General features: G+C 37.1%; 17 protein-coding genes across 18 annotated transcripts; 4 read left to right on the top strand and 13 right to left on the bottom strand.

Annotated features, from left to right (window-relative positions):
- Positions 1 to 14,452: 14,452 nt before the first annotated feature.
- LOC137707711 (transcription factor GTE4-like) lies at positions 14,453 to 20,330 on the bottom strand. The gene is made up of 5 exons (XM_068446616.1): positions 17,883 to 20,330; positions 17,749 to 17,794; positions 17,541 to 17,654; positions 17,342 to 17,415; positions 14,453 to 14,833 (listed from the first exon to the last, which is right to left on the bottom strand). The coding sequence occupies exons 1-4, from the start codon at positions 19,833 to 19,835 to the stop codon at positions 17,357 to 17,359; spliced, it is 2,172 nt and encodes a 723-aa protein (XP_068302717.1). The 5' UTR covers positions 19,836 to 20,330; the 3' UTR covers positions 14,453 to 14,833; positions 17,342 to 17,356.
- A 3,016-nt stretch (positions 20,331 to 23,346) lies between these two features.
- Positions 23,347 to 24,087, top strand: LOC137709548 (signaling peptide TAXIMIN 1-like). The gene is made up of 2 exons (XM_068448631.1): positions 23,347 to 23,590; positions 23,801 to 24,087. The coding sequence occupies exons 1-2, from the start codon at positions 23,481 to 23,483 to the stop codon at positions 23,922 to 23,924; spliced, it is 234 nt and encodes a 77-aa protein (XP_068304732.1). The 5' UTR covers positions 23,347 to 23,480; the 3' UTR covers positions 23,925 to 24,087.
- A 3,011-nt stretch (positions 24,088 to 27,098) lies between these two features.
- LOC137749188 (seed biotin-containing protein SBP65-like) lies at positions 27,099 to 29,971 on the bottom strand. Its single transcript, XM_068489305.1, has 3 exons — positions 28,043 to 29,971; positions 27,744 to 27,872; positions 27,099 to 27,577 (listed from the first exon to the last, which is right to left on the bottom strand). The coding sequence occupies exons 1-3, from the start codon at positions 29,834 to 29,836 to the stop codon at positions 27,218 to 27,220; spliced, it is 2,283 nt and encodes a 760-aa protein (XP_068345406.1). The 5' UTR covers positions 29,837 to 29,971; the 3' UTR covers positions 27,099 to 27,217.
- Positions 29,972 to 32,669: 2,698 nt separating this feature from the next.
- LOC137708661 (protein trichome birefringence-like 39) lies at positions 32,670 to 35,921 on the bottom strand. The gene is made up of 5 exons (XM_068447783.1): positions 35,546 to 35,921; positions 35,190 to 35,361; positions 33,953 to 34,128; positions 33,706 to 33,864; positions 32,670 to 33,196 (listed from the first exon to the last, which is right to left on the bottom strand). The coding sequence occupies exons 1-5, from the start codon at positions 35,875 to 35,877 to the stop codon at positions 32,905 to 32,907; spliced, it is 1,131 nt and encodes a 376-aa protein (XP_068303884.1). The 5' UTR covers positions 35,878 to 35,921; the 3' UTR covers positions 32,670 to 32,904.
- Positions 35,922 to 40,890: 4,969 nt separating this feature from the next.
- On the top strand, positions 40,891 to 42,462 carry LOC137708912 (protein trichome birefringence-like 33). Its single transcript, XM_068448073.1, has 4 exons — positions 40,891 to 41,288; positions 41,384 to 41,558; positions 41,701 to 41,858; positions 41,964 to 42,462. The coding sequence occupies exons 1-4, from the start codon at positions 40,891 to 40,893 to the stop codon at positions 42,460 to 42,462; spliced, it is 1,230 nt and encodes a 409-aa protein (XP_068304174.1).
- Positions 42,463 to 42,928: 466 nt separating this feature from the next.
- Positions 42,929 to 46,397, bottom strand: LOC137709553 (uncharacterized). Of its 2 annotated transcripts, none has more exons than XM_068448635.1 (5): positions 46,217 to 46,397; positions 45,244 to 45,422; positions 44,185 to 44,926; positions 43,548 to 43,717; positions 42,929 to 43,410 (listed from the first exon to the last, which is right to left on the bottom strand). In XM_068448635.1, exons 2-5 carry the CDS (start codon positions 45,328 to 45,330, stop codon positions 43,225 to 43,227), a joined length of 1,185 nt encoding a protein of 394 aa, XP_068304736.1. In that variant the 5' UTR covers positions 45,331 to 45,422; positions 46,217 to 46,397; the 3' UTR covers positions 42,929 to 43,224. The 2 variants fall into 2 exon arrangements, with proteins under 2 accessions (XP_068304736.1, XP_068304735.1); XM_068448634.1 differs by having other exon boundaries at positions 42,929 to 43,422.
- Positions 46,398 to 52,842: 6,445 nt separating this feature from the next.
- LOC137708436 (uncharacterized protein At1g03900-like) lies at positions 52,843 to 56,249 on the bottom strand. The gene is made up of 8 exons (XM_068447515.1): positions 55,936 to 56,249; positions 55,401 to 55,432; positions 54,871 to 54,971; positions 54,691 to 54,763; positions 54,469 to 54,500; positions 53,727 to 53,817; positions 53,464 to 53,575; positions 52,843 to 53,366 (listed from the first exon to the last, which is right to left on the bottom strand). The coding sequence occupies exons 1-8, from the start codon at positions 56,032 to 56,034 to the stop codon at positions 53,061 to 53,063; spliced, it is 846 nt and encodes a 281-aa protein (XP_068303616.1). The 5' UTR covers positions 56,035 to 56,249; the 3' UTR covers positions 52,843 to 53,060.
- A 2,010-nt stretch (positions 56,250 to 58,259) lies between these two features.
- On the top strand, positions 58,260 to 58,988 carry LOC137708913 (protein trichome birefringence-like 1). Its single transcript, XM_068448074.1, has 2 exons — positions 58,260 to 58,375; positions 58,481 to 58,988. Exons 1-2 carry the CDS (start codon positions 58,260 to 58,262, stop codon positions 58,986 to 58,988), a joined length of 624 nt encoding a protein of 207 aa, XP_068304175.1.
- On the bottom strand, positions 58,974 to 62,829 carry LOC137708064 (uncharacterized). The gene is made up of 6 exons (XM_068447047.1): positions 62,649 to 62,829; positions 61,675 to 61,853; positions 60,645 to 61,365; positions 60,452 to 60,520; positions 59,983 to 60,152; positions 58,974 to 59,858 (listed from the first exon to the last, which is right to left on the bottom strand). The coding sequence occupies exons 2-6, from the start codon at positions 61,768 to 61,770 to the stop codon at positions 59,661 to 59,663; spliced, it is 1,254 nt and encodes a 417-aa protein (XP_068303148.1). The 5' UTR covers positions 61,771 to 61,853; positions 62,649 to 62,829; the 3' UTR covers positions 58,974 to 59,660.
- Positions 62,830 to 66,820: 3,991 nt separating this feature from the next.
- Positions 66,821 to 70,174, bottom strand: LOC137708258 (uncharacterized protein At1g03900-like). Its single transcript, XM_068447298.1, has 8 exons — positions 69,900 to 70,174; positions 69,395 to 69,426; positions 68,863 to 68,963; positions 68,683 to 68,755; positions 68,461 to 68,492; positions 67,721 to 67,811; positions 67,458 to 67,569; positions 66,821 to 67,363 (listed from the first exon to the last, which is right to left on the bottom strand). Exons 1-8 carry the CDS (start codon positions 69,996 to 69,998, stop codon positions 67,058 to 67,060), a joined length of 846 nt encoding a protein of 281 aa, XP_068303399.1. The 5' UTR covers positions 69,999 to 70,174; the 3' UTR covers positions 66,821 to 67,057.
- A 3,455-nt stretch (positions 70,175 to 73,629) lies between these two features.
- Positions 73,630 to 78,202, top strand: LOC137708033 (ketol-acid reductoisomerase, chloroplastic). The gene is made up of 10 exons (XM_068446996.1): positions 73,630 to 73,969; positions 74,348 to 74,440; positions 74,738 to 74,803; positions 74,918 to 75,058; positions 75,698 to 75,925; positions 76,013 to 76,130; positions 76,231 to 76,370; positions 76,490 to 76,657; positions 76,813 to 76,968; positions 77,603 to 78,202. The coding sequence occupies exons 1-10, from the start codon at positions 73,679 to 73,681 to the stop codon at positions 77,966 to 77,968; spliced, it is 1,767 nt and encodes a 588-aa protein (XP_068303097.1). The 5' UTR covers positions 73,630 to 73,678; the 3' UTR covers positions 77,969 to 78,202.
- Positions 78,203 to 78,299: 97 nt separating this feature from the next.
- On the bottom strand, positions 78,300 to 81,060 carry LOC137708034 (senescence-specific cysteine protease SAG39-like). The gene is made up of 2 exons (XM_068446997.1): positions 80,217 to 81,060; positions 78,300 to 80,074 (listed from the first exon to the last, which is right to left on the bottom strand). Exons 1-2 carry the CDS (start codon positions 80,653 to 80,655, stop codon positions 79,482 to 79,484), a joined length of 1,032 nt encoding a protein of 343 aa, XP_068303098.1. The 5' UTR covers positions 80,656 to 81,060; the 3' UTR covers positions 78,300 to 79,481.
- A 1,188-nt stretch (positions 81,061 to 82,248) lies between these two features.
- LOC137749148 (senescence-specific cysteine protease SAG39-like) lies at positions 82,249 to 83,439 on the bottom strand. Its single transcript, XM_068489261.1, has 2 exons — positions 82,998 to 83,439; positions 82,249 to 82,888 (listed from the first exon to the last, which is right to left on the bottom strand). The coding sequence occupies exons 1-2, from the start codon at positions 83,437 to 83,439 to the stop codon at positions 82,296 to 82,298; spliced, it is 1,035 nt and encodes a 344-aa protein (XP_068345362.1). The 3' UTR covers positions 82,249 to 82,295.
- Positions 83,440 to 86,092: 2,653 nt separating this feature from the next.
- LOC137749200 (senescence-specific cysteine protease SAG39-like) lies at positions 86,093 to 87,349 on the bottom strand. Its single transcript, XM_068489313.1, has 2 exons — positions 86,908 to 87,349; positions 86,093 to 86,798 (listed from the first exon to the last, which is right to left on the bottom strand). Exons 1-2 carry the CDS (start codon positions 87,347 to 87,349, stop codon positions 86,206 to 86,208), a joined length of 1,035 nt encoding a protein of 344 aa, XP_068345414.1. The 3' UTR covers positions 86,093 to 86,205.
- Positions 87,350 to 90,372: 3,023 nt separating this feature from the next.
- Positions 90,373 to 91,509, bottom strand: LOC137749328 (senescence-specific cysteine protease SAG39-like). Its single transcript, XM_068489427.1, has 2 exons — positions 91,068 to 91,509; positions 90,373 to 90,959 (listed from the first exon to the last, which is right to left on the bottom strand). The coding sequence occupies exons 1-2, from the start codon at positions 91,507 to 91,509 to the stop codon at positions 90,373 to 90,375; spliced, it is 1,029 nt and encodes a 342-aa protein (XP_068345528.1).
- A 15,936-nt stretch (positions 91,510 to 107,445) lies between these two features.
- On the bottom strand, positions 107,446 to 111,015 carry LOC137707766 (ubiquitin-conjugating enzyme E2 36-like). The gene is made up of 8 exons (XM_068446680.1): positions 110,858 to 111,015; positions 110,677 to 110,704; positions 109,917 to 110,003; positions 109,114 to 109,172; positions 108,358 to 108,399; positions 108,208 to 108,281; positions 107,905 to 108,002; positions 107,446 to 107,704 (listed from the first exon to the last, which is right to left on the bottom strand). Exons 1-8 carry the CDS (start codon positions 110,891 to 110,893, stop codon positions 107,667 to 107,669), a joined length of 462 nt encoding a protein of 153 aa, XP_068302781.1. The 5' UTR covers positions 110,894 to 111,015; the 3' UTR covers positions 107,446 to 107,666.
- Positions 111,016 to 111,704: 689 nt separating this feature from the next.
- LOC137709391 (bifunctional riboflavin kinase/FMN phosphatase-like) lies at positions 111,705 to 115,219 on the bottom strand. Its single transcript, XM_068448483.1, has 10 exons — positions 114,650 to 115,219; positions 114,336 to 114,525; positions 114,122 to 114,252; positions 113,537 to 113,606; positions 113,282 to 113,347; positions 112,970 to 113,124; positions 112,773 to 112,850; positions 112,508 to 112,641; positions 112,240 to 112,332; positions 111,705 to 112,015 (listed from the first exon to the last, which is right to left on the bottom strand). The coding sequence occupies exons 1-10, from the start codon at positions 114,750 to 114,752 to the stop codon at positions 111,854 to 111,856; spliced, it is 1,182 nt and encodes a 393-aa protein (XP_068304584.1). The 5' UTR covers positions 114,753 to 115,219; the 3' UTR covers positions 111,705 to 111,853.
- Positions 115,220 to 116,256: the final 1,037 nt, after the last annotated feature.

The following is a 116,256-nucleotide window of genomic DNA, read 5'->3' on the forward strand; positions in this document are numbered from 1 at the left end:
TTTTTTTATTAACTTAATTAATCTGAACAGTTGGATTACAAAAAAAAATTGAAATCCAATAGTCCAGATTGCGACACGTGGCCCACCATAACATTTCTGTTTGTTTTCTTAGTTTTCTTACCATTTTTTTATTTTTAAAGCAGAAAAACCTGAACCGTTGATCTAGAAATTAAACAATCCAGATTCAATGACTACTGAGTGGGCTACCACGTGGGTCCCACCGCCTAAAATCTTGTTAGTAATGCACCCCCACGCGCGCGTATTATGCACGCGCCTAACGCAAAAAAATTTATAACGTGGCTGAATTCACCCAAGGGCTCACCCTGAGCCCAATTGCCCGAATGGACTGGCGCCACTTTGGCAGGGAATTGGATTGCGAATGGAGCCGGTCCATAGGGCAAAAGAGACGCTGGAAGTGCTCTTAATGTTACATTGAAGAACATGGGATAAAGTTTTTGAAGGTGCCAAAACTAAATAATGTTAAGTTTTGACGCATTGACCCAAAAATGGGGAAAAAAAATTGACATTCATAAGACAAATCACAAATTTAGAAGGGAGAAGATCTTTATGTGACATTAAGTACAAATTTTTTTTAAAATTACATCATAACTTAGATGGAAACAAAATATTTGTATGTACCAACATTTCTTGCCATCCCATGTTGTGTTTGCGATCCTTATATAATGAAGCATATATTGTAAATAGGTAAACATATTGCTCCTACAATGCCTTTGGTTTGACTTTTGAAAATGCAAAACATTTGTACGTCTCAATCGGACTTCGTCATGCCGACCTATATGATTACTTAGACTGCAACAAAGATGCAAAATGTACATAAACTTTGTTAATATATAGTACACTGTATGAACTTAAAACATCAGTACATCAACTAATTGATCAGGAAAACCAAAAGGCGACATAAGAGAAAAGAACAAAAATAAAAAAGAAGAAAAATTTAGCTTACATCCATTATATATAGTTGAACCATAAATTGTCACATCCCAGCCCATCCCGGCCCAGGGCGGACCACTTTCCGGGCCCGCTCCACCACCGTAACACGATATTGTCAGCTTTGGGTTTACCATTCCCTCACGATTTTATTTTTGGGAACTCACGAGCAACTTCCCAGTGGGTCATCCATCATGGGATTGCTCTAGCCCCCTTCTCGCTTAACTTCGGAGTTCCTACGGAACCCGAAGCCAGTGAGCTCCCAAAAGGCCTCGTGCTAGGTAGGGATGAGAATATACATTTAAGGATCACTTCCCTGGGCGATGTGGGATGTCACAATCCACCCCCCTTAGGGGCCCGACGTCCTCGTCGGCACATTTCCGGCCAGGGATTGGCTCTGATACCAATTTGTCACATCCCGGCACAGGGCGGACCACTTCCCGGGCCCGCTCCACCACCGTAGCACGATATTGTCCGCTTTGGGCTTACCATTCCCTCACGGTTTTGTTTTTGGGAACTCACGAGCAACTTCCCAGTGGGTCACCAATCATGGGATTGCTCTAGCCCCCTTCTCGCTTAACTTCAGAGTTCCTACGTAACCCGAAGCCAGTGAGCTCCCAAAAGACCTCGTGCTAGGTAGGGATGGGAATATACATTTAAGGATCACTTCCCTGGGCGATGTGGGATGTCACATAAATCATAAGGCAAAAGGAAAATACCTTTTTTTCTTTGGCTCTCTTCATTTTTAAAAGGCCATCGGCTGCATTGCCTTCCAGAGGGCCTAATGGATGACCACCATTCTTGTCATCCCTTTCTATTTCATCTCTGGCAGGGAAAGTAGCCTTTTCTGTTTTTGACGACGCAGCAGCAGCAGTGCCTCATATCGACTCTCTCCAAAAGCCATTCCATCCGAATTATTTGAAACTCAAAGCTACAAATATTTAGGACAGAATAAATTTAGTTATAAAAAGCATATAAATTCAACAAAAAAAGTGAAATCAAATCAAATGAATGAAGGCATGCATATATGAACTATAATTACAAGCTGTTACAGATTACACACACAAACAAACAAACAAACAAAAAAAAAAAAAACTTCGAAGGAAATCCAAGTTGATAACTGAACAGTTTGGGAAAGAGAGGCTAATATAACATGTATAGAAAAAAGTTCAAATTAAAATTGCCGATATATGGAGAAAACCCTAATATAAAATCAAAGTTTGCAAATTCGTTATCCTACCATGAGAAGATCTATTTAAGCAACTAAGAATAAAAACATAATGAAAAGAAGTGCAATACAGAAAGAAACTATTTTAGTTCTTTGAGGAGGAGACGTAACGAAAGGAACTAAAACTGCAAAAATAAAATAAAAACACGGAAAAATAAGTTGAATACCTGAGATGATCGTGGTTGATGAGAGGCAGCAGCTGCAATTGCCGTGCGAGATGGAGAGATGAGCAGTGAGTGGAGTACGTTGGGTTGTTTCGGCCCTTCTCAAGTCTCAATAGGTTTTTCTCAGATATACCACAAATAAATTAGGGTTGACGAAGTTAAATACTTAAGATTATCGAAGAACCCTATTTTATTTTCCACGGAGAACGTGGTGAAGTTTTGTGGGAGGAACGAAGAACGTGGTTGAAGTTTTGTAGGAGGAACGAAGAGTGTGCCGTCCTGGGAGAAGCGGCCCTTGGTTTTTTCTATTTACTTTTTACTTTTTTTTGTTTAATTTTTAGTGTCAAAAATTGTAAAAGTTTCATATTTGTTTTACAAAATTGCCCCTGCAATATGTTATGTATTATTTTCGGTTAGTTTTAAATTTTGCTTCAGGAACTTTTTAGTCCATCGTTTTTTGGTGTAGCCTTAGATACCAAAGTTGGCTTCTGGTGTTCTATTAGTAGAGATGAGAATAGAAAAGGAACTAGAAGTAATACATTTCATCAATAAGTTAATTCAGTTGCTTTCATAACCAAATATCAAATCAATAAGATCATACGCCTTCCCAAGATCTAGTTTAATAGCCATATAATCATACCTTTCTTTTTTCTTTTTCTTTTTTTAAATTATTAAATACTGAGTAATGCTAAGAAGACCATTTTATATGAACCATCTTCTGGTACCACTTGATGTGGCAAGTAACATGTACATGCTACATCGTTAAATTTAATGAGACAACACTATAATTTATATTTCTATTTTTTTAAGATAATCTATTCTAAAAGTAAATAATTTGAAGAGCCCTTCTTCTACTTCTCATCCCAACCCAGCCGTCAGCCACCCACTCTCATCCTCACCATCGACAACGTCATAGGCGACCACCTTCTTCCCCGTATTTTCCTCTTATCTTTTTGTTGTTCTTCACTTTCATTTGCTATTCTCTCTCATTTGATACTCTCGGGTTTGCAATTTGAATACTAAGGTACCATTAGAAAATAACATGAAATTGTACCAGATCGGCGACTTGTAATGTCTAAAGAGAGTTGTGGGTAAAGGTTGACGCCTATGTCAGTATATACGAAGAATAAGGCTGATGATATACTGAGTGAAAACTTAAAAGATATTGGGTTTAGGTTTTAGCGTCAATACATTATATGAGCTCCTTTTTTAAGGCAATGAATGGCCTGATATTCCGTGGTCTTTTATATAGAAGTACTGTCCTCCAAAAATTAAAATATTTATGCGCTTAATTTTCAAAGATAAGTTTTTAACAAATGAACAAAGAGCGAGAGAAATCTGATTGTGGATTTCTCTTGCTCTTTATGCTCTTGGATTTCTGAGACCATATATTCTTAGAGACTACCCAAGAGCAAGGAGTATTTGGGAATTGATGGGAATGCCTAGATAGGTACAAATGTAACGATCCGTCCCAAAATTTCACAATTTTTATAATTTTGAAAGTGTGAATTTACGAAAATGTCCTTCAAGGAGAAAAGCGTTGACTTTTGTTAACCGTCTTGTCGTGTCGCGTAAGGCTCTTTTCCTAGGCGTATCCTTGTGGTACTCGTCACTATGAACGCGTAGGCGCAAGCGGAATTGAATTTGGAGCTAGAACGTGAATTTTACGAAATCCGATGTTTTAAGGGTATTTTGGTAATTTTGCGTTCGCATGATATTTTTGCGTTTTGTCTTTTCTTCCCTTGTTTGGTGAGCTTGCAGGGGCCCCCCTACTTTTTGGTCCACACGGTTCTTTTCCTCTCTCCTTCTCTCTTTTTCCCTCTCTTTTCTCTCATTTCTCTTCCCAGTGAACTCTCTATCTCTCCTTGTCTCTCTCCTTCGCATCTCTGAACTCTTCTCTCCACTCAAGAACTCTCGCTCTCTCCTTTGCATCTCTGCACCCTTCTTTCCTCTCTGAGGCACGGACGTACACGCACAAAAAACAATGACGAAAAAACCTCCACCACGGCTCACGTCGGCGAACCACCATCACCATCATCTGAATCTCACCATCTCAACCCCTGGCCAAGGTCCTGGAACTCTGGCAGTGGCAGAGATCACTGTTCATCATCTTCCCTGACGAACCACAGCGAGTCCTCGCCATCCCTGACGCAGGTAAGCTCCTAAAATCTTTTAGATCGTGTTTTAGGGTTATATTAGAGTAGTTGGTAAGTGTTAATCGAGTGTTGGATGCAGGAAACACCTCGGGAAGAATTTCCCAAATTTCTGGAATTTGAAACCATGGCCATTGGGTCACTTTCAGACACTTTTTCCAACCAACTCCTGCCATGTCACGGCCTTCAATGAGTATCTATCGATTCCCTACATTCCCAACTTCATTTAAGTTCTTAAATCACTAAAATTGGTTGAGAATCGAGCTCGAAATGAGCTCTGGAAGTTGGCTCTTCCACCTGTAAAATCTGCAAGTTTCGTGGAGAAGGCGAGTACGGCGTACTAGCGAACGCGTGGTGCTGCAATGCTTGGCGCATAGAGCACAAACGCCTTCACCGAAGTTACTGTGGACGGCGGGGCCAGCTACTTTTCCGGCAACTTTCCAGCGACTCAACTCGGTGCATGCGATGGCGCGTGGCCTCCCGGGTTTTTTCCCCATGGCGGCGTTTGAGGGAAACCTAAGGTCCCTCTTTAGGTTTTTCGACATCTCGAATCCGAATTGGATGTTTGTTTTCCCAAATTCAATCATTTTATTAGGGTTTTACTAATTGATCCCTTTATGCGCTTTTGTGCATTCGTTAGTGGCGATCTCGTTCTATCTAGTTCGAACGGCGCCTCGGCAACGGAGTACTTGTGAGTGGGCCCATTCTCAAATTGCATGTTTTTATAAAATTTTAGGCTTGCATGCATTTCATATTTCATGAATTGAGTATGTTTTATATTATGTTTTACGGATTTCTATATTTTATGGTCTATGGAGAATTCATGATTTATTTAAATTGTTTTTACGAAATATTTATGATTTATCTACTTACGGTTATTAAAATGGCATGTTTATAGAAATCACGTTTATGGAATTTCTTATGATCTCGGTTTTGGTATTCTACACTTGGTATGAGATTTTGATTACGTTTTCCGGTGCTTATCTAGTGGGTAATCATACAACACATACACACAACCTGAGTATGTATATGTCTATGGCCATAGGACACAGTTGAGAATATTTATGACATACTCTCAGCTTCACTAGCCACGGCTAGTGTCGGTGTGTTATGTATATGTTTCTTCTTTGGCGTAACTCAGGGTCGTACAGCTTCACCTTCGGGTGATGGGACCTACCATGTTTCTTCACTAAGTAACCTAGTGTCGTCTAGCTTCATCCTCGGGTGATGATTATGCTTTCAGATGACTATGATACCCCTAGTTGAGTACATCATTGATGTGACTTATAGATGTTCTCCGGATTTGCTTCAGGTGACTATATTACCATTACTGAGCATTGATTTTTACGTACATGTTTTATTAACGTTTTCATGGCATGCTAGATTTTTCAAAAAATCTATTATGTAGTACTATATGAGTTTTTAAAACAGGGGGTTAATATATTCAAAAGTTAAAAGGTTTTCTTATTATTAGTATTATTATTATTATAAACTTTGGTCCACTCACACTTTGTTTTGCTTCCCCTTTAGGATTTAGAATCGAGGCGTATGATCCCAGTGTCGAGACACTCTCATAACGGTATCTTCGAGTTCTCTCGGTGCATGACCCACTTTCCTTGTAATCTCATTTATTTCATCATTTTCCTTCCACATCTCAATTAAATGTATGCTCTGAACACGTTCCTGCATTCGCTTATTCCATTATATTTAAATTTACTTATTTTGGTTACATTTGTTCATTTTTCTTTTTTTCTTTTTTTCTTTTTTATATAACTTGCATGCATGTTAAAATGGCTTCGTCACCTTCGATGTCGGTCATCACGTGCCCACCCTTGTGTTTAGGGGATATCAGGGTCTAGGCGTGTCAACATATCTCCTTTAATCTTGATGTTACAACTTGGTTGATGGCTAATTTGAAATTCAAGTCAGTAAGGTATGAGCAAATGGGTGGAGTAGTGCTTTTATTTTACTTGTTGGTATATATGAAAATGGAGGAATGAACAACTCTTTGAAGACAACTTCGCGATGCTGCAATCTCCCAAAACTATTATTTTTATGGCTGCAAATGAATGGTATGATGTCTCTCATTGTGTATGCTCTGATGTTCCTAATATGCAAGTGTCTCTGGCTTGAGATCCACCTACTGTAAGGAAGGTGAAGCTTAACGTGGACGATTCTCAGGTCAATGCTACATTGGTGACTGGCTTGGCAGGTTCTCTGTCAACTTAGGCGAAGGGCAGGTGGTTCATGCTGAAATATGAGAACTATATTTTGGACGTTGACAAGAGTATTTCAATATTATATGTGAAGATGGACTCGGTTCTAGTGGTTAATTTAATTAATACTAGCCTCTCCGCACGCACGAGAGACATTTTTACATCACGGGCGCTACACACCCCTAAATGTGTATTGTGTTACTTTTTTCCATTGTAATTGTCAAGATATAATTTAAATGTATTGTGCAAAGAGGAACTTTTTTTTTATCATGCACGTCTTAAAAAGTTATCATGTTTTTCGTATTTACTTTGTGTAAAGTAATGATTTAAATGTTATTCATGCACTTATCAAACAACATGCGATTTTAGATGCAAGTTCTTACCTAAAGCTCATGAACAATAGTAAGTATATGTATATAAAAAAAATAGTAGATGACAACATTAAGTACTCGTAGCAAAATACAAAACAATTTAAATGTCAAAATATAAATCATACATAACCATATGTACATTATTCACAATACTCATAGAGTCTATATGTCACTGTTTCTTTTGAAAAGAAAGTTTACATATTGACATCAATGCTGCAATTTCCACCCATTTGTTCATGATTGATGCTTCAAATTTTCATTGCCAATCTACAAACAATAGTGAGAAAATTAAAAATCAAATAAAAAGAGTTAATTGATAAGTGAGAAATGCATACTGAAAGGTCATTGTTAATAAAGTAGTTACTTATTAGGAATCACCATAATTAGCTGGAATGAAGCAAAATTTTTTTGTATACTACATTCCGTGTAAATACACCTTGAAGCAAGACTTCTTTGTATACTTCTTTGTATACTACATTCCATATAAATACACCTTGATGGGCCTTTATACACTTGCTGATTGGTGTTAGGCCTTGGATATAATTTAGCTTTAAGGGTTTTTTTTTTCCTAAATATATATATATATATATATATATATATATATTAGCATAGTTTATAGAGTTTTAATTTTTTTGTCAACCGGATGAGTAGAATTTTAAACTTTTTGTAATACCCCTAAACCCAATTATAAATGAATACCCGTAATAAGAGGCTACCACATGACATATATGTAAATAAATAGAAATGTATGAAAATAAATGAAGCTTAATGTGATCAACATTTTAGACGCATGCAAATAGATAGAAATATATGAATCCTTCAACTAATTTTTGTTCTCTTTTTCTACACAGTAATATGCGTCAATTTGGAGTGATTATGGCTACGTGTTCATTAGTTTGCTCTCCATTGTTCAGGGTGAAATATTTTTCTATGAGATGTGTCAAGCAACAGATGGGGAAAAAATCCTCATTGTTTAATGTCAACATTTCCTATTGCACCAATGAGATATGTTTCCTGTCGAGTTAGCTTAATGTGAATGCCTCTAATTTATATATGGACATAATATAATTGTCAAATATTTAAAAGTCAAGCATTTGGTTGGAACATATTTCGTTTAATTTTTTTTTAGGATTATAAGGGAGTGGGAATAGATGAAATATGGGATAGAGTTCAATATTGGGTAGCTTGTTGACCATCGATTTTGGATGCGAATACAAAATGGAAATTTATACTCATTTAGAAACGTAAAGGTGTAAATTGAACAAAATAACAATCAAGTTTATATGCTAACATGATTAGGTACGTTTTGACATCGAATTGAGGCTCAACATTAGAAGTTCTTTTCTCAAGTCTCAACATTCAGCAAAATAAAGAGAACAAAAGGCCAAAAGCAAAAAGCCACATCTTCCACTGTTATCACCCTCCCTTTTCTTCAAAGTCCAGTGCCAACATAAAAGCTATGGCAAGAATACAGTTTCCCCCTTCCTTTATCTTTGTGCCTCGACAAATGGGTATGCAACAAATGAGTGTGTAAAAGCATCAAAAGTTTTGTTGGTAACATGAATTGTATGTGTTTTCAAAAACTCGGATTTACGAAAATTGAAAGAGAACGAAAAGTTAAAACATAAATTAGTAAAAGAAAAACATATATGCAAGAAAACAGGTAATCATGGAGTTGAGGATTCTAAAAATGAAAGATATGAACCTGGAGATGCAGATGAAAACAGGTAATCATTCAGTTCAAACATATTACAATCTTCTTACTTCTACATGAAAACAAAAGAACAGCTATTATATTAGTATGGCCGGGGAACAAATCCAATTGGAAGTTTATACGTGACTATAATTATAAGCAAAGTTTGCAATTCACAAAAATGGGCAAATACTAAGACTGCCATTTCAAAAAGTCAGGACAAATAACTTTGACAAATGAACTACAACTAAATTCAGATGACATTCGACATATGAAGGCATATGAAAAATCAAGAACTCCATCATTTCTTATGTGAGATACCGAAAATTGGAAATAGTATGAGAACCTGCAATTGGTGTAATGAAGAATTCACACACCTTTTGACGAACGGGGGTGGAAGTTTACAACTTCATCTGACTTCATTTCTACTGCAGACTCGGTTAAGCACAAACACAAAAATTCAAAATAAAAATTGATTTGAAAAATAGATAACTTTGTACGGCACAACCCATAAGAAAATAGATATGAATTAAGAAATGGATTTGGAGGCTTTACTCGATGACCTAATTGAGAACTAAAAAGATATTGCAAACTCTTCTTCACGTTGCACGTAGCCTGCTGTGTACGTAGTAGAGCTTTTAGCATGGATGATGTGAACAAAGGAATCATGCGCACTCCAAGTTGATATAAAATTCGCTGAATCTAACTAATGTTGTCAATGTACCATACTAATTAGTAAGTCAATAAACTACCATTCGAGAATAAATGATTCAACTGTTGTCATCCAACATTCTGAAAACCTCTCAATGGAAGATAAATTTTCCAGAGCTTGAAGTGATTTTTCAAAGTCAAATCCTTCGAATCGGCACATTTCTACAAATTAAAGTCGATTGCAAGATTCGTGCAATCAGAAACTGAAATATCCAATAATATAAGAAAATAACAAAAGAGTTGTAACGCAACAATGGAAGTAACTAATATCCAGCCATTCCCAATCAATCAAGAACTAAACTAAACCACCCAAACAATGAAAGAATCAAATTGAAAAATATCTCATACATGAATAGGACGGAAGAGAGGTGTGAGGTTAAGAATCCTCTGAAATTTTGTAGAAGTACCTTTTTAGACTGTCGTTACAACTTCGTCCGCGTCGTGGTCGGGACTCAGCGGCTGCACATCTGTAAAACTGAAATAAAAGAAACTACAATAGATGTCAACGGCCATGCCATGTGCTATTAACATGTTATGCATATGAGAGCTTCACATCAGAATTACCAATGGAACAATTATCAAACGGCTGTGAACAATGAGCCGGTGTAAATACTCCTCTTATATAGGCTAAATGAATAATGACATTGTTGTAAAACCCAAATATAAGGAGTTTATGAAGGGACCAATTGGGACGATTTGGGAGAGAGGACTCGGTTGTTGCCTGTGAATTGATATGATAAAAAAGACAGAGACAATAGAAACGAAAATACCACTCAAACACCCAATGGCATTGGGATCCTTTGTAAATGGGTTGAAAAGCCTCATCACCTCTTTATGCTGCAATTCAAAAAAGCACGATCAGATCTCGGAATTGAGTAGCAATAGAAGAATCTAGGGGACTAAAAAAATTCACAAATAAATTAAAATTGCAAATAATTCATACACAATTGAAAAAGATGTATAAATGGGAAGAGAACGGAAATTGAAAATATGATCAGAAATGAATGATCGATGAGAAACAGTTAATTAATGGCAATGAATTTGATTTGAAAAGAGACTAATAAACATACTGCTAAAGAAGCCACACTTGTCGTTTATGGCAAGTGAAAGGCTGTTTCAAGAGGCTGCAGTTGTTGATCACGGCGAGTAGAGTCAAGTTTGAAAGTTTGAACAAACGCTGGAAGAAATACATAGAAAATTGAGAATCAAGTTTGAAAGTTACCTGCGATAAGAATCAATCGATGTAGAGGAAGAGTCTTTGTCAATCTGTATCTCTATTTCTCCCTCCCCTCGTTCTCTGTAGAGGAAGAGTCTTTGTCAATCTGGTTGGTACGTAGTTTGCAGAACGTGGAGGGTGGTTGAATCCCACGTCACGTTTCTAATTATTCATTCGGCAAAACTCTAAGGTAAAACAGAAACTGGTAATTGGGTAATTTTAGTAACTCTAATAAATTCTGACCAATTGCAGAAGTAATTTTAGAAAAAACAAATTCCCAGCTATAGCCTCAAATGTCTCTCATTGCATGCAGTTGATTACCACTAACTAAAATCACATAAATAAAATAAATGGAATCCAGAAAAACCCATATGGCAAATTGCAAATCGCAGAAATTAATGAAGTAATCAAGAAAAAGAAGATTCATGTGGGTAATATTACTTAATCGAAGGGTAGAAATTATGAAAAAAAAAATCACCTAAATTTGTGTAAATTGAGTGTGGATGCAAAAGAAACTCCGGAAAAACACGCGGATGAGATGTTTATGCAGAAGACGAAAGAGAATTTGTAAGATGATAGTGAGTTCTTCCTCTTTTTTGTGCATTTGGGGTTGGAATGATCGTTGTTCCCTCTAGAGCATGTGGTAGATTGGCAGTTCTATCTCCGATCTTTGCAACTGCTACAACAGGTGTTCTGTTTTGTGCGACAACGTGTTTGACAGTTCTACTCTAATTTGGAGGGAATGTTTGTCAGTTTATATCAATTTACGTGTTATTTTGGTTTTGGTGGAAAGATAGAATGTGATGCAGTATTTGTGGGAGGATTGATCTAAGGGTCACAATGAAATTTTAAATATGTGTATTTTTATCTGGTAGTTGAATTGTCATTGTTCATATGAGTACATATATTATTCGTATAGTACAATTTCGTTGTATTATTTTACAATTTTGACCCTATATTCATTGGACAGTTATCTGTTACTCTTGAGTATAGACTGAGGATATTTTTGCCATTTTGAATGTTTCACCTATTTGGACTACTCACTTTATATATATAGATTATGACTAATACAAGTTTTCATCCTCTTGCAAACATCATTCAGTGTCATGGCATTGCCAATTGGAATTATACAATTGGAAGAAGAATATGGTGGCATGTCTACCAGAAGAAGAATATGGTAACAGATGACATTGCCAATTGGAACTATACAATTGATCTTAAGTGCCATTATTTTGAGAATCCTCTTAATTGAATTGGAACTCAGTCATTTGATGATATGATGGAAGTCCTTAGGACTCAAACTGTATGTAATAACTCTTTGAGTAAGTTTATGGGGGTGACCCGCCCCCTTTTGTTACCTAAAAAAAACTTCAAAGATATGTGTTTTAATATGTGCATGGTTTTAAGTGTTCATGCAACTTTAATATGAAAGTGTTTCTACAACTATTCAATTCTTTGTTAAAGTGTTACTGTAAAGATTTCATAATTAATCATCAAATCGTAGACAAAATTTTCACAGTTAAGTTGAAAAAATAATTTCTCATTGAAGCAAAGCTCGCATTAAAGTATAGAAAAATTGTCATTTATTTTTTGAAATTAAGGCATGAAATTTTTCATTCTAATCTTATCAAAACTCGCATTAAAAGATATTTTAATTTATAATGCTAGTAAAAGTTCTAATCGCTCACGGCTTCGCTAAAGAAAACACAATGATTGCACATCGAGAAAATTGAGTTCAAGGAAACTAATGAAGATGATGACATAGTTTAAATTAGTTAATGAATAGGTTGAAATTAATTAAATTATTTAATGAATTAATATATAAATATAAGACGTCATATTGGGCCTTAAAGTAAGTTTTGGGTTTCTAGGCTTATCGGGCCTAAGCCTATTAGGCTTATAACTCAAGTTATGCAGCCTAACTTAAGGATGGAGCATGTGGACCACACACGTGAGTCCACTATATAAGCTGAGTTAAGTTATAGCTTCATCCTCCTTAAGGTTTTGAGTGTGAAAATGAGAAGGATGGAGAGTGAAAATTCTCCTCCTTTTTCGTCCACAATTGTCGGCCACCATAGGTAGGAGTTGCTAGCATCTCACCTCCCCATGGTCACCTCATCTTCTTTCTTGCTCATCTTTTTGATGTGGATACCTAGTGGCCTCCTTCCTTGGAAGCTTTTGGAGAGTCCTCTTCAAGCAAAGGAAGATTAAATTCATGGAGCTTTGAAGGCCCTTCCTCAAAGGTGTTAACTTTGGTTTTAGGAACCAAATAGTATCTTCAAGGATAATCCTCTCATCTCTCTAACTTTGTTTGTAATAAATGTGTTTCATCCTCCCTTAGGCATTTAAGATTTTGATAGATTTGATTTGAATTCATATAATCTTAGCTTCCGCCTTTAATATAATTTTAATGCATGAGATATTCAAATGATTCTCTAATTTCACATAAGTTTTCCTTCACCATCTATAGTATATTCAAGTTTATGCTATTTCAATCTAGGATGATCCAAGTGATTCAATTCGCCTATAGCAAGAATCGAACCTAATGCCTCTCACTTACAAGTAAACAAATGCACCTTTAACATGAAGTTATGATATATATATATATATATATATATATATATATATTCTTTTGGTACTTGCTAAAAAAATTGTATGATTCAATAGCTTGAAAGTGAGAGCCTTGAATTCCACACAAGAGTAGCCCCTCGTGGACCGCCTAAATCCTACAAATGAATAAAAAGTTAGAGCTACATTGAATCTCACCAGAATAGCCTCATCTATCATGGCTTCTCTACAACCAAGAAACAAAAGACAAGTGAGACGTCACACCGATGTAGTGTGAGCCAAATGTTCTCCGATGCTTAAATTAGATTAATCGTAGGAACAATGAATCTCAAGCTATGAGTTTCTTGGTTAGGCATGATCTTGGAGATAATTCATTACTGTACACGTTGAGCCCCCAAAGTGGTTAATTTGAACTCTAAGTAATCACACCCATGTAGCCAAACCTGGCCATCGCCAACCCCCGTCTATCCCGAAGCTCCTAATTTTGTCGCTCTCTCTCATGAGCGCAATAGCCGAACTTGGAAATCAATTTCCCATTCACATGAAAATGATAGATCTCACAATTTCATGTACAACTCACTAACACGACACAAAAATAATAGATTTTGGATCAAGACATAACATGTTAAAATAACAGATTTGACACAAGCACGACAAATACAACTTAGTTGATTTATTTAATCCGACAGCTAAAGAGAGTTATGTGAAAAAATATAAAAGGTGTGTGAATATCACCCTCATTCTCAAATCCAAATACTTGGACGGTTTCTTCAACCCGATTGTGCAATCACCAACATCGAAACTGGTCCGTAAACCCCACCCCTACCCCTCCCTCTCACCGTAGCCTCCCTGAATAATCCAAGGGGCAAAATTTGGTCGACTACTGAGCTAGCCAGCCTCACAAGAGAACTACCAATTTCCAAATGACAACCAAATCAACCAGAAAATCACACACACAAGTATGAAGCTTGTTTAAGCCCTGTAATATTGCTACACAACCATGAACAATTCAGCCGCGGACGAACCAAGAGAAAAATTAAAAACGACTTCCGGTTCTTTCCAACACTAACAAAGCATTAAAGAAGAGAGAAAGAAAGAGTGTAGCAGTTATTCGGAGTCTACTCCTGATATTGGTGAGATTCTACAACTGCAAAGTGCATACAAATCTACCAAACATAGCAATCTCATGGGAATACAAGAGAATTCATATGAATGAAGTTGGTTTACAGGCTATCTAATTTTGTATCCACCAAAGCATCCTCAATCTGTCAGCACCAAACCAAAAAACAAGTCATCCAAATTTAGACGGGTCGCAGACTCGCAGTACTTAGCAATGTACATGTGCTATGCAAAACAGACCCAACTGTATCTATTTATCACCACATTCTAACAATATTATACAAATTCTAACAAGACCAACGGATGAGAGAGAAGAGAACCCCATTCTATACTTGCACGATGGTTGGAGGCCTCGGAGAAAATTTCCACTATACACCAATCGCAGATTCAATTCGAAAATTTGTCTGAAAAGCTTCCAATCACCATCTACCCTAATTTTCAGAGATCTGCCATTTAAGATAATCGTCATTAGTAATTCAGTTACATAGTTGCTTCCATCAACCATTACAAATAGCAATCATTTGCAATCCAAATTAATAAGATGCCAGATCATATATTAACAAGGTTGCATCTATTCTCTTCACCGCAAAAATTACACTGCATGCCCAACCATCCATCAAAGTCCAAACAAAAAGCAGGAGAGAACTCATTTCAAGTTTCACCTAATATACGACATGAAAAGATTTACTTTTAAGTATGTATGTGCTATAAAACTATAGAGCATATGAAAGCCCAAGGGCACAAATAAGAACAAACAAAACTGATGTAAAAAAGGGCTGAGTAAGGTCACACATGGTCTGTAAAGCAAAAAAAATCTACGAAACATGCACTTATGCAAAGCTTAAATGTGATCAAATTACTCGAACCCTGACTTGCTCACTTAACTGATCTAGTGCTGACACCCTCTCCCAGGAGAAAGGCAGGGTATTCCCTTATAGCTTGCCTTGTAATTGTTGCATAGACTTGCGCTATACAAAAACAGGGAAAGCAGAAATATGCAACAAACAAAAGTCAAGCATGACTTGCTCTGTACTGCAAGCTCATGACCCAATACACAAACAAAAATGATCCATCTTACTAACTTCTTTGAAATAATCCTTCCCTACCAGGAAAACAGTAGATAACCACCATACTATGGTGACTGGAATAGAAACGACAAAAACAACCAAGACATTTCAGACCCATTTCCAGTGGACACATTCTCACTGGTGAGATACACAGCATCTATTAGTTAAAGGGCTAGTTGAGCTCAGTAGAAACTTGTTTGGCAGTCTTGCTGGGATCCCCAGATCAAATAACTGGTTTACAGGACACTCTTAGGGAGTCATGTCTTCTAGGATTCCAGCTTTTTATTTCTTACAAAAATCTTTGACCTTACTCCCTAAACAGAAATGAACGCTGTATACAGGTAGTGGGCTGATGTACACTGAAGGGACTCTGTACGCTGAACCTTTCTTTTTAAATAAAACAGCCTTAGAATGTACTAGAAAATTTGGCGGGAAAAAGGACAAAGGAGCAGAAACACAACCTCCCATTGAGCAACATCAAGATTTTTATTCTGGGGACAAGGACAGTTGGAGTGGTGATACATTCCTTAAAATTTCTAGAGAGGGAGAGTCACTGGGTGAAAATATGAGATGATATTTGATACCAGATTTGATTGTTACAACAAAAAGTAATAGTAAGTGGTAAACTTGAACAGCACTTTCTAACTCAAGAAGATAGAACTACTTTGACACGGCAGGCTTTACAAGCAACACATGTATACAGCTGGTATATACGCAACCCTCAACTTCATGTTTAACAAGAATGCATATGGTAATGCACAGACTATTAAAAGGATTAATCTAAATTGGAATCAACAATTAAATCTGTCATTAAAGTTTTGGTTTCCACTCAGTAAAACCTCAGTCGAAAATTAAAAAGAGAATTTTTAATTTCACTCTCAGTAAAAACTCTGTGATTTCCTGCTCCCACACGCCAACTCCATCTCCTTCTCCTTCTCTCTTCTCACCCCCTTACTCTCTCCAAATTCTGTTCTATGAGCAATTTCCACGCACCATTTTTCTTCTCCTACAGACCCCTGTTTATTTATGGCCTTCCATTGAAGAACCTAAGGAAGAATCAATGAACATAGATAAACAGGTGTGTGCAACCATTTCCCTATTTTTGTTATAAAACTCTCTTCATATTTGAAACAAGCTGGAAAGTGAAAGAAAATTCCGAAAATGTTGACCCTGGCAGTAATTTAAATTGCTACACATCTATATAGCAATTGAAAACAAAGAGTTTGAGTTTTATTTATATAGATGTCATTCAAAAATCTTAAACGTCAACGACTAAAGGTGGGGGTGAACAAGTAAGCAGGCAAGGGGGTAAAACACGTAGGAATATACTTGCTCCTCATCTTCTTCAATGACAAGTGATTGAAGAAGAAACGTTATCTTCAGAAGGAAAAAAATTTGAATTTTGAGAAATGTTTTGGAGAGAAATTTAAAGCACACTGACCGTTTTAAGTACTAATACTTCCAATGTATATAATACTTATTGCAATTACACACACACACATATATATATAACAGCTTCACCCTGTAGCAAGAAAAAGTAAGCAACCCCTCATGAATGACACATTTTGTGCTATCATCTAGAGTTCTTTTACAACATATTCCACCATTCACAGCTCCAAGGTGAATCATGCATCAATACTAATAAATAGTCTGGTCCATACATAACATAAAAACCTACACATCTGCTTCCAAACCAATAAAAATTAAAATAATGGGGCAGCTACTGCAAAATGTTGGTCAAGTTTAATGTCATTGATAATATCACTTCAGTCAAATGATGTAGTTTACAACCCCAACTAAACACTATAAACGCACTTGATTACATAACAAGGAAGAACAAAAACTGCAAAAATGCTTGGAACAAGAATCAAGTTGACAGAATCTTACCTCAAAAGAAAATAGTTAAGTCCTAGGCGAACCTGCATCTGATCCAGATGCTGACGAACTATCACTATCTGAGTCTGCAGCAACACGGCAAGAAAAAGAAACTACTTTACCAAACAAGAACTTGCATAATTGCACACCGTATGATCAGCAATCTGTGAAATAACTTTACATCTATGAGCACAAAAATGTATTACAGTACCACTAGAGGAAGATCCAGAATCACTGCTAGAGCTGCTTGAACTACTCGACCTACTCCTAGTATCACCCTGGTTATCCCCTTGAATGGGTGTTGAAGAGGAAATAATCCTTCCATCTGCTCAAAAAAGGAACGAGTTTCAATTTATCAGTTTCTCCAAGGAAATCACCGATTCCAATGCCATGAAACATCGCATTCTGAAATATTTTACCTGTCTTGGGTTGTTTCAAAACCTCTGCTGCAACTGGGGCCTGGGTCTGTAAAATACAAAGAAAAATTAATCATTTACCAACGGCCGTTACCACAAGAATCAGAGGTTAGAATGTAGCATGAGTCAAGACATACCCGCTGCTGGACATTCTGCTCAGCTTCTGCTCTGGCTTGCATTTCAGCTTTTCGCTTGTGTTTGCTCAAACTCTTCTTGTAATTGGTTACAAACCTGTCCAGCTCCCACAGGGTCTCGGTATCAACGCTATCTATGTCCACTTCAATTTCATCATCATGATGGAATAGTGCCGAATTCCTCCTCTTTATAATCTGTATAATGGCATCCAGCTTCTCTGAAGGTAAACTCTGGAGTTGTGTGCTGAGCTTTTGCTTTTCTTCATAAGTCATATCCCTTTTATGAGGATCTTTAGCTTTAGGCTTCTTAGGAGCGGGGGTCCTAGGAGTAATAGTCATGGATTTAGGCTTCGGATCAGCGTGACGAGAAATGGACTCAGACCTGTCCAAAATCCTTCGCATATCAAGATGAGGTGGTAGCAGTGGAGGTGCCTTTCTTGGTGTAGGTGTTGGAAGATTAACCCCATAATCATATCCAAACCTCAGCTCACGATTGTAATCTGACTCTATGATGGCCCACCTGTCCTCAAATATTCTGGATAACTGCTCTGCCATTACATGAACATCCTGCCCTGGGGGGTTATAGGTCATGGCATTGTGAAATGTAAGTCTCACATCCTCCGCAAATTCTTTCGGAGACTTGTACCAATTCTTGTTCAGCCTCGACTTGATGGTACCCAGGTCCATTGGATGCTTGATAATGATATGATAATCGTGCAAACCAAGCTTGGCAGCATCAACAGGTTCATTAAACACCCAACCATGCTTGTGTTTCATCAATTTCTCAAGCAAAGAACTGCAACTCTTGAAAAACTTGCTTCCCATCCCACCGAACCCTTGCCACAATTCTCCTCCACCATGTCTCTTCCCATTCGATTTCGACTTCTTGTTACTCTCAGCAGGTGGAATCTTATCCTTGGCAAGCAAAAACTCAGAATTACGATAGAACTGGTTCGCCTTGGGGGTTCTCTTCTCTTTCTCCACAATATCACTCATTCCCTGACTATTCTCCAACACGGATATACTCAGCTGATGCAAAGGCCTGGTAGCCTCTCGAGGAACACCTACAGAAGCAACCTCAGAGTGAACCAGCCTCAGCCCTCCACCTGCACTATTCGCCCCATCATTCACTGAAACATGGGAGTGACTAAACCCACCAATCTGCCCCTGTTTAGCCTCAATTCTCTTCACCAAACTCCGCACCAAATCGAGCTCACTCTCAAGCTTCCTTCGAAGCTCCCGCTTCTCCTGCTTCGACCTTGAAGCCAAATTAATCTTAGTTCGGCTATCCAAAGCCGGCTTGACCACCCCATTCTCTTCAGGTGAATTCCGACTTTCCCGCTCAATAGTTGCCTCAACCACTGCCTCTGCTGCTGTCGCCGCAGGTTCTTGCCGGTTCAGGCTCAAGGAGTCATCAGAGGCAGCAGCACCAGACTGTGAAATGAGCGGCTGAGTGGAATTTCCATCCTCAGACAGAATAGTCTGAGCCGGAGGCCGAGTGGAATTCTCATCATTCCCGTTATCCTTGTTCTGACTCTTTCTGTCCTTCTCGTTTTCGTTGTTGCTGTTGTCCTTCTGTTTCTGGTTGTGGTTGCTGTCCTTCTGGTTCTCTTTGATGTTGTTGTCCTTCTCGTTCTCGTTGATGCTGTTGTTCTTCTCACTAATGCTGCTGTCCTTCCCGTTGATACTGTTGTCGATCCCGTTGATGTTGCCGCTGGTGGTGGTTGGGATAGCGGCAGAGGCAGGGGCGGGGGCGGGGGCGGAGGGGGCAGCTAAGGCGGTGGTGGTTGTGGCGGTTGCGTTGGTATTTGTGTTTGCGTCGGTGTTGGCGGTGGTGTTGACGATGTTGTTCTTCTTGAGGCCTTTGAAAGCTTTTCGAGTATAGACCTTGCTCTCCGTGAACCTCTGTTTCTCTCTGGCTCCATCACCTTCTCCTACTGTAGGCCCCGAAGCCATACATGTACCTCCCAAAACCCTAATTCCCGTTTTTCCCTTTCACAAAGATCCAAGATGCTTAGGGTTTTTTACCGCTATCCGCCCAAACAAAAGAAATATTAACAAAACCCTAATTCTCCCCCCAAATCTCACAAACAATTCACAAAATCCTAGGGTTTCTTTCCCCTAATCGCCCAAACAAAACAGAGACCACCAAAACCCAATTTTCCGCCCAAATCTCACACATAAATCAAGAAAATCAAATTAGGGCTTCCTTACAACAAACCAGTGAGAGAGAGTTAGGGCTTACAAGTTACAACATCGACAACCATATGGGTAGAGCTTCGAGCTTCGTTAGCCTTTCTCTCCGATCAGATCTCGCTCCTTCGCTTTCTCTCTCTAAAACGTTTCACAGTCTCACAGTTTCTCTCTCTTCCGTCTCCCACTCTCTCTCTGTATCCTTATCTTACAAGTGTACGGCGAGGGAGGGGTTCGTGAGGGAGCGGTGGAGTGACGAAACGTGTGGGAGCACCAAAAGAGTAGTGACCGGGAAGTATCATAGCACGGGTGGGGGGTTTGACTCACGCGACATACGAGGGAGTGACGTGCAACGGACCAATGGGAGAGCGGGAGAGTAGGGCGTGAGCATCACGTTGAGCTTGAGTTTATTGGGGGATTATGTGGCGGGGGACTTGCTTTGTGGAATATTTGGAAGTGATTCCCCACGCGACAAGAAGGCGCGTGTAGTTCAGTTTCGGCAATTGTAAAATGTGATTTGGTGATGATGAAAGTCTCCGGCCGGGTTTATTATATGCCCCGATGTTGCGCTCATTGCTGCCGTTTGCCTGGTGGTGGTTGTGGTTGAGGAGAGTTTCAACTCCCAAGTTCTTTGTTTGAAGCCAGATTTGAGCCCAAATACAATGCTCTTCCAAAAGGCTTTATTATTTGGTAAATTTTGTTTATACTAAGGGATGGCTTCGATTTTATTCAGTTCGGTTTTTTTAAAAATTAAAAATCAAATTGAAATTACTATTTGATTTCGCTTTTCTTCGGGTTTTATTGTTTGGTTTAGTTCAATTCGTTTTTTTTATTTTTTAATAAATTTGTAAATTAGTTTTGAAAAAAAATAAATAAATAAGTATTCATTTATGTATTATTTGGTTTCGGGTCCTCTGAAATCAAAATCGAACCTCGGTTTAATTGGGTTCTTTTCGGTCTCTGGGCCATAATCAACCAGCAAATCTCATGGTAATAGTTTTAAGTCATGACATTAAATTTTTGTCTGTTTCTATATGTTTTAATTTATTTATTTTGTATCAAAACTCGTAAACAAATTTTGTTCTTATGATATAATCAGCTCAGTATTGAATTTTTCATACAAAATTTAAAGCTTTACCACTCTTGTTTGACTAAAATTTGAACTTTTAATTTTTCTCGTGTTAATCATATTGCAATATTTTGTCTAATTTCTTTCATATGACTTAAAAGCCCTTTTAACTTGAATTTCGGACTTCGCCACTGATTATTTCTCTTCCTTCTATCATGAGTTTTGTTCTTGCTTTCCTTCTCTTATTTTGTTATTTGATTGTTTATTATTTATTTCATACCGTAAAACTATGAGATTTAGTAGAGGAGCTGATGAGCAGAGGGTGGACAAAATATGACATTGACGAGCGAAGGCGGTGCCAAGTATGCAGCGACGAAGAATGTTGCGAATAGTTGGGATGAACGGGCTGGAGAAAAAGAAAAATCATTATAAATGTGGCACAGTATTAACTGTTTAGATTTCTTGAGTTAAGAATAAAAAGTGTTTGAAAATCCTTCAAAATCGACAAACAAAATTGGCCTCGTTGGATCATTAGTCTCCTTAGTAATAGGATAGTTAAAGATAGCCTCTGTAGTGAAAAAATTAGGATAAAACAAACTTTCTGTTAATTATTAGCACGTAAAGTTTACATGTGAGACTAACTATCTTTTTAGTCTCATATGTGAACCTTATGTGCTAACAATTAACGGAAAGTTAGCAAAACTTTCAAATTTTGGGCCTAAATTTCAATAAACTTTACCAGAAAGACTTGCATCCTAATTTTTTTACCATGGGTTCAATTTTTTGACTACCTTATCATCACAGAACTATTAATCCTATTAAGCCAACAAAATTTAAATTCTTTCCATATAAAAGTTGTTGGATTTTACAAATGTCATCAAATTCATTATTTCAAAAGTATTTTAAAATTCTTGTTAATCTTAATTTGTAAAGATAATGTTAAGGAGATCAAATTTCTAAATTAAATTTTATAAATCAAATGATTTAGTTGTTGATTATTAGATTATTAGTCGAGTGTTGATTAACGTGCTTATTTTCTATTGGTAACACATCATTTGATTTGTAAATTTTGTTCAAAAATTTGGTATAAGGAAAAATTGTAAAATGTAAATATTATAATTAGAGAGACGTCAAAGGAAAGCGGGGAGTATTTATCATTAATAGTCAAAATTTAACACTCAATTTCATGAATATCGCTTTTTATAAAAACTTTTAAATATAACATAAAACTCACATGAATAGACCTAAATACCCTTAAAATCCAAAACCACCTACATAGAAGTACTTCACTACTTCTCAAGAATTCTTAGGACATCAATGTTGTAACCTTCAATTGTGAAACTTCATAAACCCTAATGTCGTCGGTGACAGTCCCCACAACCACAGCAATCTTGTTATCCTTTCCTTGCATGTATTTAATCAACCTCGAGAGAGAAAGTGGTGCCTTGTTGACTTTGCTCATGACCAAACATGTAAGAACAACAACATTCAACTTGCTTCTAGTCCTTCGGACAAGAAAACGATACAAATGGGCGAGAAGCTTGAGATAGATATCATCGGACAGCGCTTCATCTTCTTACTCTTACCTCCTGCCACAAGATTGATCCCCATTATTACTACTAGCGTTGAAGCTCGGTTGCTCGGGACAGCGCTTCGAAAACGTTAGGCCTTTATTTGGTCAATTCATTAAACAAATATGGATCATGTACTTCCATATGGTTGAGCCAAGGATGAAGACAGTGAGAGAAAAAGATTGATTGCTCCCACAGTCTTATACCCATGAGAAGGGCTTTTAATGGTACCTTCATTGTTGGCAACAACTTTTGTTGGTGGTGGGTACGACAAGGAGGTTGGGAACAATGATATGGATGAGGGTTGTGCAGATCGTATTGCTTATGATCCTTGGTTCTTGGTTAACCCAGAATTCTTTAGTTTATGTTTATTTGATTTTAATTTTAAGGGTATTTAAGTCTATTTAAGTGGATTTTCTGTTCTTTTTGAAAGATTTTCTAAAAAGTAACATTTATGAAATTTAGTATTAAATTTTGGTTATTATTGATAAAAAATCAATGAAAAATTCGGATTCCCAGTAAAACGCCACGTGCCGTGAGTCGCCAACTACGGAATCGAAGTCTTTGTCCATTAACCTTACGGAATCGAAGTCTTTCAGCGTTTGTCCCTTATCCTCTCCCTCTCTTTCTGTCTGCCACATTGAAGTGCGTGAGGGTGAAGCAGAAACAGTAGTGGAAGGAAGCAGAAGCAGAAGCAGTTGTTGAAGGAAACAGAAGCAGCAAAATCGGAGAAATCAAGCGGACGAAGTGAGACAGAGAAATTCGAAAATGTGCTCTTCAGAGGGTGATTGCAGGCCTTTGGGCTTTCTACTGGGCCTTCCGTTCGCCCTTCTCTCCCTCCTCATCTCCGTCGTCGGCATCGTCATCTGGATCGTCGGGTATAAATATGATTCCTTCTATTCTTCCTCTCTCCAATTCATTGATTTCTCTCTGAAATTTTCAATTTGCAATTCGATCGATCACCTCATCTCATCTTGTTATCTCAAATTGTGATTGACTGATTGTTTGGTGCTTTGAATTTTGAATTTGTGATCTGATTTATTGCTTGTGGTGGGCGGTGCCGTCGTGGTGGCGGTGGTGGGTGGCAGGTTGTTGCTGACGTGCATATGCCCGTGCTGCTTGTGCGTGACGGTGATGGTGGAGCTGGCTCTGCAGTTGGTGAAAGCTCCAATTCATGTGATGGAATGGTTCACTTCTCAAATCCCCTGTTAATCTCTCCATCTTTTCCTCTCTTTCTCCTCTGCTTGCTTGATACTTGCAATTACTCACTTTTTTTTCTTTTAATTTTATTATTTTTATTTTTACTATATGTCGCTTTCTTAGATACATATTTCATTGTGAATGAATGAATGAATGCTTATGTATGTTTGTATGAGTGTTTTTGTTTCTAACCGAAATTGCGGCACAAGCTACAGTATTTACAAGTAAACATTACTGTCATCCGGTGGTCGCATGTTCATTAGATGTCGTTACAGCATATATTACCGTCAAATGATGGTGGTATCAAAATTAGACCAGGAAATTTGTTACACGATTCGTTAACACGATACTAAATGGTATGAAAGTAACGAATTTCGAATCAATACGATAATTAATCGTGTCTTTATCGGATCACACGATAAGAATTCGTTAATAATGGATTCTTAACAAGTTTACACGAGAGCAGAGAATGACATGTGAGTATAATATTAACATTTACATCGATACTCTTTTGTTTTTTTCATTTTTTTGATAGAATTGTAGTTTATCATATTAACATTTACTTCGATACACTATTTTTTTCTTTTTCTTATTCTTGGTATAACAATCTAAATATAATCTGGGATTAGACTTCCAGCGGCAGACAGTTCTCAAAGCAGTTGAGTCCATCCAGCTCCACCGCGAACCTCGGCGGCGACCTCCGGCTCTGCTTCTTAGCCTCCGGCAAAGACTCCATATTTCCCTCTTGGTTTGCTGTACTAATCGTGTTATTTGATGGAACGTACTCTTCAGCTGCTGTATGGGGAAGGAGGACTTCACCCTCTGGCCCAAGAACTCAGCACACAAAGCATCAAACGAACTGAACATGGAATTCATGATTTCTTTGAAGGTATATTTCTGATCAGATGAACCAAAACTTGAAAACCGAATTCGCAAAATCGATAATTTGAGGGTGTAGAGAGAGAATTTGAATGTTTGATTGTTAAGAAAAAAATTATTTTGATGAATTTAATTTTTTTTAATTACTAAAAAAGAACTTATTATAAAATATAATAGTCATAGGGTATACGTATATATCGTATATTAAAATATCTATTATTATATTATTGTTTTATATAAATTAATTTTAAGGTTTATTTATTTTTATAATATAAGATAAGCAAAGAGTGAGATTAAAAAATATAAAACATATTAAAAATAAAAACATCAAGTAATTTAAAAATATTAACCACATTAAAAAAATATAATAAGTAATTTACAAATGCGAAAAATGTGAAAAAAAAATAATATACAAATGCTCTACGCTTTAAGAATGAGTATATCATTGTTTGAATTTTTAAAACCATACAAAACGAACTCTCATGAATAATATTTTTAAGGGAGTTTAAAATAAACCTTACCCATTTGGTATCTTGTAGTAATGTACTAATGTTTTTTCATTAAACTCTTATTTTGGGTATGTAATACTTAAAAGACAAATGTTGTTTTTATGTTTTGAAATAATATTTATGTGATAATGTGATATATATATATATAGAGAAAAATTTAGTATTATGTTTTCAAATTTTTAGGGGTCAAATTATGTTTTCATTTTCATTATTTATTAATGTAAAATATATTTTCCTTAATGGGTAATGGGTCGGGTCAATTACCTAATAATATTAACGGGTCGATTTGAGGTTGGGTCATGTTACCCCTTTACTTTAATGGATGTCACACGACATGACCTATTAAGATATCAGGTATGTCACGAAAACGACACGAATATAGAAAACACGACATGAATGTCAGGTCTAATCAAAATACTTGTAGAGTAAATTATAGCAATGGTCCCTCAATTTTAACCAAATTAGAGCAATTTTCCCTCAACTAAAAATTCATTATCATTGATCTCTCAACTCATTAAAACGTGTAACTATGGTCATTTTTGTCAATTCCGTAAGAATTATATCAAAATGAGTTATGTTAGAATGATCATTACTCCAATTGGGTTAAAGTTAAGGAACTATTTCTTTAGTTGGATTAAAGTTGAGGGACCATTAATACAATTTTTTTATTTAATTTTTCATATTTGCCCATTGATTCAACCTCAAATGTATGACACGCAACTTATTTTGATGGAAGTTCTAATGTGTTGACGAAAAGAACCATAACTGCATGTTTTGATGAGTTGAGGAACCAATGGTAATGAATTTTTAGTTGATGGATCATTGCTCTAATTAGATTAAAATTAAGGAATTTTTGCTACAATTTACTCAATTCTTGTAAGTTGCTAAACAGGTTACCAGAGAATTCGAAAGGAAAAGGCCTAATTTACTAAACTGAGTTTGGCATAATTTTAACGCTTACTAGAGAATTATTGTGGAAGCGAATCACTCATTGTTTTGTGACCAATGTTCTAAGTATGATTAGGCAAGTAGTTTGGCATAATTTTAACGCTTACTAGAGAATTATTGTGGAAGCGAATCACTCATTGTTTTGTGACCAATGTTCTAAGTATAATTAGGCAAGTAGTCGGACGGCACAAAGGGGTCTAGCGCCTCATGTTAGAACGTAATGAAATTAAGTTAGGTTTGATGTATCAGTGTCGTAACACGTTCTTTTCTCTATATCATAACACGTTCCTGAGAGAACATGTACTCCGAGTATTTTATTCTATGTTTTGTATAAAGGATAACGGTTTATAAGATTCGATACTTCTTTCGTATTTTTATAGAAAAATGGTTAAAATATTCTTGAAACACTCGAGAAAGTCGCGATGCAACTCACTTTCATGTCTTCCGATATTCGTCTATAAAACACATCTTAAAACGTGGCTTCCTGTATGCTTTCTCATTTGGTGTGTGGGGCTGCAAGGGCGAGACTACGGATAATTATTTCAATTGTTTCACAGCCTTCGCTTGCATTTGTTCGACACACTTTGCTAGTTCATTTGGGCCCTACCCTCTTGCGTATTTCTCTGTGTGGGCTTTTGCCCTATTTCAATAAAGAAATTTAAAATATATAAAAGTAAAAATTAAAAATAAAAAAAATAACAACAACAACGAATCGTCACGATTCCAAGGTAAGGAAGGTGGTTTTTAATACATAAACACTCAAAATTAATCATCAAAAACATCAACCAAACCCAAATTATTAACACAAAATATAACTCGCACACACACATATATATATATATATATATATATATTGTATCTGCCTTTTATGCACTTGCAAAATATCTACACCGAAAAGTGGAACCCAAAACCGAGAGTAGAAGTAGTCGTGCATTCATACTCGGTCACCCCTTGCTTGCTTTGCTATCCTCAATTCCTCCTGGTCATCCCTTGCTTGCTCCGTTCATCCGTCGACGTCTTCCACTGCTGTTCCTGGCCACCACTCAGTTCCTCCTCCTCCTCCATTCCGTGCTGCCCGCCGATCAGCATGTCTTTTGTTGTCTGACCAATCTCCAGTAAAGTCTCCGTGACTGCTCCCAGCACCCCCTCACCACCCTCTCCCACTTGAGAGCTGTCCATGCTCATCATGTACTCCTCGTTGCTTCCTGCCCCAGCGCCACCGCTCCGCGACTTCATCCAACTCTCATCCCTGCCCTGATCCCGACTCGTGTCTGCCCCTCGCACGAGGCCCTGAGATCGATTCTGGGATTCCTGTCCACCTTGATAACCCTGATTATCATTCAAGTACAATCAACCCATTAAACTCTCCTCTCAAATACCAGCTTAATAAACTAATATTTCTAGCTCAAATTTTAATTATTTGATTCCTCGCATCGATAATATATATTAGATGTATATACAGTCATGTTCATGTAATTCAAAAGAGGAACCGTACCTGAGTTTTTTCAGATGATCGGTCACCCTCTCCTCGAATCCCCTGAACGCTAACATTCTCATGAGCTTGCTTGTTCCATGTCGTGCCTTGCTCCCATTCGGATCCTTCTCTTTCTCCTCCTTGGAGAGACTGTCTCAAGTAAAATAAAACATTCAAACAACTCATCTCTCGCTTGATCGGTAATGAAGGCCGGTAATAATTGTTTGTAATTTAATTAATAATTTTTTTTTAACACTTGAATCAATTTAGCTATTCGGTGAGCGGTATTTAATTAAATAGCACTCTTGACAAATATATACCTGCTGCTTATTTTGCTCTTCAGCTGATCTCTTGGCCTCCAGTTCTCTCTGCGCCTCCTCCTTCTTCCTCGCGGTATATTCCTCAGCCTTCTCCCCAGCCACCGCAGCGGCATCTTTAGCCGCACTCAAAGGCTTCGAAACAATATCCACTGTTTTATGCCCAGCATATTCAGCTGCCCCTATCACAACCTTCGCTGCCTTTTTAGTCCCCTCCACTGCAGCCTCTGTGGTGTAATGCGCTGCCGTCCAACCGGCCACAGTCGCCTTGTCCTTCAAGTCCACTGCCACATTACCTGCATACGCCGCCGAAGTCTTCCCGCCCTCCAAAGTCTTGTCCTTGGCCTTCACAGCCCCTTCTTCCACGTAATGCAGAGTGGTCTGACCGGCGGAGGCAGCAACATCTTTGGCTCTCCCCGCTAGTGGAGCTGTTTTTTCGACGGCGGTCTTGCCTGCACCAGTGAGATTCTCTTTGGCAGTTTGTGCTCCTTGGAGGAGAGTGTCTTTAGCTTGTCCAGCTTTCTCTGAGGCATACTCGGTTGCGCTACCAAGCCCTTTCCTGGCCGACTCTTTAGCCTTGGCGTAACGCTCCTCTGCAGCCCTTATCGCCTCCATAGAATTCTGCTGAGCTGTGCCTCTCAGCTGTGAGATTTCTTCCAAAGATGGTTGTTGTTGTTTGGTTCCTTGACGTCGACCCTCTTCTTCTTTGATTCTCTTAGTCTCCTCTTCAGTAGTGGTTCTCTCTTGTGTGCTTTTCATCTCAGACTCGGAGCCTCGTCTTCCTTTAGAACCTTGCTGCTCCTCCTCTTGGCCCTGCAGCTTCTTGTCTTCCCCGGTAAGAGTCATTTTCTCCACACCCTCGTGTATTTGTGTGCGTCTACTTTCTTTCTGAACTTCACTAGTTTCTCGGCCTTTATCGGTCCGACCCTGCTCTTCTTCCCCACCCACTTCAAACTTCCCAACTGTCTGATGACCGCGATCACCACCACTGCCTTCTCGTTGTTGTTGACCTCCACCATGGGCTCCTTGACGCTCTTGAACCTTCCCAAAAGATTGGCCTTGCCGTCCACCATGGGCTTGTCCTTGACCTCCTTGACGCCCTTCAACCTTCCCAGTAGTTTGGCGACCTTGAGCTTCATGGCACTCTTCAACCTTCCCAACAGATTGACTAGTTCCACCTTGACCTTGGCCTTGACCTCCACCTTGACCTTTACCTTCATGGCGCTGTTCAAATGAATGAGCTACACCTTGAACTCCGCCATGGCTTTTAGTTTCATGGCCCTGTTCAAACTGAGGGCCACTACCTTGACGTTGACCATGAGCTTGACCTCCGCCTTGACTTTTATCTTCATGGCTCTGTTCAGACTGAGGAACTCCAGGTCCACCTTGTTGGCGGCTCTCTTTCTTAGACTCAGCTTCTTTGTCTGCCACCATGTTTTCTGTCCTCGCCTTGTCTGCCTGCGATTCTCTCTGTCTGTCCTCCCTCGCCGACGCCTGAGTATCTTTAAGAGACTCGAGCTTATGAGACCCGATCTCATGAGTCTCTCTTGCTTTCCCCATTCCCACATCGCCCACCGTATTCCCACTCCTCATCGAGGCTGCTTTATCGCCTTCGTCCTTCGATGACTGCTTGCTGCCGCTGTCGAGAGGAGTGTCTTTTCTGCCTGCACTCGTATCAGTAACATGTACCGTCATAGCCTCAAAGTGAGTAGTCATTTTGGGCACCTTGTCTTTCGCTATGTGCACCTCCCTCTCCGGCGTTGTGTTTTCCCTTCTTTGCTGCTGCTCGGAAGCCATTTCCTTCCTTTCCTTCTTTCTTGATTCAAACCAAAGCGCTAGCTGTTTGATATGTATACACACAATACGTATTCAATGCAATAACACGATCGATCAGGTTACATTCAATACAGAGATTTTGGGTTTCGGGTTTTTTTTTTTCCGCTAGAAAGATTTGATTGGCGTTTCAGAAGTGGAGAGTGATGTTGGGCCGGATTGGGGTTAAAAGCAGGAAGCCATGGCGGTGCTGAGGAGGTGGGTAACGACGTCGTCCATGCATGGAGGGCGACAACTGTTGGGTGGGAAAGTGCCAAGTGGTGGCTTCTTGACACGTTTGTTCTTGAGAGTCAGATTGCCATGCTACCCAGCAACTCACACGTCCAACTGTTTCAGGTTTGCGTTATCCAACCCAACATTGTCTCTATGTCTACTGACACGAGGGAGAGCCTTGGGCTGCCACGCATGTCAAATTCTTCAGTATGTGTTGAATAAGGATCGGGCACTTCAATCCATCCTTTATCCTTATCAGTTCAGTTAGCTATCTATGTACCAAATGCATGCATTTAGAGATGATATTTCAAACGAATGCTTGCTTTCATTTTTCCAATACACTATTAAATATATATAGTACATATGACTATTCAAATTAGGTTTCCTCTACATATTATAATTTATAATAGTTAGTAAACCGGCTAAGGGTCTGCTGTCCCGTAATTACATGTTTTATTTGTGTCTTTTTATTTATTGCTTCTTGATTGTACGTCTCATTTGTGTCTCTTTACTTATTTCTTGAAACTTATCCCTTTAACCAGCTAAAGATTTGCTCTCCCCTAATTACATGTCTCATTTGTGTCTCTTTACTAGTTTCTTGACACTTATCCCTTCACTTATTCCAAAGTAAGTTCATAAAATTAATTAAAAATTAAAACATAAAATAAACCGATGTTTTAATAAACCGATAATTAACTTGGAATAAGTGAAAAAATAAGCATCAAGAAACTAGTAAAGAGGCACAAACGAGACATGCAATTAAAAACCACAACCCTAATGTCAATTTACCTTTTAGATGTGGTATTCTCTTAATTTTCATTAACCTCAGACCAAGAACGGAAGCCAATAAACAGGAAAACCTATTTGTTTCATTTGAGAACTTGCGACATTTTGTGGTGAAGAGCATAACTATACAATCATGACAATCTATTTGTTCCAAAAAGAAAATTTTGTTTCCTTCTTTTAGATGAGTTATTGTCTTAATTTTCGTTAACCTTGGATTAGTTTTTCAGTGAAGTATATGGAATTGTTTACGATTCCAACCATTACCATGATATTGTTGGAGGAATTGAATTAAGTGCATAACCTTGCAGACCAACAAAGACTGAGTAAATCAATCGAAAGAGATTAAGTTTCTTTTGATTGGTAAATTTGATGAAGTTCTGGTTTCATTTATCTGGGTTTTTTATTCCCTTGTTTTCGTCATACTTTTTAGGATGATAGATCCTAGTATTCCAATTTCACTCTTCCCAAACAATCAGAGCAATAGTTTACCGATCACCAAGTTCCAACATTAACCACAATATAATGTAATCTAACTTATGTTTTCAAGTGATAATTTTACCAGGGAGACTTTAGATGCCGTTTCTAATTATAAATGTTTTTTTTGCTGAAATCTTAATGGTTTTTAGTTTTTATGAAAATTTTTGACATTAATGTAATAATGTATTTTTAATTTTTTATGAAGGTTACTGCATTTTTTAAATTAAAAATGAAATTCTAATTGTTTATTTAATGAGATTTTAAATAAACTTCATAATTTGTGGGATTAAAAATGTGAAAACATAATTTATACTCTCCAATCTATTGTATACACATAAACATAGATCCATTTATCAAAATTAACAAAAAAATTATTGAACCAAAATATGGCACATTCTTCAAAACCACAAAAAATAGATATTAGGTTAATAATATTAGTAAATTTTTTCAATTAAACTTGACATCAACACATTCTCAAATCAATGAAAAAGAATGTACCCATGTAAGTTTAAAAAATGGATTAGAAAAAATATTGAATGGTTTTGTATAAAAAAAAAATAGTACATTTTACGATAACAAATATATTTAAGAATGGGTAGATTTAAAAAATTGAAAATTTTATCTGAAAGGGTATATTTTAAAAACTTGGAAATCTTTTTATAAAAAACTAATAGGTACAAACTTATTCTAATTTTATTTTAGAAATGTTTTGAATTGAAAATTAATTAGGACTTTAATAAAGGTGTGAGTATTAAAACCCTAAATCAGTTACTAATTTTATTTTTAAAATTATGTAACTGACATGTAAATTCATTATTACATTAAGGCTTTTTAGCTAAAATGGTCCCTGAGATTTGCATAACTCATCACTTTGGTCCCTGAGATTTAAAATCATTAGAAGTGGTCCCTGAGATTGTCTATCATCAATCAATTTGGTCATTTCGTAAAACATTATGTTAAATAAGGATTCAATTGTCAAAATTACACTTAATTTAATAAACAATAGGCCAAAATGATTTGACAAAAATTGAAGGTATTTTTGTCATTTTAATGGCGATTTTTCACGAAATGATCAAAATAATTGATGGTAAACAATCTTGGGAACTAATTGTATTGATTTCAAATCTCAAGAACCAAAGTAATGAGTTATGCAAATCTCAAAGACCATTTTAGCTAAAAAGTCTTACATTAATACTAAGAACTTCGATCAAAATTTAAAAACTAATAATAAAATCTTAGTTAATAAACATTAGTAACTAATAACCGGTTACATGTCATGAGGCCCAAAAAGAATCACCAAACAGATGATGCAAAATGCTGGACCACCAAATTTGTTTTTCTAATTTGAGGGATCAATTAAACTGTATTCCAAACGAAGTAAATATACAGTTGAATCACGACCGAACCCTCTTATTGCTCAAATGCATGCACAAGTAAAATGCAGAAAGAAAACAAAGAAAAAAAAAAACCCTACTTTTTCCTGAAACAATGAGAGTTTCTTTCAGGAACGAATGACTAATGAAATACAACATTATTGCTAATGGCGGTTAATATTTTCAAGCAAATAGAGCAGCATAGAGGAGCTGATTCCAAGTATCCGGCAGACCGGGAAGGCACCAGTGGCTGCAGTCCGTGCCGCCGTGGTGGCCGCTGTACTTGGATGGGTGTGCATCTTTGCGGATTTGTGAGAGAAGCGTGATGTCGAGAAGATAGACTGGCTTCTTAATCCTAGCCAGCACTTTGTTGACTACAACCCAAGACAAAGGTACTCCTGCTGGATACTTTTTCTCAAAGAATGGTTGCGTTTCACTTGCGCATGATCTTGTTGGCTGATTCCACTCCTTGCCCCTAATTAATTTCACAAACAAATAAAATTTAGTAATTGCCACTTAATCACTTATAAGTTACTTTCACAAAACAAACTGGCTTTAAAAAAACATAATAATTACAATTTGAGATGCGCAAAATAACTCATTAAAAACACAAACAGAAAAGTCTTTTTGCACACTTGTCTACTGCCATTTGTAGGTAATGATCGATGAATGGCTCGTCTTAGGTAATTAGGACCTGATTATTTTTCATTCCCTTTTAAGAGTCTGTTGGACAATATATAACTTGTCAAATATCTTCAAAATAGTTTTTGTCCTATGCACAAATGGGTCGTGCGCATAGGTGGTGCATGACTCAGAGAGCGACTTGGACGTCGCATATGATGATATTGCAACTAAATATCGTCGCCCACGTTGTCCAAAACGCTCATCCGGATCATGCATGCACACAACCCACATGCGTAGGGAAGAAAAGCTGATCTTCAAAAGCATTAGAACAAAAGCGGATTTGAAGATGGAGTTACTCACTCGTAATGGGTAGGAGAAATGCCTTGGAAGAAGACCTTGGTTTTGGAAGGATCGACATTTTGGTCGACCCATCTGCCCCAAGTTGTCATTCCTTTGTAAAATGCGACCAGACGGTTCATATCGTTGTACAATTTACCCCTTTCTTCCAGGTAGTCCCATCTGCAGTACTCTTGTACGTTAATATAAAAAACAGCAAAACAGTGCATGTGATGGCATGAGAGAGATTAGATACTAGCTAGGAACGTACGGCTGTGTTCTTCCGGTGTGCGTCCACCAGTGCCACGTGTCGAAGATCAGCATGTCCATGCCTCTCCACGCGTTGCCATTCGTAATTGAGTCAAGCTTCAACACTCGTCCCACGTTCTCGTTGACAAGATCTACCAGGTATGGCGTGCGATACAGCAGTATTTGTACTCCATAGTCCTGGAATGCAAAATAAATTAAGAGGTAATCCAATGTAGTCAATTATATAACATTCGTACTTGTTTAGAAATGCTTTTAAAATAACTGCAAGTGTTTTTAAATCATCAAAAGCAATTTTAATTATGTTTGGCATAAAAAGTTAGTAAAAAATGAAGCCAGATCCTCTTCGGATCTAATTAAACAGAGCCTAAGGATCAAATGATTTGAACCGTTGAAATTTGATCTAATGATTACAATTATTATAACTTTTAGAGGGATCTCCTGTTTGTAGCAGTTGGATCAAATTTTAACGGTTCGGATCATTTGACCTTTAGGCTCAAATTTTTTAGATCCAATTATTATAACTTTTAAAAGAGCCCTTTATTTGTAAGGGTTGGATCAAATTATTATTTCATGATTCAAGTAAAGTGCTGTTGAATAAAAATGTTTTTTAAAGGAACAGTTCTTAACCAATTTTTTATGTCATTGTCATTTGAAATTTCTACAAAAAGACACAGCAAGCAAATGCTTTTTTGTTTATATTTCCCACATAAGAAAGAATACAAGCTCTGGCATAACCCTCGGCACAGTGAAAAGGCGATAAGCACCAATCACGCTCCACTTTTCAATGCTTTCACACACTGCACTCCACACACGCACAACACATTGGCTAAGATAATCAACTCAATAAATCTCACCACCTCGTGTCAATCATATACTAATACTTACTAGAAGTAGCACGAATGACGGATTTTTTCTACAGTACACTAATGTATGTACTGCATCGATATGTAAACAGTTAGACTGCCACCGTCAAAATCCAATCATGCAAATCCAGCTAACGTAGATTGTGACTGGCTAAAAACTTACTAAGCTCAATTTCTTCCAAAAAATAAAAAATAAAAAAAAGAGTTTGAAAGGGAAAAATACTTTAATTACTTTTTCTTAAAAGCTAAAGGTGAAAAGGGACAAAACATGCGCGCACTATTCCATCTAATGATTTTATTCTATTTATTTAGAGCCATTTTAAACACAATCAAAAATTAAAAAGTTGAAAAAGAAATTAAGCAGTTAGAATTTACCTGGAATGTGACGGCAGATAAACTATTTGTCTTAACATATGAAGTCCTGGAATTTGGCACCCAGGCATGAAGCATACATGTTAAAGACACCCAATGATTGAAACTCATTGAGTCACCCACAAACATGATCTTCTTCCCCCTCCATTTCTCCAAGAAATACAACCCATTGAACCTGCACAAAAAAATAGTATTTCCTCAAATTAATCATGACCCATCGTTTCTCGTACTACTGAGTAGTCCGAATTATTAAAGAAAAATTACAGACAACTGAGCTCGGCTTTAGTCGAGTTTCCATTTCAATTCCTGCCGGCTAGGCCCGTTGTACACCTCTAACGCTGAATTACCGAATGGGGTACCTGGGAAGGGCGCAGGAGAAGGGTTGCCATCTGTATTTGAGGAAAGCGGTGTCGCGGCGGCCGTACTTTAGGCAGTCGAACTGTGGATCTAAGAAGGGACAGGTGGAGGAATAGTAGGATGGTTTAGCAGAAGCATCGTAGACCCATGTACCGCGGAACCAGTTGCATTTTCCTGCAAGCTTTCTGGCGACTGAGCTGGTAGTACTAGCAGTGCTGGTAGCAGAAGCAGAAGAAGCATTATTGGAGGAGAAAGAGGAATTGAATTCCTGTGCTTTTGTTTGGTGGGAAACTAAAAACAGAGTTAAAAGCAGAGCTCTGAATAGGAAACCCATTTTTCAAATTTTCAATTTTCAGGACAAGGAATCGAGAGGGAGAAAAAAACAAGGAAGAGGAGTGAGGAAAAAGGTTTCTGAAGGGGCGCTATATATGATGTATGAGAGAGAAAAAAAAAAAAAAGATGTGCTATCCACACACCTTATTTTACTTTTTATACACCTATTAATAATTTATGTCTGTTGATTTTCTTCCATTCATCAAATCCGATGATCGAAAATTAAAAAAATGTGTGAAAAGTAAAAAAAATGTGTATGGATATCACATCCTAAAAAAATATACTTGGGTGATCTGGAATTTTTTGGGAAATGTCAAAAAGACTTTACGTTAAATTATGAGTTGTCAGATAGTCTTATTTTGAAAAAAATCTCTTTAGCATTTCTTTTGACATATTTTAAAATTTTGAAATTTGTATTATATATATAGATCTAATTATTAAAATATCCGAAATGCAATGTACTTCGGAGCACTAAAAAAATATATCGAGAGAGATAAGATGAGAGAAAGGGATCTGGCTTCTCTGCACTCCTAGTTTTCATACACTCTCATCTTTTCCTATTTTGTACGTTCACGGTTAAGCCATGTCAACATTTTATATTGATTTTTTTATAGAGATAATAAGACAAAAAATAATAATGATATAAATTGTTGACGTGGTTTAACCGTGACCGCACAAATAAAAAGGAATGGGAGTGTATGAGAACTGAGAGGCAAAGAAGCCAAGTCCGAAAGAAAGATAGGGGTCTTCATATGGAATGAGAGACAGACTGCATTTTCAACATTTTGACAGACTGCATTTAACCTCAAGTTTTTGACATAATTTTTATGCTGATGTTATAAAATATTATGATAAAAATATGAGGTGACAAACAATCTATGAAAAATCTCATTTCGAGATAGCCTTCTTAACCGTTCTCTTTATTTATTTGACAGCGAGCGGCAGGCAGGCAGTCAGTGTGATTGGTGAAATGTATGGATGAGCTCCTTGAAGAGTGGGATGTGGGGTTGATGCAGCCTCTTGTTTTGAAAACTTTGGAATCACGATGATTTCGATTCTTAAATAATGGGAAACAGTTTCCCTACCAACAAAGAAAGGCCGGGACTTACTTTTTCAAGGTTAATTTTTTGGGTGGCTGATTCGACAGCTTTTTTTCATATGGTGTGGTATATTACCAAATCTGCCGTCCATGTTTGTACAGCAAATATTGTTGTACTCATGTCTTTTGGAGGACAGATTTTTATGGCAAGAATTAAAGAGTTTAAGTGTAAAAATATTCTTCTCCAAGTGAATCTATAAAGGATTATATAATAGTAAAACGAACAATTGCTCTTTAAATTGATAGTCACTTTTCCTATGCTAAATGTTAAAAAGTTAATAAAACTCAAGGAGAAAAGGAAGAAAGAAATTGTGGTTTTAGAAAATGAGTGAGTTAAGCGTCAGTTTGAGATTGCTGTGTTTTTTTTATTTTAAATTGCTTCTATTAAGCATTAAGAATAATTAGTCACAAAACAAAGCAATTAAGCGTTTAGTAAATTTATGTAAAAGTGATATAAATCATATATAATGACAAAAATAAATATGATAGTATATGTGATGACAATGACATGACAATGACAACGGTGGCGAGGGTAATGATTGTGATGATGGTGGTAGTGGTGCCAATAAAGAGGTGTTGTGGTTGGGCTGCATAGGTAACAATGGTGGTAGGAGCGACAAACGATGGTGGTAGCAATTGTCGTTGTGATTGTAGTGGTGGTAGGGGATGGTTGTGGTGGTGGTGGTGGCGCGATTGTGGTGTGGGGTGGTGGTAACAGTGGTGGTGGTGATGGCAATGGTGGTGTAAGAGTATAGGGTTTGTAGTGATAAGTGGTAGTAGTCATTTTCATGTTATTTAATTTACAAGATTTTATCTACGAATTTAATCTTCTTGGCATACCCGAGTTTTCTAGTTTTGAAATAATTGATAATAAAATATTTAAAATTTGTTAAAATAGAATGTGGAATTCAGGGATAAAAAGTTAAAAAGACTAACTAAAAGTAGTTTTTTTACACTTCGCTCCCTAAAGAGTCAAAGACAGATAAACACCCAACATAATGTGTTTTGACTGACGGTCATGTCTAGGTCAAGGACTTTTAACCTACATTTAATTTAATCTTTTAACTCATTTTTTCACTAACCATTGCTCTTTGACTCTTTGACCTGAATAACAATCTTGACTGTGAAGAATAATGCGGATAGGTTACGCATTGAACTTCAACCTGTCAAGCTCTACATTCTTTCAATATTATCACCAAACTACTGAACCCAAAATCAAGCTCTCTCTCTCCTGCTAAACCCTAAAGCCAGAGGTAAAACCACCCCTTAAAATAAGAGCAATTGGTGAGTGATCTTTCAATTTGAGGGCTTTCTTTTGAAAATATATATGAACGTAAACTTATCTCATATTCACTCTATAAATCTATAATAAATTTTTCATACAACGACATTATACATGAAGGAGGTTGGGCTGAGTCTCGCAATGTGCGCGTTGTTGTGGTCTTCCGATCTTCAATAGTTGAATTTATACATTCACTTATAATTGAAGAGAAATATTACTGGACTATTATACTAATAATATAAATATTAATTGATAATGAATACAAAAGTATAATAATTTAAAGAGATCATGGTCCTAGCATTGTTTTGATGTACAATGTTATTCAACTCTAATTAGGAAAAGAAATATTCTACACTAACTTGACGGAAATTAGCTAAGCCACATAATGAGTTAGACATAAATAAATATCACTCTCACCAAAATTAAATTACAGTCATGCCATTCATTGTGTAAAAAATGAGACCGCTCACTTACAAATAGAAAAAAAATACCATTGAGTTGTACTGATTAATAGGTTCTAGTATTTATCGATTTAGATAGAAATTGGTGTGGTTTGAGCTTTTGGACTTGAGTAAAATATTTTGCTCTAACAAAATACCTACTTGAAAATTAAAGTATAAATAATTAAAGAGGAATACTATTGAACTATTATATATGTGAAATAAATATTAGTTAATAAAAATAACCAAAGTATAAATAATTAAAAAACATCATGGTCCTAGGCTCCTAGCATTGTTTCTATATACAATGTTATTCAACTCTAACTTGGAAAAGAAATATTCTACGCTAACTGGACATGAAATTAGCTAAGCCACATAATAGGTTAGAAATAAATAAGTATCAAATTCAACATAAATATAATACAATCCCACCATCCACGTGTGTCGAAAATGAGACCGCTCACTTACAAACCATTGAGTTGTGCTAGTTGATCAGTCCTAGTATTTTTTGAGATAGAAATTGGTGTGGTTGAGTGTTTGGACTTGAGTAAAATATTTTGCTTTAAGAAAAAAGACTACTTGAAAGGATCAAACATCGTCAAACTAATAATCCGGAATGGATTTGGATCCCATCCGGAATGGATTTGGATCCCATCCAGATCTAAATTGTGAGGATCCTATGGATTCTCACATCTTAGCTATTTATCGTGTATTGTGCGGTCAGAAATGATTTAACTTTTTTTATTTAAAATTAACACAAATAATACTTGACGAAAAATTACCGCACAATGTACGATGAACGGCTAGGATGTGAGAATCCCTATCCTCACAAAGTGAATCCGAAGAGGATCCTCTTCCATTTCGAATCAAGGATTTGATAATATTTACGTGGAATTCTGGAATTAAGGATTGCGTTTAAAATGAAACCGATGGGCCTATTTGTTACCGGGACCTACCAACGTGGAGTGGGTTATTTTGCACTAATCCAATGTTAGACAAACGTTGGACTGGATTACACATTGGCTAAAATAACATCAGTCCATATTTGGGGACTAGATTAGGGGAAAATAAATTGGTTTTGAATTTGTCATTGACGAGATTCAACTTAAGACCTATAAGTGAAAAGAAATACTAGTTCTTATTAGAAAAAATAATACCAGTACACTGGAACACAAAATGACAACTGAACATGTATCTCCTGAGCCGGACACCTAACCTGGGGGGGGGGAGCGAAGGTGTGTGCCGGAATAAATTAGTTTTGAACTCGCCGTCTTTAAGATTCAACCCTAAGATCTAAAAGTGAAATGAAATACTAGTAGTGTTACCACCCAAAAAAAAAAAAAAAAGATACCAGTAGTGTAACACTAAAGGAGGATGTATTTAATTGGGAATTTAAGGGATTTTAATTCATTTAATGAATCTAGAAGTATTTAATCAGGATTTTAATATAGTTTATTAAAATCCTTAAAAATCCAAGTGTATTCAATTAAGATTTCAAAAAAATTTATAACATTCCAGGTGTATTCAATTATGAATTTATTTTAAAGAAATTTTAAAAAATTAAGGAATTTGAGGGTATTGGAGAAATTTGGTAGTAGAATTTAAGTATTCACAAATCTCTACTCTCCCCTTGAGATTTCAAAGAAATTGAATAAATTTTTTTTTATGAAATCTGTACAAATTAATTAAACTTTCTTAAATTCCGTGAATTTATAAATCTATTAAAATCTCTCAAATTTTCAATTGAATACACCCCTAAATGACAACTCAACCTATTTCTCCTAAGCCAGCCACCTAACCCAGATGCAATTGGCAACATTCTAACTAACTATTGTCCCCCTCCCAAGTTGTCCTAGTAAAAACATAATAGGGATAATGAAGTGGTTGACATTTTCGACAATATATGATTGTTGCGTTCACTCAGCAATAAGAGGAGTAGTTGACAAGCTTTTGAAACGCACAACAAAACAATATCGCGGGAGTCCCATGTTCGATTTACATGAATACGACGAGAATAATACATATTTATAATGAGTTCTGTACTGTTTTTCTAAAAAAAAAAAAAAAAGAGTTCAGTGCCACAATAGTGGAATTTTCCATGTAAATTTGTATCTTACGGTTTTTCAAATATGAAAAAGATAGATTGCTTATACTTTATAAACCAGACCTCAATTGAGCTCAACACCTCCAGCCATGGACAGCATATCCCCCGTTAGTCGAGGATGGAGGCTCTGCATGGTTGCAAGCTGTATAAGCTGCATCATTCCGATATTCTTTCTCAAACACAGCCACGACAGCGTAAACCTATCAATTCTTGGGAGCACAGACATAGCATCAACAATATCGATCAACGAATCAGATGCAAACAGCCACGACAGCGTAAACCTATCAATTCTTGGGACACAATTGAATGAAGAATACAAGTGCAACATATTTGATGGAAAATGGGTTTACGATCCAAAGGGAAGTCCTATGTACAAAGGGGCACAGTGTCCGTTTCTTAGTGACCAGGTCAGCTGCCAAAGGAATGGAAGGTCGGATTTCATATATGAGAAATGGAGCTGGGAGGCCAAGGGGTGTAAGATTCCAAGGCAAGTTAACTGATTACTTAATCCTAGTATATGAATTAAATGTTGTATGTTGCCTTAATTGTACCAAACATAAACACGGTCGTTGTGGTTGGAAGGTTTGACGCAACAGACATGTTGGAGAGACTAAGAGGAAAGAGAGTGATCATAGTTGGAGACTCCCTTAACAGAAACCAGTGGGAATCCCTAGCTTGTCTTCTTTACTCAGCTCTACCTCCCTCTCAAACCCTAGTCGACGTGAAAAGCGGCACCTACAAGGTCTTCACAGCTAAGGTAGGTTGAGTTTTCATTTATACAAAAGATCCTCCGTCACTGAACTACTTTCTTCATATATAGTGATATTAAGGAGATGAAAATAAAAAATAGGACCTTGACTTCTTAACTGTGGTGGTGTTGCTTGTTTCTTTAACTGCAGGCGTACAACTTTTCTGTTGAATTCTACTGGAGCCCATTTTTAATGCAGCAAAATGTGAACCAAGATAATGGTGCTAGAATTCTTAGGCTTGACAGAGTTGCAACCTCGGCCATGAAGTGGATAGGGGCAGACATTATGCTATTCAACACCGGTCACTGGTGGGTGCACCATGGGAAGAGCAAGACGTATGTCACTTGTGATCTAATAAAGAAAATGAAGGAATATTTTTCAAGATATTTGTCTAATGGAATTGAGATTTGCAGGTGGGACTTGTTTCAATACGAGGGCAAAACAGTGGAGAATATGGATATTGAATCAGCATTTGATATGGCAATGAATACCTGGGCACGTTGGGTTGATCAAAATGTGGATGCGACTAAAACAAGAGTCTTCTTCCGCAGCATTTCACCAGAGCACAAGGGAAAGCATTGGTGTTACAACAAAACCCAACCCATTGAAGATGATTCCTACGAAACAACATTTCCGGGGAAAATTATAAAAGTTGTTGAGAGAACAATGCAGCGCATGAAGACCCCGGTGACGTACCTGAACATTACAAAGCTGTCTCAGCATCGAAAAGATGCACATCCAGCAGTTTATGCAACAAAGAAGTGGAAGCAGTTGTTAGCTTTGCAAAATAGAAAACCGGAGACTTATGCTGATTGCAGCCACTGGTGTTTGCCTGGCCTGCCAGATACCTGGAATAGACTATTGTATGTATCTTTGGTCTTGGACACCTCCAAAGTCATTCTTAGTTCTTAACCTCTTTTTTGATCTGCCATCGGTGTTAGTAAACTTAGCATACTTCGTTCTTCATAAGGTTGAATGAAATTTCAAAGAGAACACGAGAGTTATAAGAGAAGACGAAATGTAAAGAAACCGTACCTGCCGTTGATTAATAACCTGAACAGCTGCCAAGACACGTCGGGGTAGCCTGTCCAAATAAGCAGACAAACCAAAATAGAGTATTCTAAATCTTGAGAATTTACCTTCTGTGTGGATGTAAAGTTCCTGCATGTGCTTTATCTGATATAGCTTTTTTAGCAAAGACAATAAAGAAATAAATTGAAGAAATTGACGAACACGCATATGAAACAATGTGCGAGAATGTATGCATCCACAGTTGTTCCAATCAGTAGCACAAGCACGAAACTACGATCCAACACAAATTCCAACATAAAAACAAAAAACTTAAAAGAAAAGAAAACGAGGAACAAAAAATACAGCATAGCAGCACAAACAATAGCTAACCATAGACAATAATAGTAACCATCTTTTAAACAATGGTGACCATAAAGGTAGGACTCTATTGGATCAGACCCATTTGTAATGTAAATTTCAAGTACTTAATCTTATGGACATTACAAATTGTTAACATACTCGAGACTAGAGTGGGAGACATTCTTGTTTATTTCCCACTATGGTACAAATTTTAGCCTAAACTAGGAATTTTGAATGGCACCATGATCACCAAGGAGAGGCTGCAGTGAGGCGGTTTATTTACACAAGCTTTTACTAGGGTACCTAGAGAATCTCCCATTCAGATTCACAAAATTCATGAGCTGGTGATTTCTGTGTCTCCTCCACAGTCAAAGAATGCCCGAGACGTTCTCCACTTTCTAAATTTGATTTTTCATCATCCCCATACCATAATGCAAGCTGCTCATATTCTTGCTTCCTTGCTGACCTCTTCCTCAAAGCAAAGGCATTCTGAATTTTTTTCTAGAAAAGAAGTCCCAATTAATGCCAATTAAAGTAGGGAGAAGAAGAGAGAAAGAAAAAGAGGGGGGGGGGGTGAGAGAGAATGAGGAGAGAGAGAAGGAGGGAGGGAGAGAGAGAGAGATAACCTTGTCAGGCCTATGTTTGCTGTCCACGCGAGGAACAAAATGAACGTCCTCACCAGTCACCATTACACAAGTCTCCTCAAGCTTTGCCCCTTCAGATTGTTGACTGGTTTCCGTTCCATGTACAACAATATTACTCTCAGTTGCATGAAAATTGGAGTCATGCAAACCCCCTGGGAAATTGAGTCATTGGTTACTACTAGGAGAACAAAATAACATTCAATTTATCATGCACCAGTAGCCCCATCAAGTATACAACTCTACATGTGAAAAAGAACGTGCAATTTTTCATGAACTAGTATAAAATCTAGACCCCACATGAATGTAAATCAGTTATGGTCCACAGTTGAAAAAACACTCTCCTTTATTTTCTCAGTGTTATTATCTGCATAATCATTTTCAGTCAATACTTGTCAACATAAAAACTGTTATCAGATTATTGTGCATCTGAATGAGACGCAGAGATTTCCTTGGCAGCAGATTTTTCAGAGTGTACTTGTCCACTTGGAGAGGATCCTAAAAAGGAAACAAACCCATTGTTCAAACAATTGTCTGCAGCAGCCAACCCGGAAATCAAAGAGAGCAAGTAGGGAGGTTGGTGAAAACAAAACACTTTTAGAGGGTTAAAAAGAATAGTCACCATTTGATTCCACTGATGCGCCACCAAAGGATGAATCTGTTATTTCGTTCCATTCTTTTGCTTCCAATTTATCCAAAACAATCATATTAGATGTTCGGCTGTCAACTGAAGCATCAGCTGTACATTGGCTTGCATTTGCAATCACACAACTTTCCCTTGTGGACTTAAAGGTCATACCTTCGGCTATAGATGGGGTTATAACTGCATCTCTACATTTCCTCGAAACTTCATGGGTATCATTCAAATTTACACGGCAGGATGATGATGGCCTGCCTAAATCAGATTCAACCGGAGTGATTGCCCCGGGAAAGTTCTCCTTGATTGGGTTTTCTTTGACAACCGAGTTTGAATTATTAAAATTACTCCCATCATAGTCTTGTCTTAAGTATACATCAGAGCATGCTCCTCCAGCACAATTCCCTGAGGATAGCATGCGATATTCATCCATGTGCTGTCCACGGAACAATGATTTATGGTCCATATCCATATTCATTGCAGCAATCACCTCTGAATCCCCACTCAATTTTTCAACATCAACTTTTACCGGCTCTCCTTTCTTACTAACCCTTGATTTTTTAGAATTATCAACATGAAAATTATTTTCTACAGGGTCCCCAAAGGCTGGCATAATCTCCAAATTCACTGAAGAGTGACAGACCAAATCTTGCATTACATCTGCGTAGAACTCTTTAACACTTGCACCGACAGTCTGTACCTGATTCTCAACAAATTTGACTGTGTCCTGTTCCAAATAAATAGAATGATCAACAAAATAAGTTAACTGGACTACGGAATGAAATTAACATGACCACTATCTCATATGATCACTGAACCACATAAACACCATATTTTATTCCAAAGAAAAATGCACACAAGATAAATATGTTCATAGGCACTCAAAGTGAGAGGATGATGAGGAAGAGGATTAGAGGAAGGATAATTGAAAACTTATGATCAACACTTCCAGACCAGCAGTATGTGGTCATTATTCCTTTTATATAGATGAGGACCTCAGTTTAGGAATCCGAGAGCCAGAAAAGGACTTCCAAAGGGCTTTACCTGGTACATATCTTCTTCTACCTCCAAGCACATAGTCTCGAATTTCTGGTATACACCCCCAACCCAGGTTACACCTTTCACATCCATACTGATCGTAAATTAAACTTTACACAATCGTTGTATGTCTCCTGGTATTTTGTAATTCCCCCACTCAGTTTCTACGTCAAATTGGTAATTATCTGCAAGAAATCATTTGAATTTAGTATTATTAGGTCATAAGAATGCATAAAAATGGCTCTTAGGAAGAAGAACCCCATAGAACGTTGAAATCTTCCATCTCCCAAAATGACACTAAGAATTACACTATGTTTCTTTAAGAATTACTGTAAGTGTTCGATATCAGTAGCACGTAATAGTTTCACCCCGTGAACCAAATAAATCAGACAAGCAACGAAACTGATTGAAAGAGATCAAATTCAACAGTAACTTTTTCCAGTGACCAACTGTATACACATACTGTATATCACCTCAAAAAAGGATTATCATCAAGCATCACGGCACAAGGGTTGACGGGTATTCAGTACAATTTAGTTTAGTGAAATACAAGTTCAAAAATTAATGAGTTGAGACCCTATCATCATATGATTGCAAGTCTCAGCATCCTATAATTTCTTCCAAATTTCCAAAGCAAACCAAATGCCACAGTGCTTGAGAGAACACCAAACAAATGATTAAATATAGTTTAAAAATATAACAAAACCAATTTATTTCAGGAAGCAACAACACAAACGATCCCTAACTTGAAAGAAAAACAACCCATCTGTAAATAATAGAACCCTCCAATTAATTTACAAATTCTCTCCCATAAGGCAAAAAGCACGAAAATTGATACAAAAAAGTAGCTAATTCATATGAATTTCCAGCAATTTTCCTGGTAACCAAACAGGTAAACGAGAAAGGAGCTTGCTTTTAACCATGATCAAAAGCAGCAAAGTTTGATGATTGTGATGAAAAATGAGGGTTGAGAACTTACTTGTTGCTGTGAATTGTGAGTGCTTAAAAATCTGATGATCAACTAATATTAAACATACGCAGAAGAACAGAAACCCAAAATCTCAGAGAAGAGACCTGGATTAATGCATAAACCCCCCAATTTTCTGTTTGGAACAATATAATACGGAAGGAGAGAGGTACAAGAAAGTAAGAAACGTAGAGACACAATTCCTTTCATTGGAGCTTCTTCTAGCCTCCACGTGTTCAATTAAATATGTACAATACTTGGATGCGAGTGAGAGCATCTTAAAAAAAATATTAAATTTTAAACATCAAAATGATAGTTGATAGTTTATGTGACAATTTGACATTTTGTAGAATATTTTGCTTTACCCGATATGTCGAATAATAATGTTATTTAGTAAATTTTTTATTTTTTTGTGAAGTCCAATGATTAAAGCAACCAATCAAATATTTCAAAAATATAACAACATTTATTATATATTATATTAATTGATTAAAATATCATTTAATAAATTTGATAGCAAAAGACTTTGCCTTCAAATGACTCAGCGCCACCTAAGAAACTGAAGGCTTGTTTGGAGAGAGTTTGTTACCATTTTGTTGTTGTTGTATGCTTATGTGGCAATTTTGACATTTCCTTTGGAGATGCTCTGAGAATCCCAGAAATTCTTAAATCACATCCGTCATTGTATATTATACGATAAACAATCATTGCAAATTTTTTTACTTAAAATTGAATATAAACAATACCTGACGAAAACTGGTCGCACAATGTACGATAAACATATATGATTGGAGGATCCCCATAATCCTCACAAAGAGAATCCGGCGAAAATCCTCTCTCCTTGGATAGGGTCAGTATCCAAATTTAATGACATCTGACATGGCCCAATGACATGAAGAAACATGTAATTTTAAAGACTCATTATTCTTGAAACCAAACACCCTTAAAAAGAAGAAATTTTCATTGTGACCGGAACATAAGTGGTACACTAAGTGTTTTTATAGAAGTGGTGAGAAATTTTTTTTTTTTAAGTTATTAACATTTTAACATACATATCTCACCATTTGTATAGTGACATGTGGCGTACCACCCCGTGTATCGATTATACTGAACAATCTCCCTAATGAGATTTTTGCCCATCACCATAACTATGGTGTATGTTTACCATACACCTAATCATTTGTCACGTGTATTTTTTCTAACTCTAGTAATCTTTCACAATAAATGTTACCTTTTCAATTTTGAAGAAAAAAAAAAAATTAACCAAAGTTGAATAAAAGGATACATGGCAAATGATTAGGCGTATGATAAAGATACATCATTGTTTGCGGTAGTATGCAAAAATGCTCTCCACCCTTAAACCCATAACAAAACACCATTTTTCTCTCTCAATTGTAGTTTTTTTAATCTTGCACGTAGTATATGGCCAATAAACCGTTGTTTCATCAATTAAAGTTATATTTCAATCGATGTTCAAGAACGGTGAGAGCTGTAAAATGAATTGAAACTGTTTGAGGCGTCACTTAATTTGAGGATGAGCAAGACTCCCAAGAGTGACTTCTACAAAATCCGTATAAATTTTGAAAGATTTGAAAATATTCATATAACAAATTTTTATGAATTTTGATAGATTTTGCAGCGCTGAATTTTGACCGTCAAAAAATCAAGTGATGATAAATGTACCTTAAACTGACCAAATTTCAAAAACAAAAACAATTTCATTTGATTTTTGACAAATACAAAATTGGGCATGAGATAAAATGATCACAAGTCTATGAAAGATTGGTGCTTTTTGCACAGATTTAAACAAAATTGGGCATGCGATAAATATTTCTGGTTTGAGTTAAATTAAACAAAATTTCAAAAATGATGCAACCCAGCAACGAAAATTGCGGAGATGAAGGAACCCAGCAACGAAATGATGCAATCCAACATCATATTTATCCACAAATGACGGAACCTAGCAACCCATATGCAACCCATAAATGATGCAACCTAGCGTCATATTTATCCATAAATGATACAATCCAACAACGAAAATTGAAGAAAAAATAGTAGAGATAAGGCAAATAAAATGGCTGGCAAGCAGTGAGAGAAAGAGACAGTCAGACATTCAAAGAGGTCTATGGATTTGAAATCTTATGGTGTGAGGTAAGATTCTATTTGATCTTGGTTATGTATACTAAGATTTTATTTGGTATTAGTTATATTTGAATGGACTTCTTGCTCTCAAATTCCACAAAATCCATAACTTAATGAAATTCTACAAATTTTTTTATTTTTTAATACACGTACATTTGAATGGACTTTAAAAATGACTACTAAAATCTCAATTAACTATACCTAGATTTGCATAGATTCCAAAAATCTTTTAAGATCCTTCAATTGACTACACTAAACTTTTAAAATCCTTTCAAATCTGAATTTGTGTACATCCCTTTAGTATAGGTTCGAGCAAATTGCGAATGAAACTCAACACACGGATACAAAAGGTAAAAATGTTGGAGTTTTTGAGGTTGGTGTAAAAAATGATCCTTTATCTAATGCGCGGATTGCAAAGCTAGAGAGGAAATTTGTTGGAATTTATATATTATAATATTAACAACTATAATATTTAATTCAATATTTGAATGAAAAATGCTTTACCATTTGTTTCAAACCGTATCTTTATATATAAACCTAAGGGTTTAATGAATAGTGTTTTTTGGTGTCACAATCTTCATTAAAAAATTGGACAAAAATGTCCCTTAAACAAAAAAACTTCAAAAACAACCCAAAATAATCTATAAAATGTGGCAGGGGTATTTTTCTCATTTTAACAGTGTTTTTTAATAATTAATTTGTTTTGTACAGTTTTTTTTATTTTTTTTATTTTTTTATAATTAGTACCTCACAATAGCTAACAATAATGTGATTCAATCAGTTGTTCATTAAATATTATTTTCTCTATTTTTAAACACGTTCAAAACATCTTAAGGCGTGTATGCCGGTTATAAAAAAGGTATTTCGCACGCGGATAATAATATGATTAAATTAGTTGTCAAATGATTTTTTTTTTTTTAGCAAACGATATTATCTACACTAAGGGGGAAGAAGTTGGCTTAGCCTCACAATGAGTTAGCAATAATGTGATTTAATCAGTTGTTTATTAAATATTATTTTCTCTATTCTTAATACAAATTCAATAGTGACCGATTTTATTATGTAGATTCAGCTGCTTTAATTAGTTTATGAGGAGTTTACTCTAACATGATCTAAGATTATTCATTTACTTCAAATATTTGAATTTTCTTTGGTCAATTTAGGCATTTAAATACATTTAAAACGTGTAAGTTGCGCGTAACACGTCGTGATTCAAAAAATGTCTTTTGTATACGCGTGAGCGCGTGGATGAAAGTTAGTTTGTTATTAAGTGGGTGTCATCTTATACAAAGTGGCGCCACATTGAGTATGGACCTTTTAAATGGTACCATCTAAAAGATGTATGTATGCATCTCTTCATTAATCAATGTCTTCGGTTTTATTTAATCTCATGAAACCATGACATTAAGCAATAAAAAATTAGAGTTAATTCTTACTATTGAGAAATAGGGTTTCACCACTCTGTTTCTTTTATTCTTTGTTTGTCAAATTTCGAGTCGTGTCTTAAGAGTACGGAGTATATAAAGTTCGCTAGAGTCCGAAGATTGAAGTGCTTCAACTTCGGATTATAGATTATTGAATCGTGGGAAACGGACACCTACCGAACTACAAGCACAAGAGTAGGGGCGAAATTCTATCTTTAGGACATTGCATTTATGCATGCCTCAATCTTTAAGTTTGTCAGTCTTTCTTACTTTCTCTCTAGTTGTTTATATTAATCTTGCATACTATTGATGTTGTGATTTTCTTTATAATTATTATCATTGAAGTTCTTGTGTTATTTTCATATTTTCTAATATTGCTCCAATGCTATCCTTTCTATGAACTCCATGACACAATCAAATGAAGTTTGTGCTATGCGTGAGGCCTACCATTGCATGCCCATTAGGAGCTGCTTATCCAGCCAACATGGTGATCGCCTACAACCGAGGCCCCAGTGAATGACTCCAATACATACCATCACGGTTGGAGGAATCATCCTAAATTGTCACGTAAGGATAATCAAAATCAAGTTCAACCGGCTCCTTTCCAAAAGCCTGAGGAATCATCATCATCTTTGGAGGACATTGTCAAGAATCTGGCACTTAGCACAGCGAAACTTGAACAACATATTTCAAGATTAGAGCAAAACGCACAAGCTGTCGTTGGGAAATTTGGAGTTCAAATTGGGCAGCTTGTTGATCCAATTGCTCAGAGAGAGCCCGGAAAGTTTCCAAGTCAAATAATGGTGAATCCCAAGAGACCCCATGGTAATTTCATATCTTGATTTTTTTTCTTTCCAGGTATGAGAATGTACGTATAAGATATCCAAAGTTTATTATCCACTCACTTTTTCATTCTTTAGATGTTAGTAAATGCGCGAACGAAAATCATCCTCATTCTTTCAAATATTTGGTTGTTAGTGAATGAAATAGGTAGAACAAGAGATTGTTCCTTTGCCTGAATGGTATTTCTTCTTGTTTTCAAATACTGTATGTTTTGATAGTATCCCTTGCACGTATCTATGTACTATTGGCACGTGTCAATGAACATTTCCGTTTAGCTAGAGAATAGGCTTGTAGTTATTTAGTGTCACTAAAAGATAGCTCTAGAGTTATCTCAGTGTCACACAACGACAATTTCGGTGTTATACTCGGTCGCGTCTATCTCCCGGCCGTGACACTAGCATAACTAAACAAACTAATTAATTATCAGGAATAAGTAAGTTGCCTGTTATGGTTGCCAACTTGCCAAGTTACCCAGCTGAGCCAAACAAGGAAAGAAAAGCGGAGTTGGTTTCGCGTATTAATTAAATCTTTGACATGTCCATCCCACTTGAAACTTGTTGTTAAGGAATTTCTTGATTCCAATCCAATCCAATCCAATCAAAGTGCTAGTATTGTTCAAGAAAGGAAAGCATGGGAGTTGCAAAATCAACAAGCCGCAGTAGACGGGTGCAACCCTTGTTACCCTTTCAATTCCGTTATCGTCGGCATTCTCCTTCAGACTCATCAGTTCAACCTCTGCTGGGCAACCAAACCAGGTATCTAATATATATATATATATATGTGTGTGTGTGTGTGTGTGAATATATATATATATATATATATATTACGAGACTGTAGAGACTTGATCGAGTAAGTACATTAATCAAATGATTTTATTAAGTAAGCATATATATTTTCTGTACGTGCATGCGTAGTTTATGGAAGAAGAGGTTGCAGTTGCACCGGAAGGCAATGGGGAAAAGAATGCACGTCTCGAGAAAGAAATTCGTGACATAAAGAGCAACCTCTGCAGGCTAGAAGCCAAGCTACACTACCACAGGCCACAGCCAAAGCCTCAAACAGCTCAGCTTTCGGTGTTATATCGAATCATCATCAACCTTCATCAATAAATTAATTTGGGTCACAAATCAAATCAACCAACTTTTCATGCCCCTTTGATAGGGAATTATAAAGCAACGTCGATTGCATTCAGTGTGTTTTTTTTTTTAATTTTTAAGATGTATTACTTATTTATTTATATCATATATAGATGATGAAGAAACAAGGAGAAGATTATGAAGAATTAAAGAAATTAAATGCCGATTTGGAGGATAAGTTCATAGAGATGGCAAGTACTAATGCTGATATCAAGTGTTCCTTATCTGGTCTAATGCTGCAGGTAATGTATATTTTTATGAATTAAAACTAGTTATAATTTCTTCTTTTCGTGATCAATCAATCAGCTTCTAATTAAACATGTCGATCATCACATTTATATGTGTGGTCGTGTGTCTGTGTGTATATATAACAGATGCCTGCAGCGTCCAGTACCACGAGTAAGAGTAGTATTAGTGTGAGCGGCATATATGCCTATAGCACTACCAACTTGTAGAATTTGCAATTGGCATGCACTGCAACATGCATGCAGCAAAAGTAGTAAAGTAGTTTGAAGTATCTTTGATTTCGATGATATGGCACATTCTAGTCTCGATGTGCTCTACTCATCATGTACATCAGAATAAATGACAGAGTAGGATCCTATCCGGATCCTCTTTGTGAGGATTCTAGAGATTAGTTTATCATATATGTTCATCAATCTTGAAGTCAGAAATCATTTTGAATATTTTTTTAAAATTGAAACACGAAGAGTGACTAACGAAACTAATCATACGATGTATGATGAATGGTCAAGATGAATTGATCCCATAGATCCTCACAAAGAGGATCCGAGAGGATCCTCATCCGTAAAAGGCCAGTGATGTTCCTCTTTTTAATGTTTTTAAAAACAAATTTAAGCACGCACAAACTAACAATTAAGTACTTATAAAGATTGATAAATTATTTTCATATAGTAATTCATATTGTATTTTAGACACACTGAAAAAGCTCTCAACAAAGTGAACCTCCGTACCACACTGGTGGTGAGAGGGGTGTGGAAGGAATGTATGCGAAATTTAAATGGTACGCAAAATTATGCAAAAAAGGAAAAACCATAAACAATTCAAGTTGTTTTCACAAAATTACTGGCAGTGCAATTTTAAAGATCTTTCCATAAAAGTTTCTTTTCTTCCCTCTAACTTTTATAATTTGCAAGTTTTGCTTTCTCGGTAACTTCACTTTAGTATAACACCAGATCAATCAAATTTTTGTACAAACAAAATCTAAACCGTCACAAACGCGCAATGCATCAAAAAGCAAACGACATCTTCAGGCGTTTGATATCTCATATCAAAGTTTATCGATTCGTATTAAACAGCCGTCTGAAAATCCCCAAAGTCGTCATCTGGTATATCTTGAGTGCTTTGATTCCCGGAAGAGCTTGTTTCTTTCGACTTGTGTTCCGTTGATTCTGAGGCCTCGTGCTTAGAAGTTCCCTCAAGGTTGAGATTTGAAGGCAAGTTTGAGGAAGACTTGTCAACAGTAGCAGAAGGCGAAAGTGGTGCCAGGGGAGGAGGTGGTGGTTTGATACAAATCAAGGGTTCTTTTTTGTTAGCCCTTTTCTCTGGTGAGGAGTTGTTCTCCGAAACCTTGGACTTCACGATTTCGGCAGTTTTCTGTTGACACCGAAAAGAAATTCAATCAGCATGCTCCAGTAAGTAGCATAAGTCAAAATCACACATCTTGAAAAAAAATGCAATGCAGATCACTAACATTCTTTAATTGTAGTACAATAGTCTCCCCCTCTTTTAAGCTGTAATCAACTGAGGAAGTTTGCTGAAATTTTTGTTCCATCTCTTCCGCAGTTTTCTTTTTGTCCAGATATCTTCAAAACAATTTAGAAAGGTACATGAGCTTGATAGACGGAAATTCATCCTCTGATACACATGCATTAAAAATCAAATCAAACGCTTCTAAAAATGTTATGGTAGAAAATGAAGAACAAGCAAAATTGTCACTGTACATATAGGACATACTTCATGTGATCATGCAAGGCAGCTTGGAAATCATAAGCTTCTGTTCTTTCTCGAAATCCAAGGCCAATGAATGCATGCCGAAGTCGACCATCTGCATCAATTTCAATGTAATGAGGATCATACATGACATGAACAAATCAACGGAAATACAAATTTGTCTAAGAAGCCCGAAATTGCAGTGCTGTCTGGCACAAAACTTTGGGGAAACAGGAATACAAGAGGTAAGAAAAATAAAATGAAACAAAAGAAGTGGCATAATACTTAGATACGAGTTGCAATTCTTGGTCAAATTCCTGGTCTATGATTTTGTGGCAAAACACCACATGATGATAGCACTAATTAACTTCAACGTTCTGGTCTACTCTTGTCCAAGCCACTACAGACAAATGGAAGGCTCGTAATTACTAGCCCTCTCCCACTACAGGCCATCTATTTGGAAGTTTAAAAGTCATGCACGCAGTAAAGGAAAGTTCCCGTGCCTAGAATGGATATGTATCAGAGGATGAATTTCCATGGTTTCTCTTGATCTAAGGCAATATTTCACCCAACATCTTCTAGTTTCTAGGTACGAGTTATAGGTCAAATGCACAACAGTAAAATGGGCAAGGGGGGACATCTACCTTGGGAGCCAATAACGGATGGAAATACAAGCTAAAACACTCTTTGAATTGTTCCAACAATAGGCTAATAGGATTCACTAAATCATTAGAGAGTGCAACAATGAGAAAGTATATAAGCTCACCAATGTTCTCCTCTACACGTAGAACAAAATATCTGCAGAACAAATAACATTCAGTCACCCTCTAGATACTAATCAAAATGCATAAATTAAAACTTACATAAGATTATGACCCTCGATAAACTTAATGCAAAGGAATCTTCTTGTAAGTAATGTAGGCGCATGATGTTTTAACATGAGAAGTCCAATAAAGATGTGCTAGAGTTAGTGAGAATTAGGATAAACCTGCTGCTATCAATTACAGGTTCTACTGGATGAGGTTCTCCATTTCTCAAAAACGCCCGAGCATATAGTTCACCTGCAACGATATATCACCTTACATTTTAAATAACAAAATGTCTCATGCTACAAAAGGAAGGCATAAAACACAGTTTACATCTTATATAACAACTAAAATATCCTCACTGGTGTTCTTATCTTCAAGTCTGATAATGCACTCTTCTCCTTTGCTGATTACTTTCAATATCCCTTCCCATACCCATTTGTTTACATCCCATTCATCAGCCCTGAAATAAACTTCAGAGACGTAAAACTCATCTCCAACACATGCAATAAAGAGTTCTGCAAGTAATCAACGCCAATAGATAGATTACTCCTGTTTGTTTGTTCGTTCTAACTTCTATGGTTAAGAAGCACCCAATATCCGGACTAATAAAACTCATCTCCATTTGTTTATCTATTTATTTGTTGATTCCTTGGTTTTGTGTCAATCTAACTCAATCTCAGAAAACTTATCCCCAAAATAGATTACGAAAAACTCATACAATCTATCCTAATTGTAAGCTTCATTTCGAGGTAACTAATCGATGTGTGGACCGAATTAAAATTACAAATAACTCGTATCAATCATGATAACAGATGGCATCGTATCAGATTAATCATAAACAAACTGTCAGATGAATATCCTATTTTCTATTCCATGAGTTGAGCAAAACCTGTATGAAGCTGCACTTTTCCTTGGCGGTATCTGCAAAAGTTACATTACAAAATAGCTTAACACCACAAATAACTTCAAGAACCGCCATACAAGAGTAACCAAACATTTCTCGCATTATCGAATCCTTAAGATTACTTGTAAACTGAAAACCAAGAGCCATGATTTTGTGTTTGATGGCAGATCGAAAACAAGCACTAAGTGGTTACTAACTGAAAGGGGTTTTACTGTCAACACTTGACCTAGCAAAACAAAATTAAGCTATTCCTCCATTACCCTAATTTTGCACTCAATTTAACTTAAATTAAACAAATCATAATTAACATTTTACTCTGGAATTAACCAACATTGGCAATTGCATGCCTGCAATATTCATTCATTCAACTAATACATGCATCAATGTTCATCAAGAAATCTAGTTGAATTATGCATCCCCAAGATACCCATTAACAGAATTACTCAAAAAATTCAGAAAAGCACAAGGATTCGGGCACATGATGTATGCATGTACGGATGTATGTGTGTATGTATATTACCAAGTATACGTAACATTCAGGCACTTGAAAAAGAACAAGCTCCAAAGCTTCAGCTTCCGTTTCTTCTTGCTCGCTCGGTACCACCGGTTCCTTCTCCATCTTCCAGATTTGGGATCAGGATTCAGAACCACTGAGATGAAATTTGAATCTGAAGCTACTGGTTGCTGAGGGTTGGAACTTGATGGGAACTTGGTAAATTAATTTGGTAGGATTAAAGATTGATAATTTGGTACTCTCTCTCTCTCTCTCTCTCTCTCTCTCTCTCTCTCTCTCTCGGTCTTCTCTCTCTGTGTAAAAGGGACGATCACAGAGCGAGCTCTTCTTCCTCGTTCAGTCTTTCAAGAGTGTCCTCGGCAGTAATATTAAGATACAGCAGGAGCCGTTGGATGAGATTACTTTTTATAAGCGTACGGTTAGGATCGTCAATGTAAGGCTTTTTTTTTTTTTTAGGAAAACTAATGAAAAATGTTTGAAAATTTTAAGTTTTAATGATAAGGATAAAATAAAGAGTAAAGTAAATAGTACCAGAATTGATTTTTTAGTATAAAAATATGATTTTTCGTTAAAGTGAACAGTACCATGGGCTTTTCGTTAAAACTCCCTTGTTGAAAGCTTTTACTGCTTGTTGATTAAGCGAAAAATGGGGATTTTTCGACGGTTGTGATGAGAGTGGAAGGTCCAAAGGGAAGATGAGAGTTATAGCGCGTTTACTAATCCGTAATTGGAATGAGAATAAAGAATCCAATTCCGATTACAGATTATACCTGTGTTTACTAAAATTGGAAGAATCAAAAGTGCGTGGGGCTCACATAAAAATGGAATCCAATTCCTAAAATTGGAGGATTTGGATTCCCAACATATATAAGGTATTTGAATTCCGGATTGCCCAAGCAATCGGAATGATAATATTTTTTCCTTTATGCCCTCACTTACTTTCATTATTTCCAAAATTATCCTTTTAACCCTAGACTTATTTTTCTGAAAATGCTCCTAATAATTTCTTTCTATGTCCTTCTAGCTCATTAAACATAATTCTATGCTCATTGAACTTGAGCGAGAAAATTTAGATATTAAAGTCAATACTTCAATTTATAAAAAAATAAACAAAATCATTTTAGTATGTCTATGAAATAAAAAAGCAATTTAATTTTTTCTTACTATTATATACTATATCAAATTTTATTAAAAAAAGTTTAAGAAATATTTGATTTGAGACGACATTTTAGTAATCGTACTGGTTTATATTCCGATTCTGCAGAATTAGTAAATAACTTTATAGAATTGTATTTCGATTCCGGATAATTTTAGTAAACAACTTCAGCATGAATTTGATTCTAATTCCACCTTATTTCAATTCCTCATTAATCCAATTCCTCCTCAATTCAATTCCTCTCAATTCAATTACGGATTAGTAAACGCGCTATTAGTTTTTTTACTTTTTATTTTTTACAAACGGTGTTATCTATAGTTCTAGACTAAAGTGAGGAGGTGAACCTAGAGCATCTTCAATGGAAGTCCTATTTAAAGATTCCAACTATCAATTTTGAGTACTTATTTAAAGATTTAAAAGGAATTTTTGTGTCCCTAAAAGAATATTACCTCCAATGGTAGAGTCTTTATATTGGACTAGGATTCTCTCCCCCTCATCTTTTCATTCTTTCCTCTTACAATCTCTATTTTATCTTTTTCTTTCTATAAAAAATTAATAAAAGATGTTGACATAACTTAATTGTGACCGTTCAAATAAAAATGACGGGAAGGAGAGGAAAAAAAAAGAAGAGAGAATCTTTCTCCCTTTATATTAGTATCCCTAAATTTGAAGTTTTTATGGTTTTACATGATAATTTGATTAAATGTTAACTATTTTTAATTAACTAAAAACATTAAAATTAAAAGCATTAAAAGAAAAATCTTCAATCAAGATTGTAGATACGATTTTCCACTCAAAATGCACATTTTTTTTGTTTATTAGTTAATTAAAAGCATTAAAAGCTACAATTAAGATTGTGGACTTCGTTTTCCATTAAAGGTTGTCCCTATATGTGCGGACATACACTATATATCTGATGAGTTCCTATACCTCCCTCTCAAACCCTAGTCGACGTGAAAAGCGGGATCTACAAGGTCTTCACGGCTAAGGTTGGTTGAGTTTTCATTTATACAAAAGATCCTCCGTCACCAAACTATTTTCTTCATATACAAGTGATATTGAGGAGATGAAAATAAAAAATAGGACCTTGACTTCTTAACTGTGGTGGTGTTGCTTGTTTCTTTAATTGCAGGCGTACAACTTTTCTGTTGAATTCTACTGGAGCCCATTTTTAATGCAGCAAAATGTGAACCAAGATAATGGTGCTAGAATTCTTAGGCTTGACAGAGTTGCAACCTCGGCCATGAAGTGGATAGGGGCAGACATTATGGTGTTCAACACCGGTCACTGGTGGGTGCACCATCGGAAGAGCAAGACGTATGTCACTTGTGATCTAATAAAGAAAATGAAGGAATATTTTTCAAGATATTTGTCAAATGGAATTGAGATTTGCAGGTGGGACTTGTTTCAATACGAGGGCAAAACAGTGGAGAATATGGATATTGAATCAGCATTTGATATGGCAATGAATACCTGGGCACGTTGGGTTGATCAAAATGTGGATGCGACTAAAACAAGAGTCTTCTTCCGCAGCATTTCACCAGAGCACAAGGGAAAGCATTGGCGTTACAACAAAACCCAACCCATTGAAGACGATTCCTACGAAACAACATTTCCGGGGAAAATTATAAAAGTTGTTGAGAGAACAATGCAGCGCATGAAGACCCTGGTGACGTACCTGAACATTACAAAGCTGTCTCAGCATCGAAAAGATGCACATCCAGCAGTTTATGCAACAAAGAAGTGGATGCAGTTGTTAGCTTTGCAAAATAGAAAACCGGAGACTTATGCTGATTGCAGCCACCGGTGTTTGCCTGGCCTGCCAGATACCTGGAATAGGCTATTGTATATTTGTATGTATCTTTGGTCTTGGACACCTCCAAAGTCATTCTTAGTATGTTAGTAAACTTAGCATACTTCGTTCTTCATAAGGTTGAATGAAATTTCAAAGAGAAGACGAAATGTACAGAAACCGTACCTGCCGTTGATTAATAACCTGAACAGCTGCCAAGACACGTCGGGGTAGCCTGTCCAAATAAGCAGACAAACCAGAACCGAGTATTCTAAATCATGAGAATTTACCTTCTGTGAAAAGATGTGATAGAATGTATGCATCCACAGTTGTTCCAATTAGTTGCACAAGCACGAAACTACGATCCATTATTCCCCTCTGGGCACTTATTTGAACCAGTAGCACAGGTTCAACAGATTCCTTTTCAAATTCCAACATAAAAACAAAAAACTTAAAAGAAAAGAAAACGAGGAACAAAAATACAGCATAGCAGCATAAACAATAGCTAACCATAAACAATAGTAGTAACCATCTTTTTAACAATGGTGACCATAAAGGTAGGACTCTATTGGGTCAGACCCATTTGTAATCTAAATTTCAAGTACTTATTCTTATGGACATTACAAATTGTTAACATACTCGAGACTAGAGCGGGAGACATTCTTGTTTATTTCCCACTATGGTACAAATTTTAGCCTAAGCTAGGAATTTTGAATGGCACCATGATCACCAAGGAGAGGCTGCAGTGAGGCGGTTTATTTACATAAGCTTTTACTAGGGTACCTAGAGAATCTCCCATTCAGATTCACAAAATTCATGAGCTGGTGATTTCTGTGTCTCCTCCACAGTCGGAGAATGCCCGAGACGTTCTCCACTTTCTAAATTTGATTTTTCATCATCCCCATACCATAATGCAATCTGCTCATATTCTTGCTTCCTTGCTGACCTCTTCCTCAAAGCAAAGGCATTCTGAATTTTTTTCTAGAAAAGAAGTCCCAAGTAATGCCAATTAAAGGAGGGAGAAGAAGGGAGGGCGAGAGAGAGAGAGAGAGAGAGAGAGAGAGAGGGGGGGGGGGAGGGAGGGAGGGAGGGAGAGAGAGATAACCTTGTCAGGCCTATGCTTGCTGTCCACGTGAGGAACAAAATGAACGTCCTCATCAGTCACCATTACACAAGTCTCCTCAAGCTTTACCCTTTCAGATTGTTGAATGGTTTCCGTTCCATGTACAACAGTATTACTCTCAGTTGCATGAAAATTGGAGTCATGCAAACCCCCTGGGAAATTGAGTCATTGGTTACTACTAGGAGAACAAAATAACATTCAATTTATCATGCACCAGTAACCCCATCAAGTACACAACTCTACATGTGAAAAAGAACGAGCAATTTTTCATGAACTAGTATAAAATCTAGACCCCACATGAATGTAAATCAGTTAAGGTCCACAGTTGAAAAAACACTCTCCTTTATTTTCTCAGTGTTATTATCTGCATAATCATTTTCAGTCAATACTTGTCAATATAAATCCTGTTATCAGATTATTGTGCATCTGAATGAGATGTACTGTGAGTTACCAGGATGAGACGCAGAGATTTCCTCGGCAGCATGTTTTTCAGAGTGTACTTGTCCACTTGGAGAGGATCCTAACAAGGAAACAAACCCATTGTTCAAACAATTGTATGCAGCAGCCAACCCGGAAATCAAAGAGAACAAGTAGCAAGGTTGGTGAAAACAAAATACTTTTAGAGGGTTAAAAAGAATAGTCACCATTTGATTCTACTGATGAGCCACCAAAGGATGAATCCGGTATTTCGTTCCATTCTTTTGCTTCCAATTTATCCAAAACAATCATATTAGATGTTCGGCTGTCAACTGAAACATCAGCTGTACATTGGCTTGCATTTGCAATCACACAACTTTCCCTTGTGGACTTACATGTCACACCTTTGGTTATAGATGGCGTTATAGCTGTATCTCTACATTTCCTCGAAACTTCATGGGTATCATTCAAATTTACACAGCAGGATGATGATGGCCTGCCCAAATCAGATTCAACCAGAGTGATTGCCCCGGGAAAGTTCTCCTTGATTGGGTTTTCTTTGACAACCGAGTTTGAATTATTAAAATTACTCCCATCATAGTCTTGTCTTAAGTATACATCAGAGCATGCTCCTCCAGCACAATTCCCTGAGGATAGCATGCGATATTCATCCATGTGCTGTCCACAGAACAATGATTTATGGTCCATATCCATATTCATTGCAGCAATCACCTCTGAATCCCCACTCAATTTTTCAACATCAACTTTTACCGGCTCTCCTTTCTTGCTAACCTTTGACTTTTTAGAATTATCAACATGAAAATTATTTTCTACAGGGTCCCCAAAGGCTGAAGAGTGACAGACCAAATCTTGCATTACATCTGCGTAGAACTTTTTAACACTTGCACCAACAGTCTGTACCTGATTCTCAACAAATTTGACTGTGTCCTGTTCCAAATAAATAGAATGATCAACAAAATAAGTTAACTGGACTACGGAATGAAATTAACATGACCGCTATCTCATATGATCACTGAACCACATAAACACCATATTTTATTCCAAAGAAAAATGCACACAAGATAAATATGTTCATAAGCACTCAAAGTGAGAGGATGATGAGGAAGAGGAAGGATAATTGAAAACTTATGATCAACACTTCCAGACCAGCAGTATGTGGTCATTATTCCTTTTATATAGATGAGGACCTCAGTTTAGGAATCCGGGAGACAGAAAAGGACTTTCAAAGGGCCTTACCTGGTACATATCTTCTTCTACCTCCAAGCACATAGTCTCGAATTTCTGGTATACAACCCCAACCCAGGTTGCACCTTTCACATCCATATTGATCATAAATTAAACTTTACACAATCGTTGTATGTCTCCTGGTATTTTGTAATTCCCCCACTCAGTTTCTACATCAAATTGGTAATTATCTGCAATAAATCATATGAATTTAGTATTATTAGCCCACAAGAATGCATAAAAATGGCTCTTAGGAAGAAGAACCCCATAGAACGTTGAAATCTTCCATCTCCCAAAATGAAACTAAGAATTACACCATGTTTCTTTAAGAATTACTGTAAGTGTTCGATATCAGTAGCACGTAATAGTTTCACCCCGTGAACCAAATAAATCAGACAAGCAAACGAAACTGATTGAAAGAGATCAAATTCAACAGTAACTTTTTCCAGTGACCAACTGTATACACATACTGTATATCACCTCAGAAGAGGATTATCATCAAGCATCACGGCACAAGGGTTGACGGGTATTCGGTACAATTTAATTTAGTGAAATACAAGTTCAAAAATTAATGAGTTGAGACCCTATCATAATATGAATGCAAGTCTCAGCATCCTATAATTTCTTCCAAATTTCCAAAGCAAACCAAATGCCACAGTGTTTGAGAGAACACCAAACAAATGATTAAATATAGTTTAAAAATATAACAAAACCAATTTATTTCAGTAAGCAACAACACAAACGATCCCTAACTTGAAAGAAAAACATCGAATCTGTAAATAATAGAACCCTCCAATTAATTTACAAATTCTCTCTCATAAGGCAAAAAGCGCGAAAATTGATACCAAAAAGTAGCTAATTCATATGAATTTCCAGCAATTTTCCTGGTAACCAAACAGGTAAATGAGAAAGGAGCTTGCTTTTAACCATGATCAAAAGCAGCAAAGTTTGATGATTGTGATGAAAAATGAGGGTTGAGAACTTACTTGTTGCTGTGAATTGTGAGTGCTGAAAAATCTGATGATCAACTAATATTAAAAATACCCAGAAGAACAGAAACCCAAAATCTCAGAGAAGAGACCTGGATTAATGCATAAACCCCCCAATTTTGTGTTTGGAACAATATAATACGGAAGGGGAGAGGTACAAGAAAGTAAGAAACGTAGAGACACAATTCCTTTCATTGGAGCTTCTTCTAGCCTCCACGTGTTCAATTAAATATGTACAATACTTGGGTACGAGTGAGAGCATATCCAAAAAAGATGTCAAATTTTAAACATCAAAATGATAGTTAATAGCTTATGTGACAATTTAATATTTTGTATAATATTTTGCTCCACCCGATATGTCAAATAATAATGTCATTTAGCAAATTTTTTATTTTTTTGTGAAGTCCAATGATTAAAGCAACCAATCAAATATTTCAAAAATATAACAACATTTATTATATATTATATTAATTTATTAAAATATCATTTAATAAATTTGATATCTGCTGTCAAATTTGATAGCAAAAGGCTTTGCCTTCAAATGACTCAGCAACACCTAAGAAACTGAAGGCTTGTTAGGAGAGAGTTTGTTGCCATTTTTTATTGTTGTATGTTTATGTGGTAATTTTGACATTTCCTTTGGAGATACTCTGAGGACCCTAGAAATTCTTATATCACATCCGTCATTGTATATTATACGATAAAAAATCATTGCAATTTTTTTCACTTAAAATTGAATATAAATAGTACATGACGAAAACTGATCGCATGATGTACGATGAACGGATATGATTGGAGGATCCCCATAATCCTCACAAAGAGAATCATGAGAAAATCCTCTCTCCTTGGATAGGGTCAGTATCCAAATCTAATGACATCTGACATGGCCCAATGACATGAAGACACATGTAATTTTAAAGACTCATTATTCTTGAAACCAAACACTCTTAAAAAGAAGAAAATTTTCATTGTGACCGGAACACAAGTAGTAAACTATGTGTTTTTATGGAAGTTGTGAGAAATTTTATTTTTTAAGTTATTAACTTTTTAACATACATATCTCACCATTTGTATAGTGACATGTGGTGTATCACCCCGTGTACCGATTATACTAAACAATCTCTCTAATGGGATTTTTACTCATCACCATAACTATGGTGTATATTTACTATACACCTAATCATTTGTCAAGTGTATTTTTTCTAACTCTAGTTACATTTCACAATAAATGTTACCTTTTCAATTTTGAAAAAAAAAAAATTTAACCAAAGTTGAATAAAATGACACATGACAAATGATTAGGCGTATAGTAAAGATACACCATTGTTTGTGGTAGTGAACAAAAATGCTCTCCACCCTTAAACCCATAACAAAACACCATTTTTCTCTCTCAATTGTAGTTTTTTTAATCTTGCACGTAGTGTATGGCCAATAAACCGTTGTTTCATCAATTAAAGTTATATTTCAATCGATGTTCAAGAACGGTTGGAGCTGTAAAATGAATTGAAATTGTTTGAGGCATCATTGAATTTGAGGAAGAGTAAAACTCCCTAGAGTGACTTCTACAAAATTCATATAGATTTTGAAAGATTTGAGAATGAATATATAACAAATGTTTATGAATTTTGATAGATTTTACAGAATCGTGACCGTCAAATAATCAAATAATGATAAATGTCTTAAACTGACCAAATTTCAAAAACAAAAACAATTTCATTTGATTTTTGACAAATACAAAATTGGGCAGGAGATAAAATGATCACAAGTCTATGAAAGATTGGTGCTTTTTGCACAGATTTAAACAAAATTGGGCATGCGATAAATATTTCTTGTTTGAGTTAAATTAAACAAAACTTCAAAAATGATGCAACCCGGCAACGAAAATTGCAGAGATGAAATGATGCAATCCAACATCATATTTATCCACAAATGACGGAACCTAACAACCCATATCTAAAATTTATAGAGATGAAGAAACCCAACAACCCATATGAGAAATGATGCAACCTAGTGTCATATTTATCCATGAATGATACAATCCAACAACGAAAATTGAAGAAAAAATTGTAGAGATAAAGCAAAAAAAGTGGCTGGCACGCAGTGAGAGAAAGACAGAGTCAGAAATTCAAAGAGGTCTATGGATTTGAAATCTTATCGTGTGTGAGATAAGATTTTATTTGGTCTTGGTTATATATACTAAGATTTTAGTTGGTATTGGTTATATGTACTTCTTACTTTTAAATTCCACAAAATCCACAACTTAATGAAATTCTACAAATTTTTTTATTTTTTAATACACATACATTTGGATGGACTTTAAAAATGACTGCTAAAATCTCAATTAACTACACCTAGATTTGCATAGATTCCAAAAATCTTTTAAAATCCCTTAGTTGACTACACTAAACTTTTAAAATCCTCTCAAATTTAAATTTGACTACACCCCTTACTATAGGTTCGAGCAAATTGCGAATGAAACTCAAGACACGGATACAAAAGGTAAACAGGTTGGAGTTTTTGATGTTGGTGTCAAAAATGATCCTTTATCTAATGCGCAGATTGCAAAGTTAGAGAGGAAATTTGTTGGAATTTATATATTATAATATTTAATTCAATATTTGAATGAAAAATGTTTTAACCGTTTGTATCAAATCGTATCTAATGTGTGTGTATTTATACATACATATATATATATATATATATTACGAGACTGTAGAGACTTGATCAAGTAAGTACATTAATCAAATGATTTTATTAAGTAAGCATATATATTTTCTGTACGTGCATGCGTAGTTTATGGAAGAAGAGGTTGCAGTTGCACTGGAAGCCAATGGGGAAAAGAATGCACGTCTCGAGAAAGAAATTCGTGACATAAAGAGCAACCCCTGAAGGCTAGAAGCCAAGCTACACTCCCACAGGCCACAGCCAAAGCCTCAAACAGCTCAGCTTTCGGTATTATATCGAATCATCATCAACCTTCATCAATAAATTAATTTGGGTCACAAATAAAATCAACTAACTTTTCATGCCCTTTTGATAGGGAATTATAAAGCAACGTCGATTGCATTCAGTGTATTTTTTTTTTTTTTAATTTTTAAGATGTATTACTTATTTATTTATATCCAGATTATGAAGAATTAAAGAAATTAAATGCCGATTTGGAGGATAAGTTCGTGGAGATGGCAAGTACTATTGCTGATATCAAGTGTTCCTTATCTGGTCTAATGCTGAAGGTAATGTATATTTTTATGAATTAAAACTAGTTATAGTTTCTTCTTCGTGATCAATCAATCATCTTCTAATTAAACACGTCGATCATCACATTTATATGTGTGTTTGTGTGTCTGTGTATATATAACAGATGCCTGCAGCGTCCAGTACCACGAGTAAGAGTAGTATGAGAGTGAGCGGCATATATGCAGAAGAAGATGAAGATGAAGATGATGATCAGATGGCGAGTTTGTTGGCGAATATTTCCGCGTTGCTTATCGTTTTGGTATTTTTGATGTCTATACGTATCGGTTTCAGCCTATAGCTCTACCCACTTGTATAATTTGCAATTGGCATGCACTGCAACATGCATGCAGCAAGAGTAGTAGAGTAGTTTATGAGGTATCTTTGATTTCGATGATATGGCACATTCGAGTCTCGATGTGCTCTACTCATCATGTACTTCGGAATAAAAGACAGAGTAGGATCTTGTCCGGATCCACTTTGTGGGGATCCTAGAGATTAGTTTATCATATTCGTTTATCAGTCATCCTGCAATTAGAAATCATTTTGAATATATTTTTTTTAAACTAAAACACAAACAATGACTAACGAAAGCTAATCGCACGATGTACGATAAACGGCCAAAATGAATTGATCTCATGGATCCTCACAAAGAGGATCCGAGAGATCCTCATCCATAAAAGACCAATGATGTTCCTTTTTTTAATGTTTTTTAAAAACAAATTAAGCACGCACAAACTAACGATTAAGTATTTAGAAAGATTGATAAATTATTGTCATGTAGTAATTCGTATTCGTATTGTATTATGAACACACCGAAAAAACTCCCAACAAAGTGGTGTGGAAGGAATGCATGCGAAATTTAAATGGTACGCAAAATTATGCAAAAAATAAAAAACCATAAACAATTCAAGTTGTTTTCACAAAATTCCCTGCAGTGCAATGTTAAAAGATCTTTCCATAAAAGTCTATATTCCTCCCTCTAATTTTTAGAATTTGCAAATTTTGCTTTCTCAGTAACTTCACTTCAGTTAATTTGTAACTAGATATACACCAGATCAATCAAATTTTTGTACAAACAAAATCTAAACCGTCACAAACGCGCAATGCATCAAAAAGCATACCACATCTTCAGGCGTTTGATATCTCATATCAAAGTTTATCGATTCGTATTAAACAGCCGTTTGAAAATCCCCAAAGTCGTCATCTGGTATATCTTGAGTGCTTTGATTCCCGGAAGAGCTTGTTTCTTTCGACTCATGTTCCGTTGATTCTGAGGCCTCGTGCTTAGAAGTTCCTTCAAGGTTGAGATTTGAAGGCAAGTTTGAGGAAGACTTGTCAACAGTAGCAGAAGGCGAAAGTGGTGCCAGGGGAGGAGGTGGTGGTTTGATACAAATCAAGGGTTCTTTTTTGCTAGCCTTTTTCTCTGGTGAGGAGTTGTTCTCAGAAACCTTGGACTTCACGATTTCGGCAGTTTTCTGTTGACACCGAAAAGAAATTCAATCAGCATGCTCCAGTAAGTAGCATAAGTCAAAATCACACATCTTGAAAGAAAATGCAATGCACACTAACATTCTTTAATTGTAGTACAATAGTCTCCCCCTCTTTTAAGCTGTAATCAACTGAGGAAGTTTGCTGAAATTTTTGTTCCATCTCTTCTGCAGTTTTCTTTTTGTCCAGATATCTTCAAAACAATTTAGAAAGGTACATGAGCTTGATAGACGGAAATTCATCCTCTGATACACATGCATTAAAAATCAAATCAAAAGCTTCTAAAAATGTTATAGTAGAAAATGAAGAACAAGCAAAATTGTCACTGTACATATAGGACATACTTCATGTGATCATGCAAGGCGGCTTGGAAATCATAAGCTTCTGTTCTTTCTCGAAATCCAAGGCCAATGAATGCATGCCGAAGTCGACCATCTGCATCAATTTCAATGTAATGAGGATCATACAAGACATGAACAAATCAATGGAAATACAAATTTGTCTAAGAAGCCCGAAATTGCATTGCTGTCTGGCACAAAACTTTGGGGAAACAGGAATACAAGAGGTAAGAAAAATAAAATGAAACAAAAGAAGTGGCATAATACTTAGATACGAGTTGCAATTCTTGGTCAAATCCTGGTCTATGATTTTGTGGCAAAACACCACATGATGATAGCACTAATTAACTTCAACGTTCTGGTCTACTCTTGTCCAAGCCACTACAGACAAATGGAAGGCTCGTAATTACTAGCCCTCTCCCACTGCAGGCCATCTATTTGGAAGTTTAAAAGCCATGCACACAGTAAAGGAAAGTTCCCATGCCTAGAATGGATATATATCAGAGGATGAATTTCCATGGTTTCTCTTGATCTAAGGCAATTTTTCACCCAATATCTTCTAGTTCTAGGTACGAGTTATAGGTCAAATGCACAACAGTAAAATGGGCAAGGGGGGACATCTACCTTGGGAGCCAATAACGGATGGAAATACAAGCTAAAACACTCTTTGAATTGTTCCAACAATAGGCTAATAGGCTTCACTAAATCATTAGAGATTGCAACAATGAGAAAGTATATAAGCTCACCAATGTTCTCCTCTACACGTAGAACAAAATATCTGCAGAACAAATAACATTCAGTCACCCTCTAGATACTAATCAAAATGCATAAATTAAAAATTCCATAAGATTATGCTCCTCGATAAACTTAATGCAAAGGAATCTTCTTGTAAGTAATGTAGGCGCATGATGTTTTAACATGAGAAGTCCAATAAAGATGCGCTCCAGTTAGTGAGAATTAGGATAAACCTGCTGCTATCAATTACAGGTTCCACTGGATGAGGTTCTCCATTTCTCAAAAATGCCCGAGCATATAGTTCACCTGCAACGATATATCACCTTACATTTTAAATAACAAAATGTCTCATGCTACAAAAGGAAGGCATACAACACAGTTTACATCTTATATAACAACTAAAATATCCTCACTGGTGTTCTTATCTTCAAGTCTGATAATGCACTCTTCTCCTTTGCTGATTACTTTCAATATCCCTTCCCATACCCATTTGTTTACATCCCATTCATCAGCCCTGAAATAAACTTCAGAGATGTAAAACTCATCTCCAACACATGCAATAAAGAGTTCTGCAAGTAATCAACGCCAATAGATAGATTACTCTTCTTTTTGTTTGTTCGTTCTAACTTCTATGGTTAAGAAGCACCCAATATCCTGACTAATAAAACTCATCTCCATTTGTTTATCTATTTATTTGTTGACTCCTTGGTTTTGTGTCAATCTAACTTAATCTCAGAAAACTTATCCCCAAAATAGATTACGAAAAACTCATACAATCTAGCCTAATTGTAAGCTTCATTTCCAGGTAACTAATCGATGTGTGGACCGAATTAAAATTACAAATAACTCGTATCAATCATGATAACAGATGGCATCGTATCAGATTAATCATAAATAAACTGTCGGATGAATATCCTATTTTCTATTCCATGAGTTGAGCAAAACCTGTATGAAGCTGCACTTTTCCTCGGCGGTATCTGCAAAGTTACATTACAAAATAGCTTAACACCCCAAATAACTTCAAGAACCGCCATACAAGAGTAACCAAACATTTCTCGCATTATCGAATCCTTAAGATTACTTGTAAACTGAAAACCAAGAGCCATGATTGTGTTTGATGGCAGATCGAAAACAAGCACTAAGTGGTACTAACTGAAAGGGGTTTTACTGTCAACACTTGAACTAGCAAAACAAGATTAAACTAATCCTCCATTACCCTAATTTTGCACTCAATTTAACATAAATTAAACAAATTATAATTAACATTTTACTCCGGATTTAACCAACATTGGCAATTACACGCCTACAATATTCATTCATTCAACTAATACATGCATCAATGTTCATCAAGAAATCTAGTTGAATTATGCATCCCCAAGATACCCATTAACAGAATTACTCAAAAAATATTCAGGAAAGCACAAGGATTCGGGCACATGATGTATATTACCAAGTATACGTAACATTCAGGCACTTGAAAAAGAACAAGCTCCAAAGCTTCAGCTTCCGTTTCTTCTTGCTCGTTCGGTACCACCGGTTCCCTCTCCATCTTCCAGATTTGGGATCAGGATTCAGAACCACTGAAATGAAATTTGAATCTGAAGCTACTGGTTGCTGAGGGTTGGAACTTGATGGGAACTTGTTAAATTAATTTGGTAGGATTAAAGATTGATAATTTGGTACTCTCTCTCTCTCTCTCTCTCTCTCTCTCTCTATATCGGTTTTCTCTCTCTGTAAAAGAGACGATCACAGAGCGAGCTCTTCTTCCACATTCAGTCATTTTCACGAGTGTCCTCGTCGGTAATATTAAGATACAACAGGGGCCGTTGGATGAGATTACGTTTTATAAGCGTACGGTTAGGATTGTCAATGTAAGGCTTTTTTTTTGGTCGAAGGCTTTTACTGCTTGCTGATTAGGCGAAAAATGGGGATTTTTCGACGGTTGTGATGAGAGTGGAAGGTTCAATGGGAGGACGAGAGTTAGTTTTTACTTTTTATTTTTTTACAAACAGTGTTATCTACAGTTCTAGACTAAAGGGCGGGGGTGAACTTAGAGCATCTTCAATGGAAGTTTCTATTTAAAGATTTCAACTATCACTTTTGAGTACTCATTTAAGGATTTAAAGGGAATTTTTGTGTCTCTAAAAAAATATTACCTCTAATGGTAGAGTCTTTATATTGGACTATGATTCTCTTTCCTCCTCTTTCCATTCTTTCCTCTTACAATCTCTATTTAAAATGTTAACGTGACTTAACCGTGATCGTTCAAATAAAAAGGGAGGGAAAGGGAGGAAAAAAAAAGGAAGAGATATAATCTTTCTTAGTATCCCTAAATTTGAAGTTTTTATAGTTTTACATGATAATTTGATTAAATGTTAACTATTTTTTAATCAACTAAAAACATTAAAATTAAAAGCATTAAAAGAAAAATCTTCAATCAAGATTGTGGATATGATTTTCCACTCAAAATGCACATTTTTTTTGTTTATTTTACCTATTTTTAATTAATTAAAAACATTAAAAGCTACAATCAAGATTGTGGACTTCGTTTTCCACTAAAAGTTGTCCCTATATGTGAGGACATACTATATATCTGATGAGTTCCTATACATCAAAGACCCACTTTCGATTCATTGGAGATTCATTTTGTCGTTATATATATCATTTTATATGATGGTTGTCCTTATTTAGGGTCTTCACTAAAAATGCTCTTAGCCTCACAATGGGTTAGCAATAATTTGGTTTAAATTCGCATTGACGATAATCAAATTCTAAGAGCTCTCACTTATAAGTAAAAAAGAATATTACTTGACTGTATTACTAAATGATAGAAATATAAAAATTAACTAAGAGTATGATTTGGTAGAGAGAGGTTGCTTGAAGTTGGAGGGTCACCTCGTTTCCTCGGTACATGGGATTGCAATGTCCCCTTCACAAGCTTCATTTGCATTTACCAACATCTCTCGTGAAAAAAAAAAAAAAAAAAAGATTTTCACATGTCATTTTAAACTTGTAGTAAACACACCTTTTTATTTTTAACTACCAACTTTCGTAAATGAGATTCTTAATTGATGTTCCTCATCACGTCTCTTAAAGTTAATGTTATTGGCAAAAATAGACATGATAACGTGAGATTCCAACCCTGCCATTATGTAAAGGCATGCCCATTCCAATGAAAAATGACAATTGTTCCTTACCTAAGAAACTTATAGCTTGCGATTCATCTTTGGAGGGTCTTTAGCTCACACCACACTGGTTCTTGACTGTAAGAATATCAAAGTAATTTTACACATGTGAAATTTGTACCCCACATTATTCTTTTTTGTTTTACTAATTTTGTTGGATGCAAAATGCAAAATGTGGTATTTGCCTCTAAATTTAACAAAAAACACGCATAGAGAGCTAAGCAAAGGACCATATTGGACATTAGAATACAAATTTTTTGGGAGTTGATATTGGTATTCTAAAAAAAAATCATACTGCACTTTAGAATTACAAAAACATAAAGAAAAAATTGCTTAGAGTAAAAAAATTTGTATAGAGTAGTGTCAAAATGAAACATGAAACTAATACATTGACTATTGTTGTGGTTGACTGACCTTAAGAGAGTAGGATTCTCCCATTCTCACCTCATTTTCTCCCTTTTTCTCACATATTACTTTTTGTCCTTTTCTAACGATTAAGAAATTAACACAAAAAGTTGACTTAACTTAACCGTAACAGTTCAAATAAGAAAGGAAGAAATGAAAGAAAATTAGAAGGAGATAGAATCATACTTCGAACTTAAGGCCCATTTGGTTCACATAAAGGAATTGATGAATAAACAATCCCGTATCTTTAAATATTGTTTTTTTTTTCTTTCTTAAGTTTGATATTGTCGGGAAAAGGACAAATCGTTTTCTTTTATTTTTCATTTTTAATTGACACAAGAAGAGAAAACAAACTTGTCTTCGTCCACAAGAAGGGAAAATGAAATCAAAGATGGACGGACGGGTTTCGTTATTTGTGAAAACATATCAATTGGTAGAACCCTTGATAAAAGAAAGAGATGTTGTATATGAATCACTCACATATTCTTTAGAACATGATCTAGAAATCTGATTGGAAGTATATCATGCAACAAACTGTCTTGTTTTCTTTACTTTTGTTGGATAAGGAAGATGAATATAGAAGAAAAGAAGTGAAAGAAACTTGTATAATTTCTTTATGCTTTCTGTTTTGTGCTTGTCGTTCACAAGGAAAATGAAGTTGGTATTCGGTGTATACAATGACTCAAATTCACCTTTTTATATAGGGCTTTCATCTAACACTACAATACATAGAAATTATAGCACACTTCTCAACGAAAGCAAACTAACATTATTCACAAAGCCTTCACATGAATCGTGTGAATTCCAATCATCATTTTTCAACGCTTCATATAGGCCATTCCACTAGTTTTACACGGGGCATTCATAGTACTTTTACAACATAAAAATGATGTTTATCATTCTTAAATTCATTTTCTTGTCAATTGAACGCCTCCTAATATTTTTTATGTTCATATAGAAGTAAAACTTAAACTAATTATCTAATATACTAACGCTGTCGCTATATTAAAACTTAGCTTTTTAACCAAAAGGATCCCTCACATTGGTATAACTCTTCACTTTGGTCATTGAGATTTGAAATAAATAGAAGTAGTCCCTCGGTTTGACACCATCAATCATTTTGGTTACTTTAGGAAAAATTTCTATTAAACAAAGATGAAAATTACAAAAGTACCCTGAATTTTATAAACAATAGGTCAAAATAATTTTAAAAAAAAACCCTGAATTTTATCTTCATTTAATGAAAATATCAAAACAATTAATGGCCGGCAATTTCACAAAACATTTTCAATTTCATATTTTAGAGACTAAAACAAAAAATTATGCTAATTTTAAAAACTATTTCTACTAAAAAAAAAAAAAAAAACTTTATAACTTCCTGAAAAAAGTGCAACCAATACTTTTATTTATTTATTCTGGTGATTGGATTTGATTGATAAACAGATACTGAGGGAGGATGAGCATGAGAAATGATTTTATATCGTATCCACTAGTACCAATTCCCCCAAAAAAAGACAAAACCAGCGGGCTTATTTAAACATCCGGCGCACGTTAGCCACATCCCAACCGAGTATAAAAACGTGCTTAATCACCGAACCCTCACTCTCCCTGCTCATTTTCCTCTGCATCCCAGTCATCAATGGCGGCGGCTACTTCCTCCTTCTCTCCTGCCCTCTCCCCTGCTCCCCAATCATCCTCCGCATCCAAAACCCATGTGGCTCCCTCCAGTCTAGGGTTTTCATCTGCGGTCTCCAAGTCTCTCAGCCCTCTGAGAGTCAAGGCCACCCACGGTGGTAATAATGTCTCCGGCGGCGGCTCAGCTCTCGGAGCTCGCATGGTGTCAATGCCTTCCATTAAGCCCCCTCCTTCTCTCGATTTCGATACATCTGTTTTCACCAAGGAGAAGATCAACCTCGCTGGTCACGACGAGGTCGCTCTCTCTCTCGCTCTCACTATCTGTCTATTTGTACAAACACATTTATGATATTGCTTAATTAATTTACAAATTGAGTTGATGGGTTTTGCTTGGATTTGAATAAATGGGTTGGGGAAAGAGAAAGGGAAGCTTTTTATACTGCCTGATAGCTTTTGTGCATATTCTCTGTACTTATCATTAACAAACAAACAAAAGAATGATTCGAATGGAAAAGAGGCCAAATTGTTTACTGATTTTCCGCCGATTTATGCAAATACATATAAACTGTATTTATTTGTTGTAACGATATACATATTGCTAATAATGATTGAGAAAGATTTCCATTTGGAATTTTTTATTGATTGTGTGTGGTGGGTTTGATGCTGACTGCAGTATATTGTGAGAGGAGGAAGGGATCTGTTCCACTTGCTGCCCGATGCTTTCAAGGGTATCAAGCAGATTGGTGTTATCGGTTGGGGTTCTCAGGTGAATGAACTTTCTCTCATATATTATATCTATTTGTTAAATGGTTGTTTTATTGAATATCATGCTTAGTATTTGGGTCTGCATTGGTTCTTAGGTTTTCTATCCGTTTCTGTATCCATACGGTTGTTCTCTAAGCCAATAGATTCGTTATGGTAATCCAGTATGAATTGAGAGGGGGTGGTTATGTATCGTATTTCTTTTCCGTGCATTTTTTACTGTTGTAGAAAGTGAATGTATATAGTTTTTCTGTCTCAGTCGCTATATGTTATTTGGGTCTTTAACCTATCTTTTCCCCAGGGACCTGCTCAAGCTCAGAATCTAAGAGATTCTTTAGTTGAAGCAAAGTCTGACATTGTTGTCAAGGTAAATGCTTTTCTGTTTACACTAAAATATATTTCATATGAAAAAAAGATATGGTTACTGACTTATTTTTCAATGTCTTGCGGTTAACTAATTTAACTTCTTGTGACTTTACAGATTGGACTCAGGAAGGGTTCTCGTTCTTTTGCTGAAGCTCGTGCAGCTGGTTTCACTGAGGAGAATGGGACTTTGGGGGATATATGGGAAACAATCTCAGGCAGTGATCTCGTGTTGCTACTAATCTCTGATTCTGCACAGGTCCGTCGATTGCACTTTTGGTTATTGTGTTTCTGCTAATATTGGCTGTAACTTGTAGTTGCGGCGGCGCTTCTATTTCTGCTAAAATGATTTTGGGTCTGCTAATCCATTTATCATTTTCAACCATCTCTTATCTTCTTATTCCTGGATACCGACTTTTCGTACTTACTAATAAGTCACTTTGGAAACTAGGTTAATAAAGACTGAAGTACTGATAATCCGATTACCATATTGTTTTGTTTTTTCTTTGATGTAATATCGCGAACTATATGTGCTGAAAGTTGTTGAATGATGGTGTTAATAATCAAGTGTTTTTTAAGTTCTCTACCATGTGAGTCTTAACAAGTCATTTGTTAGCATTAAACCAGAGTGGTATTAAGCTATCTGCATGTAATTGTCATCTCATGAATATCTTCATAATTATGCATGATTTTGTTTTGCTGGTCGGAAATTATTTGCTGCCATGCTAACCTAAGTAACGTTTGCTTGGTGAAGTTTCACTTTGTTGAGAATCAGGTCATATTACAGAAAGTAATCTCTAATGGAATGAAGTCGTGAGTGTGTGGGTGAACGAGCCTGTTTTCTGGCTACCCTAAGAAGCATCTTTCTGAAAGGATTTAACTTTGTCTCATGTTGCAGGCCGATAATTATGAGAAAGTATTTTCACACATGAAACCAAGTAGTATACTTGGTCTTTCCCATGGTTTTCTTCTAGGGCATTTGCAGTCAGTGGGACTTGACTTTCCCAAGAACTTCAGTGTAATTGCTGTATGTCCCAAGGGGATGGGTCCATCTGTAAGGAGACTTTATGTCCAAGGCAAAGAGATAAATGGTGCGGGAATTAATTCCAGTTTTGCAGTCCACCAGGTCAGCTCTCTCTCTCCCCCTCTCTCTCTCTGACTACATATTTTCTGGCCCAATATCCTGGATACTAAATGTGCTGTGTTTGTACAGGATGTTGATGGTAGAGCCACAGATGTGGCCCTGGGCTGGTCAGTTGCCCTTGGTTCTCCTTTCACATTTGCCACTACACTAGAGCAGGAATACAAAAGTGACATCTTTGGCGAACGAGGTATGATTTATTCGCTACATCGTAGCTTTCTTTCTCTTTTCTTTGCTTATGCTTTGAATCCAGTAAAGTTGATATCTCATCTCTTCTTCTGTGCTTTTAGGCATATTACTTGGTGCTGTTCATGGAATTGTGGAGTCCCTGTTTAGAAGGTACACTGAAAATGGAATGAGTGAGGATTTGGCTTATAAAAACACTGTTGAATGTATAACTGGAATTGTGTCAAGGACCATCTCGGCTAAGGTACTGCCTGCACATGAATTTCATTATTTGTAGTTTACATCTGTGTGTTCCTTGCACGTCTGTGCTTGTATGTCAATTTAAGAACAAGTGGTCATTGTTTTTATTATTTTTCCCAACAGGGAATGTTAGAGATTTACAACTCGTTGTCTGAAGATGGCAAAAAGGAATTTGAGGCTGCATATAGCGCCTCATTTTATCCATGCATGGACATCTTGTATGAATGCTATGAAGATGTTGCCAGTGGCAGCGAGATCCGCAGTGTTGTCTTGGCCGGTCGTCGCTTTTATGTATGTTCTCCATCTGTTTTCAATTGGTGAAAGCCCAAATTTTGATTATTGTTGTTTAGAAGTACATGATTCTCAGAGTCATAGTTCTTTGAATACTTTTAAGTAAAACGAATATTAATGTCATGCAATTGATAATGAACATACCTTTGTTACAGGAGAAGGAGGGTCTGCCTGCATTCCCAATGGGTAAAATTGATCAGACCCGCATGTGGAAAGTTGGTGAGCGTGTCAGATCAACAAGGCCAGCTGGTGATCTAGGCCCATTACACCCTTTCACTGCGGGTGTTTTTGTTGCCTTAATGATGGCACAGGTACGAGCCTAACCCTTTAGAATGGGTGAGAATGTGACATTGCAAAAGAAGAAATTAACTTCCAACAAGCAATTGTTCCGAGTTGCTTACACATGAATGGGATTTTTCTGTTCTGATCTCAGAGTGTAGTAGTCTATAATGATACGTATTTTCATACTTTAACTTGCCAAGATTAATAACGTTCGTCGTTGACTTTATATTGACACCAGACTAGTTAATTAAACAGCCTGAATAGCAAGTGCGTGCCTAAAAAATATTAAAATATTGGCAACAAAAGATTGGTATGTGAAAATAGTTTGATGTTTTTACTTTTCTCAGACTAAGATGCATATCAGGTTTAGACCTATAGTTAAGAATGTGGATTTTGTAAAGGGTTATTTTTCTGTCAATGTATCTAGTCAAAATCATGAAACATCTACTTCAAATATATATTTTAGGTCATCAACTAAACAATGAACACGCGTATTGTTTCGTAATGCAAATTATAGGTTTCTTTTTATCAATTGAACCTTCAGATCCTTGGAACATAAATGCTGTGATGTTATTTTATCTTTGTCGTAATAGAAATAAATGATTTTGTTAGTAACTGGGGATAATTCTGCATTTGATTTTAATTGCTTTTATGAATTTTCAGATCGAAGTATTGAGGAAGAAAGGACATTCATATTCGGAGATCATTAATGAAAGTGTTATTGAGTCGGTGGATTCTTTGAATCCTTTTATGCATGCACGGGGAGTTTCTTTCATGGTTGATAACTGTTCAACAACAGCTCGATTGGGATCAAGGAAATGGGCTCCACGATTTGATTACATCCTTACTCAGCAGGCCTTAGTTTCCGTGGACAATGGTGCACCCATCAACCGAGACCTCATCAGCAACTTCATGTCAGATCCAGTGCATGGAGCCATCAAAGTATGCGCTGAACTGAGACCTACAGTTGACATTTCAGTGACTGCTGATGCAGATTTTGTGCGACCAGAGTTGCGTCAGAGCAACTAAAACTCGACGAACCTACTGCCTGAGCTGGCCTATGAATTCCGTTTGGCTCCATACTTAAGGTGTGCTGTAGTTTGTCCTAGTTTATTCTGTTTTTACTGATCATGTGTACTTCATCACATTGCAAGTTGTGTTATGATTTTGCGGTAGTACCAAGTAGTTAAAATATTAATAATGTTACTGCGGATGGTGGTTCCTTCGAAGGTCTGGTTATTGGTTTATGGATGTAGCTTCTCATTTTTTGCATTTCTAAAAGGCTTTTTAGTCAAAATAGTCTCTGAGATTTGCATAACTTCTTATTTTGGTTTTTGAGATTTGAAATTACTAGAAGTAGTCCCTGAGTTTGTTTACTATCAATTATTTGTCATTTCATGAAAAATCTCTATTAAATAATATGCTAGATTGACAAAAATACCTTAAATTTTTGTCAAATCATTTGGCCCATTGTTTATTAATTGAGGGTATTTTTGTTATTTTAGTTCTTATTTAATATATTTTTTTATGAAATGACCAAAATGATTGATGATGGAGAAACTTAGAGACCATTTCTATTGATTTCAAATCTCAAGGATCAAAGTGCTGAGTTATGCAATTTTTAGGGACTATTATGGCTAAAAAGTCTTTCTAAAATTGGTGCTTCTTTCGCGGATACAATATGAGACACAATAATATAGGGCGTATATGGCATTGGCACATTGCTACAGTGGGGTTCCGCATCAATAATAAAGAAAAAAAGTGGAAAATTTTGTTGAACATATCTTTATTTTATTGACATGAGACATCATGTTGCGGTTTACTTGCCATGTAAGTTCTCCATCGTCACTTATCCCTTGAACAATGGTGGAAAGGCATTGGTCGATGTAGTCCACATACCTCTGTAACGACCACTTTTATAGGACTGACGTGAAATATTCTCCTCCTACATCAACGTAAACAGAAACAGGTAGATTAACAAGCCTTCATAGGCAGTTATATTGGTTGTGTGATGGGCCTGGGTGTTGCATGTACCATCCAACACCGGTGTGGTGGATCTAATCTCATGGTTTTGATTGATGAACTCAAAAGCACGCACCGTCAAGGTAGCCACGGCCACAACCTAGGTCTTCACCCCTGGTATCACAATCAACCAGTTGTTGCTCGGACAAAGTTTAATTCACCATTTGTAACTTGAGTAATTCCTTCTACGGCTCCGCAAAAGCCCAACAGCTGCCTGAATGGATGTTTGAAAACAATTCTTTTGATTAGTGGGATGGCAATGCCAACTTGGATCATATGTTCTTTCGGTCACTGGGTGCCAAGATGGAGAACAAATGTCGTCTTTTAGTGTTCTAATTTTTATCTTTCATAAATCTAAGAGTGTGATCATGAATTCTTGAAAACCAGATCACCAAGGGAGGGAGTATTAAGTTGAGATGAGAAATACCCAACAATTATCTTATAATAATTTTACACATACAGGTTGATACATATCATACTACCTACAAGGCATACACCTAGTAGGCATTGATTTAATTAACTAAGCGGTGGGGTAAGAGGCAGACATAGCAATCCCACAAAGTCCTTCAGGTGCAGCAACATCTCTTTGCATTCTTATGTACCCAGCTTCGCCCCATTCTGCACCCCATGAGTTCTTCACTAGCCAATACTTAGTCCCATCCTCACTCACGCCATATCCAACAGCGGTAACACCATGGTCAAGACTCGTTCCACAAGTTCCGGTGAAGACACCACTTGAATAGAATTGGAAGTCGGAACCGCTAGCATCGATGGCAACGGAAACAGGTTGATGAGCAACAGCGGTTAGAAGGGCCTTTTCACTATTTGCAGGCACATCCTCAAAGCCAGTTATCTTGGCTGCAATGATGGCTTCCTTCTTGGTGTTACATGTACCATCAACACCGTTGTATGGGTAATTAGCTTCTGTGCTAATCCCGTGATTTTGTTGGATGAACTGGAACGCATCGTCCATCAAGCCACCCTCACAACCTTGGTCTTCCCCAGCAGTGTCACAATCAACGAGCTCTTGCTCAGACAAAGAGATCAAGTTACCAGTTGTAAGCTGTGTAATTCCTTCGGTGGCGGCCACTGCTGAAAAAGCCCAACAACATCCTGTATTTTGATTGGAATCAAAAGTAGTTAGATTAAGGGAAAAATAAAAGATGAATATATATATATATATATATGTATATATAGTGTCTCTCTAAGTGTCTCTCTAAGTTAATGACAAGAAGCTAGACGTTTATGTACTTACCGCACTGGCCTTGGTCCTTAACGGGGGTTACAGCTCCTTTCTTTCTCCAATCCATTGTTGCTGGTAATGGTACGGTCACATTTTCATATTTGAAAGAAGTCTTTGTGGAACACTCATGGCCCTTGAATCCATTTCTTGTGGCTTTGAACTCTTCATTTGTAAGGTCAGCAAATTGGTTGACACTTAATTTGTAAGGTTTGTTTGCATCTTTATTAGAAGATTCTATAAACGCCAAATTTTCCTTGAATATCTTGAAACGAGTTTCCTTCTCATTGACGTCGATATATATGCGGCCATAACGAGCCAACCATTGCTCGTATGTCCCGTACATTGATGAATCTTGCAGACTGCGAGAAGTGGCTTCAGAAGACCAAACTCCCAACATGAGGATCAAACCCAAGCACATATACTTCCATAGCTGCAGGTTTAGGATCTCCATGGGTAGCTAGAAGCAAGCTGGATTTTGGTAAAGTATATGATGATGAGCAGATATATTGAAATGGTAGACTTGCTCGGCGATTTATATACTACTCAAGGTGGTAGAGAGAACGGCGTTTATGGCAATTTCAGTGCCCCAAAAAATGATCAGCGTGGTACGTGCCTTAGAAAGTATGATGATATAGACCTATAAGATTATTATTAGTAAATTGACCTTTCATTTAATTTGGGACCTGATGCTTACCTTTTGTCCTTGTGTGCGTAAAATACTTGTTCGCTTTGTGTTCTGAAATGTACTCGTGGATCCTCAGCCATCTTGGATTTTTATTTTAGTTAAGGATGGTTTGATAATCATTATTTCGTCTTTAGTTTTGTTTTTATTTATTTGAAATATGAAAACCGAAATAGGTAGATTAGCAAGCCTTGAGAAGGATTTGTAAGAAATTTCTGAAATCATAAGAAAAACAACAAGACATTAGGATTACGGATTTGATAAACTAAAATTATAATAAATTAATTACAATTTACTCATCTTTGTTATATGGAAGACATAACTCTTACGGATGACAAAAGAGTCTTCTATTTTCAACAAGCGGAAGTGTTCCAACAATAATTGGGTTTGCTTAGAATCGAACGTGTGTGTTGTGAAAGTAGGGACACCTTTATTATAGTGATTAGGGTTCCTCCAATCTCGCCTGTTGTAGTAATTGGAGGAATGCACCAAATCACCATTCAATCTTAATGGTGTCCCACAAAGACATGTACAATATGTCTTACTTAATTAGGGTTTCAATTGGTCAACTAATATATCTTGGTTCCATGATTCTTACTAACCAATATTGAATTACGTTAAAAGTTAAATATATTGAAGATCAAGTAATTTGATTTATAATAATTGACAACTCAACATGAGTCTTATAGGGCCTTCTAATTGCTAATCGGCACGTCTTCATAGCCAGTTACAGTGGCTGTATGAGGGCCTTCGGTGTTCCATGTACCGTCTAACACCGGCGTTGCGGTCCTTGCGGAGCTAATCACATGGTTTTGATTGATGAACTCAAAGGCGCCATCAAGGTAGCCACCACCACAACCTTGGTCTTCAGCGCGGGTATCACAATCAACCACTTGTTGCTCGGACAAAGTTTAATTGAGCATTTGTAAGCCGAGTAATTCCTTCAACGGCTCTCGCTGCTGCAAAAACCCAATAGCTGCCTGAATATATAGATGTTTGATTGCAATTCTTTTGATTAGTGGGAGGGCAATGCGAACTTGGACCATAGGGTCTTTTGGTCATCGGGGTCACTAAGATGGAGAATAAATGTGTGATTTTGATTTTTAATTTTTCATATCAAATCTAATAGTGTGTGATCATGAATTCTTGGACATCAGATGACCAATAAAGCGAGTCTATCAAATTTAGGAATAAATGTGTGATTTTGGTTTTTAATCTTTCATATCAAATCTAATAGTGTGTGATCAAGAATTCTTGGGCACCAAATGACTAAGAAAGCAAGTCTACTAAATTTAGATGAGAAATGCCCAACAATTATCTTGATTATCTTATAAATATTTTACACATACAGGTAGATACATATCAGACTACCTACAAGGCATATAGCTAGTAGGCATTGATTTAATTAACTAAGCGGTGGGGTAAGAGGCAGACATAGCAATCCCACAAAGTCCTTCAGGTGCAGCAACATCTCGTTGCATTCTTATGTACCCAGCTTCGCCCCATTCTGCACCCCATGAGTTCTTCACTAGCCAATACTTAGTCCCATCCTCACTCACGCCATATCCAACAGCGGTAACACCATGGTCAAGACTCGTTCCACAAGTTCCGGTGAAGACACCACTTGAATAGAATTGGAAGTCGGAACCGCTAGCATCGATGGCAACGGAAACAGGTTGATGAGCAACAGCGGTTAGAAGGGCCTTTTCACTATTTGCAGGCACATCCTCAAAGCCAGTTATCTTGGCTGCAATGATGGCTTCCTTCTTGGTGTTACATGTACCATCAACACCGTTGTAGGGGTAATTTGTTTCTGTGCTAATCCCGTGATTTTGTTGGATGAACTGAAACGCATCGTCCATTAAGCCACCCTCACAACCTTGGTCTTCACCAGCGGTGTCACAATCAACGAGCTCTTGCTCAGACAAAGAGATCAATTTACCAGTTGTAAGCTGTGTAACACCTTCGGTGGCGGCAACTGCTGAAAAAGCCCAACAACATCCTGTATTTCGATTGGAATGAAAAGTAGTTCGATTAGGAATATATTAAAGATGATTATATACAGTGTCTCTCTAAATTAATGGCAGGAAGCTAGACCTTTATGTACTTACCACATTGGCCTTGGTCCTTAACGGGGGTTACAGCTCCTTTCTTTCTCCAGTCCATTGTTGCTGGCAAAGCAGCAGTCACATTTTCATATTTGAAAGAAGTCGTCTTCGTGGAACATTCATGGCCCGTGAATCCATTTCTTGAGGCTTTGAACTCTTCATTTGTAAGGTCTGCAAATTGATTGACACTTAATTTGTGAGGTTTGTTTGCATCCTTATTAGAAGATTCTATAAAGGCCACATTTTCCTTGAATATCTTAAAACGGATTTCCTTCTCATCGACATCATTATATACGCGGCCATAACGAGCCAACCATTGCTCGTATCTCCGATACATTGATGCATCTTGCAGACTGCGAGAAGTGGCTTCAGAAGACCAAGCTCCCAACATGAGGATCAAACCCAAGCACATATACTTCCATAGCTGCAGGTTTAGGATGTCCATGGGTAGCTAGCTACTGTTGTAGAAGCAAGCTGGATTTTGGTAAAGGATATGATGATGATCAGATATACTGAAATGGTAGATTTGGTCTACGATTTATATGCTACTCAAGGTGGTAGAGACAATGGCGTTTATAGCTATTTCAGTGCCCCAAAAAATGATCAGCGTGGTACGTGCCTTGGAAAATATGATGATATAGACCTGTAAGATTATTTTTAGTAAATTGACCCTTCATTTAATTTGGGACCTGATGCTTACCTTTTGTCCTTGTGTGCGTAATATATTTGTTCACATTGTGTTCTGAAATGTAATCGTGGATCCTCAACCATCTTGGATTTACTTTATTTAAGGATGGTTTGATAATCATTATTTTGTCTTTACTTGTGTTTTTATTTATTTGAAATAATCTATATGGTAACTACATACAATTTTCAACTAAAAACCAAAAGTTGAAATAAAAAGTTTCCAGAGTGTCCACGAGGAGTCTTTGATAGACCAGATAATTTTTTACACGACCTGTTAATCCGATCTGAAAAGATACGAAAATAACGGATTGTCAAGGCGTTAACTAATCGGCTCGTTATCAAGTCACATATTAGGGATAATGCTAGGGGGACTAAATTCTTTAAACCAATTTTGCGAACCAAATGATGTGATTATTACTTAAACGTTGATTAACATGTTTATTTCTTATTGGTGACATATCAATTGGTTTGCAAATTTAGTTTAAAATTTTGGTCTCCCTAGCATTGGACATGTTGGAGAGTTGGCTTTTGGTAGTTTAGTTACCCTTTTTTGAGTCCTTATAATCAGATTGTAATTAGGTTATTTGATGTTTATTTCTTCACTTGTAAATCACTCTTGTACATTATATATTTTCCTTCTTGGTGAGAAGAATAATATCAGAAAATTAAACCTCAAAGATAAGCTCTAATTAGTAAGACATTCATGTTCGGAGATCATTAATGAAAGTGTTATTGAGTCTGGATTCTTTGAATCCTTTTATGCATGCACTGGGAGATTCTTTCATGGCTGATAACTGTTCAACAATAGCTCGGTTGGGATCAAGGAAATGGGCTCCATGATTTGATTACATCCTTACTCAGCAGGCCTTAATTTCTGTGGACAATGATGCACCCATCAATCGAGGGAGTAAGATTCTGTTCCTTTTTTTTTTCCTTTTCTTCCTATTTGAAGGGTTACAGTTAAGCCACGTTAAAATCTTATATTAATTTTTTATAGAAAGAAAAAGATAAAATAAAGAATATGAGAGAAAGAGATGGAAGGGGATGGAAAGAAAAAAAAGAGAGAATCTTAATCCCAAGTGCGCTGAACTCAGACCTACAGTTGATATTTCAGTGACTGCTGATGCATACTTTATGCGACAAGAGTTGCGTCAGAGCAATTAAAAGCGGAAACACGGCTTGCGCCAGAGTTGCACATGTTCTTATTTCGTTGAGAAAACACCACTTGCGGTACACGTTTGCCATGTATGTTCTCCATCAACACCTATCCCTTGACTAATAGCGGAAACACATTGGTCGATGGATAGTCCACATACCCCTTTAATGACCACTGTTATAGGACTGACATGAAATGTTCTCCTCCGACATCAATGAAAACAAAAATAGGTAGATTAGCAAGCCTTGAGAAGGATATGTAAGAAATTTCTGAAATGATAACAAAAACAAGACATTAGGATTACGAATTTGATAAACTACAATTATAATAAATTAATTACAATTTACTTATCATTAGTATATGGAAGATATGATTCTTGCGGATGACAAAAAAATCTTTTACTTGCAACAAGCGGAAGTGTTTCATGAATAATAGGGTTTGCATGGAATCGAATGTATGTGTTGTGAAAGCAGGGACACCCTTATTATAGTGATTAAGGTTCCTTCAATCTCGTTGGCTATAGTAATTGGAGGAATACACCAAATCACCATTTAATCTTAATGGTGTCCCATCAAGGCATGTACAATATGTCTTACTTAATTAGGGTTTCAATTAGTCAACTAATATATTTTGGTTCCATGATTCTTACTAACCAATATTGAATTATGTTAAAAGTCAAATATCTTGAAGATCAAGTTATTTGCCTTTTAAGTAATTTGATTCATAATAATTGACAACTCAACATGAGTCTTATAGGGCCTTCTCATTGCTTATCGGCACGCCTTCATAGCCAGTTATATTGGCTGTATGAGGCCTTTGGTGCTCCATGTACTGTCTAACACCGGCGTTGCGGTCCTTGCGGAGCTAATCACATGGTTTTGATTGATGAACTCAAAGGCGCCGTCAAGGTAGCCACCACCACAACCTAGGTCTTCACAGCGGGTATCACAATCAATCACTTGTTGCTCGGACAAAGTTTAATTATTGACCATTTGTAAGCCGAGTAATTCCTTCAACGGCTCTCGCTGCTGCAAAAGCCCAATAGCTGCATGAATATATAGATGTTTGATTGCAATTCTTTTGATTAGTCGGAGGCCAATGCGAACTTGGACCATAGGTTCTTTTGGTCAACGGGTGACTAAGATGGAGAATAAATTGTGATTTTGGTTTTTAATCTTTCGTATTAAATCTAATAGTGTGTGATCATAAATTCTTGAACACCTGATGATCAAGAAAGCGAGTCTATTAAATTTAGATGAGAAATGCCCAACAATTATCTTGATTATCTTATAAATATTTTACACATACAGGTAGATACATATCAGACTACCTACAAGGCATATAGCTAGTAGGCATTGATTTAATTAACTAAGCTGTGGGGTAAGAGGCAGACATAGCAATCCCACAAAGTCCTTCAGGTGCAGCAACATCTCTTTGCATTCTTATGTACCCAGCTTCGCCCCATTCTGCACCCCATGAGTTCTTCACTAGCCAATACTTAGTCCCATCCTCACTCGCGCCATATCCAACAGCGGTAACACCATGGTCAAGACTCGTTCCACAAGTTCCAGTGAAGACACCACTTAAATAGAATTGGAAGTCGGAACCGTTAGCATCGATGGCAACGGAAACAGGTTGATGAGCAACAGCGGTTAGAAGGGCCTTTTCACTATTTTCAGGCACATCCTCAAAGCCAGTTATCTTGGCTGCAATGATGGCTTCCTTCTTGGTGTTACATGTACCATCAACACCGTTGTAGGGGTAATTTGTTTCTGTGCTAATCCCGTGATTTTGTTGGATGAACTGAAACGCATCGTCCATTAAGCCACCCTCACAACCTTGGTCTTCACCAGCGGTGTCACAATCAACGAGCTCTTGCTCAGACAAAGAGATCAACTTGCCAGTTGTAAGCTGTGTAACACCTTCGGTGGCGGCAACTGCTGAAAAAGCCCAACAGCATCCTGTATTTCGATTGGAATCAAAAGTAGTTAGATTAGGAATATATTAAAGATGAATATATATAGTGTCTCTCTAAATTAATGGCAGGAAGCTGGACGTTTATGTACTTACCACATTGGCCTTGGTCCTTAACGAGGGTTACAGCTCCTTTCTTTCTCCAGTCCATTGTTGCTGGCAAAGCAGCAGTCACATTTTCATATTTGAAAGAAGTCGTCTTTGAGGAACATTCATGGCCCTTGAATCCATTTCTTGAGGCTTTGAACTCTTCATTTGTAAGGTCTGCAAATTGATTGACACTTAATTTGTAAGGTTTGTTTGCATCCTTATTAGAAGATTCTATAAACGCCACATTGTCCTTGAATATCTTGAAACGGGTTTCCTTCTCATCGACGTCATTATATACACGGCCATAACGAGCCAACCATCGCTCGTATCTCCCATACATTGATGCATCTTGCAGACTGCGAGAAGTTGCTTGAGTAGACCAAGCTCCCAACATGAGGATCAAGCCCAAGCACATATACTTCCATAGCTGCCGGTTTAGGATCTCCATGGGTAGCTAGCTATTGTAGTAGAAGCAAGCTGGATTTTGGTAAAGGATATGATGATGAGCAGATATACTGAAATGGTAGACCTTGCTCTGCGATTTATATACTATTCAAGGTGGTAGAGACAATGGCTTTTATAGCAATTTCAGTGCCCCAAAAAATGATCAGCGTGGTACGTGCCTTAGAAAATATGTTGATATAGACCTGTAAGATTATTATTAGTAAATTGACCTTTCATTTAATTTGGGACCTGATGCTTACCTTTTTGTCCTTGTGTGCGTGATATAGTTTTTCACATTGTGTTCTGAAATGTACTCGTGGATCCTCAGGCGTTCATGAGAAGGAAACTCCTTTCAAGATATTCAAGGAAAAACTCGTGGATCCTTGAAATGTCCTTGAATAATTTGTAAGGTTTGAGAGTCTCCAATAGATCTGACAATTTTTTACACAATTAGATAACCTGATCCGATCCGAAACGACACGACAATAATAAGTTTGGGGTTAACACGTCAACTATAATTGTGTTACCGGTCACTGACAGGTTCTTAACAGGTTTATCAACGGGTAACCCGTTTCAATCCGATAGAAAAAAAGTTAGTTTGATAATTAAACTACCAATATACCTTACTACAAGAGGCATAGTATTTAATTAATCTCACATAAGTGAGATTAAAAAAATCCAATGCACGTTAAAAAGACCAAAGCATATTAAAAATACCGAAGCACAATAAAAAAATCATAATAATTAATCACAAGTATGAAAAATGTGAAGAAATATGCAAATGCTTGTGACCCCGCATCCTTTACACTTTGACGATGGGTACATTGTCGTTTGGATTTTTAAAATCCTAGAAACTCTTGTGAACAATGTGTTTCAGACAATGTGTTTCGAGGAGTTTAGAATAAATAAAAATTCATAATAATGAATGTAGAAGTGTGAAAAATGTGAAAAGAATATACAAACGCTCGTGATTACATCCTCTACACTTAGACGATGATGACATCTATGTGTTCCTATGCACATCCGAGCTTGTATATCAATTTGAGAACAAGTGTAAAGGCGGAGCCATAATTTTTTAATAATTGAGTCATAATTTTTGCCAAAAAGACTTCTTTGGATCATTTCATCGAGCTTCTGGTCGGTACCTACTGAAATATGTCGTAGTTTGTTGCTTTTTGCCAAGGAATATCAAGTGAGGCTTTTTATTAAATACTTGTTGAATACCATAATGTCGCACACAAGAAATAGGAGAAGAAAGACAAAAGAAAGAAAGAAAGAAAAAACCTACAAATAATTGTATAGAGGTTGCACAAAAAAAAAGCAGCAATTTGTAATTTGGTGTTTTTGACTTATTCTTTTCGTTTGATGCAATTATGTTCAGGGGTCATATGCAAATATACAAATAAGTATGCTTTACGGTTTTAAAGCTAGCGGAGTTATGAGCAACCAATGACTCCATGTTGGCTCCACCACATAGTGGAATAATTTTTTTTTTTCCCGACCAGGAATGTCCTATTCGATGAGGACTTTTTCCCTTTTAAGGGACTCACATCTTCTTTGGGAGACGTCACGCCATCCGGTAACCAATCCTCACCTGCCCTATTATTTACGTTTAATGTCACGACGAGGTCTCTCTTTACCGGTAACCAATTCGGTAACCAACCACTTCCAATCCCAATACTACAACCACTGAACAGGTTCAACATAATCCAAACACTTCCCTCGACCAACCGAGTCCTAATCCTGCTACATTTTTGTCATCCCCTCCCATACATACTAACCTACCCTCAAATGAGCAAGTCACGGTATCTACAGAACCAGTGTCAGTGTTGCATGAGAATCCAAGTCATCGTATGACCACACGTTCATATTCGCAGATCATTAATGAAAATGTTACTGAGTCGGTAGATTCTTTGAATCCCTGTATGTATGCACGGGGAGTTTCATTCTCGGTCGGGATCATGGAAATGGGCTCCACGGTTTGATTACATCCTTACTCAGCAGGCCTTAGTTTCAGGGAACAATGGTGCACCCATCAACCGAGACCGCATCAGCAATTTCATGTCAGATCCAGTGCATGGAGCTATCAAAGTACGCGCCGAACTGAGACCTACAGTTGACATTTCAGTGACTGCTGATGCAGACTTTGTGCGACCAGAGTTGCGTCAGAGCAACTAAAACTCGAAGAACCTACTGCCTCAGCTGGCCTATGGAGTTCCGTTTGGCTCCATATTTAAGGTGTGCTGTAGTTTATCCTAGTTTATTCGGTTTTTACTTATACTTCATCACGTTGCAAGGAGTTTAACGCTGAATGTTGTATTATGATTTTGCGGTTTAGTAAGTAGTTAAAATATTAATAATATTACTGTGGATGGTGGTTCCTTCGAAGGTCTAGTTATTGGTTTATGGATGTAGTTCAAAGGGAAAAGAAAAGGTTTTTCAATTTTTGCAATAAACTAGGATATCTGGAGACATGAGAATGAGTAAATTGTCGCAGTGGCGTCATATACTAATAAAATAAAGACATGTAAATTTTTGTTCATATATTCTTATTGTACGAGACATTACATAGCGGTGTACTTGTGCTATATAAGTTGTCCATCACCACTTATCCCTTGACCAAAAAACAGCAAATGGCCCACTAAATTTGGCCATAATTCATCTGTTGCTATAGGGATCAAATATTTTTTCACAAGAGAGAATTTAAAAACTTATTGGGGTCAAGGGATTCCAATGCACCCCCCTTGGCTCCGCTAGTGGTGGGGGCAGTGCCAACTTGGACCATATTTCCTTTTGGTCACCGGGTGACCAAGATGGAGAATAAATGTGGTCTTTTGATGTAATAATTTTAATCTTTCATATCAAATTTAAGTTGTGTGTGATTATGAATCCTTGAAAACCAAATCATATTAAGATGAGAATACCCAAAAATTATCTTAATTAATCTTATAAAATTTTTACACATACAGGTTGATACAGATCATACTACCTACAAGGCATATCGCTAGTAGGCATTGATTTAATTAACTAAGCTGTGGGGTAAGAGGCAGACATAGCAATCCCGCAAAGTCCTTCTGGTGCAGAAACATCTCTTTGCATTCTTATGTACCCAGCTTCACCCCATTTTGCACCCCATGAGTTCTTCACTAGCCAATACTTAGTCCCGTCGTCACTCACGCCATATCCAACAGCGGTAACACCATGGTCAAGGCTCGTTCCACAGGTTCCATTAAAGACACCACTTGAATAGAATTGGAAGTTGGAACCGCTAGCATCAATGGCAACGGAGACAGGTTGATGAGCAACAGCGGTTAGAAGGGCCTTTTCACTATTTGCAGGGACAACTTCATAGCCAGTTATCTTGGCTGCAATGCTGGATTCTTTTTTGGTGTTACATGTACCACCAACACCGATGTAGGGGTAATTAGTTTCTGTGCTAATCCCGTGATTTTGTTGGATGAACTGAAAGGCGTCGTCTATCAAGCCACCCCCTTGGTCATCACCACCAGTGTCACAATCAACAAGCTCTTGCTCAGACAAAGAGATCAATTTACCAGTTGTAAGCTGTGTAATTCCTTCGGTGGCGGCTACTGCTGAAAAAGCCCAACAAGATCCTGTATTTTGAGTGGTATCAAAAGCAGTTAGATTAAGGAATAAATAAAAGATGAATATATAGTGTCTCTCTAATGTAATGGCGGGAAGCTAGACTTTTATGTACTTACCGCATTGGCCTTGGTCCTTGACGGGGGTTACAGCTCCTTTCTTTCTCCAGTCCATTGTTGCTGGTAGAGCTGCAGTCACCTTTTCATATTTGAAAGAATTTGTCTTTGTGGAATACTCATGGCCCTTGAATCCATTTCTTGAGGCTTTGAACTCTTCATTTGTAAGGTCTGCAAATTGGTTGACACTTAATTTGTAATTTTTGTTTGCATCCTTGTTAGAAGATTCTACAAACGCCACATTTTCCTTAAATATCTTGAAACGAGTCTCCTTCTCATTAACATTGTTATACACGCGACCATAACGAGCCAACCATTGCTCGTATCTCCCATACATTGCTGCATCTTGCAGACTGCGCGAAGTGGCTTGAGAAGACCAAGCTCCCAACATGAGGATTAAACCCAAGTACATACATTTCCACACCTTCATGTTAAGAAACTCCATGGGTAACTAGTTAGCGTATTAGAGAGGAAGCTAGGGTTGGATTTGGTAAAGGATATGATGATGAGCTGATATACTGAAATAGTTGACTTGCTCTGCAGTTTATATACTAATTAAGGTGGTACACAGAGTGGTGTTTTTAGGTATTTCAGTGCTCCAAAAATGATCGACGTCGTACGTGCCTTGCAAAATATTTTGACATAGACCTATAAGATTATTATTAGTAAATTGACCTTTTGTCCTTGTGTGCGTAAAATACTTGTTCACATTGTGTTCTGAAATGTAATCGTGGATCCTCAACCATCTTGGATTTCCCTTAGTAAAGGATGGTGTGATAATCATTATTTCGTCTTTTGTTTTTGTTTTTGTTTTTATTTAATTGAAATCTAAATTAAAAACTGAAATCTTATTTGGTATCTCATCGCCACTACTGGCGGAGATGGTGGCAGCTCGATCCGCAGTGATGTTTGCATGGGATATGCATGCCGAGTCGGTGGAGTTTGAAGGAGATGCACAACTAGTTCTTGCGGTGTATAACGGAATACAGCGGACGATACGCCTCCTTTGGGGCATGTGGTTAACGATAGTCGACAATTTAGGCATTCAATTCCCCAAACAAGGCTGACTTTCACTAAAGGGAGGCAAATAAGGTCGCACATAGTTTGGCAAGATTGGGTTTGTTCTTGGATCAACAAATGCTCTGTTTCGAGGAACCTCTTGATGTAATCACTGATCTTATTTATTTATTTATTTAATTTGTTGAAATCACTGATCTTATGTTTGAGGATAGTACAATTTTGTAATTTTGTTGGCGCAGGTCACTCTATTTTCCTTTGACCGAGTTGAAATCCCCAGCAAAGTTTTTATCAAGACCCATTTATTGCATCGTATCCTCTATTTATACATATTCCTTTCGTCGTATTAATGAATATCGTAGTTGCTCTAAAAAATTTCTCATTTTGCTCTTTTACGTCTTTGAAATTTCATGTTCTTCTTCTTCTAATTTATTCACATTTTTCTTTTAATCTCTTCCTAAATTGATTTACTCGAGTTTCTTTTCAGAATTTCGGTTTAGCAGATCATTGGCATGCACAGATATACAAGAAGATCTACAAAGTTCCCAAAGTGAAACTTTAAATTCCTTCATATTCTTACATTCTGTTTTTTTTTATTGTTTGGTCGAAGTGCAGCTTTTATTACTAACCAAAAACAAACATAAATATAATAAAAGCCCAAAGCAAACACATGGACAAGCAAATAGTGGGCCAAAACAACATAAAGTACAATAGGGCCAACCAACTATTGCAACCCAAACACAAAGACTAATTTACAAACTCTAGAAGCAACCACTGCAACCCTCTTCGATGTAGTAACCCCCATCCATCCAAATCCTACTCCAGAGCCGAGTATTCCCTCTTCAAATGCAACATCCTACTGCGATCAGCTACATGAGCATAGCCACAAAGTACGAATAGCCAGCAACAGCACAACGGAAGCCAGCTATCGGGATGAAGTTCGTGGAAACCCACGAACAACGCTGCCGAAAAAGGCAAAGAAACATGAGAAGGTGATGGTGTAGGAAACACCCAAACCAGTGATGACACCAGAGCTCTACACACGATCTCCACAATAAACATGGCTAAAAACCAGAATGAAGATGAAACAATAAAAGGGACACTAACTGTGCAAGAGGGATATAATAGATCTAGGTTAAAAACAGGGAGAGAGAACAGTAGAAGCAAAGAGCTAAGAAGAGAAAAAAAGAAGGAAGGAAACGGCGACTGACCCCAGCCGCGGCTAGGGTTGGCGCCACCGGTTGTTCTTGATTTGTGAAGGCTCACACCAGAAGGTGAGAACAACTCTCAGTAGGAGAGAAGAACTCTCACTTGGAGAGAAAGGTACTGAGACTCCATTCTTACATTCTGTTTGGTCCTTGAGAAAATATTAAAAGTTTAAAACTAATGAACTATTGTTATGTTGATAGATTATATTTAGTAATGATCCCTTAACTTTAATTTAATTGGAGCAATGATTCCTTAACTAAAAATTCGTTAGCATTGGTCCCTCAACTCATCAAAATGTACAACTATGGTCCATCAACTAAAAATTCATTATCATTGGTCCCTCAACTTTAATCCAATTGGAGCAATGGTCCCTTAACTTTAACCCAATTGGAGCAATGGTCCCTCAACTTTAACCCAATTGTAGCAATGGTCCCTTCAACATAACTTATTTCACAAAATTGTGATAAAGTTGACAAAAAGGACTATAGCTACACGTTTTGATGAGTTGAGAGACCCTGATTGTAGCAATGGTCCTTCCAACATAACTTATTTTGACAATTTTTTTACGAAGTTGACAAAAAGGACTATAGCTACACATTTTGATGAGGTAAGAGACCAATGGTAATGAATTTTTAGTTGAAAGACCATTACTACAATCTACTCTTATATTTCATGTCTGCTCTCGAGATCATCGCGTGATAGACTGGCCGTTGGAGAGAAGTGGGAGGCCCACCGGCGGTCCGCGCCTTGCGTCGTTTGGAGAAGGAAGATGGGCCTGCGGGCCTGGCTATCTGGCAAGGGAAATGGAGGCGCATGCTTTGGGCCGAGGGGCGATATGCCGGGTCTGCGGCCTAGTATGTTGCTCCATATATATATATATATTTTTTTTTTTTCTTTTTCATTTGACTTGTCTTCTAAATATTTTTAAGAAAATTAATGATAATGACTCCAAAACTTAAAATCTTAACCAAAAATTATCTTATGGTTTTATTTAATGATTAGGACAAAACCCAACTTTAAATGAGTCCAAGAAAGATTGGCCCAAGCACGAATTTCCAATTTAACCCTTACGGCAAACGTTGCTCCGTTTATTTGGTTTGTTTCATTGCAGATGAAGAGAGGGAGCTTTTGTACAGTTTCTACAAGATTCTACGGATCTGATATTAATTTTCTCTCAGCTATTTTCTCATTTCATGAACCGGGTCACTGATCTTTTTCTCTATTAAATCAACAAGATCCCATATGACTTGATTCCATGATTCTCCGATTCATCAGGTAATTTTCTATATCAAGATCCACCTCTTCCTCCGCTTTGGGTATGCATGTGTGTGTGTAGAATAAATGTCATCAGTGAAGTGCTTGAATAATAAAAAATAGGATTTAGCGTTTTGTTAGAATTGATAACTGGTATTGGGTGGAAAAAAATTATCAATAATTGTAAGGTTTCCGGCCCAATTTCAGTATAAAAAAAAAAAAAAAAAATTGCATTCTTTGTGTGTGAATTATGTAAGTTATTATGTTTTTTTCTTTTTATATTGGAAATTACAGGGTTTGTGTTATTTAAAATTCTGGAGTTTGCAGAGAGAAAAATGAAAGAGGAAGCAGCGCAGTGAGCGTTCGTTTTTATAGCGGAGGAGAGAGGGCGACAGTGAGAGAGGAAGGTCGAATAGGAAAGTTCCGGAAAGTACCCGACCCGATTATTTGGAGCCCTACACTTCCGTTCCCGGCGTTTGTTGGGTGCAGTAGAAAATATTGTTCGTAAAATATTATTTCAATTATTCGAATTTTATAAGGATTTAAATAATTAAAATAGAGAAATGTATGTTAAAATGTACCTAATATTTAATTGTTAGAAAATAAAAATTATGACAAAATTTTTTTTTGTAATTTTTAAGTTGTTAAATAAAAAACACGTAGATGGGTGGAAAAATAGGTAAACGGGTAAAAAAATGATAAATAGATTCAAAAATGGGTAAACGGGTAAATAATTATTGTTAAATGGGTAAACGATTATGGGTATGGTTAACTGTTTATAAACGGTCATAGATATGAATATAATTGTTTATACAATTACTCAATGGATAAACGACTATGCGAGTATGAATATAAACGATTATGAATAAATAACCATGATTACCTATTCACTATAATCGTTGCTCTTCCCTACAAAGAACAAGATGGACACCAACAACACACAAAACAAGCCCAAAATCTACTTTGGAGCCCAGCACACACAAACCACAAAACAGGAAAAATTCTAAGCGTCTATAGCAACTGTAGTTGCTCCCCAGCCGTCGAAGGTCTCTAGACGAAGCATAGAAGCCGTCGACCACCACTATTGATTTGCGGCCTTCTTTTGATTTATTTAAAATCTGAAAACTGAAATCTTATAAAATAACTACTTTCAATTTTCGGTTAAAAAAAAAAAAAAAAGTTGAAAACGAAAAATCGAGATAAAGAAGTTGGTTTAAAACATCATAATCTATCTTATGAATAACCCATTTTTATTGCAATTTTCTCATTGATCGTAGTTCCAGCTCAGCAAACATTCAATCCTAGGAGAAATTTTTAGTTATGACGGGAACACGGATAGGTACATCACATGTTTTTATGTAAATGGTGAAAAATTTTAATTTTCTAATTATTAACATTTTAACACATATACCATCATTTATATAGGAACACGTAATATACTATATCGTGTAACGGTCACATTGAAAAATCTCTCCAATATACAGGGACACGTGATATATTTCGTACAAAAGCACCCAATGAGCTAAGAAAATAAGAAAAAAGAAAAACAAATTGATAAACCAACCGCTATACAAACAGAAGAGTAGCCTGTTGCAAAAGAGCTGAAGCAGAGCGAACATGGATATGGTGAGTGAGAGTGCGAGTGCGAGTGCGAGTTTGAGTGCAAGCAAAAGGAAGACGACGAGTTTCCACAGCGAGAAGATGACTCTAGAAGATTACCTTCTCCTCATTCAATCCAACTCCCACCTCCATCTCACCGTCGCTCATCTCAATCAGGTTCGTCTTCTCTTCTTCTTCATAGCCTAAGTTATTCACATTTTTTTTTCTTCTTTTAATCTCTTCCTAAATTGATTGATTCGAGTTTCTTTTCGGAATTTCGGTGTTGCAGATCATTTCCATGCACGGATACAAGAAGATCTACAAAGTTCCCAAGGTGAAATTTCAAATTCCTTCATATTCTTACCTTCTGTTTGGCCCCTGAGAAAATATCATAACTAACGAACTATTGTTATCTTTATCGATTATAGTAAATGCCTTGAATCGTGATGGTTTCTTCTCGCTAGGATGTTTTCTTGTTTAATTTTCCATAGTTTGTTGAAATCTGCTTCAAGTCTTGGCCCATTTTTCTCATACTTTCTCGCTAACTAAACAAGTCCTAAATCCTAATCCATCGCATTTCCTCTTCTTTTTTTCTTTTTTTTTTTCCAAACATTTTTCATATTTATTTGAAATTTGCTTCAAGCATTGGCCAATTTTATTTTCTCACACTTTCTCGGTAATCAAACAAGTCCTGATCCATCGCATTTCGTCTGTTTTTTCCCCAATTTTGAAATCTCAAGGCACGTTTGAGCGACGCCGTGAGCTCGCTGCCGCTGGTCGATCCGGCTCGCTCGACGCTCAAAGACTACATCTCTCCGTTTGTGATCACCACCCTGGAGGACGTCGTCGCCGACCTCGCCGACCTCAACTGGAAGGAGTGCTGCGTCACATCCGTCGAAACCCTAAGCTCATGGAAACACACAACCTCCGCCGCTGCTCCTCCTGTGAGCCCCAGCCACGACGTCGTCCAGTACTTGCAACTTCAACAATCACCGCCGTTGGCCCTTGATTGCAGACCCTACGGCGTCGTTTCTGCTCCCAACTCTGCTTCCGGGACCGCTTGTCCAGAGAAGAAACTGGTGCCGAAGAGGAAGAGGAAGCGATCGCCGGTAGCCGCCGGTTTCGCTCGTGCTGCTCTGGACTCTGTTTCGTACGGATCGTGCTGACGTCACAGGTACTGAATTTTCGCGACTCACGCTTTGTGTGCGCGCGCTTTTTGCTTAGTTTATTTTTAAACTTATCTATAATTATTTTGTTTTCTTCTTTTCTGGTTTCAGTAAATAAATTTTGGTGTGGTGCACCTGAATTTGGGTATTCTGTTTTTTTTTTATTTTTTTTTATTTTTAATTTTTTGTTTGTTTCGGTTGGTTTTTTCGCAGCACGGACTTACCCTGTTGGCGGGAATTGGGGACGGGAATGGTAGAGTTGTGGTATTCGTGAAAGGAAAGGGGTATTTCTGGAAATTTGTGGCAGAAGCGGTACAGTTGTGTTTGTCAAGTAATGTTAAGGGTATTTGGGTCTTTTTATCTTTGTTCGTTCCTAGCTGGTGGTTGTAATTTTGGTGAACTGAATCCAATGCATCTATGCGTCTCCTGGTTTCCCTTTAATTTGGAAGATTCATTAATGCATGTTTTTATTTTAAATAGTGCTATCCATATATTTTTTTTTTTTTACACATCTTTTAATTTTTGATCGTCGTATTGACTAAATTTAAGAGATCAAAGAAAATCTCGACATAAGGAGGAAAACTTACATAATATAATTATACTGTTAATATGTGTTCTATGTTAATAAAATAAAAACATATGTAAATTTTTGTTTAAATGCTCTTTTTTCATTGACATGGAGCGTTACTGAATGATAGAATTGCATCATATAAGTTATTTTCGGACACAAAACTTGGTGAGTAATGTTTTCAATCATTTGATCTAGAAGACCATCTCTAATCCTAGGTTTAGCATTTGGAATCCAAACCCCCTCCCAAATGCTTAACTTAAGCTCCTATTAATTTTTTTCAGTAAGCTAAGCTCCTTTGGATTTAGAAATCAAAGCCCAAAATTCAAAGGCCAATCAAAATTTAGAAACAGACAATTAACTGCAATTTGTAACAAACAGAGAGACAGAGGGAAAGTAGATTATCGGAAACCCATCCTCAGAGACTTGGAGTTGAAGCTGCCGGCGGCTGCTTGAACCTCCTCGTCCCGAACCCCAACTGCTTTTCTTTTCCTGGAATTTTGTGCATACACAGCGGAATAGAATGCGACGGTTGCGATGATCAGAAGATGAGACGGAAGTGAATCGTTGTAGAGATTGGTTATATCAGCAAGCGGCTTCCTCCTCAACCCCATCTTGTCATCACATAATTTCTTCTTGGAAGATGACGATCTGCAATTTCCAGGAGCTGGCATTGGCTTGGGGGTTGCGGTTGCCGCCGGAGTGGGCATGGGAGGAGGAGGGATGTTCTCTTTGTTGTTGTGAACACCAAAGGCAGTGGCCTCCTCTTCCTCCATTACTAATGAGTTCGTGTTGTTGTTTGTTGCTGTGATGAGGGAGGGAAGGAAGGAAGGGCGTGAGCAATTTGTAATATTTGTGGGTGCCATCGGATTGGATTTTGGATTTTGATTTTGGAGGGATGTTTGAATTATTCTTGGGCTTGAAAATTGAATTTTTGGTTGGTGTTTGAATATTTTGACTTTAGTAATGGAGGAGATCTGAACTGCCAAATTCCAAATGTTAAGAGCACTTCAAGTGTAGGAGCCCTTCCCCCTAGCTATTCACTATTTAATCCACCTCATGAAGAGTAATTACCATTAATAAACAGTAATTACCTTTTGTATCTCCACCGTTGCACTTGAATAGCCCCGGTAATTGGTAATAAAATATTAGTATTTTATTTATTTATAAAATAATTTTATTTGCAATCCAATCCCAATTGGCAGCTCCTCTCTCGTCCCTCCCTCCCTCTGTCTCATTCACTTTCTCAAATCCAATCCCAATTCGTTTTCTCAAGAATACAAAGAGGAGATTTTCTCTGCAAATTTGTGTGAGCTTTGAGAGGATGAAGGCTATGGAGGAAGTTGTGGAGGAAAAAGAAGTTAAGTCTTTGACCGCCGAGCAATTGGAGCTGTACGAGTCGCAGTCCGAGTCCGAGTCCAAATCCGACGACAGCGTAGACGAAGAAGAGGAGGACGCCGACGAGGACGACGACGCGGATGAGGGCGAAGAGGACGACGATGACGAAGAAGAGGACGATGACGTAAGCCCACGTCAGACAGCCCTCGGGCGCTCGGGCTAGCAGGAATCCACCGGCCTGGAGCTCGGGCTTGCTCGGGCTCGCTCGCCAGCCAACACTGGACTTCCTCCCTCTGGCAATCAGGCACTGTTCCGCAGCCTGTCCCTCGAGCAGTTGCTCCCGCTGGAGCTGCTCTAAGAAAAAAGTTTGAAAATTCCCGGGCCCCACCGATTCGGCAATTGGCAGTGGTACAAGGCGTGCATTTTCCTTCATCATTTTCAAGCTTTGATAATGTTTACCATTTTATTTATTAATGTTTGATTCAATTGAGATTTTAAAAGGTTTTAAAATTTTTAATGAATTTAAGGATATTCAATTAAGATTTTAAGTGATTCTCTGAAATTTAAAGTGTATTTAATTAGAATTTTAAAATAGTTTATTAAAATCTTTAGAAATCCGGATGTATTCAATTAAGATTTTAAAGAAATTTACAACATTTCAAGTGTATTCATTTAGAAATTGATTTTAAAGAATTTGAAAAAGTTACACTACGTTTGGATGAAGAAATTTAAGATTACTAAGAAATTTTAAAATGAGCGAAATTGAAATAACGAGATTTTATTTTCTAGAATTTGTGAATTTTCTTGTTTGATAAACCTAAAAGAACAATGGAATTGAATACAGAATTTGTCATTTTTAAACTCTAAATCACAGAAATTGGGAAATGACACATATTTACATGGAATTTAAACTTGGGAATTGAAGGTTCCAAATCCCAAGTTTTTTTCCATGCGGAAATTCTAAATTTCTATGTTTATAAATCCAAACAAGGGAATTGGTGCATGTCAATTTATAAATTTTGATTTTCACCTAAATTCCAAGTTTATATTCCTCATCCAAACATAGTGTTAAGGAATTAGAAGGAATTGAAGAGATTTCGTATTGTATTTTAAACATCCACAAATCTCACCTCTTTCTATGAGATTTGGAAGAAATTGAATCAAAATTTTATATGAAATCTTTACAAACCAATTAAACTTCATAAAAATTCATGGATTTATAAATCCATTAAAATATCTCAAATTCTTAATTGAATACACCCTAAATTTTAATATTTGTATCTGTTTATTACACAAATTTTAAATTTTAATATTCCCATGGTACAAAATTACAAACTCACTTTGGGCGGGGAGGGAGGGGAAGGAAGGAGCCGCCAAATCAACAACGGAATATGTCACCCAAATCAAATATTTGGCTCCCCTTTTTGTTTTTGCCGCCGTAATCAAATTTCAAATATGATTATGCTCGCTACCGGTGCGCACGGGCCGAATTATATGCGTTACAACACAAAATTATATTAGACAAAATACAATATTACCTATGATTATGCTTTTCATTTTTAATATATAATAGTATGATTAAATATACAAAATGCGAATATAATGAAGCATATATAAATGTAACAATAATATGATAAAATTTCGGACCAGATAGATGTATTTCAATTGTCATCTAAATTTTTCGGAAATGTTGAGATTTTGAGTGAAACTTTTTTTTTGTACAGATTAGGATTTTCAATCCAAACCGAACACTATAAAAGTTTACATTTACGTAAGAGAATTGTTATTGGCATTTCAAAAATCTTATTATACACTTCAAACTAGGGCTGGGCACGGGCCGGGCCGGGTCCAATTTTGAAGGGACCGGACCGGACCTAGGTTCAAAGAGAACGGGGCGGGCCGGGCCGGGGATTACATTTTTTAATATAAGAACCGGACATTACCCGGCCCGGTTGAAACGGGTAGGTTCGGGCCGGGTCCACGGGTCCCTTTTTTTTTTTTTTTTTGGTTGTTTGAAAAAAAAAAAAAAAATTTGTACAGAATACAGATTGCAAACTGCACAAAAAACTGCACAGATTGCAATCTGCACAAAACTGCACAGATTGCAATCTGCACAAAACTGCACAGATTGCAAACTGCACAGATTGCAATCTGCACAAAACTGCACAGATTGCAATCTGCACAGATTTGCACAGATTGCAACTGCAGAAAGTCACATACTGCATTTACGCATATTTTGCACAAATTCACCATTATTCACATCCAATGTAAATACAAAGTCCAACATCCAAGTTCATAGATTAACAATACATTCAAAATAATAATATTACATCTTCCAACATCTAAAAATCAAATCAACATACAAAATATCCGAAAATCCAAGTTCCAACGCCCAAGTTCCAACAACAATCTTCATTGAATCTGTAAACAAAATGTTTCAAGACACTATGCTCTTTTCCATAGGCTAAAGAAACTGTTTTCTGCAATATTGGCCAAGTACTTATTGTGTGTGTGTGTGTGTGTGTGAGATGTATATGTATATGAAACCAATTCCCAAACAATCAAGAAAATACATATAATATTCTTGGAAATGCAACAATGCAAGAAAATCTGAAAATGCAATCAGAATTCAGAAGTGTCCTTAATGCAGCAAAGTTTGGGACGAAGTAGAAAGTAGAATGTTCTAATTGCAACCTTATGACTCTGTGCTCCTTATTGCAACAAACTTCATTTCACAACAAACATCTAATAATTTCTGGGTAAAAGAAGCTCCAAGTTAATATTAGCTTGTCCATTATATTGCATCACGTATGAATAAACGGCACCTCCTCCAATCAGTAAAGTCTTAGCAGAACACTCAGCTATGAGATACACAGAATGTGGTGACAAATGGTTTTGCCACATCATAATTAGAGAAGCAAATGCATACCTACACCTCGATAGAGACCACGGAAGCCCCCCTCCTTGTAAACACTTGAAAGCACGTCCCTTATGCCCTTATAAACAATTTGATGGTGGGTGCCTTTCATGCCACAATTAATGTTTCCTCGGGTATTAACAACCTGTAAAACCATAACAAAAATAGATTAAACAATGAATCAATGAACTATTACAAAAATCGTTTTTGACACAAAAGAAAAAGGTACAGATAAGACATATGCAAGACACTGACCTGATAAGCAAGTTTGGTGCGAGCTAGGTCCAAGGGATAAGTGCATAAAACTGATGTCCCTCCGGCTGCTGCACCGGCTAAAAGATCAATATGAGGCCCTGATCCTAAAGTAGAATAGTTATTCAAGATCCAACACCTGTACTGCTCAATGCTCATATGTCATGTAATGTAAGGCTACATAAGGAATAATTCGAGCAACACTTGCTCCATTTCTTCTGAAAAACAGATAAGAAAGTTCGAAAATAATTGTTCTGGCGACATGTATAAAGTTTAATATCGAAACTTAAACAGTACCAAAACATATTCTTTATAGTAAATTACAGAACCAAAACCAATATATTAATGAAACCCATAGATATATGAACCCTAGATTCGAACAGATCTACAGAAAAAAATTGAAATAGGAAAAACTTAAAAGAGAGACTCTGGGAATAGAGCTTCTGAGCTTCATGCTTAACAAACAAAGCAACAAAACCCATAAATTAAATGTCTAACCAAACAGCTTAAAATCTACAAACAACTTAAATTTCTGCAAATTTAACCAAACAACTTAAAATCGCAGCAGTCCTAAATCAGCAAGTTTCTGATTTAACCAAACAGCAAGTTTCTGCTAGTAATCAAATCGCAGCAGTCCATATAATCAATCGAAAAGCTTATGCAATCATAGCCCCAAAAACCCTAAATTCCCAAATCAGAAACCCTAATTCATAAATTACCTAGGAATTTGCAGGATGATGGTAGTGTTCTCGACGGCGAGGTTGGTGTCGACCGTGTGGTGGTGGTCGGAACTCGCGATTGGGGATGATTGATGTAATGTCGACAGACACAGTCGAGGTCGACAGTCAGTGACTCACTATGAGTCTCAAGGAGTCGAGTCGAGTCGAGTCAGTAGGGGTGGAGAATCGATGGAAAAAGATGGGAGCGATCGAGGTCCGTCTGACTCTGAGACGAGAGAGTAGAGAGGATAGGAGATTTGGGGAGTGGGGGAAGGGAACTGTCGAGTGTCGACTGTGGGAGTAGAGAGGAGAGGAGATCTGGGTCTGGGAGAGTGACTGTCTGAGGACTCTGATCTGAGAGACTCTTGAGACGTGAGTGCGATCGTGCGATCGTGGTAACTTCTAATCAACGGATCAGATTAAATCTTAAATTTTTGGAAGGTGAAAACGGTTCGGGTCGGGGACCCGTTTCCAAGCTTGGCGACCCGTCCCGCCCCGCAAATAACATGGATCCGCCCCGCCCCGCCCCGTTTCAGATTTTTTAAAATAGGACCCGCCCCGTACCCGCCCCGATTCACTTGGACCCGCCCCTACCCGCGGGTCTAGGGCCCGTTTGCCCAGCCCTACTTCAAACTTTCTATATTTGAAAAGAAAAATACACTTATGAGGAATGTATAATAAAATTTTTGAAGTGTTAATAACACTTTCCTTGCGTAAACTAAAATGTGTGATTGCATCAGATTTTAGACACAATGGTTTCGTCTTGCTCATCCATAGCCCTTGGTATTCTTTTTCTTTTTCAGAGTGGATTGGATTGGATTGGATCATGAACACCCCTAACGTTGGATGACCATGATGAATTTAACCAGCTAGTGTAATGGACAGAAGAACAAAATATTCGAAACAGAAAGGACGAAATGGATTTCTTTGTATGTATGACAATTTGAGTATACATATAGAAGCCAGAAAAGAAGAAACAACTGTATCATGTAAAAGGAATTATCTGAAACCCATCCTTAGAGATTTGAAGTTGGAACTGGCGACTGTTATGGAATTAAAATCCTCAGCTGACTTTCTTTTCCGAGAATTCAAGGCGGATGCAGAGACGGAGGACGAAGGGAAAGAAGGTGGTGGTAGGCTTGGCGATTGAACCGAATTGTTGTACGAGTACAGGTTGGTGATATCTGCAAGAGGCTTCCTCCTCCTCAGCGGCCTCATTTTAATACATTTCTTGGAAGATGACATGGTTTCAGCAACTGGGTCGGTCAGCTTTGCCGTTGCAGTTGCAGAGAATGGGGTTGGAGTTGGAGGGATGTTCTCTTTGTTGTTGTGCTCACCGTCACGGCAGGCGATGGCGGTGGCCTCCATTAATCCAACACGTTGAGAGAGTTGAGAGACAAAGTGTTTGGTATTGAATGAGAGGAATGGATGGTTGGGTTGGGTTTGGTGGTGGGCATATTTGTAATGCTCTGAGTTCGCGCGGTGGCGGTGGTTTCTAATTCTAAATTCTAAAATGTGTAATTTTCATGCGCCAAACAGATTGGGATTTGGGAAAGAGGGACAAAGAGGGAGAGATTCAGATTTTGTTGTGACAACTGGAAAATTACAAAATGTGAGAGAGAGAAGGGTTGAAAAATTAACCAAAGTGCGGGAGCCAAAATGCCAATAATACAGAAGTGGAAACTTTGGGCGGGGGAGTGGAAAGAGCCAAATCTCAAAACGAAATCTAGTGTAGTTTGTGGTAAGGGTGGGCAAACGGATATAGGAACCGCATGTTAGGGTGGGTACGGACCGGTTCCTAATTTTAAAAAAGAGAAACAGGGCGGGCCTTTGTAATTTTCAGTTTGGGCCGGTTCCTGAAGTATAGGAATCGCGAGTACCCGAACCGGCCCGTTTGTAGTTGAAATGGACAGACGAGATTGAAGAGATCATCTCTCCATCCAATCTTAACTGTTAGTTTTAGGTTTCCTTGTCCTCGACCTTGACTTTGTCACTCGAGTCCTTGAACTCGATTCCGTCTCCCACAATCTCTCTTCTAAGCCAGTGCCTTATTGACAACCCAATTGACAATTGATGGCGCTGCGAGGATTGGAGCAACAACCCAATCTCACCAGTCACCCCTCTCAAGTCTCACCAGTCATTGTCACTACAACCAAAAACCAAATCTCTCTCTCTCTCTCTCTCTCTCTCTCTCTCTCTAACCCTTTCGAGTTTTTAAAGTAGCGTCATCGTTGAGACCATTGTTATCACCATCACCAAACATATCGTCGTCGTCGAAGAAGATCACCCTCAAGAGCTCGGACGATGAGTCGTTTGAGGTTGAGGAGGCGATGGCGTTGGAGTCGCATACCATCAAGCACATGATTGAGGATGATTGTGCCAACAACAGCATGTTGACGCCACGAAGCCCGACGAGAAGATCTCCGAGGACAACCTCAAGGCCTTGGATTAGAATTTGGTTTGATTCTAGGGTTTCAGAATTTGGGGATTCAATTGGGTTAGGGTTTTTTTGATTTAGGGATTGGGGTCAATTGTGTTGTTTTCGGGCCTAGGGTTACTGATTTTGGGGTTTTCTATGATGGTGGATCAAATTTGAATGGCGAGCAGGTATTGGGTGGTGTCTCTACTGATTGAAAACTCGGCGTCGTCTCTATGGACCTCCAAAAGTACTTCCGCCGTTTCATTTTTCTTCTGCAATTTTATTTCTTTAGCAATTCAATTTTTTTTTTTTCGATTTGGGTATTCATTGGATTTGATCGATGTGAAGCTAATGTAAGGTGAATGATTACTGATCTGGAGAGTTGGCGGTGGAGATGGGCAGTTGCAGGCCTCTTCGTGTTCGATTTCGAGCAGCGTAGCCACAGGTGGTGGTGGGAGTTGCTCTTCTAGTTTAGGACACTGATTGGACTCAGCCTCAGGGACTAGTGCTGCAGCATCCACCGCCATTGCACAAAGCGGCTGCTCAAAAGGCAAGAAGGTGGTGGTCCAGTTCCCGGAACGATCGAGTGAGTTAAAGAAAAAGAGAAGAAAAAAAAGGACTTGTGGACCCAGCCCATTTCAAATGGGCCGAGTTAGGTCTGGTTCCAGTGATCGTATTTGTAATATCTGACCCGGCTCGTGCCCACCCGTAGTTTGTAGTTTAGGCTTCTCTTACAACATGCTTAGTGCTGGAAATCAAAATAAGAAAGGTTAATATCAGTTTACTACTCTGAAGTTTGTTGGTTTTCAACATTTGGTACATGAAGTTTTTTTCATCCTAGTTTGGTACCTAAAGTCTCAATTATGGGACAATTTCATACATCTGTTAATTTTTCCGTCAGAACCTCCGTTAATTGATGACGTGATTAGGCGCCATGTGTACGTAAATATTAAAAATTAATTTTTTTTTATCCCCTCTTCTAACCCTAGCTATTAGGGCCCAAAACAATTTTTTTTTTCTGGGCCGCCCCTCACCCTCGTGACCCTCTTCGCCGACGACACCTCCTCGAGGTCGTCCACTCCCACATCGCCGCCACTGGCCGCACCGACATTAAGTTTTAGCAACTGGTGAAGGGAGGGAGGGCGGGGGATGAGGGGGTGAGGAGCAGCCCCGAAAAAAAAAAAAAATGTTTTGGGGCCTGATAGCTAGGTTTAGAAGAGGGGATAAAAAAAAATTAATTTAATTTTTTAAAATTTTACATTTTAAATTTTTAAATATTTACATGGGTCCATAATGACAAGTGACGTTCAGTCACTATCCACATGGATACCACATCATCAATTAACAGAGATTCTGACAGAAAACTTAACAGATGTATGAAAGTATCCTATAATTGAGACATTAGGTACCAAATTGGACGAAAAAAACTTCATGTATTAAATGTTGAAAACCAATAAATTTTAAAATAATAAACTAAGATTAACCCAAATAAAAAATTGAATTCCGATCACAAACCATTCTTATATTTATAAATTTGAAGAATTAAAAGGACGATGGACCCACACAAATTTAGAAATTCATTTCCATATTTTAGAGGAATTGGATTTCTTGATAATAAGAGACGAGAAATCCCTTCTGCATACCCATATTGCCCTCACATAATCATTCAAATTCCCATAAAAAAACCCAACGCTAGTGCATAGCGCTAGCATGCCTCGTTCTCCCTCGTTACCGCCTCTCGTTTTTCCCCACTAAACCGTAAACCCTACACCCTATACCCAACAACCACTGCCCGTAGTCCACAAACCCACCATCAATTTCAAATTGTTGAAAGATGAGAGGCAGAGATGGATCGCAAACCATTTTCTGTTAATCGCAGAGCCGGCGGCAGTGCAACTGAGATACAAATCAACACGGGCAACAACGATGAACATATTCCGTGATTCAATTATTTGCAAATGTGATACATTCGCCTTGTGATCATAAGTTTCGACGGTGCAGTATGAGGAGAATGAAAGTGATTATCAACATGGACCGATGCGCTGGAAAATCTTCATGTCTGATAGTTCTTAAGTTCTAAGACCAAACACATACATGCTGTTCAACATTCGATCGAGAAACTGAAATTTTATAACTTCTCCGCATTATTCCCCACTCGCGTATAAACGGGTCCACTCCTTTGCTGCATGATTCAAGGGAAAAATAACTACTAAAGTTAACAAAACTATTCCTAAATGCAAGTTAAAAGTTGGAACTAGTAGTCAGTAAACGGAGCAAATGAAAGGATGAAAGTAAAGCAATAAAAAAAAAAATTTAAGCTCTCTACACGACGTAATATCCAAAGATTAACCAAATAGAGCAGTTGTGCGTAATTTTTAATACCTGTCTCAACAGCTTCTTCTTCATTTGTCTTCCAGTGCTTTGCAATGTTCTCAGAAAGCGGATCATCAGGATTTGGAGCACTCAGAAGTGCTTGAATGCTGATCACACGTACTATATTGTGTTAGTAGTCATTTATATTTATCATGAATCAGGAACATAACAATGCAGTGACAATATCTTAATTTATTAGCAAAGATTCTAACATAATGCTGTGCAGATTTTTCGTTTTTCTCTTTCCGATCAAGCATAAGCTACTGTTTGAACATATAAGAAGAACTGTGTTGCGGGAATGCAATATGTCACCTCAGCAATACTGTTCGGATTTGAAGGGCTGGACTCCATTTGTCTTTCAGAATATCGAGGCATATCCTCCCAAGCTGCCAAAATAAATTCTTACCTTATTAGAAACTCAGGTGAAACAATGGAAAGGGGTGAAAGGAGAAAGCTACTTACCTTGTCAATGTTAGGATGATATATTTTTGTCAGGAAACGGACCTGTTCGTGGGGAAGAGAAAAACAGAAGACGAGATTAATTAACATTCGAAATTTCACGGCGACTATGGTGAGGTGACAGAGTGTTAAAAAGAAATATCTTTAAGGAATCATAACTAATTTCCTCTTTAAAAGAAAATATAGGCTCAAAGCTTTAAAAGTCAGCAACTGAATATTTAGAAGATATATACAATAACAGTTTCAGTCAAGTAACTTAATAAGCTAGAACAGCACTGCATAAAGCCCAAAATAACTATCCCTAAACTCTGAAGATCCTGATGTCCCGTAGAAAAGCCTACACCTGCACTTTTCTGACGAACTTATGTGCTTGGAACAGGCATCACACACACACACACACAAGCATGCACGTGCACGCGTGCACACACCAACAGTGGCCTTTGTATTAGAACCTAGGGTAGCACAAGTAAATAATACAAAGCAGGCAGACAAACATGTCCAAAAATATTCTTTACATAAAAAGTAATGACATGGATCAACAATAAGATCACATAAAAGAGGTTTGAAACAATTGAAAACCCGTGCAATTTCTAAGGTAACCAGTAAAAAACCTAATAATGTTTTCCCCTCCAAAACTAGGCAACCATATGAATCAATATGATCCCAATGATTCAAAATTACCACAAGTACCATTGTAAGCATCTATAAAAACATAAATCTCAAAATATGCAATTAATTAACACCTAATTACACGTTTACCTTTGGAGGTGCCATTGGATATTCTTCAGGCAAAAACAATTCCAACTTGAAAACCCCACCTAAGTCAATAAACAAATAGAAGTGTATGAACATGGCATACCAACATGAGGTGATATAAAGTGATAAATGGCTATGTTCGAGAACAGATACACTAACATGTTACACTATGTTCGAGAACAGATACAATAACATGTTACAGAAGGTTCCAAAATTTGATCTTAGAAACATTGGTGCAAAAGAATAGATAATCTAATCATAGAGAATGGCAAAAGGAATAATAATCTCTGGCTAGTTGATAAGTACACCTTACAAGTATCAGCTGTATAGCCAATAAACCTTTTGAACCAAAAGAAGAAAGACATTCTTCCTCTAGAATCAATTGGCACATCCCTTCCCTTAACTTTTTTTCCTAAAGGATTAAAATAGAAGAAAAAAGACAGAAAAATAAGAGGGAAAACTAGGCCTGCCATCCTTTCCCTGCCTTATTTTTCAGAAGAAAAATGTAATCCAAAATCTAACAATCCAAAGAAACCTTTTCATGAAATCAAGAGTTGTAAAGATGGTTAGTCTTGTGGCAATCACTTACATTTCATGTGATAATCTCCCATTGAATTACAAACATAATATTAAAAGTTTATAATGTGCAGAAATTTCAAGTTTGAAAGTTTGAAAAGAGAAAAAAAAATATTAGGAAGCTATAGACGTATAACATACTCTTGGTTTTTGCCTCAATGAAGTAGAAGTAAAAGATGAAGGGTCTTTCACAAAATCCTAAATTAGAGAAACAAGAAGTGCCTAATCACCTTCATATGGAGATTGAGCTGGGCCAAGAATCATTACGTTGAAATATCGCATGTTTTCTTCTGCAGGAGAAGCACTGATTCCAGGGGCTGCAAAATAAAATCAGTAATTTGATGAAAAATCATAAAACCAACTTTAAAATTCCAATGTCGATCTATCAAAAGTTCACAACCCAAAACTAGAAGGCTTAATTGATATTATCACGTCAGGTCTAGACTCATCAACGTATATATAGACGTTTGGTGATGACAAGGTCGAGGTAGTGTATCGAAAAGTAGGCCAAGATATGCCTGAAAATTTAAAAGTGCTTTGCCATACTGTGCTCCAGAAAGGGATTACGAGTAGTCACAAGTACACCACCAACACATTCTGACAATCAAACATACATATCCGATACATAACCAGTTGGATCAAATGAAATAAGGTCAGCGGGAATCTTTAACACAAAAATATGCAAATGGTATATCCGGATTCCCATATCAGCGGATCAACGAATTTATGAATGCACCATGTCAGCGGATTTGGCCTTTAAAGATATTTGAACCCATACTGAAAGAAGCAAAACCCATAACTGGAAACAGAAGAGGAGACCAGGAAAGGAGACCTCCCAAACAAAAAGCACTTTTCTTGTTTAACTTAAAGCTAAAACCTACTTCCAAAGTATAAAGCCTCAAAATTCCGCCGCCATACCTCAATTAATACCATAACTTAAATTTAATTAGTAAAACTTATACATATAGAGAGAGAAAGAGAGAGAGAAACCTGGTTCGCTGAGAAGCCTCTGCGTCTCCTAAAGAAAGGAATCAGAATTCAGAAGTAATTCACAAAAATGCCAAATCAGACACCAAAAACGAAAGATGAACAGAATAGTTATTGAATCAATATATATATATAGAGAGAGAGAGAGAGAGAGAGATGGTAGGGTTTAGAATAAGAAGAGAACCTTGATAATTCTTCTCGGAAGATTACTGTTCGCCATCAAATCTCTTCTTCTTCTCTTGAAAGTTGGAGGATTCCAGACGCGAAAGACTCAGAAGCTCTCTCTCTCTCTCTCTCTCTCTCCGAAGATCAGAAGTTCAGAAGAAGCTGAAAGCCAGAGGGATGAACAAGACGGGGAAATCTGGTCAACAGCTTTTGCTAACGGGGATGGCTTCCAACGTCCAACTCCCTACGCATTTATTATTATTTTATTGTTTTCGTTCAATCCCCTTCTCCCTCTGTATTTTTCAGTCATCTTTCGGCCCAGAAGCCCATGGGCCGATTGGGGATCCCACCCGGTCGACCGACTGGCCGGTCATTAGCACCGAGAGTTGAAAATAAATGAAAAACATGGATTCTCGCCGGATTATTTTCCTAGGGATCCGGGGATCCCGTAATGATGTTCATTCATTTAAAATTTAAAATTAAATATAAATAGTACCTAACAAAACCTAACCGCACGATATACGATGAACGGACATGATTACGAGATCTCCCGGATTCCTAGGAAAATAATCTGGCAAGGATCCTTTTCCTCCAACATCGACCAAATAAATAGACGAGCACAATATTTTCGATAGACTTTGAAATGTTAAACGATGTTTGATTTGTGGTTTTATGAAAAACACAAATGATCTTGCATGATGACCTAAATAAATAACAGTTCTGTTTATAAGATTAATTTGCGTAGTGATCAAATAAGGAATTATCTCCGGCCTGTATTAACTTACTAATCGGTTAACGCTCAAGTGCTACTACGTCATGGGACAACAATAATTCCACAAGGATATATATATATATAAAATAAAAAATAAAAAGCAAAAAGAAAATCATTTTAGAGGCCATTATACAGCGGATCAAAGTTAGTATTTGTACATGCCACATTTCAAATATTGCAAACAAAACGAAGGCAAAACGCAAAACAATTATACTTCCACCACTAAAATCATGTCTGGATAATTCAGTATCGTTCTATCTCATCACTCGAAGTCATGTCTTCCACAGAAAAAGATTGTGGAACCAAAGGCACACAACCATGGCGACTAAATATTGGCAGATCGAGCGAGGCGCTTGCAATCAACTTACATTCCTCGAGTGCTTCTGCATCCATGGATGAAATTTCCTGCAACACGCGCACGAATCACGATTTTGCTTACATGACGATCAAGTACAGATGTTTAAGAACATTACATTTTTCAGACATCACGAGTTCGGTTTCATTAATTTAAGTTAAGAGGCATCAGGCACTACTCCGCAAGAAGTGACACAGAGCAGTACATGAGCTATATGATTTCCTGTATTATCTTTCACATCAGTTTCAGTTTATCTTCAAAACTATGCCGTTACCTTGGTATTTGATTCCCGGATGTAGCCGACAAGTAGCAGTTTCATTTGCTGATTGGATATACAGCAATTGTTTCCATCAACTATATGCATTTGCTACATCAAAGGATAAAAAGATCTTCATCAATATAGAACTAACGGGATCAATGCATAAATAACTTGTTTTCGGTAAGTTGGAGGAAAGCAAATTGCAGTCTTTATAATCTGGCAATTAGTAAGCTCGTTTTTTTAAACATATACCATTACCAAAATTAATAAACAGATTACTCACAATGTTTTTATTAGGTGAGCTATTGCGATCGAATCCAATGGCAACCACTACCCTGTAGGTCTTCTGCATATCAGCTACAGCCCAACCGAAGAAAACTCCCCAGACTTGGTCGGGGAGAGCAGATCTTCCATCCTCTGATTATTGTGGACTTGTGGATTAAATTGAATACGAATTTGCACAAATCTTAACCATAAAAATGTGCATTTGCTAAAACTCGCTAATCAGTCAAATAAATTGAACAAATACATTCCAACAATTCACCAACCTGTGACTTCACTGACAAACCCATTGGCATAGAGACCACTAAAATAAATTGGTTCAATCGGCAGTGCCTTATCTACCCCTGAAATAATCAATCAAGCAAATATTTAAAGGGGAGAGAGGGGGGGGGGGGGGGGGGGGGGGGGGGGGGGGAGAGGCCCTATGGACAAATACACACAAACAATATGAAGTGAGACGTACAGTCTTCAAATTGAGGAAGACCCCAATGTTCGGGCTGAAACTCCAAAAGAGAATGAAGCACAGTATCTGCAAGGGAAGAACAACCAGCAGCTTCACCACGGGATGGGACAGCCACTACCTCCATTCCGGCGGCTTTGGCAGCTTTAACACCAACCCTGTTCAAAATATATTGATTCTAGACATGAATACCCTGGCAGCATATGCTTGAAAAAAGATGGCTTTAATTTATCAGCAGTGTATATCTCCAAATACATATTTGATCAAAATGAAATAAATTTAAGTTCAGATGTATATGTTTGTGACTGATCTTACACTGAGTCTTCAATCACTAGGCAATGAACTGCATCCACACCCATTTGCTTCGCTGCCTCTTCAAATCTGTAAACGTTTTGGAAAGCATATTAGCATCAGCGAAAAGGAAAATAGAATGCATGAGAGGTGATGTTTTCTTCTTGACAGAAAATTGATCAGGCCTCTGAATGTTTTAGGTTGAAAAGGGATGGGGCGTTACAAAGTTTGATTTGTATGTGTTCAAGGGAGCCTTGTATTTTCTATGAATTCACTTACAAATCTGGAGCGGGCTTCCCTGCTTTAACCTGGTCACTGCCAAGAATTACTGAAAACAGTTCCTTCCAACCTATAATATACAGATGAAGTAAACAGATTATAAAAATCATGAGCATTCACAGGCCATCCATTACAGTACACAGAAACTTGCATGAGAAAATGAATAACGCAGAACGATAGACAACATAGAACAATTTAACATGAAACACAGAGAGATATAATTTTCATTGTTTACACTGACTGATTTTCCCCGTGGCATAGCACGAACATCTACTCGATCTTTACAAACAGCCCCTATAATGACTACGAATATAACATTGGATCAAGGAATACTTATAAAACAACGAATGTGTAACACTTTTTCCAGGTAAATATCTACGATAATAAGTTTCCTGACTGGTGCGGAAGCCGTAGATTCAATATTGATTGAATCAGCCCTTTTTTAAAGACCAAAATTAAGAAAATAACAGTAAGAAAGTAGGACAAAACGCAGCAACACATTGCCTCTTCATTTTATTGCGAAATGTAGGCTTAGCAGAGAGAAATAACATTGGTTATTGTTAACAATGAGAAAATTGTACAAACCTCGATGGTGAGAGATTTTTGCTTCTATGTATTCCCGTAAGGAGTTTGAAGCAAGAGCCATAGGTACTCCGTGGTCATGGAAGTGTTTGATAACGCGATTTGCACCAGGAAGAGCTTTCGCATACTTCCACCTATAAGTACACAGTTAAACAACTTTAGCGCACAGGGAGCAACACAAGGCCAACAGATATGCACATAATTCGAAAGCGCTTACTTTTCCTGGTACATGGGGATGATTTGTTGGACAAACTCATCAGGGGTGAATGGCAGATGATAGTCCTTAACAACCGAAGCTGCCGAGTCCTTGAGTGTCATCCCCAACCTCTTCTTCTCCTCCCTTGCCTTGTCCAATACTTTGCCATTCCGGGCCAAGAATTCCTCGAACACGCCCCTTGTTGCCCGCTCTGAACCACATTCACACACACACACACACAAGAGTAAGAGTTTGAAAACTAAGAAAACAGCAAGAACAAGAAACCCACAAAGCCAAAAGAAATACAAATATTGTGGGGAGGGGGAATTTGAGACCTGTGTCCAAAAGGGTGCCATCCAAATCGAAAATGACAGCCAAAATATTGGGTTTTGGGTTCTCTGCATCTGCATTGTTGCACTCACACTCGCAGCAGCTCATGGTATATTGGCAAGATTGGTGTATCGGTAATTTGGTATTGGTAGCTCAGCCCAGCCGAAGGTTGAAGGAAGTGAGAAAACAAGGATTCAATTGGACTATATGTTCATGTGTTCAAGTATCTTATTATATAAACAATCATAACATGCATCAGGGCCGCTCGTAATTAACCCCCAATCAATCAACGTTTGGGCATTCGGATTCCTAATTTCGAATGTGGAATTTGGAATGGCATTGTTCTGGGAATTGAATGCAAATTGTGACGGAGATGAGACGAGATAATATGCAAATTGAAGAAAGAAATTCGGAATTTCAGATTGTGTGTGTCGGTTTTGCTTCCACTTTGAGACTTGAGTCGTCAATCGCAAACAGGAGGAGAATCTGAAAACGACTGTCGCCTGCTGCTCTTACGTGAAAGAAAGCGTTTCAATCTCAAATGGCGAATTTTCACGGGCGGATTCGGATATGCTTTTTCGTTGTTTTCATGCGGTATGCTGAGTGCTGCTGACGGAGAAAACTGTAAAGCACAATACCCCAACTAATAACAATATTACATCCTTACAATGATACACCATCAAATATTGGCGGAATCAGGATTAGAATTTTAGGGGTCTCGGTTAAATGTTTAAGTTTTTAGACGGAAAAATCACGCAAAAAGTTTTTAGTTTGTTTAGTGAGGCATTTCGTCGCACATGTTAATAGATATTGACATAGATTAAAGCAATATGTTGAGTGTTATCAAGAGTATATGTTGACTTCTGTAGATGTAATCTGCCGAGTACTGTCGAAATATACCTAGCAAACACTACATCAAACACTTGGTGACCACAAACGAGTTTCGTACGAAACATTCAGAGAGTCCTCGAAAGATCTTCACATGCGTGTTCTCCTGCCTTGCAGTGGTTTGGGGACCACCTTGGTCCCTATAAAACAAAGAGAGTTTATGGGAAATGATACATAAACAACATTTTTTTCTTTTCCTACATACTCCTATTTAATTCTGTCAGTTCATTTTATTACATTTATTCAATCCGAGATTGTTAGAAATAAAAGAGTACTAAGAGACCAAAAATGGTATATATTTAAACCCTTGCGTGCAATAGTACCAACAAACTACCTACTCGCCCAATGATCGAAAATCGAAAAAACAAAGACAAAAAACACACTATAATTCGAGCACGGGCAAATGCAACAGAGAGAATTCCAATTTCCAAACGCGCCAAAATCATAGCTTCTAAAAACTTTGGCGTTTGTTCTAAACAAAAACGTAGCTGGCTGGCTTGTTATGCCAAACGATTCCGTTTTTGTTAGAAGCAGACACAATATATGTCCACAATGAACGTTAAAGTCCTCTCCATTCGGATTCGGACTCAATCTTTCCATCAACTTTGGGAACACATAAAACTCCGAAGCTAATGCCATACGGGCGTTTAACGACGAGGACACCCGGGACATGAACCATACAAGGCGCTTCGGACACCAGGCCCGCTAATCAGGTGGGGGTGAA

This window comes from Pyrus communis, chromosome 11 (assembly GCF_963583255.1).
Source record: "Pyrus communis chromosome 11, drPyrComm1.1, whole genome shotgun sequence".
Taxonomy (NCBI): Eukaryota; Viridiplantae; Streptophyta; class Magnoliopsida; order Rosales; family Rosaceae; genus Pyrus; species Pyrus communis.

Bases quoted from the DNA above. Each gene is read 5' to 3' on its own strand.
- LOC137749200 (XM_068489313.1), bottom strand. From the start codon at position 87,349: ATGGAGATCCTAAACCGGCAGCTATGGAAGTATATGTGCTTGGGCTTG. The intron at 86,799-86,907 runs GTAAGTACATAA...ATCGAAATACAG, and splicing joins TAAGGACCAAGGCCAATGTG to GATGCTGTTGGGCTTTTTCA.
- LOC137749188 (XM_068489305.1), bottom strand. From the start codon at position 29,836: ATGGCTTCCGAGCAGCAGCAAAGAAGGGAAAACACAACGCCGGAGAGG. The intron at 27,873-28,042 runs GTATATATTTGT...TACTTGAGACAG, and splicing joins AAGAGCAAAATAAGCAGCAG to TCTCTCCAAGGAGGAGAAAG. The intron at 27,578-27,743 runs GTACGGTTCCTC...AATGATAATCAG, and splicing joins GATCATCTGAAAAAACTCAG to GGTTATCAAGGTGGACAGGA.
- LOC137707711 (XM_068446616.1), bottom strand. From the start codon at position 19,835: ATGGCTTCGGGGCCTACAGTAGGAGAAGGTGATGGAGCCAGAGAGAAA. The intron at 17,795-17,882 runs GTATGTCTTGAC...TGTATTTTACAG, and splicing joins AGCAGAATGTCCAGCAGCGG to ACCCAGGCCCCAGTTGCAGC. The intron at 17,655-17,748 runs GTAAAATATTTC...TTTTTTGAGCAG, and splicing joins TTTGAAACAACCCAAGACAG to ATGGAAGGATTATTTCCTCT.
- LOC137708913 (XM_068448074.1), top strand. From the start codon at position 58,260: ATGCAGCAAAATGTGAACCAAGATAATGGTGCTAGAATTCTTAGGCTT. The intron at 58,376-58,480 runs GTGGGTGCACCA...TGAGATTTGCAG, and splicing joins GTGTTCAACACCGGTCACTG to GTGGGACTTGTTTCAATACG.
- LOC137708034 (XM_068446997.1), bottom strand. From the start codon at position 80,655: ATGGAGATCCTAAACCTGCAGCTATGGAAGTATATGTGCTTGGGTTTG. The intron at 80,075-80,216 runs GTAAGTACATAA...ATCAAAATACAG, and splicing joins TAAGGACCAAGGCCAGTGCG to GATGTTGTTGGGCTTTTTCA.
- LOC137707766 (XM_068446680.1), bottom strand. From the start codon at position 110,893: ATGGCGAACAGTAATCTTCCGAGAAGAATTATCAAG. The intron at 108,282-108,357 runs GTAAGTAGCTTT...TTATTTTGGCAG, and splicing joins ATCATCCTAACATTGACAAG to CTTGGGAGGATATGCCTCGA. The intron at 107,705-107,904 runs GTATTAAAAATT...TGAATCATGCAG, and splicing joins AGAAGAAGCTGTTGAGACAG to CAAAGGAGTGGACCCGTTTA.
- LOC137709548 (XM_068448631.1), top strand. From the start codon at position 23,481: ATGTGCTCTTCAGAGGGTGATTGCAGGCCTTTGGGCTTTCTACTGGGC. The intron at 23,591-23,800 runs GTATAAATATGA...GGTGGGTGGCAG, and splicing joins ATCGTCATCTGGATCGTCGG to GTTGTTGCTGACGTGCATAT.
- LOC137708436 (XM_068447515.1), bottom strand. From the start codon at position 56,034: ATGGAGAAGGAACCGGTGGTACCGAGCGAGCAAGAAGAAACGGAAGCT. The intron at 54,972-55,400 runs GTTTTGCTCAAC...AGTTTATTTCAG, and splicing joins AAAAGTGCAGCTTCATACAG to GGCTGATGAATGGGATGTAA. The intron at 53,367-53,463 runs GTTAGTGATCTG...CGGTGTCAACAG, and splicing joins TTGTACTACAATTAAAGAAT to AAAACTGCCGAAATCGTGAA.
- LOC137708258 (XM_068447298.1), bottom strand. From the start codon at position 69,998: ATGGAGAGGGAACCGGTGGTACCGAACGAGCAAGAAGAAACGGAAGCT. The intron at 68,756-68,862 runs GTGAGGATATTT...ATATCGTTGCAG, and splicing joins ACTTGAAGATAAGAACACCA to GTGAACTATATGCTCGGGCA. The intron at 67,570-67,720 runs GTATGTCCTATA...ATTGTTTTGAAG, and splicing joins GCCTTGCATGATCACATGAA to ATATCTGGACAAAAAGAAAA.
- LOC137708912 (XM_068448073.1), top strand. From the start codon at position 40,891: ATGGACAGCATATCCCCCGTTAGTCGAGGATGGAGGCTCTGCATGGTT. The intron at 41,559-41,700 runs GTAGGTTGAGTT...CTTTAACTGCAG, and splicing joins ACAAGGTCTTCACAGCTAAG to GCGTACAACTTTTCTGTTGA. The intron at 41,859-41,963 runs GTGGGTGCACCA...TGAGATTTGCAG, and splicing joins CTATTCAACACCGGTCACTG to GTGGGACTTGTTTCAATACG.
- LOC137708033 (XM_068446996.1), top strand. From the start codon at position 73,679: ATGGCGGCGGCTACTTCCTCCTTCTCTCCTGCCCTCTCCCCTGCTCCC. The intron at 74,804-74,917 runs GTAAATGCTTTT...GTGACTTTACAG, and splicing joins AGTCTGACATTGTTGTCAAG to ATTGGACTCAGGAAGGGTTC. The intron at 75,926-76,012 runs GTCAGCTCTCTC...GTGTTTGTACAG, and splicing joins CCAGTTTTGCAGTCCACCAG to GATGTTGATGGTAGAGCCAC.
- LOC137709391 (XM_068448483.1), bottom strand. From the start codon at position 114,752: ATGAGCTGCTGCGAGTGTGAGTGCAACAATGCAGATGCAGAGAACCCA. The intron at 114,253-114,335 runs GTAAGCGCTTTC...GTGTACTTATAG, and splicing joins ATCCCCATGTACCAGGAAAA to GTGGAAGTATGCGAAAGCTC. The intron at 112,333-112,507 runs GTGAGTAATCTG...CCTTTGATGTAG, and splicing joins GCTCACCTAATAAAAACATT to CAAATGCATATAGTTGATGG.
- LOC137749148 (XM_068489261.1), bottom strand. From the start codon at position 83,439: ATGGACATCCTAAACCTGCAGCTATGGAAGTATATGTGCTTGGGTTTG. The intron at 82,889-82,997 runs GTAAGTACATAA...ATCGAAATACAG, and splicing joins TAAGGACCAAGGCCAATGTG to GATGTTGTTGGGCTTTTTCA.
- LOC137708661 (XM_068447783.1), bottom strand. From the start codon at position 35,877: ATGGGTTTCCTATTCAGAGCTCTGCTTTTAACTCTGTTTTTAGTTTCC. The intron at 34,129-35,189 runs GTAAATTCTAAC...TTTGCATTCCAG, and splicing joins TATCTGCCGTCACATTCCAG to GACTATGGAGTACAAATACT. The intron at 33,197-33,705 runs GTGAGTAACTCC...GAAATTAATTAG, and splicing joins ATTTCTCCTACCCATTACGA to GGGCAAGGAGTGGAATCAGC.
- LOC137708064 (XM_068447047.1), bottom strand. From the start codon at position 61,770: ATGATCAATATGGATGTGAAAGGTGCAACCTGGGTTGGGGTTGTATAC. The intron at 60,153-60,451 runs GTAACTCACAGT...TCAATTTCCCAG, and splicing joins AATCTCTGCGTCTCATCCTG to GGGGTTTGCATGACTCCAAT. The intron at 59,859-59,982 runs GTTATCTCTCTC...CTTCTTTTCTAG, and splicing joins GCAAGCATAGGCCTGACAAG to AAAAAAATTCAGAATGCCTT.
- LOC137709553 (XM_068448634.1), bottom strand. From the start codon at position 45,330: ATGGATGTGAAAGGTGTAACCTGGGTTGGGGGTGTATACCAGAAATTC. The intron at 44,927-45,243 runs GTAAAGCCCTTT...TATTTGGAACAG, and splicing joins TAGAAGAAGATATGTACCAG to GACACAGTCAAATTTGTTGA. The intron at 43,423-43,547 runs GTTATCTCTCTC...CTTCTTTTCTAG, and splicing joins GCAAACATAGGCCTGACAAG to AAAAAAATTCAGAATGCCTT.
- LOC137749328 (XM_068489427.1), bottom strand. From the start codon at position 91,509: ATGGAGTTTCTTAACATGAAGGTGTGGAAATGTATGTACTTGGGTTTA. The intron at 90,960-91,067 runs GTAAGTACATAA...CTCAAAATACAG, and splicing joins CAAGGACCAAGGCCAATGCG to GATCTTGTTGGGCTTTTTCA.